This window comes from Scylla paramamosain, chromosome 40 (assembly GCF_035594125.1).
Source record: "Scylla paramamosain isolate STU-SP2022 chromosome 40, ASM3559412v1, whole genome shotgun sequence".
Lineage (NCBI taxonomy): Eukaryota > Metazoa > Arthropoda > Malacostraca > Decapoda > Portunidae > Scylla > Scylla paramamosain.
The window spans coordinates 7817640-7961818 of NC_087190.1; positions in this window are offsets into that span (position 1 = coordinate 7817640).

The following is a 144179-nucleotide window of genomic DNA, read 5'->3' on the forward strand; positions in this document are numbered from 1 at the left end:
GAAAATGAGGATAGAGAAAGTAGGAGGGAACAGAAAAGGGGCTACTGTCAGTTGCCTCAGACACCTGAGTTTCAGTGAGGAAAAGAAGATGAGGTTTAGAAGAGGAGAGGTGGTGTTCTACAGATTGAAAATTAGATCTTAGACCGCGAATGTTGCAGAAGTTAATGAAGAAAAAGTTGAGGGGGGTGTCAAGACACTTAGGGTCGTCGACGGAAAGGCAGTCCGACCTGGGGACATTTATGGTCCCCTCCCCAGATGGGGACTCCGAGGCTGGTGTAGGAGTCGCCATGATTTTAAAATTTTTGGAGTGAAGGGTGTGTGTGTTATTAGGTGCTTGTAGTTTTGTGTGGAGGAAGAGAGTTGTCTTTAGAGGGCAGGCTGTGACTACCCCCTTGTGTTGTGAGACACAAAGGGAAACGTTCAGTGAGGTCACAGCTGGGTTTAATGATAAGTTCACAGCACCCCCTGAACAGTGCTTTAGACCTCACTGGGAGTAATTATCGTTTCGGCAGGTGTCTACTGCCTCCTCCTCCTCCTCCTCCTGAAGCTCATCAATAACACTTTTAATTAAGAAACAGAACAACCTTACTAAATGCCTGTATTTTGAGTGTTTTTCACATTCTTAGTTACCAAAACCCCAAATTCCATGCGAAACTACCTTTATGTGGGAAAAAAATAATATTACCAGAAAATGTCTTTCCAGTGTTTTTGAGCGTGTTAGGCAATAAACCACTAAAAAGCAGGGCAATCACATTACATGGGAATAAAACCAACTTTTACCAAGCCTTTAGGTGTTTTATAGCTCATTACATATCAAAACGCTAAAACGCATGCAAAACACCTTTTATGTACAAACAGAATTACATTACAAAAAACATGTATTTTGAGTGTTTTTGATCATGTTATCTATAAAAACGGTTAAATACATGCAAAGAACCTTATGTTTGGGAAACGAAAGGACATTACAAGAAATATGTATTATGGGTGTTTTTTAGTTCCTTAAGTACCAAAAAGCTAAAACCCACAAATAAAACGATAACTAAACTAAACAAAAACTTGTGTTTGAGTGTTTTTGAGCTTGTTAGATAACTAATCGCCAAAATACATGCAAAGTTTCAGATATGGGGAAAAGAAAAGATATTAACGCTGTTTTTCAGCTTCTTATGTAACGAAACGCTAAAACACGTAAATAGCATTCTATATGAAGAAACAGAACATCATTACGAAAAACGTGTATTATGGGTGCTTTTCCCTATGTTAGGGACCAAAACGAGAAAATACATATAAAGCCCCCTATGTGAAGAAACAGAACGACATGATCACAAACATGTATTATGAATATTTTTGAGTTTAATAGTTATCCAAACGCCAAAGTATATGCAAAGCACCGTATAGAAGAAGAAAAAATAAATATTACCAAAAACATATCTTTTGGGTGTTTTTCAGCTTCGTACGTACCGAAACTCTAAAAGGGATTGAAAACGCACTTTACTGAGAAATAGAACATAAAAAAAAAACGTGTGTTTTAAGTGTTTTTAAGTTAGGTACCAAAACGACAGAATGCATGTAGAATACCTTGTCTGGAATAACTAAAAGATAGTACCTACAACGTGCCATTTGGAAATTAGGCAACAAAAAGCTAAAAAGCATGGAAATAGCTCTATATGAGAAAAGAAAACAACATTGTCAAAAACGTTTCTTTTTAGTGTTTTTGAGAGTACAAAACACTAAAATGTGAGCAAAGAAACATTTATGGGAAACTTTAGCAAAAAATTCTTATCTCAGTCTTTTAACTTGTTAGGTACCCATATTGCCCCATAAACCCCATATTGCATGCAAAGGACCCTATTTGAGGAAACGAAACGATATTAACAGAAACGTGTATTATGAGTGTTTTTATTATTTTTTTTTTATGTACCAAAACACTAAAACACGTGAATATTACTCTATATGAGGAAAAAAAAAACATTAACAAAACCAGTAGCAAAAGATCACCAGAAACTTGTCATTTAGGTGTTTTGAGCATATTAGGCAGCAAAACGCTTAAAAAGCAAGGAAAACACCCTATATGGGAAAACGAGATAACCTTAACAAAATCGAGTGTTTTTGAGCTTCTTACGTACCGAAACGATAAAAGATGTCCGAAACAATATTAGCAAAAACGTATGTTCTGAGATTTTTTTAGCTTGTTAGGTAACAAAACGCCAAAATGTATGGAAATTACCCTATATAGGTAAATGAAACGATATTAACATAAAGGTGTATTATGTCTTTTTTCAGCTTCATAGATACCAAAAGTCTAAAACACGTAAATAATACTATATTTGCAGAAACAAAACAACAATACCAAAAGCGTACTTTATGAGTTTTTTCCCCATGATAGGTACTAAAACGCCTAAAAGCATAGTGAACACCATACATAAAGAAACAGACCAACATTACGAAAAACATGCTGAGTATGCTGAGTGTTTTTGAGCTTGTTAGATACAAAAACACGAAAGTGCATGCAAGACAACCTGTATAGGAAAAGCAATCAATATTAACAAAAACTTGTCTTTTGAGTGTTTTTCAGTTTCTTACGTGCTAAAACTCTAAAACGCATGAAAAAAACACCTGTTTTAGAGAAAGAGGACATTACTATAAACGCGTTCTTTTCAGAGTTTTCCCGATCATTAGCTACCAAAACGCCAAAATGCAGACAGCACACTATTTGATGTAAAGAAATTATATTACCGGAAACGTGTCATTTCAGTGTTTTGAGCATATTATATATATATATATATATATATATATATATATATATATATATATATATATATATATATATATATATATATATATATATATATATATATATATATATATATATATATATATATATATATATATATATATATATATATATATATATATATATATATATATATATATATATATATAACATTGAAAACGTGTCTTTTGAATGTTTTTGAGCTTCTTACGTACCAAATTTCTAAAAAGCGTGCAAAACATACTTTATGGTGCAATAGAACATTACCAAAAATATGTGTTTTGAGTCTTTTTGAGCTTGTTGGGTACGAAAACGCCAAAATGCACACAAATTAACGGACATTGACAAACAAAAAGTTATTTAGAAAAAATATTATTATGAGTGTTTTTTAATTTCTTATGTACGAAAACACTAAAACACGTGAATATCACTCTATATGGAGAAAAAAGCATTAACCAAAAAAATGGGTGTTTTCCTCATGTTAGGTACGACAATCTATACAGAATACCATATATGAAAAACAGAAAAACATTACCAAAAACGTATATTATAAGTGTTTTTGAGCTTCTTAGGTAATAAAATACTGAAACACGTGATTAGTACATATACGAGTATTTAGGCGTTTTGGTTTCTAAAAAGCTGGAAAACGCTTAAATCATACGTTTTTGGTAATGTCTCCCTATAAAGGCTATTTATCGTTCTAGCATTTTGGAATGTAAGAAGCTCAAAAACACTCAAAAGACACCATTTTGATAATGTTTTGATTTCTATAAAGAGTGTCTTCCATGCTCTTTAGAGTTTTGGTGCTAACGTTGAAAAGCACCGAAATAAAATTAAATGGATGAATTTTTGCGTATTGGTACGTAATAAGCTTAAAAACATTCAAAATACACGTTTTTGGCAATAATATTTTGTTTCTCCATGAAGTTTCTTTTCCATGCATTTTAGTGTTTTGGTACGTAAACAGCTGAAAACATTCAAAAGACACGTTTTTGTTTGTTTCTCTCGCACTTTGGCGTTTTCGAAAACACTACTAATACATGTTTTTGTACCCTATATGAGGAAACGAAACGCGATTTCCAGAAAAGTGCCTTTTGAATGTTTATTGGCGTGCTAGGCACAAAAACGCTAAAAAGCATGGAAAGCACCCTATAAAGGAAAACAAAACAACTTTACCATAAACGTGTGTTTTCATTATTTTTGACTTTCTTACGTACCGAAACGCTAAATCGCATGAAAAAAAAAAACATGGAGAAATAATATCAAAAACAAATATTTCGAGTGTTTCTGAGTTAGTTAAGTAGAAAAACGCCAAAATGCATATATAATATCTTAAATGGGAAAATGAAAAGTTACTAAAATGTGTACTATTGTTTTTTTTTTTTAACTTATTAGGTACGAAGTCGCTGAAATGCATGAATAATACTCTATATGAAATAACATTACCAAAAACGTAAATTTTCAGTTTTTTCACATTGTTATGAATGAAAACGCCATAATGCATGTAAAGCCCCCTATTTGGGGAAAGGAAACGAGATTTCAGAAACGTATCTAAAATGTGTTCTTTAGCGTGTTAGGCACAAAAATGCTAAAAAGCATACAAATCACCTGATATGGGAATACAAAACAACATTAAGAAAACGTTTCTTTTGAGTGTCCTACGTACCAAAACGAAAAAAAAAAAAAACAACCTTTATGAGGAAACAGAATAACATTACCAAAAACAAGTATTTTAAGTGTTTTGTAAGATTGTTACGTAAAAAAAGCCTAAATGAATCGAAAATACCCTATATGGGAAAAATGAAGTCATTACGAGAAACGTGAATTATGAGTGTTTTTGACCTTCTTAGTATCAAAAGGGTAAAACGCATGAATAACACCCTATATGGAGAAATTGATATATGAAACGACATTAAAAACGCATGAAAATACCCTATATAGAGAAATAGAATATATTTACCAAAAACGTGTATTTTGAGTGTCTTTTTAACCGTATTATGTACAAAATCGCCTATCATCAAACAAAACACCCTGCATATGGAAATGAAAGGACATTACGAGAAACGTTTGTTATGTTATTTCTTTTTCATTACTTTCTTAAGTACCAAATCAGTAAAAAGCTTTAATAGTCCTCTGAAGAAAAAGAACAACCTTACCAAAAACGTGTATTTTTTTACATTGATAATTATATAATTACCAAAACGCCAACATGCATGTAAAGCAACCTATATTAAGAAACGAAACGAAATCACTAGAAACTTGAATTTTTTTTTTTTTTGAGCGTGTTAGGCACCAAATCAGTAAGAAGCACCGAAATCACCCTATAGGGGAATATAAAACAACTTTACTAAAACGTGTCCTTAGAGTGTTTTTTTTAGGTTCTTACGAACTAAAATGTCAAAATACATGCAAACACCCTGTTAGGTACCAAAGCACCAAAAAGACCCTATATGAGGAAATGAAAGGACAACAAAAAACGTGTATTATGAGTTTTTTTTCTTCTAGCTTCTTAGGTACCAAAACACTAAAATAAATGAGTAGCACACTGTATGGAGAAAGAGAAACAAATTACCAAAATCGCGTAATTTGAATGTTTTTTTCACATTGTCAGGTAGCAAAACACCATAATGCTTGCTCGCTATACGAGAAAATTTAACAATAATGTAAGAAATGTGTTTTTATGTGTTTTTCACAAAAATGCTAAATAGCATGGAAACCACCTTATATAGAAATGCAAAATAATAAGCATGTCTTTTAAGTGTTTTAAACTTTTTACGTACCAAAAGGCTAAAACACGTGCAACAAACACAAAAACCTTACCAAATACAAAAACCTTACTAAAAACGTGTATTTTGAGTCTTTTTGAGTCTGTTACGTACATCATATTAAAAATTCATGTAAAGCACCCCGTATGGGGAAACGATAGAACATTACGAGAAACGTGCATTGTCATTGTTTTGAGTCTCTTAGGTACCAAACACTAAACCGTTTGAATGAAAATTGAATATATCCTATATTTCTTAATAGAGAAACAGAACATCACCCAAAACGTGTTTTTATTTTTATTTTATTTTTTTTTACCTTGTTATGTACCAAAACGTCAAAATACATACGAAGCATCCTATATGGGGAAATAGAAAGACATTAGGTGAAAAAAGTTTTATTAGTGTTTTTGAGCTTCCTAAGTACCAAAACGCTAAAACGCATGAATAGCACCCTATATAGAGAAAAAGAACAACATTACCTGAAATCTTTATTTTGAGCGTTTCTCATATTATGTAGCAAAACATCATAATGCATGTAGATCCCTATATAAAAAAGCAAAACTATATTACAGGAAACGTGTCTTTTGAGTGTTTACTTGAGTGTTAGGAATCAAAATGCTAAAAAGCATTGAAAGCACTCTATTTGGCAATATAAAATAACATTACCAAGAAAGTATCTTTAGAGTGTTTTTGACCTTCTTACGTCCGAAATCGATGAAACGCATGCAAAACAACCTTTACGGAGAAACACAATAACATTACCAAAAACTTGTATTGTGATTGTTTTTGTGCTTGTTAAATACAAAAATGCCAAATTACACGCAAAGCATCCTACATGGAGAAAAGAAAGGACATTACGAGAAAAGTGTATTATGAGAGATTTTGAGCTTTTTAGGTACCAAAACTCAAAAAACACGTGATTAGCACTTTATATGGAAAAACAACTCTACCGAAAACTTTTACTTAAACTTTTTTTCATATTGTTAAGTACCAAAAGTCCAAATACATTGGAAGCCCCCTTTATCGGGAAACGAAACGACATTATCATCAACGTGTCTTTTCAGTGTTTTTGAACGTGTTAGACACCAAAACGCTAAAAAAGCATGGAAAGCGCTTTATAAAGGAATACAAAACAACATTACTAAAAACGTGTTTTATAGGTTCTTATGTACAGAAACGCTAAAACCCAAGCAAAACACCCTTTATGGAGAAGCAAAATAAATATTTCGTTGATAAATTACATTCAGGACAGTTAGGGAACATCCCTTACAGAAGAATAAGATCACAGAAAAATGGTCCTAAATGGATGACTGAGGTTAAAACACTACATAGGGCGAAAGAGAAGTATATATGAGATTAAAGACAGGGGAAGTGGTTTTAAGGCCATAATATAATGAATTAGAAAAGTCAGGAGTTTAACAAGGAAAGCTAAAAATAGTTATGAATTAAAGGTAGCCAGCCAAGCAAAGATGGACCACAAGGGATTTTATCAGGCATATAAGACGAAGAACAGAGAAACAATAGTTCCTTAAAGACAGCAGAATAGGACCTGCTTAGTTGTTGGGAGGAGATTAGTAAAATTGTGAACAAGTATTTTTTAACTGTCTTTGCCCAGGAAAACATGCAGAATTTGCCGAATAGTGAGAAGATATTTAGAGTAGAAGAGAATGAGAAGCTCACAGATATTACCATAACTAAAGAGATAGTGGAACAGTAGATAGATAAGCTGAAAAGTTCAAGTCACCAGGACCAGATGAAATATATTCCAGAGTATTTAAGAATTGGAAAAAGGTTATAAGTAATCTGGATAAGGTCATGGCCAAGCGGCAGGCGACAGAGTGTTGTAATAAACGGCTCTAAATCCGAGTGGGGTCAAGTAATTAGTGGGGTGACAAAGGGATTATTAGTAATAGGGCTGATGTTGTTTGTAATATGTCAATGACTTGGATAGTGGAATTAATAGTGTTGTTAGTAAATTTGCGGATGACACGAGAGTATGTAGATTAATTAGGTCAGAATCGCATACCATCGCCTTGCAGGCAGATTTGGATAGGATGAACGAATGGACAGACAGATGGCAAATGCAGTTAAATATCAACAAATGCATACATAATGAACAACCAAGTTCTGGTAGGTTCAGGGTAAGAAAAAGATTTGAGATTTAAAGCTAGCTCTGAACTCCGTCTAAGAAAGCAATGCAAAGAGGCCAGAAACAAAGCAAATAGTGTATTATGATTCATTTTCAGGAGTGCTAAAAGTAAAACTCCCGAAATAATATTAAAGTTACATTTAGCGCTGGTCAGACTTCATCTAGACTACGCTGTCCTATTCTGGTCACCACATCACAGGAAGGATAAAGGTCTATTAGAATCACTTCAAAGGAGAATGACTAAAAGGATACAGGGGATGAGGAGTATTCCTTACGAAGCGACATTCAAGCTGTTAAATTTACATTCTTTAGAGAGACGTAGGTTAATAGTGGACCTGAGAGAAGTCTTTAAGTGGTATATGGGTTATTATAACAAGGGGAACATAAGGAAAATTCTTAGAATCTGTAACCATGATAGAACAAGAATAATAGAACATCAAGTTTTCAGGCTTGAGCCTGAAAACTTGATGTTCAAAAAGGAAACAGGAAGGAATTGGTTTTCAAATAAAGTAGTAGATGATTGGAACGGACTTAATAGTCAAGCTGTTACTGCTGAGGCATTTGGCACCTGTAAGAAAAAATTACACATTTATAGATGGGGATGATAGGTGGAAATACGTAGGCATATTTCATACAAGTACTGCCACGTGTAGGCCTGATGCCTTCTTGCTTATTTCCTTATTTCTTATGTTCTTATGTTCTTATTACCAAAAGTGTGTATTTTCAGTGTTTTTCAGCTATTCCGTGAAAAATAAAATGCCAAATTGCATGCAAAGCACCCTAAATGAGGAAAAAAAGGGATATTACGAGGAACGTGCATTATAAGTGTTTTTGAGATTCTTAGACACCAAAACGCTGAAACTCATGAATAACACTCTTAATTGAGAAACAGAACAACCTTACCAAATGCGTGTATTTTGAATGTTTTTCACATTCTTGGTTACCAAAACCCCGAAAATGCATACGAAACTAGCTTTATGTGGAAAGAAAAAAAAAAGACATTTCCAGAAAAGTGTCTTTTGAGTGTTTTTGAGCGTGTTAGGCAATAAAGCCCTAAAAAGCAGGGCAATCACATTACATGGGAATAAAACCAACTTTTACCAAGAACTTGCCTTTAAGTGTTTTTGAGCTCCCAACATACCAAAACGCTAAAACGCATGCAAAACACCCTTTATGAAGAAACAGAATAACATTACCAAAAACATGTATTTTGAGTGTTTTTGATCATGTTACCCATAAAAACGCTTAAATACATGCAAAGAACCCTATGTTTGGGAAACGAAAGGACATTACGAGAAATGTGTATTATGAATGTTATTAAATTCCTTAAGCACCAAAAAGCTAAAACCCACAAATAACACTCTTTATAGAGAAACAAAAAAAAAAAAAAAAGATGCCAAAATTCTGGCAAAATTTAGGGAAATTATGTGGAAAAAAGAACATTATCAAAAAAGTTAATTTTAGCTTTTTTTCGCACAGTTATGTACCAAAACCTAAATTGCATGCAAAGCCACCTCTGTAGAGAAATTAAACGACTTTACTAGAAACCTGTCTTTTGAGTGTTTTTCAGCATGTTAGGCACCAAAACAATAAATAATATGGAAGTCACTCTATATGGGAATTCAAAACAAAATCACTTAACACTTGTCTTTTCAGTGTTTTGCGTAGAAACACGCTAAAACGGATGCAAACAAACCAATATGAAGAAATAGAATAACATTGCCAAAAAGGTATATTTTGAGTGTTTTTGAGCCTGTTACCTACAAAAAACGTGAAAATGGATGCAAAGCACTCTATATTGTGAAAGAAAAGGACATTACGAGAAACCTGTATAATGAGTGTTTTATAGTTTCACAATAACCACAAGGCAAAAGTTTCTTAGATACCAAAATGCTGAAACTCATGAATAAAATTCTTGATTGAGATACAGAACAACCTTACCAAATTCGTGTATTTTGAGTGTTTTTCACATTCTTTGTTACCAAAACACGAAATTGCATGCGAAACTAGGTTTATGTGAGGAAAAAATTATATTGCCAGAAAATGTCTTTTGAGTGTTTATGAGTGTGTTAGGCAATAAAGTACTTAAAAGAAGGGCAATCACATTACATGTGAATAAAACAAACTTTTACCAAAAACTTGCCGTTAAATATTTTTGAGCTCCTTACATAGCAAAACGCTAAAACGAATGCAAAAAATCCTTCATAGAGAAACACAATAACATTACCAAAAAACATGTATTTTGAGTGTTTTTTATCATGTTACCTATAAAAACGCTTAAATACATGCAAAGAATCCTATGATTGGGAAACGAAAGGACATTACGAGAAACGTGTATTATAAGTGTTTTTAAGTTACTTAAATACCAAAAAGCTAAAACCCACAAATAACACTCTTTATAAAGAAACAAAAAAAAAATAAATAAAAATAAATAAATAAATAAATAAATGAAATAAATGAAAATAATATTTTTTTTTTTGTTATTCATCTTCATAGGTACCGAGAGGCCAAAATTCTGTTAAAAATCAGGGAAATTATGTGGATAAAAGAACATTATCGAAAAAGTTAATTTTAGCTTTTTTTTTCGGACTGTTATGTACCAAACCCTAAAGTGCATGCAAAGCCATCTATATGGGGAAATTAAACGACTTTACCAGAAACTTGTCTTTTGAGTGTTTTTCAGCATGTTAGGCACCAAAACGATATATAATATGGAACGATATGGATATATAATATGGATATATAATAGGTACCGAGATCCCAAAATTCTGGCAAAATTCAAGGAAATTATATGAAAAAAGAACATTATCAAAAAAGTTAATTTTAGCATTTTTTTTCGGAGTGTTATGCACAAAACCCTAAAATACATGCAAAGCCAACTATATGGAGAAATTAAACGACTTTACGAGAAACCTGTGTTTCTAGTGTTTTTTCAGCATGTTAGTCACCAAAACAATAAATAATATGGAAGTCATTCTATATGGGAATCCAAAACAAATTACTGAAAACGTGTCTTTTCCATGTTTTAAGTAGAAAAATGCTAAAACGGATGCAAACCAAGCAACATGAAAAAATTGAATAAGATTACCAAAAAGCTATATTTTCAGTATTTTTGAGCTTTTTACAAAAAACGCGAAAATGGATGGAAAGCTCTCTATATTGGTTAACAAAAGGACATTACGAGAAACATGTATAATGAGTGTTTTATAGATTCTCAAGAAGCACAAGGCAAAAAACGCAAAAACTCGTATATATGGAGAAGTTTCTTAGATACCAAAATGGTGAAACTCCTCAATAACACTCTTAATTGAGAAACAGAACAACCTTACCAAATGCGTGTATTTTGAGTGTTTTTCACATTAATAGTTACCAAAACCCCAAATTGCATGTGAAAGTAGCTTTATGTGGAAAAAAAAAGTGACATTAACAGAAAAGTGTCTTTTAAGTGTTTTTTTTTTTTTTTTTAGCATGACAGGCAATAAAGCACTAAAAAGCAAGGGAATCACATTACATGGGAATAAAACCAACTTTTACCAAGTGTTTTTTCCAAGTGTTTTTGAGCTCCTTATATACCAAAACGCTAAAACGCATGCAAAACACCCTTTATTTAGAAACAGAATAACATTACCAAAAACATGTATTTTGAGTGTTTTTGATCATGTTACCTATAAAAACGCTTAAATACATGCAAAGAATCTTATGTTTGAGAAACGAAAGGACATTTCGAGATACGTGTATTATGAGTGTTTTTAAGTTCTTTAAGTACCAAAAACCTAAAACCCACAAATAACACTCTTTATAGAAAAAAAGAAAAAAAATAATAAAAAATAGGATTTTTTTATTCATCTTCATAGGTACCGAGATAGCAAAATTCTGCCAAAATTCAGGGAAATTATGTGAAAAAAAGAACATTATGAAAAAAAGTTAATTTTAGCTTTTTTTTCGGACTGTCTTGTACCAAATTCTAAAGTGCATGCAAAGTCAACTATATGGGGAAATTAAACGACCTTACCAGAAACATGTCTGTTGTGTTTTATTTCAGCATGTTAGGCACCAAAACGATAAATAATATAGAAGTGTCTTTTTAGTGGTTTACGTAGAAAAACGCTAAAACGGATGCAAACCAAAGAATATGGAGAAATAGAATAACATTACCAAAAGGTATACCAAAAGGTTTGACCTTCTTACCTTCTAAAAACGCGAAAATGGATGGAAAGCATTCTATATTAGGATACAAAAGGACATTACGAGAAACGTGTATAATGAGTGTTTTATAGTTTCACAACAGCCACAAGGCAAAAATCGCAAAAACTCGGGGTATATGGAGAAGTTTCTTAGATAACAAAATGCTGAAACTCAGAAATAACACTCTTTATTAAGAATACAGAACAACCTTACCAAATGCATGTATTTTGAGTGCTTTTCACATTCTTAGTTACCAAAACCAAAAATTGCATGCGAAACTAGCTTTATGTGGGAAAAAAATGACATTACCAGAAAAGTGTCTTTTGAGTGTTTTTGAGGCAATAAAGCACTAAAAAGGAGGGCAATCACATTATATCGGAATAAAACAAACTTTTACAAAGAACTTGCCTTTACGTGTTTTTGAGCTTCTTACATACCAAAACGCTAAAACGCATGCAAAACACCTTTTATGGAGAAACAGAATAACATTACCAGAAACATGTATTTTGAGTGTTTTTGATCATGTTATCTATCAAAACGCTTAAATACATGCAAATAACCCTATGTTTGGAAAATGAAAGGATGTTACGAGAAACGTGCATTATGAGTTTTTTTTTAAGTTCGTTATGTATAAAAACCTAAAACCCACAAATAACACTCTTTATAGAATGTTTTTTTACCTAACAATGTGAAAAAGACTCAAAAAGCACATTTTTTGTAATATTGTTCTTTTCTCCATATAGAGTGCTCTTCAATGTGTCAAATAGGTCTTGGTACCTTAGAAATAGAAAAAAAACACACTCATAATAAAAGTTTCTTCTAATGTCTTTTCGTTTCCCATTCCAAAGTATTTTGCATGCATTTATGTTTTTTTTTATATGTAAAAATAAAAAAAAATTGTTTATGGTAATAAAGTGTGTTTTGCATACATCTCAGCGTTATGGTACGTAAGTAGCTGAAAATACCCAAAAGATAAATTTTTGGTTGTCTTGTTCTTTCATATAGGTAGCTTTCCATGCTTTTTATAACTTTGGTACCTACCACGTTCATCAACACTCAAAAGACATGTTTCTGGAAATGTCGTTTCATTTTCCCATAGATGGTGCTCTGGAGGCATTTTGACGTTTTGGTACATAAAATTATGAAAAACACTCAAAATAAACGTTTTTGGTAATGTTCTGTTTCTCCATATACAGTGGTACTAGTTTTCGCGTTTGGTACCTAAGACGCTCAAAAACACTAATACATCTTTCTCGTAATGTCCTTTATTTTATCCATATTGGGTGATTTCCATGCATTTTGGCGTTTTGTTACGTAACAATGTGAAAAAACACTCAAAATATACGTTTTCGGTAATGTTCTTCTCTTTCTTCATATATAATGTACATGGGTTTATGCATTTTGCTACCTAAGAATCTCAAAACACTGATAAATGAAGTGTCTTTTTATTTCTTTTCCTATCGCCATTTAGGATACTCTGCATGCTTTTTTGCTTATTTTATACGTATACGTAAGAAGCTAAAAAAATTAAAAAATAAAAATACACGTTTCTGGTAATGTTATTCGGTTTCTCCATAAAATGTGCTTTGCATGCTTTTTAGCGTTTTGGTACGTAATTAGCTGTAAAAACTCTCAAAAGACACGCTTTTGGTAATGTTTTGCTTTTCCAAATAGGGAGCTTTTGTTGCTTTTTAGCGTTTTGGTATCTAATATTGTTGTGTTTCTCGAAAGAGAGTATTATTCATGCATTTTCGCGTTTTGGTACCTGAGAAGCTCAAAAACGTTCTTAATATAAGTTTCTCATAATGTCTTTGGTTACTTTTTTTTTGCGTAACAAGCTCAAAACATTGAAAATACACGCTTTTTTGGTAATGTTATTCAGTTTTTCCAAAAAAAAAAGCGTTTTGGATGCGTTTAAGTGTTTTTGTATGTAAGTATCTCATAAGCACTGAAAAGAAAAGTTTTTGTAATCTTTTGTTTTCTCCTATAGGGTGCTTTCCTTGGTTTTTAGCTTCTTGGTACCTAACTCGCTCATAAACACTGAAAGGACATGTTTCTGGAAATGTTTTCTCTCCCCATATAGTATGCTTTGCATGCATTTTCGCGTTGCGGTACCTAATAACGTGAAAAAAGCCTTAAAACACAAGTTTTGGTTAATCTTGTTCTGTTTCTCCATATAGAGTATTGTTAATACGTTTTAGAGTTCTGGTACCTATGAAGCTCAATAGCACTCAAAATATACGTTTCTTTTAATGTTTTATTTTCCCTTTTTAGGGTTATTTGCACGCATTTTATCGTTTTTGCATGGAACAGGCTCAAAATCTATCAAAATGCATGTTTTTGGTAAAGCTGTTGAATTTCTCCATAAAGTGTGTTTTGCAACCGTTGTAGCGGTTTGGTAAGTAGCTTAAAACACTTAATGTTTTCTCATTTACGGTACTTTCCATGCTTCTTAAGAACTTTTTGTGCCTAACAAAATCATAAACTCTCAAAAGACATGTTTCTGGAAATGTCGTTTATTTTCCCCATATCGGGTGCTTTGCATGCATTTTGGCGTTTTGATACATAACAAAGCTAAATACACCTAAAATACACGTTTTCTTCATACAGAATGCAAATCATACGTTTAATCGTTTTGTTACCTAATAAGCTAAAAAAAAAAAATCATAATATTAGTTTCTCTTAAAGTCTTTTCGTTTTCTTATATAGGGTACTTTATATGCATTTTGACGCTCTTGTACATAACAAGCTGAAAAATCGCTAAAAATGCTCGTTTTTGGTAATGTTTTTGTTTCTGCATGAAGGGTGTTTTTGCATGTTTTATCGTTTTGGTACATTATGAATTTAAAAACTTCCAAACACGTGAAAAGTCACGTTATTTCTTTTTCCCTTCCAACATAGTGCTCTTTTCCTACTTCTTAGTGTTTTGGTGCCTAACACGTAGAAACACTCTCAAAAGACAGGTTTCTTGTAATGTGGTTTTTGTGTCGTCTTTTAGAGGTCTTTGCATGTATTTTTGCGTTTTGGTACCTAATAATATGAAAACCACTCAAAATATATATTTTCATTCGTGTTGTTTTGTTTCTCCATATAGAGTACTATTAAGGTGCCTTTATGTTTCGTACCTTAAAAGCTTAAAAGCTCTCATAATACACGTTTCTCGAAATGTCTTCGTTTCCCGGCATAGGGAACTTTGCATACATTTCGGCGTTTTTCTACTTACATACCTGAAAAACACTGAAAATATAGTTTTTTTTTTGTATTGTTATTTTGTTTCTCCATAAACCATGTTTTACGTCTGTTCAAGCGTTTTGATATAAAAGTAGCTCAAAAACACTAAAAAAATACCATTTTTTTGGTAATTTTGTTTTGTATTGCCATATAGGATGCTTTTCATTTTTATTTTTTTAGAGTTTGGTGCCTAACACGCTCATAAACACTAAAAAATTCACGTTTCTGAAAATTTCGTTTCGTTTCTCCCATACATTGCTCTTTGCTTGAATTTCGACGTTTTGGTACATAACATTGTGAAAACAAACAAAATACACGTTTTTAGTAATGTTGCTCTGTTTCTCCATAAAGAGTGGTATTCATGCATTTTCGTATTTTTCAACTTAATAAGGTCTAAAACACTTACAATATGCGTTTCTCGTAATGTCTTTTCGTTTCCCCATATTGGGAACTTTACATGAATTTTGACAATTTTTTACGTAATTAGCTTAAAACCTTAAAAATACACGTTTTACCGTTTCTCCATAAAAGGTGTTTTGCATGCGCCTTTGCGTTTTAGTATGTAAGTAGCTCTAAACAATGAAAAGACTTTTTTGTAATGTTTTGTTTTCCCATGTATGGTTCTTTCCTTGCTTTTTAGCGTTTCGGTACCTAATACGCTTACAAACACTGAGAAGACACTTTTCTAGAAGTGTCGTATTTTCCCTCATATATGATGCTTTGCATGCATTTTAGCGTTTTTGTTTCTCCATATAGAGTGCTATTCATTCGCTTTAGCGTTTTGGTACCTAATAAGTTGAAAACACTCATACTGCACGTTTCTCGTAATGTACTTTCGTATCCATATATAGTCCATATATTTTGCATGCATTTTGGCGCTTTTGTACGTGACAAGCTTAAGAAATAAAATGAAATACTAGTTTCTGGTAAGCTTATTTGTTTTTTCCATGAAGGGATTTTTGCAAGCATTTTAGCGTTTTTGTACGTTAGTAGCTGAAAGATACCCCCAAAAATACGTTTTTTGGGGGAATTGTTGGTTTTGCTTTTCCAGTATAGGGAAGTTTTCATGCTTTTTACTGTTTTGTTGTTAACAAGTTTATATACAGCTATACATGGAAATAAAAAAAAAAAAAAACTGCTTTGCCAAAAACGTGTCTTTTGATTATTTTTTTTCAGCTTCTTACGTACCAAGAAGGTAAAATGCATGAAAAACACCCTTTATGGAAAAAAAGAATAATATCACCAAAAAGAAATCGTTTGAGAGTTTTTGAGCTTGTTAGGTAGAAAAACGCCATAATGTCTGGAAAGTATTCTATATGAAGAAAGAAAAAGACATTACGAGAAACGTGTATTATGAGTAAATTTGAGCTTCTTAGGTAGCAAAATGTGAAAACGCATGAATAGCACTCTGTATGGATTAACATAACAACATTACCAAAACCGTGTATTTTGAGTGTTTTTTTCCATATTGTTAGGTGCCAAAAAGCCAAAATGTATGGAAGCCCACTAACTAACAAACAAAACTAAATTTAATGAAACGTGTTTTTTGAATGTTTATGAAACTGCTAGGTATCAGAATGCTAAAAAGCATGGAAAGATCACAATATGGGAATAAAAAACATTATCAAAAACATGTCTTTTCAATCTTTTTGAGCTTCTTACGTACCAAAACGCTAATACGCTTGCAAAACGCTCTTTATGGAGAAACAGAATAAAATTGCCAAAAACAAGTAATTTATGTGTTTATGAGCTTGTTACGTAGAAAACGCAAAAATGCATGCAAAGTAACCTTTATGAGGAAATGAAACAATGTTTCCAGAAACTTGTCTTTTGAGTGTTTAGATACTAAATCGATATAAAGCTTGGAAATCATTTGATTTGAACAACAAAACAACACTAAGGAAAACGGGTCTTTTAAGTGTTTTTGAGCTTATTACATACCAAAAACCTAAGCCGGATGCAAAAAAAAAAAAAAAACTTCATGGAAACATAATAACATTACCAAAAACTTGTAATTGGAGTGTATTTCTCATTGTTAGGTACGCATGCAAAGCATGCGAAAGGAAACGAGTTTTCCAGAAAGGTGTCTTTTGAGTGTTTATGAGTGTTCTAGCTCCAAAACGATGAAAAGCATGGAAATCACACTGTAATGGAAAACAAAACATTAACAAAAATGTCTCTTTTCAGTATTTTTGATCAACTTTTGTATCAGAACGCTAAAACGCATGGAAAACAAACTTGATGGAGAAACAGAATAACATTACCAAAGTTTTTTTTTATTGTTTTTGAGGCTGTTATGTGAAAAACGTCAAAATACATTCCAAGTACCCTATTTGGTTAAGTGGAAAAAAAATATATTACGAGAAAGGTGTTTTTTTTTACTTCTTAGGTAACAAACCGCTAAAGGGCAATAATTAGCACTCTATAGAAAAAAAAAAAAAACTGAACAATATTACCAAAAACATGTATTTTGAGTGTATTTCACATTGTCAGGTACCAAAACTCCAAAATGCAAACAAAACACCCTATATGGTGAAAGAAAACGAGATTTCAAGAAAAGTGTCTTTTGATTGTTAATGTGTGTATTAGATACCAAAAGGAAAAAAAAAAAGAAACAAAAAAGCACACTATATGGGAAAACAACACATTACCAGAAACGTTTTTTTCCACTGTTTTTGAGCAACTTATGTACCAAAACTTTGAAACGCATGCAAAATATTATTAATAACATTAAGAAAATTAGTATTTTGAGTGTTTTTTTTTAACTTGTTTTGTAGAAAAACGCCAAAAAGTAAGCAAAGTACCCTAAATGGGGAAATGGATAAACATTACGAAAAACGTGTATTATGAGTATTTTATTAGTTTCATAGGTACCAAAACGCTATGAATGAGTATGAATAACACTCTATAGAGAGAAACAGAATTACATTACGTGTTATTTTGAATGTATATCATATTGTTAGTTTTTAAAATCCGTGAAAAGAACCCTATATGGAGAAAGGAAGAGAGATTTCCAGAAAAGTGTTTTTTTTTTTATATTTATGTGCGTGGAAACACCGAAATGATAAAAAAAAAAAAAAAAAGGAGGGAAAGTACCCTATATGGGAGAACAAGACATTACCAAAACGTCTTTTTATAGTGTTTTTGAGCTACTTACGTACCAAAAACGCTGAAACGCTTGCAAAAAAAAAAAAAAAAAAACATGAAGAAACAGTATAAGTATCAAAAACGTGTTTTTGTTTGTTTTTGAGTTTAGTACGTGGAAAAATGCCAAAATGCCAAAAGACTCTGTAATGTTAAACGAAAAGACATTACGAAAAACGTGTATTATGAGAGTTTTAGAGCTTCTTAGGTAGCAAAATACTAAAACGCATGAATTTTATAGTGCACTTTATATCGACAAATCAGAACATTACCAATAATTTGTATTTTGAGTGTTTTTTTTATCATTATGTACCAAAATGCCCTAATGTATTCACAGACACCTATATAGGGAAATAAAACTACATTACTAGAAAAATGTCTTTTGAGGGTTTTTATTTTATTTATTTATTTTTTCCTTTTTTTTTTCGTATTAGCCATCATAACGCTAAAATGCATGGAAATCACCCTATATGGGAATATACATGTAAAACAACATTACGAACGTGTCTTTTCGGGGTTTTAGAATTTCTTTAGCACCAAAACTCTAAAACATGCAAAACACACTTTATATATATATATATATATATATATATATATATATATATATATATATATATATATATATATATATATATATATATATATATATATATATATATATATATATATATATATATATATATATATATATATATATATATATATATATATATATATATATATATATATATATATATATATATATATATATATATATATATATATATATATATATATATATATATATATATATATATATATATATATATATATATATATAAAAGAGAATAACCTTACGAAAAACAAGTATTTTGAGTGTTTTTGAGCTTGTTACGTAAAGAAACGCCAAAATATATGCAAAATCCTCTATTTTGGGAAACGAAAGGACATTATGAGAGATCTATTATAATCGTTTTTTTTTTTTACCTTTTTAGGTAAAAAGACGCTAAAACGCATTGACAGCACTTAATATGAAAAAAAAAAACATTACCTAAAACATATATTTTGAGTGTATTTAACAAAACGCCAAAATGCATGCAAAGCAACGTGTATGGCAATATAAAACATCATTACGAAAAAACGTGTCTTTTGAATGTTTGAGTTCCTTATTATTTATCGTTTTGGTGCCTAACATGCTGAAAAACACTCAAAAGACAGATTTCTGGTAAGGTCTTTAATTTCCTCACAAGCGAGGCCTTGTATGTCTTTTGAGTGTTTTTGAGCGTGTTACGCAATAAAGCACTAAAAGGAAGGCCAATCACATTACATGGGAATAAAAACAAATTTTACCAAGAACTTGCCTTTAAGTGTTTTTGAGCTCCTTACATACCAAAACGCTAAAACGCATGCAAAATACTTTTTATGGAGAAACAGAATATTATTACGAAATACATGTATTTTGAGTGTTTTTGATCATGTTATCTATAAAAACGCTTAAATACATGCAAAGAACCTTATGTTTGGGAAACGAAAGGACATTACGAAAAACGTGTATTATGAGTGTTTTTTTTAAGTTCCTTCAGTACCTAAAAGCTAAAACCCACAAATAACAGTCTTTATTTAAAAAAAAAAAAATAATAAACAAAAAAATATAAAAAATGGGATTTTTTTTTTTGTTATTCATCCTTATAGGTACCGTGATGACAAAATTCTGCCAAAATTCAGGGAATTTATGTGGAAAAAAGAACATTACCAACAAAGTTAATTATAGCTTTTTTTTCGGATGAGTTAATTATAGCTTTTTTTTCGGATTATTATGTACCAAACCCTAAAGTGCATGCAAAGCCACCTATATAAGGAAGTTAAACGACTTTACCAGAAACCTTTCTTTTCAGTGTTTTTCAGCATGTTAGGCACCAAAACGATAAATAATATGGAAGTCAGTCAATATGTGAATCCAAAACAAAATTACTGAAAATGTGTCTTTTCAGTGTTTTACGTAGAAAAACGCTAAAGCGAATGCAAACCAACCTATATGAAGAAATAGAATAACATTACCAAAAAGATATATTTTGAGTGTTTTTGAGCTTGTTACCTAAAAAAAATGCAAAAATGCATGTAAAGCACTCTATATTAGGAAACAAAAGGACATTACGAGAAACGTGTATAATGAATGTTTTATAGTTTTAAAAGAACCACAAGGCTATAAACGCAAAAACTCGTGTATATAGAGAAATTTCTTACCTACCAAAATGATGAAATGCATGAATAACACATTTAATCGATAAACAGAACTACCTTACCAAATTGTGTATTTTGAGTGTTTTTCACATTCTTAGTTACGAAAATGCCAAATTACATGCGAAACTACCTTCATGTGGGAAAAAAAAATGACATTACCAAAAAAGTGTCTTTTTAGTGTTTTTGAGCGTGATATGCAACAAAGCACTAAAAAGCAGTACAATCACATTACATGGGAATAAAACCAACTTTTAAGAAGAACTTGCCTTTAAGTGTTTTTAACTTCTTACATACCAAATCGCTAAAACGCATGCCAAACACCCTTTATGGAGAAAGAGAATAACATTACCAAAAATATGTATTTTGAGTGTTTTTGATCATGTAATCTATAAAAACGCTTAAATACACGTAAAAAACCCTATGTTTGTATAACAAAAGCAAATTACGAAAATCGTGTATTATGAGTGTTTTTAAGTTCCTTAAGTGCCAAAAAGCTAAAACCCACAAATAACACTCTTTATAGAGAGAAAAAAAAATTTTTGTTATTCATCTTCAGAGGTACCGAGATGCCAAAATTGTGGCAAAATTCAAGGAAATTTTGTAAAAAAAAATCATTATAAAAATTTTTTTTTAGCTTTTTTTCCGGAGTTATGTACAAACCCTGAAGTGCATGCAAATCCAGCTATATGGGGAAATTACACGACTTTATCAGAAACCTGTCTTTTGAGTGTTTTCAGCAATTTCAACAATATTACTGAAAACGTTTCTTTTCAGTGATATACGTAGAAAAACGCTAAAACGGATGTAAACCAACCAATATGAAGAAATAGAATAACATTACCAAAAAGATATATTTTGATGTGTTTTTGAGCTTGTTGCCTACAAAAAATACAAAAATGGATGAAAAGCACTTTATATTGACAAAGAAAAGGACATTACGAGAAACGTGTATGAGTGTTTTATAGTTTGACAAGAACCACAAGGTAAAAAACTCAAAAACTCGTGTACATAAAGAAGTATCTTACATACCAAAAAGCTGAAACTCATGAATATCACTTTTAATTTTGAAACAGAAATACCTTACCAAATGTGTGTATTAGAAAGGTTTCTTACATATCAAAATGCTAAAATTCATGAATAACACTTTTAATTAAGAAATAGAACAACCTTACTGTGTTTTGAGTTTTTTTTCACATTCTTAGTTACCAAAACCCCAAATTCCATGCAAAACTAGCTTTATGTGGGAAAAAAAAATCATATTACTAGAAAAGTGTCTTTTGAGTGTTTTTGAGCATGTTAGGCAATAAAGCACTAAAAAGCAGAACAATCACATTATATTGGAGTAAAAACAACTTTTAACAAAAACTTGCCTTTAAGTGTTTTTGAGCTCATTACATAACAAAAAGCTAAAACGCATGCAAAACACCTTTTATGGAGAAACTGAATAAAATTACCAAAAACATATATTTTGAGTGTTTTTGATCATGTTATCTATAAAAATGCTTAAATACATGCAAAGAACCTTATGTTTGCGAAACGAAAGGACATCACGAGAAATGTGTATTATAAGTGTTTTTAAGTTCTTTAAGTACCAAAAAGCTAAAACCCACAAATATCACTCTTTATTTAGAAAAAAAAGTAAGAAAATAAAAAAAATAGGATTTTTTTTTTATTCATCTTTATAGGTACAGAGATGCCAAAATTCTGGGAAAATTCTGGGCTATTATATGATAAAAGAAAATAATAAAAAAAGTTAATTTTAGCTTTTTTTCCGGACTGTTATGTACCAAACCCTTAAGTGCATCCAAAGACTCCTATATGAGGAAATTAAACGACCTTACCAGAAATCTGTTTTTTGAGTGTTTTTCAGCATGTTAGGCACCAAAACGATAAATAATAAGGAAGTCACTGTATCTGAGAATCCAAAAGAAAATTGCTGAAAACGTGTTTTTTCTGTGTTTTACGTAGAAAAATGCTAAAACGGATGCAAAACCAACCAATATCAAGAAATAAAAAAAAACATTACCAAAAAGGTATATTTTGAGTGTTTTTCAGTTTCTTACATAGAAAAAACGCGAAAATTCATGCAAAGCACTCTATATTAGAAACCAAAAGGACTTTGCAAGAAAAGAGTATAATGAGTTTTTATAATTCAAAAGAACCAAAAAGCAAAAAACACAAAAACTCGTGTATATGGAGAAGGTTCCTATATATTAAAATGCTGAAACTCATGAATAACACTCTTAATTGAGAAACAGAACAACCTTACTAAATGCGTGTATTTTGAGTGCTTTTCACATTCTTAGTTACCAAAACCCTAAATTGCATGCGAAACCACCTTTATGTGAGAAAAAAATGACATTACCAGAAAAGTGTCTTTTAAGTGTTTTTGAGCGTGATAAGCAATAAAGCAGTAAAAAGCAGGGCTATCATATTACATTGGAATAACAGCAATTTATACCAGAAACTTGCCTTTAAGTGTTTTTGAGCTCCTTACATACCAAACCGCTAAAACGCATGCAAAACAAACTTTATGGAGAAACAGAATAACATTACCAAAAACGTGTATTTTGAGTGTTTTTGATCATGTTATCTATAAAAACGCTTAAATACATGCAAAGAACATTATGTTTGGGAAACAAAAGGACATCACGAGAAACGTGTATTATCAGTGTTTTTTTTTAAGCTCCTTAAGTACCAAAAAGCTAAAACCCACAAATAATACTCTTTATTTAGAAAATAAAAAATAGAAAAAAAATTAAAAGATAGGAATTTTTTTTTGTTATTCATCAAAAAAGTTAATTTCATTTTTTCTTTTTCGGACTGTTATGTACCAAACCCTAAAGTGCATGGAAAGCCTCCTCTATGAGGAAATTAAACGACCTTACCAGAAATCTGTGTTTTGAGTGTTTTTAGCATGCTAAGGCACCAAAACTATAAATAATAAGGAACTCACTCTATATTGGAATCCAAAACAAAGTTACTGAAAACGTGTCTTCTCAGTGTTTTACGTAGAAAAACGCTGAAACGGATACAAAGCAACCAATATCAAGAAATAGAAAAACGTTACTAAAAAGATATATTTTGAGTGTTTTTGAGCTTGTTACCTACAAAAAACGCGAAAATTGATGCAAAGCTCTCTATATTGGGAAGCAAAAGGACATTGCAACAAAAATGTATAATAAGTGTTTTATAGTTCAAAAGAACCACAAGGAAAAAAACGCAAAATCTCGTGTATATGGTTAGGTTTCCTTGATAGAAAAATGGTAAAACTCATGTATAACACTCCTAATTGAGAAACAGAACAACCTTAATAAATGCGTGTATTTTGAGTGCTTTTCACAATCTTAGTTACCAAAATCCCAAATTGCATGCGAAAATAGATTTGTGGGAAAAATAAAGACTTCACCAGAAAAGTGTCTTTTGAGTGTTTATGAGCGTTATAGGCAATAAAGCACTAAAAAGGAGGGCAATCACATTACATTGGAAGCAAGAACTTGCCTTTAAGTGTTTTTGAGCTCCTTATATAACAAAACACTAAAACGCATGCAAAACACTCTTTATGGTGAAACAGAATAACTTTACCAAAAACATGTATTTTGAGTGTTTTTGATCATGTTACCAATAAAAACGCTTAAATACATGCAATGAACAGTATTTTTGGGAAACAAAAGGAGATAACGAGAAACGTGTATTATGAGTGTTTTTTAATTACCAATAAGCTAAAAGCCACAAATAACGTTCTTTATTGAGATATAATAAAATAAAATAGATAAAATAATATAAAGAAAAAATAAATAAAAAAAAACAATATTTTTTTTCTTTCTTATTCATTTTCACAGGTACTGAGATGCCAAAATTCGGGCAAAATTCAGGAAATCATGTGAAATAAGAACATTATCAAAAAAGTTAAATTTAGCTTTTTTTTCGGACTCTTATGTACCAAACCGCTAAAGTGCATGCAAAGCCACCTATATGGGGAAATTAAACGTCTTTGCTAGAAAACGTTCTTATGAGTGTTTTTCAGCATGTTAGCAACCAACACGATAAATAACATAAAAGTGAATCTATATGGGAATTCAAAACAAAATTACTAAAAACGTGTCTTTTCGGTGTTTTAGGTAGAAAAACGCTAAAACGGATGGAAACCAACCAATATGAAGAAATAAAATAACATTACCCAAAAAGTATATTTTAAGTGATTTTGAAATTTTTACCTACAAAAAACACAAAAATGGATGGAAAGCAAAAGAACATTACGAGAAACGTGTATAATGAGTGTTTCATAGTTTCACAAGAACTACAAGGCAAAAAACGCAAAAACTCGTGTATATAGAGAAGTTTCTTACATTCCAAAATGCTGAAACTCTGGAACAACACTCTTAAATGAGAAACAGAATAATCTTACTAAATGCGTGTATTTTGAGTGCTTTTCACATCCTTAGTTACCAAAACCCCAAATTGCATGCGAAACTAGCTGGGAATGTGGGAAAAAAAAAAATGACATTAAGAGAAAAATGGCTTTTGAGTGTTTTTGAGTTTGTTAGGCAATAAAGCACTAAAAAGAAGGGCAATCATATTACATTGGAATAAAACCCATTTTTAACAGGAACTTGCCTTTCAGTGTATTTGAGCTCCTTATATACCAAAACACAAAAATGCATGCAAAATACACTTTATGGTGAAACAGAACATTTCCAAAAACATTTATTTTGAGTGTTTTTCATCATGTTAATAATAAAAAAGCTTAAATACATGCAAAGAACCCTATTTTTTGGGAAACGAAAGGACATTACGAGAAACGTGTATTATTAGTGTTTTTAAGTTCATTAAGTACAAAAAAGCAAAAAGCCACAAATTACACTTTTTATTGAGAAAAAAATTAATTAATTAATTAAAAATACGATATTTTTTTTTTCATTCTTATTCTGCACAGGTAACGAGGTTCCAAAATTCGGGTAAAGTTCAGGAAATCATATGAAATAAGAACATTATCAAAAAAGTTAAATTTAGCTTTTTTTCGGACTGTTATGTACCAAACCCCTAAAGTGCATGCAAAGCCACCTAAATGGGGAAATTAAACGTCTTATGAGTGTTTTTCAGCATGTTAGGAACCAACACGTTATAACCAAAGGAAGTCAATCTATATGGGAATCCAAAACAAAATTACTAAAAACGTGTCTTTTCGGTGTTTTACGTAGAAAACGCTAAAACGGATGCAAACCAACCAAAATGAAGAAATAGAATAACATTACCAAAAAGGTATATTTTGAGTGTTTTTGAAATTGTTACCTACAAAAAACACGAAAATGGATGGAAAGCACTCTATATTGGGAAGCAAAAGACACCAAAAAGCATGTTAGGCACCAAAACGATAAATAATATGAGTCACTCTATATGGAAATCCAAAAACAAAATTACTGGAAACGTGTCTTTTAAAAGATTTACGTAGAAAAACGCTAAAACGGATGCAAACCAACCAATATGAAGAAATAGAATAACTTTACCAAAAAAAGTATATTATGTGTGTTTTTGAGCTTGTTACATAAAAAAAAAAAAACGCGAAAATGGATGCAAAGCACTCTATATAAGGAAAAAAAAAGGATATAACGAGAAACGTGTATAATGAGTGTTTTATAGTTTCACCAGAATCACAAGGCAAAAAACGCAAAAACTCGACGGTATGGAGAAATTTCTAAGATGCCAAAATACTGAAACTCATGAATAACACTCTTAATCAAGAAACAGAACAACCTTACTAAATGCGTGCATTTTGAGTGTTTTTTTACATTCTTAGTTACCAAAACCCCAAACTCCATGCTAAACTAGCTTTATGTGGGAAAAAAATGACATTACCAGAAAAATGTCTTTAAGTGATTTTGAGCGTGTTAGGTAATAAAGCACTAAAAAGCAGGGCATGGGAATAAAACCAACTTTTACGAAGAACTTGCCTTTTTAGTGTTTTTGACACGCATTTAGTAAGGTTGCTCTGTTTCTCAATTAAGAGTGTTATTCATGAGTTTCAGCATATACACGAATTTTTGCGTTTTTTGCCTTGTGGTTTTTTTGCACTATAAAACATTCATTATACACTTTTCTCGCAATGTCCCTTTGTTTCCCAATATAGAGTGCTTTGAATCCATTTTCGCGTTTTTTTCTTGCAGGTAACAAGCTCAAAAACACTCAAAATATACATTTTTGATAATGTTTTTCTGCTTCTTGATATTAGTTGGTTTGTATCAGTTTTAGCATTTTTTCTACGTAAAACACTGAGAAGACACGTTTTCAGTAATTTTCTTTTGGATTCCTACATAGAGTGAATTCCTTATTATTTATCGTTTTGGTGCCAAACATGCTGAAAAACACCCAAAAGACAGATTTCTTGTAAGGTCTTTAATTTCCTCATATTTGTAGGCTTTCCATGTCTTTTCAGTGTTTTTGAGCGTGTTACGCAATAAAGCACTAAAAGCCAGGGCAATCACATTACATGGGAATAAAACCAAATTTTACCAACTTGCCTTTAAGTGTTTTTGAGCTCCTTACATACCAAAACGCTAAAACGCATGCAAAATACATTTTATGGAGAAAAAGAATAACATTACCAAATACATGTGTTTTGAATGTTTTTGATCATGTTATCTATAAAAACGCTTAAATACATGCAAAGAACCTTATGTTTGGGAAACGAAAGAACATTACGAGAAACGTGTATTATGAGTGATTTTTAAGTTCCTTCAGTACCAAAAAGCTAAAACCCACAAATTACACTCTTTAGAAAAATAAATAAATAAATAAAAAAATAAAAAAATTAGATTAAAAAAAAAAAAATATTCATTTTCATAGGTACCGAGATGCCAAAATTCTGCCAAAATTCAGGGAATTTATGTGGAAAAAAGTCATTATCATAAAAATTAATTATAGCTTTTTTATTCGGATTGTTATGTACCAAACCCTAAAGTGCATGCAAAGCCACCTATATAGGGAAGTTAAACGACTTTACCAGAAACCTGTCTTTTCAGTGTTTTTCAGCATGTTAGGCACCAAAACGATAAATAATATGGAAGTCAGTCAATATGTGAATCCAAAAGAAAATTACTGAAAACGTGTCTTTTCAGTGTTTTACATAGAAAAACGCTAAAGCGAATATAAACCATCCTATATGAAGAAATAAAATAACATTACCAAAAAGATATATTTTGAGTGTTTTTGAGCTTGTTACCTACAAAAAATACAAAAATGGATGTAAAGCACTCTATATTAGGAAACAAAAGCACATTACGAGAAACGTGTATAATAAGTGTTTTATAGTTTTAAAAGAACCACAAGGCAATAAACGCAAAAACTCGTGTATATAGAGAAATTTTTACATACCAAAATGATGAAATGCATGAATAACACTTTTAATCGATAAACAGAACTATCTTACCAAATTTTGTATTTTGTGTTTTTCACATTCTTAGTTACGAAAATGCCAAATTATATGCGAAACTAGCTTCTTGTGGGAAAAAAAATGACATTACCAGAAAATGTCTTTTGAGTGTTTTTGAGTGTGATATCCAACAAAGCACTAAAAAGCAGAACAATCACATTACATGGGAATAAAACCAACTTTTACGAAGAATTTGCCTTTAAGTGTTTTTTAACCCCTTATATACCAAACCGCTAAAACGCATGCAAAACAAACTTTATGGAGAAACCGAATAACATTACCAAAAACATGTATTTTGAGTGTTTTTGATCATGTTATCTATAAAAACGCTTAAGTACATCCAAAGAACATTATGTTTTGGAAACAAAAGGACATCACGAGAAACGTGTACTATGAGTGTTTTTATAAGTTCCTTAAGTACCAAAAAGCTAAAACACACAAATAACACTCTTTATTTACAAAATAAAAAATAAAAAAATAAAATAAATAGGATTATTTTTTTTTTGTTATTCATCTTCATAGGTTCCGATATGCCAAAATTCTGGGAAAATTCAGGGCAATAATGTGATAAAAGAATACTATCAAAAAAGTTAATTTCAGCTTTTTTTTCGGACTGTTATGTACAAAACCCTAAAGTGCATGCAAAGCCTCCAATATGAGGAAATTAAACGACTTTACCAGAAATCTGTGTTTTGTGTGTTTTTTTTAGCATGTTAGGCACCAAAACGATAAATAATAAGGAACTCACTCTATATAGGAATCCAAAACAAAGTTACTGAAAACGTGTCTTCTCAGTGTTTTACGTAGAAAAACGTTAAAACGGATGCAAAGCAACCAATATCAAGAAATAGAAAAACGTTACCAAAAGGTGTTTTAGTGTTTTTGAGCTTTTTACCTACAAAAACTCGAAAATTGATGCAAAGCACTCTATATTGGGAAACAAAAGGAGATTGCAATAAAAGTGTATAATGAGTGTTTTATAGTTCAAAAGAACCACAAAGCAAACAACGCAAAAACTCGTGTATATAGAGATATTTCCTATATACCAAAATGCTGAAACTCATGAATAACACTCTTAATTGAGAAACATAACAAACTTACTAAATGCGTGTATTTTGAGTGCTTTTCACATTCTTAATTACCAAAAACCCCAAATTATATGCGAAAAAAAATGACTTTACCAGAAAAGTGTCTTTTGAGTGTTTTTCAGCGTGAAAGGTAATAAAGCACTCAAAAGCAGGGCAATCACATTACATTGAAATATAACCATTTTTTACCAAGAACTTGCCTTTAAGTGTTTTTGAGCTCCTTATATACAAAACTGCTAAAACGCATGCAAAACACACTTTATGGAGAAACAGAATAACATTACCAAAACCTTGTATTTTGAGTGTTTTTGATCATGTTATCTATAAAAACGCATAAATACATGCAAAGAACCTTATATTTGGGAAACGAAAGGACATTACGAGAAACGTGTATTATGAGTGTTTTTAATTTCCTTAAGTACCAAAAAGGTAAATCCCACAAATAACACTCTTTATTGAGAAAAAATAAATAAAAAACAAAAAATAAAAAAATATAATTTTTTTTTTATTTATCTTCATAGGTACCGAGATGCCAAAATTTTGGGAAAATTCAGGTCAAATATATAATAAAAGAATATTATCAAAAAAGTTAATTGTAGCTTTTTTTTCGGACTGTTATGTACCAAACCATAAAGTGCATGCAAAGCCTCCTATATGAAGAAATTAAACGACCTCATCAGAAATCTCTCTTTTGAGTGTTGTTCAGCATGTTAGGCACCAAAACAATAAATAATGAGCTCACTCTATATGGGAATTCAAAACAAAATTATGAAAACGTGTTTTCTAAGTGTTTTACGTAGAAAAACGCTAAAACGGATGCAAACAAACCAATATAAAAAAAAATAGAAAAACATTACCAAAAAGATATATTTTGAGTGTTTTTGAGCTTGTTACCTATAAAAAACACGAAAATTGATGCAAAGTGTATAATGAGTGTTTTATAGTTCAAAGGAACCACAAGGCAAAAAATGCAAAAACTAGTGTATATGAAGAAGTTTCGTTGATACCAAAATGTTGAAACTTATGAACAACACTCTTAATTGAGAAATAGAAAAAATCTTACTAAATGTGTGTATTTTGTGCTTTTCACATTCTTTTTTACCAAAACCCCAAATTGCATGCGAAACCAGCTTTATGTGGGAAAAAAATTAACATTACCAGAAAAATGTCTTTTGAGTGTTTTTGAGCGTGTTAGGCAATAAAGCACTAAAAAGCAGGGCAATCACATTACATTGGACTAAAACCAATTTTTAATAACAACTTGCCTTTAAGTGTTTTTGAGCTCCTTATATACCAAAACACTAAAACGCATGCAAAATACACTTCATGGTGAAACAGAATAACATTACCAAAAACATGTATTTTGAGTGTTTTTCATCATGTTACCAATAAAAACGCTTAAATACATGCAAAGAACCCTATTTTTTGAAAACGAAAGGACATTACGAGAAACGTGTATTATGAGTGTTTTTAAGTTCATTAAGCACGAAAAATTTAAAAGCCACAAATTACTCTCTTTATTGAGAAAAAAATAAATAAATAAAAAAAATACGAGATTTTTTTTTCATTCTTATTCATATTGACAGGTAACGAGGTGCCAAAATTCGGGCAAAGTTCAGGAAATTATATGAAATAAGAACATTATCAAAAAAGTTAAAATTAGCTTTTTTTTCGGACTGTTATGTACCAAACCCCTAAAGTGCAAGCAAAGCCACTTTGCCAGGAAACTGTCTTATGAGTGTTTTCAGCATGTTAGGAACCAACACGATAAAACCCAAGGAATCTATATGGGAATCCAAAACACAATTACTGAAAACGTGTCTTTTCGGTGTTTTACGTAGAAAAACGCTTAAACGGATGCAAACAAACCGAAATGAAGAAATAGAATAACATTACCAAAAAGCTATATTTTGAGTGTTTTTGAAATTGTTACCTACAAAAAACGCGAAAATGGATGGAAAGTCCTCTATATTGGGAAGCAAAAGGACATTACGAGAAACGTGTATAATGAGTGTTTTATAGTTTCACAAAAACCACAAGGCAAAAAACGCAAAAACTCGTGTACATGAAGTTTCTTACATTCTAAAATGCTGAAACTCATGAATAAGACTATTAATTGAGAAACAGAACTATCTTACCAAATGTGAGTATTTTGAGTGTTTTTCACATTCTTAGTTACGAAAATCCGAAATTACAAGCGAAACTAGTTTTATGTGGGAAATAATGGCATTACCAGAAAAGTGTCTTTTGAGTATTTTAGAGCGTGATATGCAACAAAGCACTAAAAAGCAGAACAATCACATTACATGGGAATAAAACCAAGTTTTACCAAAAACATGCCTTTAAGTGTTTTTAACTCCTTACATAACAAAACGCTAAAACGCATACAAAACACTCTTTATGGAGAAACAAAATAACATTACAAAAACTTGAATTTTAAGTGGTTTTGATCATGTTACCTATAAAAACGCTTAAATACATGCAAAGAACCCTTTGTTTGTGAAACGAAAGGATATTACGAAAACTGTGTATTATGAGAGTTTTTAGGTTCCTTAAGTACCAAAAAGCTAAAACACACAAATAACACTCTTTATAGAAAAAAAAAAGAAAAATGAATATAAAAATTTTTTTTTTTGTTATTCATCTTCATAGGTACCTAGATGCCAAAATTCTGGCAAAATTCAGGGAAATTAGGTAAAGAAAAATAATTATAAAAAAAATAATTTTAGCTTTTTTTCCGATGTGTACCAAACCCTGAATTGCATGCAAAGCCACTTATATGGGAAAATTACACGACTTTACCAGAAACCTGTACCAGAAGCAATTTCAACAATATTACTGAAAACGAGTCTTTTCAGAGATTTACGAAGAAAAACGCTAAAACCGATGCAAAACAACCAATATGAAGAAATGGAATAACATTACCAAAAAGATATATTTTGAGTGTTTTTAAGCTTGTTACCTACAAAAAATACAAAAATGGATGGAAAACACACTGTATTAGGAAAAAAAAGAACATTACAAGAAACGTGTATAATGAGTGTTTTATAGTTTCACAAGAACCACAAGGCAATAAACGCAAAAACTCGAGTATATTGAGAGTTTTCTTACATACCAAAATGATAAAACACATGAATAACACTTTTAATCGTGAAATAGAACTACCCTACCAAATGGTGTATTTTGAGTGTTTTTTCACATTCTTAGTTACGAAATTGCCAAATTACATACGAAACTAGTTTTATGTGGGAAAAAAATGACATTACCAAAAAATGTCTTTTGAGTGTTTTTGAGCGTGATATGCAACAAAGCACTAAAAAGCAGAACAATCACATTACTTGGGAATAAAACCAACTTTTACGAAGAACTTGCCTCTAAGTGTTTTTTAACTCCTTACATACCAAAACGTTAAAACGCATGAAAAACACCCTTTATGGAGAAACAGAATAACATTACCAAAAATATGTATTTTAAGTGTTTTTGATCATGTTACCTATAAAAACGCTTAAATATAAAGCTTAAATGTAAAGAACCCTATGTTTGTATAAGAAAAGGACATTACGAAAATCGTGTATTATGAGTGTTTTTAAGTTCCTTAATTACCAAAAAGCTAAAACTCACAAATAACACTTTATAGAGAAAAAAAAATTGTTATTCATCTTCATAGGTACCGAGATACCAAAATTCTGGAAAAGTTCAGGGAAATTTTGTAAAAGAAAATATTATAAAAAAAAATAATCTTAGCTTTTCTCCGGAGTTATTTACCAAACTCTGAAGTGCATGCAAAGCCACTTATATGGAGAAATTACTCGACTTTACCAGAAACCTGTCTTTTGAGTGTTTTTTTCAGCAATTTCAACAATATAACTGAAAACGTGTCTTCTCAGTGATTTACGTAGATAAACGCTAAAACGGATGCAAACCAACCAATATGAAGAAATAGAATAACATGAGCAAAAAGATATATTTTGATGTGTTTTTGAGCTTGTTACCTACAAAAATATGCGAAAATGGATGAAACGCACTCTATATTAGGAAAGAAATGGACATTACGAGAAACGTGTATAATGAGTGTTTTATAGTTTCAGAAGAACAGCAAGGCAAAAAACTCAAAAACTCTTGTACATAAAGAAGTTTCTTACATACCAAAATGCTGAAGCTCATGAATAACACTTTTAATTAAGAAACAGAACAACCGTACTAAATGCCTGTATTTTGAGTGTTTTTCACATTCTTAGTTACCAAAACCCTAAATTCCATGTGAAACTAGCTTTATGTGGGAAAAAAAATAATATTACCAGAAAATGTCTTTCGAGTGTTTTTGAGCGTGTTAGGCAATAAACCACTAAAAAGCAGGGTAATCACATTACATGGGAATAAAACCAACTTTTACCAAGAACTTGCCTTTAGGTGTTTTTGAGCTCATTACATGCCAAAACGCTAAAACGCATGCAAAACACCTTTTATGGACAAACAGGATAACATTACCAAAAACATGTATTTTGAGTGTTTTTGATCATGTTATCTATAAAAACGCTTAAATACATGCAAAGAACCTTATGTTTGGGAAACGAAAGGACGAGAAATATGTATTATGAGTGTTTTTTAGTTCCTTAAGTACCAAAAAACTAAAACCCATAAATAAAACAATAACTAAATTAAACAAAAACGTGTTTGAGTGTTTTTGAGCTTGTTAGATAACTAATCGTCAAAATGCATGCAAAGTTTCAGATATGGGGAAAAGAAAAGATATTAACGGTTTTTCAGCTTCTTATGTAACAAAACGCTAAAACACGTAAATAGCATTCTATATGAAGAAACAGAACATCATTACGAAAAACATGTATTATGGGTGCTTTTCCCCATGTTAGGGACCAAAACGCCAAAGTACATAATTATAAAGCACCCTATGTGAAGAAACAGAACGACATGATCACAAACATGTATTATGAATATTTTTGAGTTTGTTAGTTATCAAAACGCCAAAGTACATGAAAAACACTCTATAGAAAAAGAAAAAAAAAATTACCAAAAACATATCTTTTGGGTGTTTTTCAGCTTCGTACGTACCGAAACTCTACGAGGGATTGAAAATGCACTTTACTGGGAAATAGAACATTTAAAAAAATCCTGTGTTTTAAGTGTTTTTAAGTTAGGTATCAAAACGACAGATTGCATGTACCTTGTCTGGAGTAACTAAAAGATAGTACCTGCAACGTGCCATTTGGAAATTTTCGAGCAAATTAGGCAACAAAAAGCTAAAAAGCATGGAAATAGCTCTATATGAGAAAAAAAAACAACATTGTCAAAAACGTTTCTTTTTAGTGTTTTTGAGAGTACAAAACACTAAAATGTGAGCAAAGAAACATTTATGGGAAACTTTAGCAAAAAATTCTTATCTCAGTCTTTTAACTTGTTAGGTACCCATATTCCCCCATAAACCCCATATTGCATGCAAAGGACCCTATTTGAGGAAACGAAACGATATTAACAGAAACGTGTATTATGAGTGTTTTTATTTATTTATTTTTTATGTACCAAAACACTAAAACACGTGAATATTACTCTATATGAGGGAAAAAAAAACATTAACAAAACCAGTAGCAAAACATCACCAGAAACTTGTCATTTAGGTGTTTTGAGCATATTAGGCAGCAAAACGCTTAAAAAGCAAGGAAAACACCCTATATGGAAAAACGAGATAACCTTAACAAAATCGAGTGTTTTTGAGCTTCTTACGTACCAAAACGATAAAAGATGTTCGAAACAATATTAGCAAAAACGTATGTTCTGAGATTTCTTTAGCTTGTTAGGTAACAAAACTCCAAAATGTATGCAAATTACCCTATATAGGTAAATGAAACGATATTAACATAAAGGTGAATTATGTTTTTTTCAGCTTCATAGATACCAAAAGTCTAAAACACGTAAATAATACTATATTTGCAGAAACAAAACATTACCAAAAGCGTACTTTATGAGTTTTTTCCCCATGATAGGTACCAAAACGCCTAAAAGCATAGTGAACACCATACATAAAGAAACAGACCAACATTACGAGAAACTTGTATGCTGAGTGTTTTTGAGCTGGTTAGATAAAAAAAAAAAACACCAAAATGCATGCAAGACAACCTGTATAGGAAAAGCAATCAATATTAACAAAAACTTGTCTTTTGAGTGTTTTTCAATTTCTTACGTACTAAAACTCTAAAACGCATGAAAAACACCCTTTATGGAGAAAGAGGACATTACTATAAACGCGTTTTTTGAGAGTTTTCCCGATCATTAGCTACCAAGACGCCAAAATGCAGACAGCACACTATTTGATGCAAAGAAATTATATTACCGGAAACGTGTCATTTCAGTGTTTTGAGCATATTAGAAACCAACCCCAACAAAAAAAAAAAAAAAAAAAAAAAATATATATATATATATATATATATATATATATATATATATATATATATATATATATATATATATATATATATATATATATATATATATATATATATATATATATTCAAAAGACACGTTCGATGTTATATATATATATATATATATATATATATATATATATATATATATATATATATATATATATATATATATATATATATATATATATATATATATATATATATATATATATATATATATATATATATATATATATATATATATATATATATATATATATATATATATATATATATATATATATAACATCGAACGTGTCTTTTGAATGTTTTTGAACTTCTTACGTACCAAATTTCTAAAAAGCGTGCAAAACATCCTTCATGGTGAAATAGAACATTACCAATAATGTGTGTTTTGAGTCTTTTTGAGCTTGTTGGGTACGAAAACGCCAAAATGCACACAAATTAACGGACATTGACAAACTAAAAGTTATTAAGAAAAAATGTTATTATGAGTGTTTTTTTTAACTTCTTCTGTACGAAAACACTAAAACACGTGAATATCACTCTATATGGAGAAAAAAAGCATTAACCAAAAAAATGGGTGCTTTCCTCACGTTAGGTACAACAATCTATACAGAATACCATATATGAAAAACAGAAAAACATTACCAAAAACGTATATTATAAGTGTTTTTGAGCTTCTTATGTAATAAAATACTGAAACACGTGATTAGTACATATATTTAGGCGTTTTGGTTTCTAAAAAGCTGGAAAACGCTGAAATAATACGTTTTTTGTAATGTCTCCCGATAAAGGCTATTTATCGTTTTAGCATTTTGGAACGTAAGAAGCTCAAAACACTCAAAAGACACCATTTTGATAATGTTGTTTTGATTTCTATATAGAGTGTCTTCCATGCTCTTTAGAGTTTTGGTGCTAACGTTGAAAAGCACCGAAATAAAATTAAATGGATGATTTTTTGCGTATTGGTACGTAATAAGCTTAAAAACATTCAAAATACACGTTTTTGGCAATAATGTTTTGTTTCTCCATGAAGTTTCTTTTCCATGCATTTTAGTGTTTTGGTACGTAAACAGCTGAAAACATTCAAAAGACACGTTTTTGTTTGTTTCTCTCGTATAGCTTACTTTGCATGCACTTTGGTGTTTTCGAAAACACTACAAATACATGTTTTTGTACCCTATTTGAGGAAAGGAAACGCGATTTCCAGAAAAGTGCCTTTTGAATGTTTATTGGCGTGCTAGGCACCAAAACCCTAAAAAGCATGGAAAGCACCCGATAAAGGAAAACAAAACAACTTTACCATAAACGTATGTTTTCATTATTTTTGACTTTCTTACGTACCGAAACGCTAAATCGCTTGAAAAAAAAAAAAACATGGAGAAATAATATCAAAAACAAATATTTCGAGTGTTTCTGAGTTAGTTAAGTAGAAAAACGCCAAAATGCATATATAATATCTTAAATGGGAAAATGAAAAGTTACTAAAATGTGTACTATTGGTGTTTTTTTTTTTTTTTTACTTATTAGGTACGAAGTCGCTAAAATGCATGAATAACACTCTATATGAAATAACATTACCAAAAACATAAATTTTCAGTGTTTTCACATTGTTATGAATCAAAACGCCATAATGCATGTAAACCCCCCTATTTGGGGAAAGGAAACGAGATTTCAGAAACGTATCTAAAATGTGTTTTTCATCGTGTTAGGCACAAAAATGCCAAAAAGCATACAAATCACCTGATATGGGAATACAAAACAACATTAAGAAAACGTTTCTTTTGAGTGTCCTACTTACCAAAACGATAAAAAAAAAAACATAGAAAACATCCTTTATGGAGAAACAGAATAACATTACCAAAAACAAGTATTTTGAATGTTTTGTAAGATTGTTACGTAAAAAAACGCCTAAATGAATCGAAAATACCCTATAATGGAAAAATGAAGTCATTACGAGAAACGTGTATTATGAGTGTTTTTGACCTTCTTAGTATCAAAAGGGTAAAACGCATGAATAACACCCTATATGGAGAAATAGATATATGAAACGACATTAAAAACGCATGAAAATACCCTATATAGAGAAACAGAATACATTTACCAAAAACGTGTATTTTGAGTGTCTTTGAGCGTATTATGTACAAAATCGCCTATCATCAAACAAAACACCCTGCATATGGAAATGAAAGGACATTACGAGAAACGTTTGTTATGTTATTTCTTTTTTATTACTTTCTTAAGTACCAAATCAGTAAAAAGCTTCAATAGTCCTCTGAAGAAAAAGAATAACCTTACCAAAAACGTGTATTTTTTACATTGATAATTACCAAAACGCCAACATGCATGTAAAGCAACCTATATGAAGAAACGAAACAAAATCACTAGAAACTTGTCTTTTGTTATTTTTTGAGCGTGTTAGGCACCAAATCAGTAAGAAGCAACGAAATCACCTTAAAGGGGAATACAAAACAACTTTACTAAAACGTGTCTTTAGAGTCTTTTTTTTTTAGGTTCTTACGAACAAAAATGTCAAAATACATGCAAACACCCTGTTACGTACCAAAGCACCAAAAAGACCCTATATGAGGAAATGAAAGGACATAACAAAAAACGTGTATTATGTTTTTTTTTCTAGATTCTTAGGTACCAAAACGCTAAAATAATTGAGTACCACACTGTATGGAGAAAGAGAAACAAATTACCAAAATCGTGTAATTTGAATGTTTTTCACATTGTCAGGTAGAAAAACACCATAATGCTTGCTCGCTATACGAGAAAATTTAACAATAATGTAAGAAATATGTTTTTATGTGTTTTTCACATAAATGCTAAATATCATGGAAAGCACCTTATATAGAAATGCAAAATAATAAGCATGTCTTTTAAGTGTTTTAAACTTTTTACGTACCAAAACGCTAAAACACGTGCAACAAAAACGAATAACCTTACCAAATAGAAAAACCTTACCAAAAACGTGTATTTTGAGTCTTTTTGAGTCTGTTACGTACATCATATTAAAAATGCATGTAAAGCACCCTGTATGGGGAAACGATAGAACTTTACGAGAAACGTGCATTGTCAGTGTTTTGAGTCTCTTAGGTACCAAACACTAAACCGCTTGAATGAAAATTGAATATATCCTATATTTCTTAATAGAGAAACAGAACATCACCAAAAACGTATATTATGTTTATTTTTTTTTACCTTGTTATATACCAAAACGTCAAAATACATACGAAGCATCCTATATGGGGAAATAGAAAGACATTAGGAGAAAAAAGTTTTATTAGTGTTTTTGAGCTTCCTAAGTACCAAAACGCTAAAACGCATAAATAGCACCCTATATAGAGAAAAAGAACAACATTACCTGAAACCTTTATTTTGAGCGTTTCTCATATTATGTAGCAAAACATCATAGTGCATGCAAATCCCTATATGAAGAAGCAAAACTATATTACAGGAAACGTGTCTTTTGAGTGTTTACTTGAGTGTTAGGAATCAAAATGCTTAAAAACATTGAAAGCACCCTATTTGGCAATATAAAATAACATTACCAAGAAAGTATCTTTAGAGTGTTTTTGACCTTCTTACGTCCGAAATCGCTGAAACGCATGCAAAACAACCTTTACGGAGAAACAGAATAACATTACCAAAGACTTGTATTTTGATTGTTTTTGTGCTTGTTAAGTATAAAAAAGCCAAATTACACGCAAAGCATCCTACATGGAGAAAAGAAAGGACATTACGAGAAAAGTGTATTATGAGAGATTCTGAGCTTTTTAGGTACCAAAACTAAAAAAAAACGTGATTAGCACTTTATATGAAAAAACAACTCTACCGAAAACTATTACTTAAACTTTTTTCATATTGTTAAGTACCAAAAGTCAAAATGCATTGGAAGCCCCCCTTTATCGGGAAACGAAACGACATTATCATTAACGTGTCTTTTCAGTGTTTTTGAACGTGTTAGACATCAAAACGCTAAAAAAAAGCATGGAAATCGCTCTATAAACAACATTACTAAAAACGTGTTTTATAGGTTCTTATATACAGAAACGCTAAAACCCAAGCAAAACACCCTTTATGGAGAAGCGAAATAAATATTTCGTTGATAAATTACATTCAGGACAGTTAGGGAACATCCCTTAAAGAAGAATAAGATCACAGAAAAATGGTCCTAAATGGATGACTGATGTTAAAACACTACATAGGGCGAAAGAGAAGTATATATGAGATTAAAGACAAGGGAAGTGGTTTTAAGGCCATAATATAATGAATTAGAAAAGTCAGGAGTTTAACAAGGAAAGCTAAAAATAGTTATGAATTAAAAGTAGCCAGTAAAGCGAAGATGGACCCCAAGGGATTTTATCAGGCATATAAGACGAAGAATAGAGAAAAAAATAGTTCCTTAAAGACAGCAGAATAGGACCTGCTTAGTTGTTGAGAGGAGATTAGTAAAATTGTGAACGAGTATTTTTTTAACTGTCTTTGCCCAGGAAAACATGCAGAATTTGCCGAATAGTGAGAAGATATTTAGAGTAGAAGAGAATGAGAAGCTGACAGATATTACAATAACTAAAGAGATAGTGGAACAGTAGATAGATAAGCTGAAAAGTTCAAGTCACCAGGACCAGATGAAATATATTCCAGAATATTTCAGAATTGGAAAAAGGTTATAAGTAATCTGGATAAGGTCATGGCCAAGCGGCAGGCGACAGTGTTGTAATAAACGGCTCTAATCCGAGTGTGGTCAAGTAATTAGTGGGGTGACAAAGGGATTATTAGTATTAGGGGCGATGTTGTTTGTAATATATGTCAGTGACTTGGATAGTGGAATTAGTAGTGCTGTTAGTAAATTTGCGGATGACACGAGAGTATGTAGATTAATTAGGTCAGAATCGCATACCATCGCCTTGTAGGCAGATTTGGATACGATGAACGAATGGACAGACAGATGGCAAATGCAGTTAAATATCAACAAATGCAAAGCACTTAGCGTAAGTAGAAGAAACCCACAGAATAGTTACACAATGAACTACCAAGTTCTGGTAGGTTCAGGGTAAGAAAAAGATTTGAGATTTAATGTTAGCTCTGAACTCCGTCTAAGAAAGCAATGAAAAGAGGCCAGAAACAAAGCAAATAGTGTATTATGATTCATTTTCAAGAGTGCTAAAAGTAAAACTCCCGAAGTAATATTAAAGTTACATTTAGCGCTGGTCAGACTACGCTGTCTTATTCTGGTCACCACATCACAGGAAGGATAAAGGTCTATTAGAATCACTTTAAAGGAGAATGACTAAAAGGATACAGGGGATGAGGAGTATTCCTTACGAAGCGACATTCAAGCTGTTAAATTTACATTCTTTAGAGAGACGTAGGCTAAGAGTGGACCTGACAGAAGTCTTTAAGTGGTATATGGGTTATAACAAGGGGAACATAAGGAAAATTCTTAGAATCTGTAACCATGATAGAACAAGAAAAAAAGAACATCAAGTTTTCAGGCTTGAGCCTGAAAACTTGATGTTCAAAAAGGAAACAGGAAGGAATTGGTTTTCAAATACAGTAGTAGATGATTGGAACGGACTTAGTAATCAAGCTGTTAGTGCTGAGGCATTTGGCACTGTAAGAGAAAATTACACATTTATAGATGGGGATGATAGGTACGGCATATTTCATACAAGTACTGCCACGTGTAGGCCTGATGCCTTCTTGCATATTTACTCATTTCTTATGTTCTTATGTTCTTATTACCAAAAGCGTGTATTTTCAGTATTTTCAGCTCTTCCGTGAAAAATAAAATGACAAAATGCATGCAAAGCACCCTAAATGAGGAAAAAAAGGGACATTACGAGAAACGTGCATTATAAATGTTTTTGAGATTCTTAGATACCAAAACGCTGAAACTCATGAATAACACTCTTAATTGAGAAACAGAACAACCTTACCAAATGCGTGTATTTTGAGTGTTTTTCACATTTTTGGTTACCAAAACCCCAAATTGCATACGAAACTAGCTTTATGTGGAAAGAAAAAAGACATTTCCAGAAAAGTGTCTATTGAGTGTTTTTGAGCGTATTAGGCAATAAAGCACTAAAAAAGAGGGCAATCACATTACATGGGAATAAAACCAACTTTTACCAAGAGCTTGCCTTTAAGTGTTTTTCAGCTCCTAACATACCAAAACGCTAAAACGCATGAAAAAATCCCTTTATGAAGAAACAGAATAACATTACCAAAAACATGTATTTTGAGTGTTTTTTTATCATGTTACCTATAAAAAAGCTTAAATACATGCAAAGAACCCTGTGTTTGGGAAACGAAAGGACATTACGAGAAACGTGTATTATGAATGTTATTAAATTCCTTAAGCACCAAAAAGCTAAAACCCACAAATAACACTCTTTATAGAGAAAAAAAAAATTTATTCTTCTTTCTAGGTACCGAGATGCCAAAATTCTGGCAAAATTCAAGGAAATTATGTGGAAAAAAGAACATCATCAAAAAAGTTAATTTTAGCTTTTTTTCGAACAGTTATGTATGAAAACCTAAATTGCATGCAAAGCCACCTCTATAGGGAAATTAAACGACTTTACCAGAAACCTGTCTTTTGAGTGTTTTCCAGCATGTTAGGCACCAAAACAATAAATAATATGGAACTCACTCTATATGGGAATCCAAAACAAAATCACTTAACACTTGTCTTTTCAGTGTTTTACGTAGAAACACGCTAAAACGGATGCAAACAAACCAATATGAAGAAATAGAATAACATTGCCAAAAATGTATTTTTTGAGTGTTTTTGAGCCTGCTACATACAAAAAATGCGAAAATGGATGCAAAGCACTCTATATTGGGAAACAAAAGGACATTACGAGAAACCTGTATAATGAGTGTTTTATAGTTTTAGAACAACCACAAGGAAAAAGTTTCTTAGTAACCAAAATGCTGAAAATCATGAATAACACTCTTGAATGAGATACACAACAACCTTACCAAATGCGTGTATTTTGAGTGTTTTTCACATTCTTAGTTACCAAAACACGAAATTGCATGCGAAACTAGGTTTATGTGGGGAAAAAATTATATTGCCAGAAAATGTCTTTTGAGTGTTTATGAGCGTGTTAGGCAATAAAGTACTTAAATGAAGGGCGATCACATTACATGTGAAAAAAAAAAATTTTACCAAGAACTTGCTGTTAAATATTTTTGAGCTCCTTACATACCAAAACGCTAAAAAGAATGCAAAAAATCCTTTATGGAGAAACACAATAACATTACAAAACACATGTATTTTGAGTGTTTTTGATTATGTTACCTATAAAAACGCTTAAATACATGCAAAGAATGCTATGTTTGGGAAACGAAAGGACATTACGAGAAACGTGTATTATAAGTGTTTTTAAGTTACTTAAATACCAAAAAGCTAAAACCCACAAATAACACTCTTTATAAAGAAACCAAAAAAATAAATAAAATAAATAAATAAATGAAATAAATGAAAATAATATTTATTTTTTTGTTATTTATCTTTACAGGTACTGAGATGCCAAAATTCTGTTAAAATTCAGGGAAATTATCTGGATAAAAGGATATTATCGAAAAAGTTAATTTTAGCTTTTTTTGGGGGGGGACTGTTATGTACTAAACCCTAAAGTGTATGCAAAGCCATCTATATGGGGAAATTAAGCGACTTTACAAGAAAACTGTCTTTTGAGTGTTTTTCAGCATGTTAGGCACCAAAACGATAAAAATTATTAAAGTCACTCTGTATGGGAATCCAAAACAAAATTACTGAAAACGTGTCTTTTCAGTGTTTTACGTAAAAAATGCTAAAACGGATGCAAACAGACCAATATGAAGAAATAGAATAACATTACCAAAAACGTATATTTTAAGTGTTTTTGACCTTGTAACCAACAAAAAAAAAAAAACGCAAAAATGGATGCAAAGCACTCTATATTGGGGAACAAAAAGACAATACAAGAAACGTGTATAATGAGTATTTTATAGTTTCACAAGAACCACGAACCAAAAAAACGCAAAAACTTGTGTATATGGAGACGTTTCTTAGATACCAAAATGCTGAAACTCCTGAATAACACTCTTAATTAAGAAACAGAGTAACATTACTAAATGCGTGTATTTTGAGTGTTTTTCACATTCTTAGTTACTAGAACCCCAAATTGCATGCGAAACTAGCTTTATGTGGGAAAACAATGACATTACCAGAAAAGTGTCTTTTGAGGGTTTTTGAGAGTTAGGCAATAAAGCACTAAAAAGGAGGGCAATCACATTACATGGAAATAAAACCAACTTTTACCAAGAATTTGTCTTTAAGTGTTTTTAACTCCTTATATACCAAAACGCTAAAACACATGCAAAACACCCTTTATGGAGAAACAGATTAACATTACCAAAAACATGTATTTTGAGTGTTTTTGATCATGTTACCTCTAAAAACGCTTAAATACATGCAAAGAACCCTAAGTGTGGGAAACGAAAGGACTTTACGAGAAACGTGTATTATGCGTGTTTTTAAGATCCATAAGTACCAAAAAAGCTAAAACCTCTTTATAGAGAAAAAAAATAAAAAAATATTTAGAAAATAGGATTTTTTTTTCTTATTCTTCTTCATAGGTACTGAGATGCCAAAATTCTGGCAAAATTCACGGAAATTATGTATAAAAAGAACATCATCAAAAAAATTAATTTTAGCTTTTTTTCGAACTGTTATGTACCAAACCATGAAGTGCATGCAAAGCCAACTATATGGGGAAATTAAACGATTTTACGAGAAACCTGTGTTTCTAGTGTTTTTCAGCATGTTAGTCACCAAAACAATATGTAATATTGAAGTCATTCTATGTGGGAATCCAAAACAAAATTACTTTAAACGTGTCTTTTTCGTGTTTTACGCTACAACGGATGCAAACCAACCAATATGAAGAAATAGAATAAGATTACCAAAAAGGTATAATTTGAGTGTTTTTTGAGCTTTTTACTTACAAAAAACGAGAAAATGGATGCAAAGCTCTCTCTATTGGTTAACAAAAGGACATTACGAGAAACGTGTATAATAAGTGTTTTATAGATTCTCAAGAATCACAAGGCAGAAAACGCAAAAACTCATATATATGGAGAAGTTTCTTAGATACCAAAATGCTGAAACTCCTGAATAACGCTCTGAATTGAGAAACAGAACAACCTTATCAAATGCGTGTATTTTGAGTGTTTTTCACATTCTTAGTTACCAAAACTCCAAATTTAATGTAAAATTATCTTTATGTGGGAAAAAATATGACATTACCAGAAAAGTGTCTTTTAAGTGTTTTTTTTTTTTAGCATGATAGGCAATAAACCACTAAAAATCAGAACAATCACATTACATGGTAATAAAACTAACTTTTACTAAGAACTTGCCTTTAAGTGTTTTTGAGCTCCTTATATACCAAAACGCTAAAACGAATGCAAAACACCCTTTATGGAGAAACAGAATAACATTACCAAAAACATGTATTTTGAGTGTGTTTGATCATGTTACCTATAAAAACGCTTAAATACATGCAAAGAAATGTTTGGGAAATTAAAGGACATTTCGAGAAACATGTATTACGAGTCTTTTTAAGTTCTTTAAGTAACGTTTAGCTAAAACCCATAAATAACACTGTTTATAGAAAAAAAAAAAAAAAAAAAGATAGGAATCTATTTATTTTTTTTATTCATCTTCATAGGTACCAAGATGCCAAAATTCTGGCAAAATACAGGAAAATTATGTGAAAAAAGAAAATTATGAAAAAAATTTAATTTTAGCTTTTTTTCGGACTGTTATGTACCAAACCCTAAAGTGCATGCAAAGCCACCTATATGGAGAAATTAAACGACTTTACCAGAAACCTGTCTGAGGGTTTTTCAGCATGTTAGGCACCAAAACGATATATAATATGGCAGATATATAATATGGGAATCCATCACAAAAATACTGAAAAGTGTCTTTTCAGTGTTTTACGTAGAAAAACGCTAAAACGGATGCAAACCAACGAATATGAAGAAATAGAATAACATTTCCAAAAAAAAATGTATATTTTCAGTGTTTTTGAGCTTCTTACCTACAAAAAACGCGAAAATGGATAGAAAGCACTCTATATTGAGATGCAAAAAGGACATTACGAGAAACTTGTATAATGAGTGTTTTATAGTTTCACAAGAACCACAAGGCAAAAAACGCAAAAACTCGTGTATATGGATAAGTTTCTTAGATACCAAAATGCTGAAACTCAGGAATAACACTCTTAATTGAGAATGCAGAACAACCTTACGATATGCGTGTATTTTGACTGTTTTTCAACTTCTTAGTTACCAAAACCCCAAATTGCATGCAAAATTAGCTTTATGTGGTAAAAAAAAATGACATTACCAGAGTAGTGTCTTTTGAGTGTTTTTGAGCGTGTTAGGCAATAAAGTACTAAAAATGAGGGCAATCACATTACATGAGAATAAAACCATCTTTTACCAAGAACTTGCCTTTAAGTGTTTTTGAGCTCCTTATATACCAAAAGGCTAAAACGGATGCAGAACACCCTTTATGGAGAAACAGATTAACATTACCAAAAACATGTATTTTGAGTGTTTTTGATCATGTTACCTCTAAAAACGCTTAAATACATGTAAAGAACCCTATGTCCGGGAAACGAAAGGACATTACGAGAAACGTGTATTATGAGTGTTTTTAAGTTTCATAAGTACCAAAAAGCTAAAACCTCTTTATAGAGAGAAAAAAAAGTAAATAAATAAATAGGGTTTTTTTTTTTATTCTTCTTCATAGGTACCGAGATCCCAAAATTCTGGCAAAATTCAGGGAAATTATATGAAAAAAGAATATTATCAAAAAAGTTAATTTTAGCATTTTTTTTCGGACTGTTATGCACAAAACCCTAAAGTGCATGCAAAGCCAACTATCTGGGGAAATAACGACTTTACGAGAAACCTTTGTTTCTAGTGTTTTTAAGCATGTTAGTCACCAAAACAATAAATAACATGGAAGTCATACTATATAGGAATTCTGAACAAATTACTGAAAACGTGTCTTTTCCGTGTTTTAAGTAGAAAAATGCTTAAACGGATGCAAACCAACCAACATGGAAAAATAGAATAAGTTTACCAAAAAGGTATATTTTGAGTATTTTTGAGGTTTTTACAAAAAAATGCGAAAATGGATGAAAAGCTCTCTATATTGGTTAACAAAAGGACATTACGAGAAACGTGTATAATGAGTGTTTTATAGATTCTCAAGAAGCCCAAGGCAAAAAAGAAGTTTCTTAGATACCAAAATGGTGAAACTCCTGAATAACACTCTTAATTGAGAAACAGAACAACTTTACCAAATGCATGTATTTTGAGTGTTTTTCACATTCTTAGTTACCAAAACCCCAAATTGCATGTGAAAGTAGCTTTATGTGCGAAAAAAAAATGACATTACCAGAAAAGTGTCTTTTAAGTGCTTTTTTTTTTTTTTTAGCATAATACGCAATAAAGCACTAAAAAGAGGGCAATCACATTACAAGGTAATAAAACTAACTTTTACGAAGTGTTTTTTCTAAGTGTTTTTTGACACTCCTTATATACCAAAACGCTAAAACGCATGCAAAACACCCTTTATTTAGAAACAGAATAACTTTACCAAAAACATGTATTTTGAGTGTTTTTGATCATGTTACCTATAAAAACGCTTAAATAGATACAAATAATCTTATGTTTGGGAAACGAAAGGACATTTCGAGAAACGTGTATTATGAGTGTTTTTTTAAGTTCTTTAAGTACCAAAAAGCTAAAAACCACAAATAACACTCTTTATAGAGAAAAAAATATATATAAAATAAAAAAATAGGATTTTTTTTTATTCATCTTCATAGGTACCGGGATGCCAAAATTCTGCCAAAATTCAGGGAAATTATGTGAAAAAAAGAACATTATGAAAAAAAAGATAATTTTAGCTTTTTTTCCGACTATTATGTACCAAACCCTAAAGTGCATGCAAAGCCACCTATATGGGAAAATTAAACGACCTTACCAGAAACCTGTCTTTTGTGGTTTTTTTCAGCATGTTAGGCACCAAAACGATAAACAATATGGAAGTCACTCAATATGGGAATCCATCGCAAATTTACTGAAAAAGTGTCTTTTCAGTGTTTTACGTAGAAAAACGCTAAAACGGATGCAAACCAACGAATATGGAGAAATAAAATAACATTACCAAAAAGGTATATTTTAAGTGTTTTTGAGCTTCTTACCTTCAAAAAACGCGAAAATGGATGGAAAGCCCTCTATGTTGGGATACAAAAGGACATTACAAGAAACGTGTATAATGAGTGTTTTATAGTGTCACATCAGCCACAAGGCAAAAATCGCAAAAACTCAGTGTATCAAAAACTCAGTGTATCTAAGTTTCTTAGATACCAAAATGCTGAAACTCAGAAATATCACTCTTAATTGAGAATACAGAACAACCTTACCAAATGCATGTATTTTGAGTGTTTTTCACATTCTTAGTTACCAAAACCAAAAATTGCATGCGAAACTAGCTTTATGTGGGAAAAAAATGACATTACCAGAAAAGTGTCCTTTGAGTGTTTTTGAGCGTGATAGCCAATAAAGTACTAAAAAGGAGGGCAATCACATTATATGGGAATAAAACCAACTTTTACCAAGAAACTGCCTTTACGTGTTTTTGAGCTTCTTACATACCAAAACGCTAAAACGCATGCAAAACACCCTTTATGGAGAAACAGAATAACATTACCAGAAACATGTATATTGAGTGTTTTTGATCATGTTACCTATAAAAACGCTTAAATACATGCAAATAACCCTATGTTTGGAAAATGAAAGGATGTTACGAGAAACGTGTATTATGATATTTTTTTTAAGTTCGTTATGTATGAAAAAGCTAAAACCCACAAATAACACTCTTTATAGAGTGTTTTCTAACCTAACAATGTGAAAAAAACACTCAAAAAGCACATTTTTGTAATCTTGTTATTTTCTCCATATAGAGTGCTCTTCAATGTGTCAAATAGGTCTTGGTACCTAAGAAATAAAAAAAAACACTCATAATAAAAGTTTCTTCTAATGTTTTTTCGTTTCCCCTTGCAAAGTATTTTGCATGCATTTATATTTCTTTTTATATGTAAAAAGAAAAAAAAAACTGTTTATGGTAATAAAGGGTGTTTTGCATACATCTCAGCGTAGTAGCTGAAAATAATCAAAAGATAAATTTTTGGTTGTCTTGTTCTTTCATATAGGTAGCTTTCCATGCTTTTTATAACTTTGGTACCTACCACGTTCATCAACACTCAAAAGACATGTTTCTGGAAATATCGTTTCATTTTCCCATAGATGGTGCTCTGGAGGCATTTTGACGTTTGGTACATAAAATTGTGAAAGACACTCAAAATAAACGTTTTTGGTAATGTTCTGTTTCTCCATATACAGTGGTACTAAATAGTTTTTGCGTTTGGTACCTAAGACGCTCACATACATTAATAATACATCTTTCTCGTAATGTCCTTTATTTTATCCATATTGGGTGATTTCCATGCATTTTGGCGTTTTGTTACGTAACAATGTGAAAAAACACTCAAAATATACGTTTTCGGTAATGTTCTTTTGTTTCTTCATATATAATGTTATACATGCGTTTATGCATTTTGCTAGCTAAGAATCTCAAAACACTGATAAATGAAGTGTCTTTTTATTTCTTTTCCTATCGCCATTTAGGATACTTTGCATGCATTTTTGCTTTTTTTTTATACGTAAGAAGCTAAAAAAAAAAAATCAAAATACACGTTTCTGGTAATGTTATTATGTTTCTCCATAAAATGTGCTTTGCATGCATTTTAGCGTTTTGGTACGTAAGTAGCTGTAAAAACTCTCAAAAGACACGGTTTTGGTAATGTTTTGCTTTTCCAAATAGGGAGCTTTTGTTGCTTTTTTAGCGTTTTGGTATCTAATATTGTTGTGTTTCTCGAAAGAGAGTATTATTCATGCATTTTCTCGTTTTGGTACCTGAGAAGCTCAAAAACGCTCTTAATATAAGTTTCTCATAATGTCTTTGGTTCCTTTTTTTTTTGCGTAACAAGCTCAAAACATTGAAAATACACGCATTTTTGGTAATGTTATTCAGTTTTTCCAAAAAAAAAAGGCGTTTTGGATGCGTTTAAGTGTTTTTGTATATAAGTAGCTCATAAGCACTGAAAAGAAAAGTTTTTGTAATCTTTTGTTTTCTCCTATAGGGTGCTTTCCTTGGTTTTTAGCTTCTTGGTACCTAACTCGCTCATAAACACTGAGAGGACATGTTTCTGGAAATGTTTCCTCTCACCATATATTATGCTTTGCATGCATTTTCGCGTTGCGGTACCTAATAACGTGAAAAACGCCTTAAAACACAAGTTTTGGTTAATCTTGTTCTGTTTCTCCATATAGAGTATTGTTAATACGTTTTAGTGTTCTTTACCTATGAAGCTCAATAGCACTCAAAATATACATTTCTTTTAATGTTTTCTTTTCCCCTTTTAGGGTTATTTGCACGAATTTTATCGTTTTTGTATGTAACAGGCTCAAAATTTCTCAAAATGCATGTTTTTGGTAAAGCTGTTGAATTTCTCCATAAAGTGTGTTTTGCAACCGTTGTAGCGGTTTGGTACGTAAGTAGCTTAAAACACTTAATGTTTTCCCATTTACGGTACTTTCCATGCTTCTTAAGAACTTTTTGTGTCTAACAAAATTATAAACTCTCAAAAGTCATGTTTCTGGAAATGTCCTTTATTTTCCCCATATCGGGTGCTTTGCATGCATTTTGGCGTTTTGATACCTAACAAAGCTAAATACACTTAAAATACGCGTTTTCTTCATACAAAATGCAAATCATACGTTTTATCGTTTTGATACCTAATAAGCTAAAAAAAAAAAAAACTCATAATACTAGTTTCTCTTAGTCTTTTAGTTTTCTTATATAGGGTACTTTATATGCATTTTGACGCTTTTGTACATAACAAGCTAAAAAATCGCTAAAAATGCTCGTTTTTGGTAATGTTTTTGTTTCTGTATGAAGGTTGTTTTGCATGTTTTATCGTTTTGGTACAGTATGAATTTAAAAACTTCCAAACACGTGAAAAGTCACGTTATTTCTTTGTCCCTTCCAACATAGTGCTCTTTTCATACTTCTTAGTGTTTTGGTGCCTAACACGTAGAAACACTCTCAAAAGATAGGTTTCTTGTAATGTCGTTTTCTGTCGTCTTTTAGAAGTCTTTGCACGTATTTTTGCGTTTTGGTACCTAATAACTCAAAATATATATTTTCATTCGTGTTGTTTTGTTTCTCCATATAGAGTACTATTAAGGTGCCTTTGTGTTTCGTACCTAAATAGCTGAAAAAGCTCTCATAATACACGTTTCTTGAAATGTCTTCGTTTCCCGGCATAGGGAACTTTGCATACATTTCGGCGTTTTTCTACTTACATACCTCAAAAACACTGAAAATATAGTTATTTTTTTTGTAATGTTATTTTGTTTCTCCATAAAGCATGTTTTGCGTCTGTTTAAGCGTTTTGATATAAAAGTAGCTCAAAAACACTAAAAAATAGTATTTTTTTGGGTAATTTTGTTTTGTATTCCCATATAGGATGGTTTCCACTTTTATTTTTTTTAGAGTTTGGTGCCTAACACGCTCATAAACACTCAAAATTCACGTTTCTGGATATTTCGTTTCGTTTCTCCGATAGATTGCACTTTGCTTGAATTTCGACGTTTTGGTAAATAACATTGTGAAAACAAACAAAATACACGTTTTTAGTAATGTTGCTCTGTTTCTCCATATAGAGTGGTATTCATGCATTTTCGTATTTTTCAATCTAATAAGGTCTAAAACACTTACAATATACGTTTCTCGTAATGTCTTTTCGTTTCCCCATATTGGGAACTTTACATGAATTTTGACATTTTTTTACGTAATTAGCTTAAAACATTAAAAATACACGGTTTCCCGTGCGTTTTAGTATGTAAGTAGCTCTATATATATATATATATATATATATATATATATATATATATATATATATATATATATATATATATATATATATATATATATATATATTACGAAAAACAAGTATTTTGAGTGTTTTTGAGCTTGTTACGTATATATATATATATATATATATATATATATATATATATATATATATATATATATATATATATATATATATATATATATATATATATATATATATATATATATATATATATATATATATATATATATATATATATATATATATATATATATATATATATATATATATATATATATATATATATATATATATATATATATATATATATATATATATATATATATATATATATATATATATATATATATATATATATATATATATATATATATATATATATATATATATATATATATATATATATATATATATATATATATATATATATATAAACGTTCGTAATGTTGTTTTACATATATATTCCCATATAGGGTGATTTCCATGCTTTTTAGCGTTATGATACCTAATACGAAAAAAAAAAATAAATAAATAAATAAAAGAAAAACCCTTAAAAGACATTTTTCTAGTAATGTAATTTTATTTCCCTATATAGGTGACTGTGAATACATTATGGCATTTTGGTACCTAATAATAAAAAAAAAACACTCAAAATACAAATTATTGTTACAAATGTTGTTCTGATTTGTAGATATAAAGTGCACTATAAAATTCATGCCTTTTAGTATTTTGCTACCTAAGAAGCTCTAAAATTCTCATAATACACGTTTTTCCTAATGGCTTTTCGTTTAACATTACAGAGTCTTTTGCTTGCATTTTGGCATTTTTTCCACGTACTAAGCTCAAAAACAAACAAAAACACGTTTTTGATACTTATACTGTTTCTTCATGTTTTTTTTTTTTTTCAAGCGTTTCAGCGTTTTTGGTACGTAAGTAGCTCAAAAACACTATAAAGAGACGTTGTGGTAATGTCTTGTTCTAACATATAGGGTACTTTCCCTCCTTTTTTTTTTTTTATCATTTCGGTGTTTGCACGCACATAAATATTAGAAAAAAAACACGTTTCTGGAAATTTCGCTTCCTTTCTCCATATAGGGTGCTTTCCACTGATTTTAAAACCTAACAATATGATATACATTCAAAATAACACGTAATGTAATTCTGTTTCTCTCTATAGAGTGTTATTCATACTCATTCATAGCGTTTTGGTACCTATGAAACTAATAAAATACTCATAATACACGTTTTTCGTAATGTTTATCCATTTCCCCATTTAGGGTACTTTGCTTACTTTTTGGCGTTTTTCTACGAAACAAGTTGAAAAAACACTCAAAATACTTATTTTCTTAATGTTATTAATAATATTTTGCATGCGTTTCAAAGTTTTGGTACATAAGTTGCTCAAAAACAGTGGAAAAAAACGTTTCTGGTAATGTGTTGTTTTCCCATATAGGGTGCTTTTTTGTTTCTTTCTTTTTTCCTTTTGGTATCTAACACACTCATTAACAAAAAACACTTTTCTTGAAATCTTGTTTTCTTTCACCATATAGGGTGTTTTGTTTGCAGTTTGGAGTTTTGGTACCTGACAATGTGAAATACACTCAAAATACATGTTTTTGGAAATATATATTTTTTTTTTTCTATAGAATGCTAATTATTGCCCTTTAGCGGTTTGTTACCTAAGAAGTAAAAAAAAAAACACCTTTCTCGTAATATTTTTTTTTCATTTAACCAAATAGGGTACTTGGAATATATTTTGACGTTTTTCACGTAACAGCCTCAAAAACAATAAAAAAAAAAACTTGTTTTTTGGTAATGATATTCTGTTTCTCCATCAAGGGTGTTTTGCATGCGTTTTAGCGTTCTGATACATAAGTTGATCAAAAATACTGAAAAGAGACATTTTTGTTAATGTTTTGTTTTCCATTACAGTGTGATTTCCATGCTTTTCATCGTTTTGGAGCTAGAACACTCATAAACACTCAAAAGACACCTTTCTGGAAAACTCGTTTCCTTTCGCATGCTTTGCATGCGTACCTAACAATGAGAAATACACTCCAATTACAAGTTTTTGGTAATGTTATTATGTTTCCATAAAGATTTTTTTTTTTTTTTGCATCCGGCTTAGGTTTTTGGTATGTAATAAGCTCAAAAACACTTAAAAGACTCGTTTTCCTTAGTGTTGTTTTGTTGTTCAAATCAAGTGATTTCCAAGCTTTATATTGGTTTAGTATCTAAACACTCAAAAGACAAGTTTCTGGAAACATCGTTTCATTTCCTCATAAAGGTTACTTTGCATGCATTTTTGCGTTTTCTACGTAACAAGCTCATAAACACATAAAATACTTGTTTTTGGCAATTTTATTCTTTTTCTCCATAAAGAGTGTTTTGCAAGCGTATTAGCGTTTTGGTACGTAAGAAGCTCAAAAAGATTAAAAAGACATGTTTTTGATAATGTTTTTTATTCCCATATGGTGATCTTTCCATGCTTTCAGCATTCTGATACATAGCAGTTTCATAAACATTCAAAAGACACGTTTCATTAAATTTAGTTTTGTTTGTTAGTTAGTGGGCTTCCATACATTTTGGCTTTTTGGCACCTAACAATATGAAAAAAACACTCAAAATACACGTTTTTGGTAATGTTGTTATGTTTATCCATACAGAGTGCTATTCATGCGTTTTCACATTTTGCTACCTAAGAAGCTCAAATTTACTCATAATACACGTTTCTCGTAATGTCTTTTTCTTTCTTCATATAAAATACTTTCCATACATTATGGCGTTTTTCTACCTAACAAGCTCAAAAACTTTCAAACAATTTATTTTTGGTGATATTATTCTGTTTTTCCATAAAGGGTGTTTTTCATGCATTTTACCTTCTTGGTACGTAAGAAGCTGAAAAAAAAAAACTCAAAAGACACGTTTTTGGCAAAGTAGTTTTTTTTTTTTTTAATAATTTCCATGTATATGTGTATATGAACTTGTTAACAACAAAACAGTAAAAAGCATGAAAACTTCCCTATACTGGAAAAGCAAAAACAACATTCCCCAAAAAAACGTATTTTTTGGGGTATTTTTCAGCTGCTAACGTACAAAAACACTAAAATGCTTGCAAAAATCCCTTCATGGAAAAAACAAATAACCTTACCAGAAACTAGTATTTCATTTTATTTCTTAAGCTTGTCACGTACAAAAGTGCCAAAATGCATGCAAAGTGCACTATATATGGATACGAAAGTACATTACGAGAAACGTGCAGTATGAGTGTTTTCAACTTATTAGGTACCAAAACGCTAAAGCGAATGAATAGCACTCTATATGGAGAAACAAAAACGCTAAAATGCATGCAAAGCATCATATATGAGGGAAAATGCGTTTTAGAGTTTTCGACGTAAAAAAAACTCAAAAACACTCGTTATTTAATAATATTGTTAATATTACTGAAACCAAGTATTTCGAGAGTTTTTGAGCTTATTACGTATAAAAATGCCAAAATGCTTGATCTGAGGAAACAAAAACACATTACGAGAAACTTGTGTTATGAGTGTTTTTTTTTCAGTTTCTTAGGTACTAAAACGCTAAAACGCCTAAATATATGGAGACAATTAACATTATAAAAAACTTGCATTTTGAGTGTATTTCACAGGGTTAGGTACCAAAACGCAAAAATGTACGCAAAACACACTTTATAGGAAAAGGAAACGATATTTCCAGAAATGTGTTTTTTGAGTGTTTATGACCGTGTTAGGCACCAAAACGGTTAAAAAAGCATGAAAGGTACCCAATATGAAAAAAAAAGAAACATCATTACCAAAAACGTTTCTCTTTGGTCTTTTTGAACGACTTACGAAAACGCTAAGAAGCATGCAAAACAACTTTTATGGAGAAACAGAATATGTAATAAAATTGTGTGTTTTGAGTGCTTTTTCAGCTTGTTTCGTAGAAAAATGCCAAAATTCATGCAAAAACGAAAAGACATCACGAAAACGCTAAAACGGGTGTAAATAATCTTTATATAGGAACACAACATTAACAAAAGCGAGTATTTTTATTGCTTTCCACATGGTTAGGTAACAAAAAAGCCTAACAATTTGAAATTGACTCTAAATATATGTTATTAATAATGTTATTTGTCTTCATATAAAGTGCTATTCATGCGTTTTAGCGTTTTTGTACCTAAGAACCAAAAACATTCATAATAAACGTTTCTCGTAAAGACTTTTCGTTTCGAAAGATGCTTTCTTGTAACAATTTAATTTCCCCATATCAAGGGCTTTCCATGCATTTTGGCGTTTCGGTACCTAATAATGTGAAATATGCTCAAAACACACGTTTTTGTTAATGTAGTTCTGTTTCTTAATAGAGTGCTGTTTATAGGTTTAGCGTTTTAATACCTAAAATGTTAAAAAAAAAATAATTATAATACATGTTTTTCGTAATGTAATTACGTCTACCTATTAAGAGTATTTTGCATCCATTTTAATGTTTTTGTATGCAAGAAACTCAAAAAACTCTCAAAATACTTGTTTTTGGTAATGATATTTATCTACATAAAAGGTGTTTTGCATGCTTTTTTAGGGTTTCGGTACGTAAGAGGCTGAAAAACACTCAAAAGACACGTTTTTTGGTAAAGTTGTTTTCTATTCCCATTTATGGAGTTTACCATTGCATTTTAGCGTTTTGGTGACAAACATACAAAGAAACACTAAAAAAAACACACATTTTATCGTTTCAAAATATATTGGTACTTATCAATGTGGAAAAAAAAAAAACCACAGAAATTACGCGGTTTTTTTGGTAATGTTGTTCTGTTTCGTCGTATAAGGTGGTATTAATGCATTTTCGCATTTCAGTACGTGGGAAGCTCAAAAACACTTATAATATACTTTTTTTCTATTGTCTTTTTTGTTTCCCCACATAGTAAACTTTTCATATATTTTGGGGTTATTCTATGTAACAAGCTCAAAAACACTCAAAATACTTGTTTTTGGTAATGTTATTTTGTTTCTGCATAAAGGGTGTTTTCCATGCATTTTACCTTTTTGGTACATAAGAAGTTCAAAAACACTCAAAAAGTCATGTTTTTCGTTAAGTCGTTTTGTATTCCCAAATAAGGTGATTTCCATGCTTTTTAGCGTATTGGTGCTTAACACGCTCAAAAACATTTAAAAGATACGTTTCTGGAAATCTCGTTTTTACCCATATAGAGGATTTTCAATGCATTTTGGTGATTTGCTATTTATTAATGTGAAAACACTCAAAATACACGTTTTTTTGGTCTCGATATCGAGTACTATTCTTGAGTTTCAGCATTTTGTTATCTAAGATGTTCAAAAACACTTATAATAGATTTTCTTCGTAATGTCCTTTCGTTTCCCCATATAACATTATTTTCATGCATTTTTGCATTTTTGTACGCAACACGCTAAAAACACTCGAAATAGTTATTTTTTGTAATATTATTCTTTTTCTCCATAAAGTGTTTTGTATTCGTTATAGCGTTTTGTACGTAGGAAGCTCTATAACATTCAAAAGACACGTTTTTTCGTAATGATGTTTTATATTGCCATATACGTTGCTTTGCATGCATTTTGGCGTTTTGTTAAATACACTCAAAATATATGTTTTAGGTAATTTTTTTTTCATATTAAGTGCTGTCAATGCGTTTAGCGTCTTTGTACCTAAAAAGGTAAAAAAAAAAAAAAAACGATTATAATAGATCTCTCATAATGTCCTTTCGTTTCCCAAAATAGAGGATTTTCCATATGTTTTGGCGTTTCTTTGCGTAACAAGCTCAAAAACACTCAAAATACTTGTTTTTCGTAATATATATATATATATATATATATATATATATATATATATATATATATATATATATATATATATATATATATATATATATATATATATATATATATATATATATATATATATATATATATATATATATATATATATAAAGTGTGTTTTGCATGTTTTAGAGTTTTGGTGCTAAAAGAATTTCTAAAACCCTGAAAAGACACGTTCGTAATGTTGTTTTACATGTATATTCCCATATAGGGTGATTTCCATACTTTTTAGCGTTATGATACCTAATACGAAAAAAAAAAAAAATAAATAAATAAAATAAAAACCCTCAAAAGACATTTTTCTAGTAATGTAGTTTTATTTCTCTATATAGGTGACTGTGAATACATTATGGCATTTTGGTACCTAATAATAAAAATAAAATAAAAAACACTCAAAATACAAATTATTGGTAATGTTGTTCTGATTTGTCGATATAAAGTGCACTATAAAATTCATGCCTTTTAGTATTTTTCTACCTAAGAAGCTCTAAAATTCTCATAATACACGTTTTTCCTAATGGCTTTTCGTTTAACATTACAGAGTCTTTTGCTTGCATTTTGGCATTTTTCCACGTACTAAGCTCAAAAACAAACAAAAACACGTTTTTGATACCTATACTGTTTCTTCATGTTTGTTTGTTTTTTTTGCAAGCGTTTCAGCGTTTTTGGTACGTAAATAGCTCAAAAACACTATAAAGAGACGTTTTGGTAATGTCTTGTTCTACCATATAGGGTACTTTCCCTCCTTTTTTTTTATCATTTCTGTGTTTGCACGCACATAAATATTGGAAAAAAAAAACACGTTTCTGAAAATTTCGCTTCCTTTCTCCATATAGGGTGCTTTCCACTGATTTTAAAACCTAACAATATGATATACATTCAAAATAACACGTAATGTAATTCTGTTTCTCTCTATAGAGTGTTATTCATACTCATTCATAGCGTTTTGGTACCTATGAAACTAATAAAATACTCATAATACACGTTTTTCGTAATGTTTATCCATTTCCCCATTTAGGGTACTTTGCTTACTTTTTTGGCGTTTTTCTACGAAACAAGTTGAAAAAACACTCAAAATACTTTTCTTAATGTTATTAATAATATTTTGCATGCGTTTCAAAGTTTTGGTACATAAGTTGCTCAAAAACAGTGGAAAAAAACGTTTCTGGTAATGTGTTGTTTTCCCATATAGGGTGCTTTTTTTTCTTTTTTTTTCGTTTTGGTATCTAACACACTCATTAACAATCAAAAGACACTTTTCTTGAAATCTCGTTTTCTTTCACCATATAGGGTGTATTGTTTGCATTTTGGAGTTTTGGTACCTGACAATTTGAAATACACTCAAAATACATGTTTTTGGAAATATTGTTTTTTTTTTTCTATAAAGTGCTAATTATTACCCTTTAGCGGTTTGTTACCTAAGAAGTAAAAAAAAAAAAAAACACCTTTCTCGTAATTTTTTTTTTCATTTAACCAAATAGGGTACTTGGAATGTATTTTGACGTTTTTCACGTAACAGCCTCAAAAACAATAAAAAAAAAAACTTGTTTTTGGTAATGATATTCTGTTTCTCCATCAAGGGTGTTTTGCATGCGTTTTAGCGTTCTGATACATAAGTTGATCAAAAATACTGAAAAGAGACATTTTTGTTAATGTTTTGTTTTCCATTACAGTGTGATTTCCATGCTTTTTATCGTTTTGGAGCTAGAACACTCATAAACGCTCAAAAGACACCTTTCTGGAAAACTCGTTTCCTTTCGCATGCTTTGCATGCGTACCTAACAATGAGAAATACACTCCAATTACAAGTTTTTGGTAATATTATTATGTTTCCATGAAGATTTTTTTTTTTTTTTGCATCCGGCTTAGGTTTTTGGTATGTAATAAGCTCAAAAACACTTATTTCCATATTTCCAATATGATTTCCAAGCTTTATATCGGTTTAGTATCTAAACACTCAAAAGACAAGTTTCTGGAAACATCGTTTCATTTCCTCATAAAGGTTACTTTGCATGCATTTTTGCGTTTTCTACGTAACAAGCTCATAAACACATAAAATACTTGTTTTTGGCAATTTTATTCTGTTTCTCCATAAAGAGTGTTTTGCAAGCGTATTAGCGTTTTGGTACGTAAGAAGCTCAAAAAGATTGAAAAGACATGTTTTTGATAATGTTTTTTATTCCCATATGGTGATCTTTCCATGTTTTTTAGCATTCTGATACATAGCAGTTTCATAAACATTCAAAAGACACGTTTCATTAAATTTAGTTTTGTTTGTTAGTTAGTGGGCTTCCATACATTTTGGCTTTTTGGCACCTAACAATATGAAAAAAAAACACTCAAAATACACGTTTTTGGTAATGTTGTTATGTTTATCCATGCGTTTTCACATTTTGCTACCTAAGAAGCTCAAATTTACTCATAATACACGTTTCTCGTAATGTCTTTTTCTTTCTTCATATAGAATACTTTCCATACATTATGGCGTTTTTCTACCTAACAAGCTCAAAAACTTTCAAACGATTTCTTTTTGGTGATATTATTCTGTTTTTCCATAAAGGGTGTTTTTCATGCATTTTACCTTCTTGGTACGTAAGAAGCTGAAAAAAAAAAAAATCAAAAGACACGTTTTTGGCAAAGTATTTTTTTTTTTTAATAATTTCCATGTATATGTGTATATGAACTTGTTAACAACAAAACAGTAAAAAGCAGGAAAACATCCCTATACTGGAAAAACAAAAACAACATTCACCAAAAAAACGTATTTTTTGGGGTATTTTCAGCTACTAACGTACAAAAACACTAAAATGCTTGCAAAAATCCCTTCATGGAAAAAACAAATAACCTTACCAGAAACTAGTATTTCATTTTATTTCTTAAGCTTGTTACGTACAAAAGCGCCAAAATGCATGCAAAGTACACTATATATGGATACAAAAGTACATTACGAGAAACGTGCAGTATGAGTGTTTTCAACTTATTAGGTACCAAAACGCTAAAGCGAATGAATAGCACTCTATATGGAGAAACAAAAACGCTAAAATGCATGCAAAGCATCATATATGAGGGAAAATACGATACTTCTAGAAACGTGTCTTTTCAATGTTTGTAAGCGTATTAGGTACCAAAACGCTAAAAAGCAAGGAAAGAACCATACATGGGAAAACAAAACATTACAAAAAATTCTTTTCATTGTTTAGAGCTACTTACATACTAAAACGCAAAGGCGCATGCAAAACACCTTTTATGGAGAAACGGGAAACCGTGTATTTTTAATGTTTTAAGCTAATTACGTAAAAAATGTCAAAATTCATGTAAAGTTCCCAATATGGGGAAACGAAAAGACATTACGAGAAACGTATATTGTAAGTGTTTTAGACCTTATTAGGTTGAAAAATACGAAAATGCATGAATACCACTCTATATGGAGAAACAGAGCAACATTACTAAAAACGTGTATTTTGTTTGTTTTCACAATGTTATATACCAAAACGTCGAAATTCAAGCAAAGTGCAATCTATGGGAGAAACAAAACAAAATTTCCAGAAACATGAATTTTGAGTGTTTATGAGCGTGTTAGGCACCAAACTCTAAAAAAAATAAAAGTGGAAACCATCCTATATGGGAATACAAAACAAAATTACCAAAAAAATACTAATTTTTTAGTGTTTTTGAGCTACTTTTATATCAAAACGCTTAAACAGACGCAAAACATGCTTTATGGAGAAACAAAATAATATTACAAAAAAAAAAAAACTATATTTTCAGTGTTTTTGAGGTATGCAAGTAGAAAAACGCCGAAATATATGCAAAGTTCCCTATGCCGGGAAACGAAGACATTTCAAGAAACGTGTATTATGAGAGCTTTTCAGCTATTTAGGTACGAAACACAAAGGCACCTTAATAGTACTCTATATGGAGAAACAAAACAACACGAATGAAAATATATATATTGAGTTATTAGGTACCAAAACGCAAAAATACATGCAAAGACTTCTAAAAGACGACAGAAAACGACATTACAAGAAACCTATCTTTTGAGAGTGTTTCTACGTGTTAGGCAGCAAAACACTAAGAAGTATGAAAAGAGCACTATGTTGGAAGGGACAAAGAAATAACGTGACTTCACGTGTTTGGAAGTTTTTAAATTCATACTGTACCAAAACGATAAAACATGCAAAACAACCTTCATGCAGAAACAAAAACATTACCAAAAACGAGCATTTTTAGCGATTTTTCAGCTTGTCATGTACAAAAGCGTCAAAATGCATATAAAGTACCCTATATAAGAAAACGAAAAGACTAAGAGAAACTAGTATTATGAGTTTTTTTTTTTTTTTTAGCTTATTAGGTACCAAAACGATAAAACGTATGATTTGCATTTTGTATGAAGAAAACGCGTATTTTAAGTGTATTTAGCTTTGTTAGATATCAAAACGCCAAGATGCATGCAAAGCACACGATTTGGGGAAAATAAACGACATTTCCAGAAACATGACTTTTGAGAGTTTATAATTTTGTTAGGCACAAAAAGTTCTTAAGAAGCATGGAAAGTACCGTAAATGGGAAAACATTAAGTGTTTTAAGCTACTTACGTACCAAACCGCTACAACGGTTGCAAAACACACTTTATGGAGAAATTCAACAGCTTTACCAAAAACATGCATTTTGAGAGATTTTCAGCCTGTTACATACAAAAACGATAAAATTCGTGCAAATAACCCTAAAAGGGGAAAAGATAACATTAAAAGAAACGTATATTTTGAGTGCTATTGAGCTTCATAGGTACCAGAACACTAACACGTATTAACAATACTCTATATGGAGAAACAGAACAAGATTAACCAAAACTTGTGTTTTAAGGCGTTTTTCACGTTATTAGGTACTGCAACGCGAAAATGCATGCAAAGCATAATATATGGTGAGAGGAAACATTTCCAGAAACATGTCCTTTCAGTGTTTATGAGCGAGTTAGGTACCAAGAAGCTAAAAATCAAGAAAAGCACCCTATAGGAGAAAACAAAAGATTACAAAAACTTTTCTTTTCAGTGCTTATGAGATACTTATATACAAAAACACTTAAACGCATCCAAAACGCCTTTTTTTTTGGAAAAACTGAATAACATTACCAAAAATGCGTGTATTTTCAATGTTTTGAGCTTGTTACGCAAAAAAAAAAAGGAACCAAAGACATTATGAGAAACTTATATTAAGAGCGTTTTTGAGCTTCTCAGGTACCAAAACGAGAAAATGCATGAATAATTCTCTCTTTCGAGAAACACAACAATATTAGATACCAAAACGCTAAAAAGCAACAAAAGCTCCCTATTTGGAAAAGCAAAACATTACCAAAAGCGTGTCTTTTGAGAGTTTTTACAGCTACTTACGTACCAAAACGCTAAAATGCATGCAAAGCACATTTTATGGAGAAACAGAATAACATTACCAGACACGTGTATTTTGATTTTTTTTTTTTTAGCTTCTTAAGTTTAAAAAAAACAAAAATGCATGCAAAGTATCCTAAATGGTGGTAGGAAAAGAAATAAAAAGACACTTCATTTATCAGTGTTTTGAGATTCTTAGGTAGCAAAATGCATAAACGCATGTATAACATTATATATGAAGAAACAAAAGAACATTACCGAAAACGTATATTTTGAGTGATTTTTTCACATTGTTACGCAACAAAACGCCAAAATGCATGGAAATCACCCAATATGATAAAATAAAGGACATTACGAGAAAGATGTATTATTAGTGTATTTAAGCGTCTTAGGTACCAAAGGCAAAAACTATTTAGTACCACTGTATATGGAGAAACAGAACATTACCAAAAACGTTTATTTTGAGTGTTTTTCACAATTTTATGTACCAAAACGTCAAAATGCCTCTAGAGCACCATCTATGGGAAAATGAAACGATATTTCCAGAAACATGTCTTTTGAGTGTTGATGAACGTGGTAGGTACCAAAGTTATAAAAAAGCATGGAAAGCTACCTATATGAAAGAAGAAGACAACCAAAAATGTATCTTTTGGGTATTTTCAGCTACTTACGTACCATAACGCCGAAATGTATGCAAAAACACCCTTTATTACCATAAACAGTTTTTTTTTTCTTTTTACATATAAAAAGAAACATAAATGCATGCAAAATACTTTGCAAGGGGAAACGAAAAAACATTAGAAGAAACTTTTATTATGAATGTTTTTTATTTTTTTATTTCTAAGGTACCAAGACCTATTTGACACATTGAAGAGCACTCTATATGGAGAAAAGAACAAGATTACAAAAACGTGCTTTTTGAGTGTTTTTCACATTGTTAGGTAAGAAAACACTCTATAAAGAGTGTTATTTGTGGGTTTTAGCTTTTTCATACATAACGAACTTAAAAAAAACTCATAATACACGTTTCTCGTAACATCCTTTCATTTTCCAAACATAGGGTTTTTTGCATGTATTTAGGCGTTTTTATAGGTAACATGATCAAAAACACTCAATATACATGTTTCTGGTAATGTTATTCTGTTTCTCCATAAAGGGTGTTTTGCATGCGTTTTAGCGTTTTGGTATGTAAGAAGCTCAAAAACACGTAAAGGCAGGTTCTTGGTAAAAGTTGGTTTTATTCCCATATAATGTGATTGCCCTCCTTTTTAGTGCTTTATTGCCTATAACGCTCAAAAACACTCAAAAGACACTTTTCTGGTAATGTCATTTTTTTTCCCACATAAAGCTAGTTTCGCATGCAATTTTTGGTTTTGGTAACTAAGAATGGGAAAAGCACTCAAAATACATGCATTTGGTAAGGTTGTTCTGTATTCTCAATTAAGAGTGATATTTCTGAGTTTCAGCATTTTGGTACCTAAGAAACTTCTCCATATACACCGAGTTTTTGTGATTTTTGCCTTGTGGCTGATGTGAAACTATAAAACACTCATTATACACGTTTCTTGTAATGTCCTTTTTTATATCCCAACATAGAGGGCTTTATATCCATTTTCGCGATTTTTGAAGGTAAGAAGCTCAAAAACACTCAAAATATACCTTTTTGGTAATATTATTCTATTTCTCCATATGCGTTGGTTTGCATCCGTTTTAGCGTTTTTCTACGTAAAACACTGAAAAGACACTTTTTCAGTAATTTTGTGATGGATTCCCATATTGAGTGACTTCCATATTATTTATCGTTTTGGTGCCTAACATGCTGAAAAAAAAACAAAAGACAGGTTTCTGGTAAGGTCGTTTAATTTTCCAATATAAGTGGCTTTGCATGCACTTTAGGGTTTGGTACACAATAGTCCGAAAAAAAAGCTAAAATTAACTTTTTTTTCATAATGTTCTTTTTTAGCATAATTTCCCTGAATTTTGGCATCTCGGTACCTATGAAGGTTAGGTGAATAAAAAAAAATCCTATTTTTTTATTTTTTTATTTTTTCTCTATAAAGAGTGTTATTTGTGGGTTTTAGCTTTTTGGTACTTAAAGAACTTAAAAACACTCATAATACACGTTTCTCGAAATGTCCTTTCGTTTCCCAAACATAAGATTATTTGCATGTATTTCAGCGTTTTTATAGGTAACATGATCAAAAACACTCAAAATACATGTTTTTGGTAATGTTATTCTGTTTCTAAATAAAGGGTGTTTTGCAAGCGTTTTAGTGTTTTGGTATATAAGGAGCTCAAAAACACAGAAAAAACACTTGGTAAAAGTTAGTTTTATTACCATGTAATGTGATTGCCCTGCTTTTTAGTGCTTTATTGCCTATCATGCAAAAAAAAAAAAAAAATCACTTAAAAGACACTTTTCTGTTAATGTCATTTTTTTTCCCCACATAAAGCTTCTTTCATATGCAATTTGGGGTTTTGGTAACTAAGAATGTGAAAAACACTCAAAATACACGCATTTGGTAAGGTTGTTCTGTTTCTCAATTAAGAGTGTTATTCAGGAGTTTCACCATTTTGGTATCTAAGAAACTTCTCCATATATAGGAGTTTTTGCGTTTTTTGCCTTGTGCTTCTTGAGAATCTATAAAACACTCATTATACACGTTTCTCGTAATGTCCTTTTTTTAACCAATATAGAGAGCTTTTCATCCATTTTCTTTTTTTTTTTGTAAAAATCTCAAAAATACTCAAAATATACCTTTTTGGTAATCTTATTCTCTTTTTTCATGTTGGTTGGTTTGCATCCGTTTTAGCATTTTTCTACTTAAAACACGGAAAAGACTAGAAACACAGGTTACTCGTAAAGTCGTTTAATTTCCCAATATAGTTGGCTTTGCATGCAATTTAGGGTTTTGTGCATAACTCCGAAAAAAAAGCTAAAATTAACTTTTTTGATAATGTTCTTTTTTCATATAATTTCCCTGAATTTTGCCAGAATTTTGGGATCTCGGTACCTATGAAGAAGAATAACAAAAAAAAAATCCTATTTATTTATTTACTTTTTTTTTCTCTATCAAGAGGTTTTAGCTTTTTGGTACTTATAGAACTTAAAAACACTCATAATACACGTTTCTCGTAATATCCTTTCGTTTCCCAGACATAGGGTTCTTTGCATGTATTTAAGCGTTTTTAGAGGTAACATGATCAAAAACACTCAAAATACATGTTTTTGGTAATGTTAATCTATTTCTCCATAAAGGGTGTTTTGCATGCGTTTTAGCCTTTTGGTATATAAGGAGCTCAAAAACACTTAAAGGCAAGTTCTTGGTAAAAGATGGTTTCATTCCCATGTAATGTGATTGCCCTCCTTTTTAGTACTTTATTGCCTAACACGCTACAAAACACTCAAAAGACACTTTTCTGGTAATGTCATTTTTTTTATCATATAAAGCTAGTTTTGCATGCAATTTGGGGTTTTGATAACTAAGAAGTTGAAAAACAGTCAAAATACACGCATATCCTAAGGTTGTTCTGCATTCTCAATTAAAAGTGTTATTCCTGAGTTTCAGCATTTTGGTATCTAAGAAACTTATCCATATACACGAGTTTTTGCGTTTTTTGCCTTGTGGTTCTTGTGAAACTATAAAACACTCATTATACAAGTTTCTCGTAATGTCCTTTTGCATCTCAATATAGAGTGCTTTCTATCCATTTTCGCATTTTTTGTTGGTAAGAAGCTCAAAAACACTGAAAATATACCTTTTTTGGTAATGTTATTCTATTTCTTCATATTCGTTAGTTTGCATCCGTTTTAGCGTTTTTCTACGTAAAACACTGAAAAGACACTTTTCAGTAATTTTGTGATGGTTTCCCATATTATATATCTTCCATATTATATATCGTTTTGGTGCCTAACATGCTGAAAAACACTCAAAAGACAGGTTTCTGGTAAAGTCGTTTAATTTCCCCATATAGGTGGCTTTGCATGCACTTTAGTGTTTGGTACATAACAGTCCGAAAAAAAAGCTAAAATTAAATTTTTTTCATAATTTTCTTTTTTCACATAATTTTCCTGAATTTTGCCAGAATTTTGGCATCTTGGTACCTATGAAGATGAATAACAAAAAAAAAAAAATTCCTATCTTTTTATTTGTTTTTTTTTTCTATAAACAGTGTTATTTATGGTTTTTAGCTAAATGGTACTTAAAGAACTTAAAAAGACTCGTAATACATGTTTCTCGAAATGTCCTTTAATTTCCTAAACATAAGGTTCTTTGCATGTATTAAGCGTTTTTATAGGTAACATGATCAAAAACACTCAAAATACATGTTTTTGGTAATGTTATTCTGTTTTTCCATAAAGGGTGTTTTGCATTCATTTTAGCTTTTCGGTATATAAGTAGCTCAAAAACACTTAAAGGCAAGTTCTTAGTAAAAGTTATTTTTATTACCATGTAATGTGATTGTCCTGATTTTTAGCGGTTTATTGCCTATCATGCTAAAAAAAAAAAAAAAACACTTAAAAGACACTTTTCTGGTAATGTCATTTTTTTCCCACATAAAGATACTTTTACATAAAATTTGGGGTTTTGGTAACTAAGAATGTGAAAAACACTCAAAATACACGCATTTGGTAAGGTTGTTCTGTTTCTTAATTCAGAGCGTTATTCAGGAGTTTCAGCATTTTGGTATCTAAGAAACTTTTCCATATATATATGAGTATTTGCGTTTTTTGCCTTGTGATTCTTGAGAATCTATAAAACACTCATTATACAGGTTTCTCGTAATGTCCTTTTGTTAACCAATAGAGAGAGCTTTGCATCCATTTTCGCGTTTTTTGTAAGTAAAAAACTCAAAAAAACACTCAAATTATACCTTTTTGGTAATCTTATTATAATTCTTCATATTGGTTGGTTTGCATCCGTTTTAGCATTTTTCTGCGCAAAACACGAAAAAGACACGTTTAAAGTAATTTTGTTTTGGATTCCCACATAGAATGACTTCAATATTATTTATTGTTTTGGTGACTAACATGCTGAAAAACACTAGAAACACAGGTTTCTCGTAAAGTCGTTTAATTTCCCCATATAGTTGGCTTTGCATGCACTTCATGGTTTGGTACATAACAGTTCGAAAAAAAAGCTAAAATTAACTTTTTTTATAATGTTCTTTTTATACATAATTTCCGTGAATTTTGCCAGAATTTTGGCATCTCAGTACCTATGAAGAAGAATAAGAAAAAAAATCCTATTTTTTAATTATTTCTTTTTTTTTTCTCTATAAAGAGGTTTTAGCTTTATTGGTACTTATGGATCTTAAAAACACGCATAATACACGTTTCTCGTAAAGTCCTTTCGTTTCCCAGACATAGGGTTCTTTGCATGTATTTAAGCGTTTTTAGAGGTAACATGATCAAAAACACTCAAAATACATGTTTTTGGTAATGTTAATCTGTTTCTCCATAAAGGGTGTTTTGCATGTGTTTTAGCGTTTTGGTATATAAGGAGTTAAAAAAACACAAAGACAAATTGTTGGTAAAAGTTGGTTTTATTCCCATGTAATGTTATTGCCCTCCTTTTTAGTGCTTTATTGCCTAACTCTCAAAAACCCTCAAAAGACACTTTTCTGGTAATGTCATTTTTTTTCCCACATAAAGCTAGTTTCGCATACAATTTGGGGTACTAGTAACTAAGAATGTGAAAAACACTCAAAATACACGCATTTAGTAATGCTAATCTGTTTCTTAATTAAGAGTGTTATTCAGGAGTTTCAGTATTTTGGTATCTAAGAAACTTCTCCATATACACAAGTTTTTGCTTTTTTTTGGTTCGTGGTTCTTGTGAAACTATAAAATACTCATTATACACGTTTCTCGTTTTGTCTTTTTCTTCCCCAATATAGAGTGCTTTGCATCCATTTTTGCGTTTTTTTTTTTGTTGGTTACAAGGTCAATAACACTTAAAATATACCTTTATGGTAATGTTATTCTATTTCTTCATATTGGTCTGTTTGCATCCGTTTTAGCATTTTTTACGTAAAACACTGAAAAAACACGTTTTCAGTAATTTTGTTTTGGATTCCCATATAGAGTGACTTTAATAATTTTTATCGTTTTGGTGCCTAACATGCTGAAAAACATTCAAAAGACAGTTTTCTTGTAAAGTCGTTTTTTGTCCCCATATAGATGGCTTTGCATGCACTTTAGGGTTTGGTACATAACAGTCCGAAAAAAAAAGCTAAAATTAACTTTTCCGATAATATTCTTTTATCCACAAAATTTCCCTGAATTTTAACGGAATTTTGGCATCTCAGTACCTATAAAGATGAATAACAAAAAAAAAAATATTTTCATTTATTTCATTTATTTATTTATTTATCTTTTTTTTTTTTTTTTTTTGGTTTCTTTATAAAGAGTGTTATATGTGGGTTTTAGCTTTTTGGTATTTAAGTAACTTAAAAACACTTATAATACACGTTTCTCGTAATGTCCTTTCGTTTCCCAAACATAGGATTCTTTGCATGTTTTTAAGCGTTTTTATAAGTAACATAATCAAAAACACTCAAAATACATGTTTTTTGTAATGTTATTGTGTTTCTCCATAAAGGATTTTTTGCATTCGTTTTAGCGTTTTGGTATGTAAGGAGCTCAAAAATATTTAACGGCAAGTTCTTGGTAAAAGTTTGTTTTATTCACATGTAATGTGATCGCCCTTCTTTTAAGTACTTTATTGCTTAACACGCTCATAAACACTGAAAAGACATTTTCTGACAATAACATTTTTTCCCCACAAACCTAGTTTCGCATGCAATTTCGTGTTTTGGTAACTAAGAATATGAAAAACACTCAAAATACACGCATTTGGTAAGGTTGTTCTGTATCTCAATCAAGAGTGTTATTCATGAGTTTCAGCATTTTGGTATCTAAGAAACTTTTGCCTTGTGGTTGTTGTGAAACTATAAAACACTCATTATACAGGTTTCTCGTAATGTCCTTTTGTTTCCCAATATAGAGTGCTTTGCATCCATTTTCGCGTTTTTTGTATGTAACAGGCTCAAAAAACACTCAAAATATACATTTTTGGCAATGTTATTCTATTTCTTCATATTGGTTTGTTTGCATCCGTTTTAGCGTGTTTCTACGTAAAACACTGAAAAGACAAGAGTTAAGTGATTTTGTTTTGGATTCCCATATAGAGTGACTTCCATATTATTTATTGTTTTGGTGCCTAATATGCTGAAAAACACTGAAAAGACAGGTTTCTGGTAAGGTCGTTTAATTTCCCTATAGAGGTGGCTTTGCATGCAATTTAGGTTTTGATACATAACTGTCCGATAAAAAGCTAAAATTAACTTTTTTTGATAATGCTTTTTTTTCCACATAATTTCCCTGAATTTTGCCAGAATTTTGGCATCTCGGTACCTAGAAAGAAGAATAAAAAAAGAAAAATTACTTTTTTTTTTTTTGTTTCTCTATAAAGAGTGTTATTTGTGGGTTTTAGCTTTTTGGTGCTTAAGGAATTTAATAACATTCATAATACACGTTTCTCGTAATGTCCTTTCGTTTCCTAAACATAGGGTTCTTTGCATGTATTTAAGCGTTTTTATAGGTAACATGATAAAAAACACTCAAAATATGTTTTTGGTAATGATATTCTGTTTCTTCATAAAGGGTGTTTTGCATGCGTTTTAGCGTTTTGGTATGTAAGGAGCTGAAAAACACTTAAAGGCAAGTTCTTGGTAAAAGTTGGTTTTATTCCCATGTAATGTGATTGCCCTGCTTTTTAGTGCTTTATTGCCTAACACGCTCAAAAACACTCAAAAGACACTTTTCTGGAAATGTCTTTTTTTCCTTTCCACATAAAGCTAGTTTTGTATGCAATTTGAGGTTTTGGTAACCAAAAAATGTGAAAAACACTCAAAATACACGCATTTGGTAAGGTTGTTCTGTTTCTCAATTAAGAGTGTTATTCATGAGTTTCAGCGTTTTGGTATCTAAGAATCTCAAAAACACTTATAATGCACGTTTCTCGTAATGTCCCTTTTTTTCCTCATTTAGGGTGCTTTGCATGCATTTTGGCATTTTATTTTTCACGGAAGAGCTGAAAATACTGAAAATACACGCTTTTGGTAATAAGAACATAAGAACATAAGAAATAAGTAAATAAGAAGGCATCAGGCCTACACGTGGCAGTACTTGTATGAAATATGCCTACGTATTTCCACCTATCATCCCCATCTATAAATGTGTAATTTTCTCTTACAGTGCCAAATGCCTCAGCACTAACAGCTTGATTACTAAGTCCGTTCCAATCATCTACTACTGTATTTGAAAACGAATTCCTTCTTGTTTCCTTTTTGAACATCAAGTTTTCAGGCTCAAGCCTGAAAACTTGATGTTCTTTTTTTCTTGTTCTATCATGGTTACAGATTCTAAGAATTTTCCTTATGTTCCCCTTGTTATAACCCATATACCACTTAAACAATTCTCTCAGGTCCACTCTTAACCTACGTCTCTCTAAAGAATGTTAATTTAACAGCTTGAATCTCGCTTCGTAAGGAATACTCCTCATCCCCTGTATCCTTTTAGTCATTCTCCTTTGAAGTGATTCTAAGAGACCTTTATCCTTCCTGTGATGTGGTGACCAGAATAGGACAGCGTAGTCTGACCAGCGCTAAATGTAACTTTAATATTACTTCGGAAGTTCTCCTTTAAGCACTCTTGAAAATGAATCATAATACACTATTTGCTTTGTTTCTGGCCTCTTTGCATTGCTTTCTTAGACGGAGTTCAGAGCTAACTTTAAATCTCAAATCTTTTTCTTACCCTGAACCTACCAGAAATTGGTTGTTCATTGTGTAACTACTGTGTGGGTTTCTTCTACATACGCTAAGTGCTTTGCATTTGTTGATATTAAACTGCATTTGCCATCTGTCTGTCCATTCATTCATCCTATCCAAATCTGCTTGCAAGGCGATGGTATGCGATTCTGACCTAATTAATCTACATACTCTCGTGTCATCCGCAAATTTACTAACAGCACTACTAATTCCACTATCCAAGTCACTGACATATATTACAAACAACATCGCCCCTAATACTAATAATCCCTTTGTCACCTCACTAATTACTTGACCACACTCGGATTTAGAGACGTTTATTACAACACTGTCGCCTGCCGCTTGGCCATGACCTTATCCAGATTACTTATAAGTTTTTTCCAATTCTGAAATATTCTGGAATATATTTCATCTGGTCCTGGTGACTTGAACTTTTCAGCTTATCTATCTACTCTTCCACTATTTCTTTAGTTATGGTAATATCTGTCAGCTTCTCATTCTCTTCTACTCTAAATATCTTCTCACTATTCGGCAAATTCTGCATGTTTTCCCTGGCAACGACAGTTAAAAAAACACTCGTTCACAATTTACTAATCTGCTCTCAACAACTAAGCAGGTCCCATTCTGCTGTCTTTAAGGAACTATTGTTTCTCTGTTATTCGTCTTATATGCCTGATAAAATCCCTTGGGGTCCATCTTCGCTTTACTGGCTACCTTTAATTCATAACTATTTTTAGCTTTCCTTGTTAAACTGCTGACTTTTCTAATTCATTATATTATGGCCTTAAAACCACTTCCCCTTTCTTTAATCTCATATATACTTCTCTTTCGCCCTATGTAGTGTTTTAACCTCAATCATCCATTTAAGACCATTTTTCTGTGATCTTATTCCTCTGTAAGAGATGTTCCCTAACTATCCTGAATGTAATTTATCAACGAAATATTTATTTCGCTTCTCTATAAAGGGTGTTTTGCTTGGGTTTTAGCGTTTCTGTATATAAGAACCTATAAAACATGTTTTTAGTAATGTTGTTTTGTATTCCTTTATAGAGCGCTTTCCATGCTTTTTTTTTACCGTTTTGATGTCTAACACGTTCAAAAACACTGAAAAGAGACGTTGATGATAATGTCGTTTCGTTTCCCGATAAAGGGGGCTTTCAATGCATGTTGACTTTTGGTACTTAACAATATGAAAAAAAGTTTAAGTAAAAGTTTTCGGTAGAGTTGTTTTTCCATATAAAGTGCTAAACACGTGTTTTTGAGTTTTGGTACCTAAAAAGCTCAAAATCTTTCATAATACACTTTTCTCGTAATGTACTTTCTTTTCTCCATTTAGGATGCTTTGCGTGTAATTTGGCATTTTTATACTTAACAAGCACAAAAACAATCAAAATACAAGTCTTTGGTAATGTTATTCTGTTTCTCCGTAAAGGTTGTTTTGCATGCGTGTCAGCGATTTCGGACGTAAGAAGGTCAAAAACACTCTGAAGATACTTTCTTGGTAATGTTATTTTATATTGCCAAATAGGGTGCTTTCAATGCTTTTAAGCATTTTGATTCCTAACACTCAAGTAAACACTCAAAAGACACGTTTTCTGTAATATAGTTTTGCTTCTTCATATAGGATTTGCATGCATTATGATGTTTTGCTACATAATATGAGAAACGCTCAAAATAAAGGTTTCAGGTAATGTTCTTCTTTTTCTCTATATAGGGTGCTATTTATGTGTTTTAGCGTTTTGGTACTTAGGAAGCTCAAAAACACTAATAAAACTTTTTTCTCCTAATGTCTTTCTATTTCCCCATATAGGATGCTTCGTATGTATTTTGACGTTTTGGTACATAACAAGGTAAAAAAAAAAAAACATAAAAACACGTTTTTGGTGATGTTCTGTTTCTCTATTAAGAAATATAGGATATATTCAATTTTCATTCAAGCGGTTTAGTGTTTGGTACCTAAGAGACTCAAAACACTGACAATGCACGTTTCTCGTAATGTTCTATCGTTTCTCCATACAGGGTGCTTTACATGCATTTTTAATATGATGTACATAACAGACTCAAAAAGACTCAAAATACACGTTTTTGGTAAGGTTTTTCTATTTGGTAAGGTTATTCGTGTTTGTTGCACGTGTTTTAGCGTTTTGGTACGTAAAAAGTTTAAAACACTTAAAAGACATGCTTATTATTTTGCATTTGTATATAAGGTGCTTTCCATGCTATTTAGCATTTATGTGAAAAACACATAAAAACATATTTCTTACATTATTGTTAAATTTTCTCGTATAGCGAGCAAGCATTATGGTGTTTTGCTACCTGACAATGTGAAAAAAACATTCAAATTACACGATTTTGGTAATTTGTTTCTCTTTCTCCATACAGTGTGCTACTCAATTATTTTAGCGTTTTGGTACCTAAGAAGCTAGAAAAAAAAAAAACAACTCATAATACACGTTTTTTGTTATGTCCTTTCATTTCCTCATATAGGGTCTTTTTGGTGCTTTGGTACGTAACAGGGTGTTTGCATGTATTTTGACATTTTAGTTCGTAAGAACCTAAAAAGAACACTCTAAAGACACGTTTTAGTAAAGTTGTTTTGTATTCCCCTATAGGGTGATTTCGTTGCTTCTTACTGATTTGGTGCCTAACACCCTCAAAAAATAACAAAAGACAAGTTTCTAGTGATTTCGTTTCGTTTCTTCATATAGGTTGCTTTACATGCATGTTGGCGTTTTAGTAATTATCAATGTAAAAAAATACACGTTTTTGGTAAGGTTGTTCTTTTTCTTCAGAGAACTATTGAAGCTTTTTACTGATTTGGTACTTAAGAAAGTAATAAAAAAAAATAACATAACAAACGTTTCTCGTAATGTCCTTTCATTTCCATATGCAAGGTGTTTTGTTTGATGATAGGCGATTTTGTACATAATACGCTCAAAGACACTCAAAATACATGTATTTGGTAAATGTATTCTGTTTCTCTATATAGGGTATTTTCATGCGTTTTTAATGTCGTTTCATATATCTATTTCTCCATATAGGGTGTTATTCATGCGTTTTACCCTTTTGATACTAAGAAGGTCAAAAACACTCATAATACACGTTTCTCGTAATGACTTCATTTTTCCCATACAGGGTATTTTCGATTCATTTAGGCGTTTTTTACGTAACAATCTTACAAAACATTCAAAATACTTGTTTTTGGTAATGTTATTCTGTTTCTCCATAAAGGATGTTTTCTATGTTTTTTTTTTATCGTTTTGGTAAGTAGGACACTCAAAAGAAACGTTTTCTTAATGTTGTTTTGTATTGCCATATCAGGTGATCTGTATGCTTTTTAGCATTTTTGTGCCTAACACGCTGAAGAACACATTTTAGATACGTTTCTGAAATCTCGTTTCCTTTCCCTAAATAGGGGGCTTTACATGCATTATGGCGTTTTGATTCATAACAATGTGAAAACACTGAAAATTTATGTTTTTGGTAATGTTATTTCATATAGAGTGTTATTCATGCATTTTAGCGACTTCGTATCTAATAAGTAAAAAAAAAACACCAATAGTACACATTTTAGTATCTTTTCATTTTCCCATTTAAGATATTATATATGCATTTTGGCGTTTTTCTACTCAACTAACTCAGAAACACTCGAAATATTTGTTTTTGATATTATTTCTCCATGTTTTTTTTTTTCATGCGATTTAGCGTTTCGGTACGTAAGAAAGTCCAAAATAATGAAAACACACGTTTATGGTAAAGTTGTTTTGTTTTCCTTTATAGGGTGCTTTCCATGCTTTTTAGCGTTTTGGTGCCTAGCACGCCAATAAACATTCAAAAGGCACTTTTCTGGAAATCGCGTTTCCTTTCCTCATATAGGGTACAAAAACATGTATTAGTAGTGTTTTCGAAAACGCCAAAGTGCATGCAAAGTAAGCTATACGGGAGAAACAAACAAAAACGTGTCTTTTGAATGTTTTCAGCTGTTTACGTACCAAAACACTAAAATGCATGGAAAAGAAACTTCATGGAGAAACAAAATTTTATTGCCAAAAACGTGTATTTTGAATGTTTTTAAGCTTATTACGTACCAATACGCAAAAAATCATCCATTTAATTTTATTTCGGTGCTTTTCAACGTTAGCACCAAAACTCTAAAGAGCATGGAAGACACTCTATATAGAAATCAAAACAACATTAACAAAATGGTGTCTTTTGAGTGTTTTTGAGCTTCTTACGTTCCAAAATGCTAAAACGATAAATAGCATTTATCGGGACACATTACCAAAAACGTATGATTTAAGCATTTTCCAGCTTTTTAGAAACCAAAACGCCTAAATATATGTACTAATCACGTGTTTCAGTATTTTATTACCTAAGAAGCTCAAAAACACTTATAATATACGTTTTTGGTAATGTTTTTCTGTTTTTCATATATGGTATTCTGTATAGATTGTCGTACCTAACATGAGGAAAACACCCATTTTTTTGGTTAATGCTTTTTTCTCCATATAGAGTGATATTCACGTGTTTTAGTGTTTTCGTTTTAAAAAACACTCATAATAATATTTTTTCTTAATAACTTTTAGTTTGTCAATGTCCGTTAATTTGTGTGCATTTTGGCGTTTTCGTACCCAACAAGCTAAAAAAGACTCAAAACATACATTTTTGGTAATGTTCTATTTCACCATAAAGGATGTTTTGCACGCTTTTTAGAAATTTGGTACGTAAGAAGCTCAAAAACATTCAAAAAGACACGTTCGATGTTATATATATATATATATATATATATATATATATATATATATATATATATATATATATATATATATATATATATATATATATATATATATATATATATATATATATATATATATATATTTTTTTTTTTTTTTGTTGTTGTTGGGGTTGGTTTCTAATATGCTCAAAACACTGAAATGACACGTTTCCGGTAATATAATTTCTTTACATCAAATAGTGTGCTTTCTGCATTTTGGCGTTTTGGTAGCTAATGATCGGGAAAACTCTCAAAAAACGCGTTTATAGTAATGTCCTCTTTCTCCATAAAGGGTGTTTTTCATGCGTTTTAGAGTTTTAGTACGTAAGAAATTGAAAAACACTCAAAAGACAAGTTTTTGTTAATATTGATTGCTTTTCCTATACATTTTGTCTTGCATGCACTTTGGTGTTTTTGTATCTAACAAGCTCAAAAACACTCAGCATACATGTTTTTCGTAATGTTGGTCTGTTTCTTTATGTATGGTGTTCACTATGCTTTTAGGCGTTTTGGTACCTATCATGGGGAAAAAACTCATAAAGTACGCTTTTGGTAATGTTGTTTTGTTTCTGCAAATATAGTATTATTTACGTGTTTTAGACTTTTGGTATCTCTGAAGCTGAAAAAAGACATAATACACCTTTATGTTAATATCGTTTCATTTACCTATATAGGATAATTTGCATACATTTAGGCGTTTTGTTACCTAAGAAGCTAAAAAAATCTCAGAACATACGTTTTTGCTAATATTGTTTCGAACATCTTTTATCGTTTTGGTACGTAAGAAGCTCAAAAACACTCGATTTTGTTAAGGTTATCTCGTTTTCCCATATAGGGTGTTTTCCTTGCTTTTTAAGCGTTTTGCTGCCTAATATGCTCAAAACACCTAAATGACAAGTTTCTGGTGATGTTTTGCTACTGGTTTTGTTGATGTTTTTTTTTTTCCCTCATATAGAGTAATATTCACGTGTTTTAGTGTTTTGGTACATAAAAAAAATAATAGATAAAAACACTCATAATACTCGTACACGTTTCTGTTAATATCGTTTCGTTTCCTCAAATAGGGTCCTTTGCATGCAATATGGGGTTTATGGGGCAATATGGGTACCTAACAAGTTAAAAGACTGAGATAAGAATTTTTTGCTAAAGTTTCCCATAAATGATTCTTTGCTCACATTTTAGTGTTTTGTACTCTCGAAAACACTAAAAAGAAACGTTTTTGACAATGTTGTTTTTTTTTCTCATATAGAGCTATTTCCATGCTTTTTAGATTTTTGTTGCCTAATTTTCTCGAAAATTTCCAAATGGCACGTTGCAGGTAGTATCTTTTAGTTACTCAAGACAAGGTATTCTACATGCAATCTGTCGTTTTGATAACTAAATTTAAAAACACTTAAAACACACGTTTTATTTTATGTTCTATTTCTCAGTAAAGTGCGTTTTCAATCCCTTCTAGAGTTTCGGTACGTACGAAGCTGAAAAACAACCAAAAGATATGTTTTTGGTAATATTTTTTTTTTCTTTTTCTATAGGGTGCTTTGCATGTACTTTGGCGTTTTGATAACTAACAAACTCAAAAATATTCATAATACATGTTTGTGATCATGTCGTTCTGTTTCTTCACATAGGATGCTTTATATGTACTTTGGCGTTTTGGTCCCTAACATGGGGAAAAGCACCCATAATACATGTTTTTCGTAATGATGTTCTGTTTCTTCATATACAATGCTATTTACGTGTTTTAGCGTTTCGTTACATAAGAAGCTGAAAAACAGCGTTAATATCTTTTCTTTTCCCCATATCTGAAACTTTGCATGCATTTTGGCGATTAGTTATCTAACAAGCTCAAAAACACTCAAACACAAGTTTTTGTTTAGTTCAGTTTTTGTTTTATTTATGGGTTTTAGCTTTTTGGTACTTAAGGAACTAAAAAACACTCATGATACATATTTCTCGTAATGTCCTTTCGTTTCCCAAACATAAGGTTTTTTGCATGTATTTAAGCGTTTTTATAGATAACATGATCAAAACACTCAAAATACATGTTTTTGGTAATATTATTCTGTTTGTCCATAAAAGGTGTTTTGCATGCGTTTTAGCGTTTTGGTATGAAATGAGCTCAAAAACACCTAAAGGCAAGTTCTTGGTAAAAGTTGGTTTTATTCCCATGTAATGTGATTACCCTGCTTTTTAGTGGTTTATTGCCTAACACGCTCAAAAACACTCGAAAGACATTTTCTGGTAATATTATTTTTTTTCCCACATAAAGCTAATTTCGCATGGAATTTGGGGTTTTGGTAACTAAGAATGTGAAAAACACTCAAAATACAGGCATTTAGTAAGGTTGTTCTAATTCTTAATTAAAAGTGTTATTGATGAGCTTCAGCATTTTTTTATGTAAGAAACTTCTCTAACACACATATTTGGTAAGGTAGTTCTGTTTCTCAATTAAAAGTGTTATTCATGAGTTTCAGCATTTTGGTATGTAAGAAACTTCTTTATGTACACGAGTTTTCGAGTTTTTTGCCTTGCGGTTCTTCTGAAACTATAAAACACTCATTATACACGTTTCTCGTAATGTCCTTTTCTTTCCTAATATAGAGTGCGTTTCATCCATTTTCGCATATTTTTGTAGGTAACAAGCTCAAAAACACATCAAAATATATATTTTTGGTCATGTTATTCTATTTCTTCATATTGGTTGGTTTGCATCCGTTTTAGCGTTTATCTACGTAAATCACTGAAAAGACACGTTTTCAGTTATATTGTTGAAATTGCTGAAAAAACACTCAAAAGACAGGTTTCTGGTAAAGTCGAGTAATTTCTCCATATAAGTGGCTTTGCATGCACTTCAGGGTTTGCTAAATAACTCCAAAGAAAAGCTAAAATTATTTTTTATAATGATTTTTTTTAACAAAATTTCCCTGAATTTTTCCAGAATTTTGGTATCTCGGTACCTATGAAGATGAATAACAATTTTTTTTTTCTCTATAAAGTGTTATTTGTGAGTTTTAGCTTTTTGGTACTTAAGGAACTTAAAAACACTCATAATACACGATTTTCGTAATGTCCTTTTCTTATACAAACATAGGGTTCTTTACATGTATTTAAGCGTTTTTATAGGTAACATGATCAAAAACACTCAAAATACATATTTTTGGTAATGTTATTCTGTTTCTCCATTAAGGGTGTTTTTCATGCGTTTTAACGTTTTGGTATGTAAGGAGATAAAAAAACACTTAAAGGCAAGTTATTCGTAAAAGTTGGTTTTATTCTCAAGTAATGTGATTGTTCTGCTTTTTAGTGCTTTGTTGCATATCACGCTCAAAAACACTCAAAAGACATTTTTTGGTAATGTCATTTTTTTCCCACATAAAGCTAGTTTCGCATGTAATTTGGCAATTTCGTAACTAAGAATGTGAAAAAACACTCAAAATACACAATTTGGTAGGGTAGTTCTATTTCTCGATTAAAAGTGTTATTCATGCATTTCATCATTTTGGTATGTGAGAAAATTCTCAATATACACGAGTTTTTGCGTTTATTGCCTTGTAGTTCTTGTGAAACTATAAAACACTCATTATACACGTTTCTTGTAATGTTCTTTTGTTTCCTAATATAGTGTGTTTTCCATCCATTTTCGTATTTTTTGTAGGTAACAAGCTTAAAAACACTCAAAATATATCTTTTTGGTAATGTTATTCCATTTCTTCATATTGGTTGTTTTGCATCCGTTTTAGCGTTTTTCTTCGTAAATCTCTGAAAAGACTCGTTTTCAGTAATATTATTGAAATTGCTTCTGGTACAGGTTTCTGGTAAAGTCGTGTAATTTTCCCATATAAGTAGCTTTGCATGCACTTCAGGGTTTGGTACATAACTCCGGAAAAAAGCTAAAATTATTTTTTTTTTATAATTATTTTTCTTCACCTAATCTCCCTGAATTTTGCCAGAATTTTGGCATTTAGGTACCTATGAAGATGAATAAAAAAAAAAAAAAAATTTGTATTCATTGATTTATTTTATTTTTTCTCTCTATAAAGAGTGTTATTTGTGTGTTTTAGCTTTTTGGTACTTAAGGAACCTAAAAACTCTCATAATACACAGTTTTCGTAATATCCTTTCGTTTCACAAACATAGGGTTCTTTGCATGTATTTAAGCGTTTTTATAGGTAACATGATCAAAAAACACTTAAAATTCAAGTTTTTGAATGTTATTTTGTTTCTCCATAAAGGGTGTTTTGCATGCATTTTAGCGTTTTGTTATGTAAGGAGTTAAAATCACTTAAAGGCATGTTTTTGGTAAAACTTGGTTTTATTCCCATGTAATGTGATTGTTCTGCTTTTTAGTGCTTTGTTGTATATCACGCTCTAAAATACTCAGAAGACACTTTTCTGGTAATGCCATTATTTCCCACATAAAACTAGTTTCGCTAGTAATTTTGGATTTTCGTAACTAAGAATATGAAAACACTCAAAATACTCACATTTGGTAAGATAGTTCTGTTTCTCAATTAAAAGTCTTATTCATGAGTTTCAGCATTTTGGAATGTAAGAAACTTCTTTATGTACACGAGTTTTTGCGTTTTTTGCCTTGTGGTTCTTGTGAAACTATAAAACACTCATTATACACGTTTCTCGTAATGTCCTTTTGCTTCCCAATATAGAGTGCTTTCCATCCATTTTCGCGTTTTTTGTAGGTAAAAATTTCAAAAACATTCAAAATATAGCTTTTTGGTAATGTTATTCTATGTCTTCATTTTGGTTGGTTTGCATCCGTTTAAGCGTTTTTCTACGTAAAACACCGAAAAGACACGTTTTCAGTAATTGTGTTTTTGATTCCCATATAGACTGACTTCTTTTGGTTTTATCGTGTTGGTTCCTAACATGCTGAAAACACTCATAAGAGTTTAATATGTGGCTTTTAAATTTTTCGTACTTAATGAACTTAAAAACACTCATAATACACGTTTCTTGTAATGTCCTTTCGTTTCCCAAAAAAAGGGGTTCTTTGCATGTATTTAAGCGTTTTTATTGGTAACATGATGAAAAACACTCAAAATACATGTTTTTGGTAATGTTATTCTGTTTCACCATAAAGTGTATTTTGCATGCGTTTTAGTGTTTTGGTATATAAGGAGCTCAAAAACACTTAAAGGCATGTTGTTATTAAAAATTGGTTTTAGTCCAATGTAATGTGATTGCCCTGCTTTTTAGTGCTTTATTGCCTAACAAGCTCAAAAACACTCAAAAGACATTTTTCTGGTAATATTATTTTTTTTCCAACATAAAGCTGGTTTCGCATGCAATTTGGGGTTTTGGTAAATAAGAATGTGAAAAGCACTTAAAATACACACATATAATAAGATTTTTCTCTTTCTCAATTAAGAGTGTTGTTCATGAGTTTCAGCATTTTGGTATCTACGAAACTTCTTCATATACACTAGTTTTTGCATTTTTTGCCTTGTGGTTCTTTTGAACTATAAAACACTCATTATACACTTTTCTTGCAATGTCCCTTTCTTTCCCATTATAGAGTGCTTTGCATCAATTTTCGTGTTTTTTATAGGTAACAAGCTCAAAAGCACTCAAAATATACCTTTTTGGTAATGTTTTTCTATTTTTTTATATTGGTTTGTTTGCATCCGTTTTAGCGTTTTTCTACGTAAACACTTAGAAAACACGTTTTCAGTAATTTTGTTTTGAATTCCCATATAGAGTGAGCTCATTATTTATTGTTTTGGTGCCTAACATGCTGAACAACACTCAAAAGAGAGATTTCTGATGAGGTCGTTTAATTTCCTCATATAGGAGGCTTTGCATGCACTTTAGGGATTGGTACATAACAGTCCGAAAAAAAAGGTAGAATTAACTTTTTTGATAATATTCTTTTATCATGTAATTGCCCTGAATTTTCCCAGAATTTTGGCATCTCGGTACCTATGAAGATAAATAAAAAAAAAAAATCCTATTTTTTTATTTTCTATTTATTTATTTATTTTTTTGTCAATAAAGAGTGTTATTTGTGGGATTTACCTTTTTGGTACTTAAGGAATTTAAAAACACTCATAATACACGTTTCTCGTAATGTCCTTTCGTTTCCCAAACATAAGGTTCTTTGCATGTATTTAAGCGTTTTTATAGATAACATGATCAAAAACACTCAAAATACAAGGTTTTGGTAATGTTATTCTGTTTCTCAATAAAGTGTGTTTTGCATGCGTTTTAGTAGTTTTGTATATAAGGAGCTCAAAAACACTTAAAGGCAAGTTCTTGGTAAAAAATGGTTTTATTCCAATGTAATGTGATTGCCCTGCTTTTGAGTGCTTTATTACCTTTCACGCTGAAAAAAACACTCAAAAGACACTTTTCTGGTAAAGTCTTTTTTTTCGCATATAGTTTGGGGTTTTTGGTAACTAAGAATGTGAAAAGCACTCAAAATACACGCATTTAGTAAGTTTGTTATGTTTCTCAATTAAGAGTGTTATTCATGAGTTTCAGCATTTTGGTATCTAGGAAATCTCTCCATATACACGAGATTTTGCGTTGTTTGCTTTGTGGTTCTTTTGAACAATAAAACACTCATTATACACTTTTATTGCAATGTCCTTTTGTTTCCCAATATAGAGTGCTTTGCATCAATTTTCGCGTTTTTGTAGGTAGTGCTAAAACACTTTTTGGTAACGTTTTTCTATTTCTTGATATTGGTTGGTTTGCATCAGTTTTAACGTTTTTCTACGTAAAACACTGAGAAGACACGTTTTCAGTAACTTTCTTTTGGATTCCCATATAGAGTGAGTTCCTTATTATTTATCGTTTTGGTGCCTAACATGCTAAAAAAAACACACAAAATACAGATTTATGGTAAGGTCATTTAATTTCCTCATATTGGAGGCTTTGCATGCGCTTTAGGGTTTGGTACATAATAGTCCGAAAAAAAAAGCTGAAATTAACTTTTTTGATAGTATTGTTTTATCACATTATTGCCCTGAATTTTCCCAGAATTTTGGCATATCGGTACCTATGAAGATGAATAACAAAAAAAAAAAAATCCTATTTATTTTATTTTTTTATTTTTTATTTTGTAAATAAAGAGTGTTATTTGTGGGCTTTAGCTTTTTGGTACTTAAGGAATTTTAAAAAAACACTCATAGTACACGTTTCTCGTGATGTCCTTTTCTTTCCCAAACATAATGTTCTTTGCATGTACTTAAGCGTTTTTATAGATAACATGATCAAAAACACTCAAAATACATGTTTTTGGTAATGTTATTCTGTTTCTCCATAAAGTTTGTTTTGCCTGCGTTTTAGCGGTGTGGTATATAAGGGGTTAAAAAACACTTAAAGGCAAATTCTTCGTAAAAGTTGGTTTTATTCCCATGTAATGTGATTGTTCTGCTTTTTAGTGCTTTGTTGCATATCACGCTCAAAAACACTCAAAAGACACTTTTCTGGTAATGTCATTTTTTTCCCCACAAGAAGCTAGTTTCGCATGTAATTTGGCATTTTCGTAACTAAGAATGTGAAAAACACTCAAAATACACAATTTGGAAAGGTAGTTCTGTTTATCGATTAAAAGTGTTATTCATGCATTTCATCATTTTGGTATGTAAAAATTTCTCTATATACACGAGTTTTTGCGTTTATTGCCTTGTGGTTCTTTTAAAACTATAAAACACTCATTATACACGTTTCTCGTAATGTGCTTTTGTTTCCTAATATAGAGTGCTTTACATCCATTTTTGCATTTTTTGTAGGTAACAAGCTGAAAAACACTCAAAATATATCTTTTTGGTAATGTTATTTTATTTCTTCATATAGGATGGTTTGTATTCGCTTTAGCGTTTTTCTACGTAAAACACTGAAAAGACACGTTTTCAGTAATTTTGTTTTGGATTCACATATTGACTGACTTCCATATTATTTATCGTTTTGGTGCCTAACATGCTGAAAAACACTGAAAAGACAGGTTTCTGGTAAAGTCGTTTAACTTCCCTATATAGGTGGCTTTGCATGCACTTTAGGGTTTGGTACATAACAATCCGAAAAAAAAGCTATAATTAACTTTTATGATAATGACTTTTTTCCACATAAATTCCCTGAATTTTGGCAGAATTTTGGCATCTCGGTACCTATGAAAATGAATAAAAAAAATAAAAAAATACAATTTTTTTATTTTTTTATTTATTTATTTTTTTTTTTTTTCTAAAGAGTGTAATTTGTGGGTTTTAGCTTTTTGGTACTGAAGGAACTTAAAAATCACTCATAATACACGTTTCTCGTAATGTTCTTTCGTTTCCCAAACATAAGGTTCTTTGCATGTATTTAAGCGTTTTTATAGATAACATGATCAAAAACACTCAAAACACATGTATTTGGTAATGTTATTCTTTTTCTCCATAAAATGTATTTTGCATGCGTTTTAGCGTTTTGGTATGTAAGGAGCTCAAAAATACTTAAAGGCAAGTTGGTAAAATTTGGTTTTATTCCCATGTAATGTGATTGCCCTGGCTTTTAGTGCTTTATTGCGTAACACGCTCAAAAACACTGAAAAGACATGGAAAGCCTACAAATATGAGGAAATTAAAGACCTTACCAGAAATCTGTCTTTTGGGTGTTTTTCAGCATGTTAGGCACCAAAACGATAAATAATAAGGAATTCACTCTATGTAGGAATCCAAAAGAAAATTACTGAAAACGTGTCTTCTCAGTGTTTTACGTAGAAAAAACAAACCAACCAATATCAAGAAGCAGAAAAACATTATCAAAAATGTATATTTTGAGTGTTTTTGAGCTTGTTACGTACAAAAAAAAAACGTGAAAATGGATACAAAGCACTCTATATTGGGAAACAAAGGGACATTGCGAGAAAAGTGTATAATGAATGTTTTATAGTTCAAAAAAACCACAAGGCAAAAAACGCAAAAACTCGTGTATATGCTGAAACTCATGAATAACACTCTTAATTGAGAAACAGAGCAACCTTACTAAATGCGTGTCAAAAACATTAAAAGGCAAGTTCTTCGTAAAAGTTGGTTTTATTCCCATGTAATGTGATTGCCCTGCTTTTTAGTGCTTTATTGCCTAACACGCTCAAAAACACTTAAAGACACTTTTCTGGTAATGTCATTTTTTTCCTACATAAAGCTAGTTTAGCATGGAATTTGGGGTTTTGGTAACTAAGAATGTAAAAAAAAACACTCAAAATGCACGCATTTAGTAAGGTTGTCCTGTTTCTTGATTAAGAGTGTTATTCATGAGTTTCAGTATTTTGGCATCTTAGAAACTTCTCCATACGGTCGAGTTTTTGCGTTTTTTGCCTTGTGATTCTGGTGAAACTATAAAACACTCATTATACACGTTTCTCGTTATGTCCTTTATTTTCCTTATATAGAGTGCTTTGCATCCATTTTCGCGTTTTTTTTTTTATGTAACAAGCTCAAAAACACACATAATATACTTTTTTGGTAATGTTATTCTATTTCTTCATATTGGTTGGTTTGCATCCGTTTTAGCGTTTTTCTACGTAAATCTTTTAAAAGAAACGTTTCCAGTAATTTTGTTTTGGATTTCCATATAGAGTGACTCATATTATTTATCGTTTTGGTGCCTAACATGCTTTTTGGTGTCTTTTGCTTCCCAATATAGAGTGCTCTCCAACTATTTTCGTGTTTTTTGTAGGTAACAATGTCAAAAACACTCAAAATATACTTTTTTGGTAAAGTTATTCTATTTCTTCATTTTGGTTGGTTTGCATCCGTTTTAGCGTTTTCTACGTAAAACACCGAAAAGACACGTTTTCAGTAATTTTCTTTTGGATTCCCATATAGATTGACTTCCTTTGGTTATATCGTGTTGGTTCCTAACATGCTGAAAAACACTCATAAGACAGTTTTCTGGCAAAAACGTTTAATTTCCCTATTTAGGTGGCTTTCCATGTACTTTAGGGGTTTGGTACATAACAGTCCGAAAAAAAAGATAAATTTAACTTTTTTGATAATGTTCTTATTTCATATAATTTTCTGAACTTTACCCGAATTTTGGCACCTCGTTACCTGTGAGGAATAAGAATGAAAAAAAAATAAATAACGTATTATTTATTTATTTATTTTTTCTCAATAAAGAGTGTAATTTGTGGCTTTTAGCTTTTTTGTACTTAATGAACTTAAAAAAAAACTCATAATATACGTTTCTCGTAATGTCCTTTCGTTTCCCAAAAATAGGGTTCTTTGCATGTATTTAAGCGTTTTTATTGGTAACATGATCAAAAACACTCAAAATACATGTTTTTGGAAATGTTCTGTTTCACCATAAAGTGTATTTTGCATACATTTTTGTGTTTTGGTATATAAGGAGCTCAAATACACTGAAAGGCAAGTTCTTGTTAAAAATTGGTTTTATTCCAATGTAGTGTGATTGCCCTGCTTTTTAGTGCTTTATTGCCTAACACGCTCAAAAACACTCAAAAGAAATTTTTCTCTTAATGTCATTTTTTTCCCACATTCCCAGCTGGTTTCGCATGCAATTTGGGGTTTTGGTAACTAAGGATGTGAAAAGCACTCAAAATACACGCATTTAGTAAGATTGTTCTGTTTCTCAATTAAGAGTGTTGTTCCAGAGTTTCAGCATTTTGGAATGTAAGAGACTTCTCTATATACACGAATTTTTGCGTTTTTTGCCTTGTAGTTCTTGTGAAACTATAAAACACTCATTATACACGTAATGTCCTTTTGCTTCCCAATATAGAGTGCTTTCCATCCATTTTTGTGTTTTTTGTAGGTAACAATTTCAAAATCACTCAAAATATACCTTTTTGGTAATGTTATTTTATTTCTTCATATTGGTTGGTTTGCATCCGTTTTAGCGTTTTTCTACGTAAAAACACCGAAAAGACACGTTTTTAGTAATTTTGTTTTGGATTCCCATATAGATTCACTTTTAGGTTATTTATCGTGTTGGTTCCTAACATGCTGAAAAACACTCATAAGACCGTTTTCTAGCAAAGACGTTTAATTTCCTCATATAGGTGGCTTTGCATGCACTTTAGCGGTTTGGTACATAACAGTCCGAAAAAAAAGTTAAATTTAACTTTTTTTTATAATGTTCTTATTTCACATAATTTCCTGAATTTTGCCCGAATTTTGGCTTCTCGGTACCTGTGAAAATGAATAAGAAAGAAAAAAAAATATTGTATTTTTTTTTATTTATTTATTGTTTCTCAATAAAGAGTGTTATTTGTGGCTTTTAGCTTATTGGTAATTAATGAACTTAAAAACACTCGTAATACACGTTTCTCGTAATCTCCTTTTGTTTCCCAAAAATACTGTTCTTTGCATGTATTTAAGCGTTTTTATTGGTAACATGATCAAAAACACTCAAAATACATGTTTTTGGTAAAATTATTCTGTTTCACCATAAAGAGTGTTTTGCATGCGTTTTAGTGTTTTGGTATATAAGGAGCACAAAAACACTTAAAGGCAAGTTCTTGCCTCCAATGTAATGTGATTGCCCTTCTTTTTAGTGCTTTATTGCCTATCACGCTCATAAACACTCAAAAGACACTTTTCTGGTAAAGTCTTTTTTTTCCCACAAATCTATTTTCGCATGCAATTTGGGGTTTTGGTAACTAAGAATGTGAAAAGCACTCAAAATACACGCATTTAGTAAGGTTGTTCTGTTTCTCAATTAAGAGTGTTATACATGAGTTTTAGCATTTTTGTATCTAGGAAACCTCTCCATATACACGAGATTTTCCGTTTTTTGCCTTGTGGTTCTTTTGAACTATAAAACACTCATTATACACTTTTCTTGCAATGTCCTTTTGTTTCCCAATATAGAATGCTTTGCATCAATTTTCGCGTTTTTTGTAGGTAACAAGCTCAAAACACTCAAAATATATCTTTTTAGTAACGTTTTTCTATTTCTTGATATTGGTTGCTTTGCATCCGTTTTAGCGTTTTTCTACGTAAAACACTGAGAAGACACGTTTTCAGTAACTTTGTTTTGGATTCCCATATAGAGTGAGTTCCTTATTATTTATCGTTTTGGTGCCTAACATGCTAAAAACACTCAAAACACAGATTTCTGGTAAGGTCGTTTAATTTCCTCATAGAGGAGGCTTTGCATGCACTTTAGGGTTTGGTACATAACAGTCCGAAAAAAAAAAAACTGAAATTAACTTTTTTGATGAATAACAAAAAAAAATTCCTAATATTTATTTTTTATTTTTTATTTTCTAAATAAAGAGTTTTATTTGTGGGTTTTAGCTTTTTGGTACTTAAGGAACTTAAAAACACTGATAATACACGTTTCTCGTGATGTCCTTTTGTTTCCCAAACATAATGTTCTTTGCATGTATTTAAGCGTTTTTATAGATAACATGATCAAAAACACTCAAAATACACGTTTTTGGTAATGTTATTCTGTTTCTCCATAAAGATTGTTTTGCATGCGTTTAAGCGGTTTGGTGTGTAAAGAGCTCAAAAACACTTAATGGCAGGTTTTTGGTATAAATTGGTGTTATTCCAATGTAATATGATAGCCCTACTTTTTACTGCTTTATTGCTTATCACGCTCAAAAACACTTAAAAGACACTTTTCTGGTAATGTCATTTTTTTCTCACATAAAGGTGGTTTCGCATGCAATTTGGGGTTTTGGTAACTTAGAATGTGAAAAGCACTCAAAATACACGCATTTAGTAAGGTTGTTCTGTTTTTCAATTAAGAGTGTTATTCATGAGTTTCAGCATTTTGGTATCTAGGAACCTTCTCCATATACACTAGTTTTTGTGTTTTTTGCCTTTTGGTTCTTTTGAACTATAAAAACTCATTATACACTTTTCTTGCAAAGTCCTTTTGGTTTCTAATATAGAGTGCTTTACATGAATTTTCGCGTTTTTTCTATGTAAGAAACTCAAAAACACTCAAAATATACCTTTTTGGTAATGTTTTTCTATTTCTTGATATTGGTTGGTTTGCATCCGTTTTAGCGTTTTACTACGTAAAACACAGAAAAAACACGTTTTCAGGAATTTTCTTTTGGATTCTCAGATAGAGTGAGTTCCTTATTATTTATCGTTTTGGTGCCTAACATGCTGAAAAACACTCAAAAAGCAGATTTCTAGTAAGGTCGTTTAATTTCCTCATATTGGAGTCTTTGGATGCACTTTAGGGTTTGGTACATAATTTGATAATTTTCTTTTATCATATAATAGCCCTGAATTTTCCCAGAATTTTGGCATCTCGGTACCTATGAAGATGAGTAACAAAAAAAAAAAATCCTATTTTTTTTTATTTTCTTACTTTTTTTTCTAAATAAAGAGAGTTACGAGTATTTGTGGGTTTTAGCTTTTTGGTACTTAAGGAACTTAAAAACACTTATAACACACATTTCTCGTAATGTCCTTTCGTTTCCCAAACATAAGGTTCTTTGCATGTATTTAAGCGTTTTTATAGATAACATGATCAAAAACACTCAAAATATATGTTTTTGGTAATTTTATTCAGTTTCTCCATAAAAGGTGTTCTGCATGCGTTTTAGCGTTTTGTTATGTAATGAGCTCAAAAACACTTAAAGGCAAGTTCTTGTTAAAAGTTGTTTTTATTCCCATGTAATGTGATTGCCCTGCTTTTTAGTGCTTTATTGCCTAACATGCTCAAAAACACTCAAAAGACACTTTTCTGGTAATATCATTTTTTTTCCCACATAAAGCTAGTTTTGCATGGAATTTGGGGTTTTGGTAACTAAGAATATGAAAAAAACTCAAAACACAGGGATTTAGTAAGGTTTTTCTATTTCTTAATTAAAAGTGCTATTCATGAGTTTTAGCATTTTGATATGTAAGAAACTTTTCTAATACACACATTTGGTAAGGTATTTCTGTTTCAAAATTAAAAGTGTTATTCATGAGTTTCAGCTTTTTGGTATGTAAGAAACTTCTTTATGTACACGAGTTTTTGAGTTTTTTACCTTGTGGTTCTTGTCAAAGTATAAAACACTCGTACACGTTTCTCGTAATGTTGTTTTCTTTGTCAATATAAAGTGTTTTTCATCCATTTTTGTATTTTTTGTAGGTAACAAGCTGAAAAACACATCAAAATATATCTTTTTGGTAATGTTATTCTATTTCTTCATATTGGTTGGTTTACATCCGTTTTAGCATTTTTCTACGTAAATCACTGAAAAGACACGTTTTCAGTAATATTGTTGAAATAGCTGAAAAACACTCAAAAGACAGGTTTCTGGTAAAGTCGTGTAATTTCCCCATATAGCTGGATTTGCATGCACTTCAGGGTTTGTACATAACAACGGAAAAAAGCTAAAATTATTTTTTTATAATGATGAATAACAAACTTTTTTTTCTCTCTCTCTCTAAAGAATGTTATTTGTGGGTTTTAGCTTTTTGGTACTTAAGGAACTTAAAAACACTCATAATACACGATTTTCGTAATGTCCTTTTGTTATACAAACATAGGGATTTTTACATGTATTTAAGCGTTTTTATAGGTTACATGATCAAAAACACTCAAAATACATGTTTTTGGTAATGTTATTCTCTTTCTCCATAAAGGGTGTTTTGCATGCGTTTCAGCGATTTGGTATGTAAGGAGTTAAAAAACACTTAAAGGCAAGTTCTTCTTAAAAGTTGGTTTTATTCCCATGTAATGTGATTGTTCTGCTTTTTTGTGCTTTGTTGCATATCACGCTCAAAAACACTAAAAAGACACTTTTTTGGTAATGTCATTTTTTTTTTCCCACATGAAGGTAGTTTCGCATGTAATTTGGCATTTTCGTAACTATGAATTTGAAAAACAATGAAAATACACAATTTGGTAAGGTAGTTCTGTTTATCGATTAAAAGTGTTATTCATGCATTTCATCATTTTGGTAGGTAAGAAATTTCTCTATATAGACGAGTTTTTGCGTTTATTGCCTTGTGGTTCTTTTAAAACTATAAAACACTCATTATACACGTTTCTCGTAATGTCCTTTTGTTTCCTAATATAGAGTGCTTTTTGCATTTTTTTATAGGTAACAAGCTCAAAAACACTCAAAATATATATTTTTAGTAATGTTATTCTATTTCTTCATATAGGTTGGTTTGCATCCGCTTTAGCGTTTTTCTACGTAAAACACTGAAAAGACACGTTTTCAGTAATTTTGTTTTGGATTCACATATTGACTGACTTCTATATTATTTATTGTTTTCGTGCCTAACATGCTGAAAAACACTGAAAAGACAGGTTTCTGGTAAAGTGGTTTAACTTCCCTATATAGGTGGCTTTGCATGCACTTTAGGGTTTGGTACATAATAATCCGAAAAAAAGCTATAATTAAATTTTTTGGTAATGTTCTTTTTCCACATAAATTCCCTGAATTTTGGCAGAATTTTGGCATCTCGGTACCTATAAGGATGAATAAAAAAAAATTCCCATTTTTTTTGTTTATTATTTTTTTTTCTAAATAAAGAGTGTTATTTGTGGGTTTTAGCCTTTTAGGTACTGAAATAACTTAAATAAACACTCATAATACACGTTTCTTGTAATGTCCTTTTGTTTCCCAAACATAAGGTTCTTTGCATGTATTTAAGCGTTTTTATAGATAACATGATCAAAAACACTCAAAATACATGTATTTTGTAATATTATTCTGTTTCTCTATAAAAAAAGTATTTTGCATACGTTTTAGCGTTTTGATATGTAAGGAGCTCAAAAACACTTAAAGGCAAGTTCTTGGTAAAATTTGGTTTTATTCCCATGTAATGTGATTTCCCTTCCTTTTAGTAGTTTATTGCTTAACACGCTCAAAAACACTCAAAAGACATACAAGGCCTCGCTTATGAGGAAATTAAAGACCTTACCAGAAATCTGTCTTTTGAGTGTTTTTCAGCATGTTAGGCACCAAAACGATAAATAATAAGGAACTCAAACATTCAAAAGACACGTTTTTTCGTAATGATGTTTTATATTGCCATATACGTTGCTTTGCATGCATTTTGGCGTTTTGTTAAATACACTCAAAATATATGTTTTAGGTAATTTTTTTTTTTCATATTAAGTGCTGTCAATGCGTTTTAGCGTCTTTGTACCTAAAAAGGTAAAAAAAAAAAAAAACGATTATAATATATCTCTCATAATGTCCTTTCGTTTCCCAAAATAGAGGATTTTGCATTTTTTTTTTTTCGTTTCTTTACGTAGCAAGCTCAAAAACACTAAAAATCCTTGTTTTTCGTAACGTTATTCTCTTATATATATATATATATATATATATATATATATATATATATATATATATATATATATATATATATATATATATATATATATATATATATATATATATATATATATATATATAAAGTGTGTTTTGCATGTTTTAGAGTTTTGGTGCTAAAGAAATTCTAAAACCTCGAAAAGACACGTTCGTAATGTTGTTTTACATGTATATTCCCATATAGGGTGATTTCCATGCTTTTTAGCGTTATGATGCCTAATACAAAAAAAAAGAAAAAAATAAATAAAATAAAAACCCTCAAAAGACATTTTTCTAGTAATGTAGTTTTATTTCCCTATATAGGTGACTGTGAATACATTATGGCATTTTGGTACATAATAATAAAAAAAAAAATACTCAAAATACAAATTGTTGTTAATGTTGTTCTGATTTGTCGATATAAAGTTCACTATAAAATTCATGCGTTTTAGTATTTTGCTACCTAAGAAGCTCTAAAACTCTCATAATACACGTTTTTCCTAATGTCTTTTCGTTTAACATTACAGAGTCTTTTGCTTGCATTTTGGCATTTTTCCACGTAGTAAGCTCAAAAACAAACAAAAACTTATACTGTTTCTTCATGTTTTTTTTGTTTTTTTTGCAAGCGTTTCAGCGTTTTTGGTACGTAAGTAGCTCAAAAACACTATAAAGGGACGTTTTGGTAATGTCTTGTTCTCCCATATAGGGTACTTTCCCTCCTTTTTTTTTTATCATTTCGGTGTTTCCACGCACATAAATAAAAAAAAAAATAAACACGTTTCTGGAAATCTCGCTTCCTTTCTCCATATAGGGTGCTTTTCACGGATTTTAAAAACTAACAATATGATATACATTCAAAATAACACGTAATGTAATTCTGTTTCTCTCTATAGAGTGTTATTCATACTCATTTATAGCGTTTTGGTACCTATGAAACTAATAAAATACTCATAATACACGTTTTTCGTAATGTTTATCCATTTCCCCATTTAGGGTACTTTGCTTACTTTTTGGCGTTTTTCTACAAAACAAGTTAAAAAACACTCAAAATACTAATTTTCTTAATGTTATTAATAATATTTTGCTTGCGTTTCAAAGTTTTGGTACATAAGTTGCTCAAAAACAGTGGAAAAAAACGTTTCTGGTAATGTGTTGTTTTCCCATATAGGGTGCTTTTTTGTTTCTTTTTTTTTTCGTTTTGGTATCTAACACACTCATTAACAATCAAAAGACACTTTTCTTGAAATCTCGTTTTCTTTCACCATATAGGGTGTTTTTTTTGCATTTTGGAGTTTTGATACCTGACAATGTGAATTATACTCAAAATACATGTTTTTGGTAAGATTGTTCTGTTTTTTTTGTTTTTTTTTTTCTATAGAGTGCTGATTATTGCCCTTTAGCGGTTTGTTACCTAAGAAGTAAAAAAAAAACACCTTTCTCGTAATATTTATTTATTTTTTCCATTTAACCAAATAGGGTACTTGGAATGTATTTTGACTTTTTTTCACGTAACAGCCTCAAAAAAAAAATAAAAAAAAACTTGTTTTTCGTAATGTTATTCGGTTTCTCCATCAAGGGTGTTTTGCATGCGTTTTAGCGTTCTGATACATAAGTTGATCAAAAATACTGAAAAGAGACAATTTTGTTAATGTTTTGTTTTCCATTACAGTGTGATTTCCATGCTTTTCATCGTTTTGGAGCTAGAACACTCATAAACACTCAAAAGACACCTTTCTGGAAAACTCGTTTCCTTTCGCATGCTTTGCATGCGTACCTAACAATGAGAAATACACTCGAATTACAAGTTTTTGGTAATGTTATTATGTTTCCATGAAGATTTTTTTATTTTTTTTGCATCCGGCTTAGGTTTTTGGTATGTAATAAGCTCAAAACACTTAAAAGACCCGTTTTCCTTAGTATTGTTTTGTTGTTCAAATCAAGTGATTTCCAAGCTTTATATCGGTTTAGTATCTAAACACTCAAAAGACAAGTTTCTGGAAACATCGTTTCATTTCCTCATAAAGGTTACTTTGCATGCATTTTTGCGTTTTCTACGTAACAAGCTCATAAACACATAAAATACTTGTTTTTGGCAATTTTATTCTGATTCTCCATAAAGAGTGTTTTGCAAGCGTATTAGCGGTTTGGTACGTAAGAAGCTCAAAAAGATTGAAAAGACATGTTTTTGATAATGTTTTTTATTCCCATATGGTGATCTTTCCATGCCTTTTAGCATTCTGATACCTAGCAGTTTCATAAACATTCAAAAGACACGTTTCATTAAATTTAGTTTTGTTTGTTAGTTAGTGGGCTTCCATACATTTTGGCTTTTTGGCACCTAACAATATGGAAAAAAAAAAAAAAACACTCAAAATACACGTTTTTGGTAATGTTGTTATGTTTATCCATACAGAGTGCTATTCATGCGTTTTCACATTTTGCTACCTAAGAAGCTCAAATTTACTCATAATACACGTTTCTCGTAATGTCTTTTTCTTTCTTCATATAGAATACTTTCCAGACATTATGGCGTTTTTGGTGATATTATTTTTTTTCCATAAAGGGTGTTTTTCATGCATTTTACCTTCTTGGTACGTAAGAAGCTGAAAAAAAAAAAATCAAAAGACACGTTTTTGGCAAAGTAGTTTTTTTTTTTTTTTATTTCCATGTATATGTGTATATGAACTTGTTGACAACAAAACAGTAAAAAGCATGAAAACTTCCCTATACTGGAAAAGCAAAAACAACATTCCCCCAAAAAACGTATTTTTGTGGGTATTTTTCAGCTACTAACGTACAAAAACGCTAAAATGCATGCAAAAATTCCTTCATGGAAAAAACAAATAAGCTTACCAGAAACTAGTATTTCATTTTATTTCTTAAGCTTGTCATGTACAAAAGCGCCAAAATGCATGCAAAGTACACTATATATGGATACGAAAGTATATTACGAGAAACGTGCAGTGTTTTCAACTTATTAGGTACCAAAACGCTAAAGCGAGTGAATAGCACTCTATATGGAGAAACAAAAACGCTAAAATGCATGCAAAGCATCATATATGAGGGAAAATACGACACTTCTAGAAACGTGTCTTTTCAGTGTTTGTAAGTGTACTAGGTACCAAAAACGCTAAAAAGCAAGGAAAGAACCATACATGGGAAAACAAAACATTACAAAAAAGTCTTTTCATTGTTTAGAGCTACTTACATACTAAAACGCAAAGGCGCATGCAAAACACCTTTTATGGAGAAACGGGAAAACGTGTATTTTTAATGTTTTAAGCTAATTACGTAAAAAATTGTCAAAATTCATGTAAAGTTCCCGATATGGGGAAACGAAAAGACATTACGAGAAACGTATATTGTAAGTGTTTTCGACCTTATTAGGTTGAAAAATACGAAAATGCATGAATACCACTCTATATGGAGAAACAGAGCAACATTACTAAAAACGTGTATTTTGTTTGTTTTCACAATGTTATGTACCAAAACGTCGAAATTCATGCAAAGAGCAATGTATGGGAGAAACGAAACGAAATTTCCAGAAACGTGAGTTTTTTAGTGTTTATGAGCGTGTTAGGCACCAAACTCTAAAAAATAAAAATGAAAAGCATCCTATATGGGAATACAAAACAAAATTACCAAAAAAAATAGTATTTTTTTAGTGTTTTTAACTACCTTTATATAAAAACGCTTGAACAGACGCAAAACATGGTTTATGGAGAAACAAAATAACAATACAAAAAAAAAAAAACTATATTTTCAGTGTTTTTGAGGTATGTAAGTAGAAAAACGCCGAAATGTATGGAAAGTTCCCCTATGCCGGGAAACGAAGACATTTCGAGAAACGTGTATTATGAGAGCTTTTAAGCTTTTAAGGTACGAAACACAAAGGCACCTTAATAGTACTCTATATGGGGAAAGAAAACAACACGAATGAAAATATATATTTTGAGTGGTTTTCATATTATTAGGTACCAAAACGCAAAAATACATGCAAAGACCTCTAAAAGACGACACAAAACCACATTACAAAAAACCTGTCTTTTGAGAGTGTTTCTACGTGTTAGGCACCAAAACACTAAGAAGTAGGAAAAGAGCACTATGTTGGAAGGGACAAAGAAATAACGTGACTTTTCACGTGTTTGGAAGTTTTTAAATTCATAATGTACCAAAACGATAAAACATGCAAAACACCCTTCATGCAGAAACAAAAACATTACCAAAAACGAGCATTTTTAGCGATTTTTCAGCTTGTTATGTACAAAAGCGTCAAAATGCATATAAAGTACCCTATATAAGAAAACGAAAAGACTTTAAGAGAAACTAGTATTATGAGTTTTTTTTTTTTTTAGCTTATTAGGTACCAAAACGATAAAACGTATGATTTGCATTCTGTATGAAGAAAACGTGTATTTTAAGTGTATTTAGCTTTGTTAGGTATCAAAACGCCAAAATGCATGTAAAGCACCCGATATGGGGAAAATAAACGACTTTTCCAGAAACATGACTTTTGAGAGTTTATAATTTTGTTAGGCACAAAAAGCTCTTAAGAAGCATGGAAAGTACCGTAAATGGGAAAACATTAAGTGTTTTAAGCTACTTACGTACCAAACCGCTAAAACGGTTGCAAAACACACTTTATGGAGAAATTCAACAGCTTTACCAAAAACATGCATTTTGATAGATTTTGAGCCTGTTACATACAAAAACGATAAAATACGTGCAAATAACCCTAAAAAGGGAAAAGAAAACATTAAAAGAAACGTATATTTTGAGTGCTATTGAGCTTCATAGGTACCAGAACTCTAAAACGTATTAACAATACTCTATATGGAGAAACAGAACAAGATTAACCAAAACTTGTGTTTTAAGGCTTTTTTCACGTTATTAGGTACCGCAACGCGAAAATGCATGCAAAGCATACTATATGGGGAGAGAAAACATTTCCAGAAACATGTCCTTTCAGTGTTTATGAGCGAGTTAGGTACCAGGAAGCTAAAAACCAAGGAAAGCACCCTATAGGAGAAAACAAAAGATTACAATAACTTTTCTTTTCAGTGCTTATGAGCTACTTATATACAAAAACACTTAAACGCATCCAAAACGCCTTTTTTTTGGAAAAACTGAATAACATTACCAAAAAATCGTGTATTTTCAATGTTTTGAGCTTGTTACGCAAAAAAAAATGTAACCAAAGACATTATGAGAAACTTATATTAAGAGCGTTTTTGAGCTTCTCAGGTACCAAAACGCGAAAATGCATGAATAATACTCTCTTTGGAGAAACAAAAATATTAGATACCAAAACACTAAAAAGCAAGAAAAGCTCCCTTTTTGGAAAAGCAAAACATTACCAAAAGCGTGTCTTTTGAGACTTTTTACAGCTACTTACGTACCAAAACGCTAAAAAGCATGCAAAGCACATTTTATGGAGAAACAGAATAGCATTACCAGAAACGTGTATTTTGATTTTTTTTCTTAAGCTTCTTACGTATAAAAAAAAGCAAAAATGCATGCAAAGTATCCTAAATGGCGATAGGAAAAGAAATAAAAAGACACTTCATTTATCAGTGTTTTGAGATTCTTAGGTAGCAAAATGCATAAATGCATGTGAATTGTTCATGTTGACAAGTAGTTGGGTTTAGGAGGGGGGATAAAAAACCCAGGGAGGAGTTAGGATTCTTTTAATCTCTAACGTTTCGGCTGAATAGCCATCCTCAGAGAGACTGATTTACATGAGTGAAAACACACTATTTATAACAACATACAAAATTTTCTCATTTGACATTCGTACAGAATATTGCCATCCCGGCATGTACCTCACCTAATTTTATTTTATTATTTATTTATTTTTATTTTTTTTCCTTTTTTTCCTTTTTTTTTTTTTGCCAACTGACTAGAAAAAAAAACAGACTAGAATGCCACCTGAATAGAAAAAAAAATAAATAAAATAAAATAAAAATAAAAAAGTAAAATAAAATTAGGTGAGGTACATGCCGGGATGGCAATACTCTGTACGAATGTCAAATGAGAAAATTTTGTATGTTGCTATAAATAGTGTGTTTTCACTCATGTAAATCAGTCTCTCTGAGGATGGCTATTCAGCCGAAACATTAGAGATTAAAAGAATCCTAACTCCTCCCTGGGTTTTTTATCCCCCTTCCTGAACCCAATAAATGCATGTATAACATTATATATGAAGAAACAGAAGAACATTACCGAAAACGTATATTTTGAGTGTTTTTTCACATTGTTACGTAACAAAACGCCAAAATGCATGGAAATCACCCAATATGGATAAAATAAAGGACATTACGAGAAAGATGTATTATTAGTATTTTTGAGCGTCTTAGGTACCAAACGCAAAAACTATTTGGTGACACTGTATATGAAGAAACAGAACATTACCAAAAACGTTTATTTTGAGTGTTTTTCACAATTTTATGTACCAAAACGTCAAAATGCCTCCAGAGCACCATCTATGGGAAAATGAAACATTTCCAGAAACATGTCTTTTGAGTGTTGATGAACGTGGTAGGTACCAAAGTCATAAAAAGCATGGAAAGCTACCTATATGAAAGAACAAGACAACCAAAAATTTATCTTTTGGGTATTTTCAGCTACTTACGTACCATAACGCTGAGATGTATGCAAAACACCCTTTATTACCATAAACACTTTTTTTTTCTTCTTACATATAAAAAGAAACATAAATGCATGCAAAATACTTTGCAATGGGAGACGAAAAGACATTAGAAGAAACTTTTATTTGAGTGTGTTTTTTTTTTTATTTCTAGGGAACCAAGACCTGTTTGACACATTGAAGAGCACTCTATATGGAGAAAAGAACAAGATTACAAAAAATGTGCTTTTTGAGTGTTTTTCACATTGTTAGGTAAGAAAACACTCTATAAAGAGTGTTATTTGTGGGTTTTAGCTTTTTTATGCATAACGAACTTAAAAAAAACTCATAATACACGTTTCTCGTAACATCCTTTCATTTTCCAAACATAGGGTTCTTTGCATGTATTTAAGCGTTTTTATAGGTAACATGATCAAAAACACTCAATATACATGTTTCTGGTAATGTTATTCTGTTTCTCCATAAAAGGTGTTTTGCATGCGTTTTAGCGTTTTGGTATGTAAGAAGCTCAAAAACACGTAAAGGCAGGTTCTTTGTAAAAGTTGGTTTTATTCCCATATAATGTGATTGCCCTCATTTTTATTGCTTTATTGCCTCAAAAACACTCAAAAGACACTTTTCTGGTAATGTCATTTTTTTTCCCACATCAAGCTAGTTTCGCATGCAATTTTTGGTTTTGGTAACTAAGAATGTGAAAAGCACTCAAAATACATGCATTTGGTAAGGTTGTTCTGTATTTTTGATTAAGAGTGTTATTTTTGAGTTTCAGCATTTTGGTATCTAAGAAACTTCTCCATATACACCGAGTTTTTGCGATTTTTGCCTTGTGGCTGTTGTGAAACTATAAAACACTCATTATACACGTTTCTCGTAATGTCCTTTTGTATCCTAATATAGAATGCTTTCCGTCCATTTTCGCGTTTTTAGAAGGTAAGAAGGTCAAAGACACTCAAAATATACCTTTTTGGTAATGTTTTTCTATTTCTCCATATTCGTTGGTTTGCATCCGTTTTTATCGTTTTTCTACGTAAAACACTGAAAAGACACTTTTTCAGTAATTTTGTTATGGATTCCCACATTGAGTGACTTCCATATTATTTATCGTTTTGGTGCCTAACATGCTGAAAAAAAACACAAAAGACATGTTTCTGGTAAGGTCGTTTAATTTCCCCATATAGTTGACTTTGCATCCACTTTAGGGTTTGGTACATGACAGTCCGAAAAAAAGCTAAAATTAACTTTTTTTCATAATGTTCTTTTTTCACATAATTTCCCTGAATTTTGGCAGAATTTTGGTATCTCGGTACCTATGAAGATGAATAAAAAAAAATCCTATTTTTTTATTCTTTTTTTTTTTCTCTATAAAGAGTGTTATTTGTGGGTTTTAGCTTTTTGGTACTTAAAGAACTTAAAAACACTCATAATACACGTATCTCGAAATGTCCTTTCGTTTCCCAAACATAAGATTCTTTGCATGTATTTAAGCGTTTTTATAGGTAACATGATCAAAAACACTCAAAATACATGTTTTTGGTAATGTTATTCTGTTTCTAAATAAAGGGTGTTTTCCATGCGTTTTAGCGTTTTGGTATATAAGCTCAAAAACACTTGGAAAAAACACTTGGTAAAAGTTGGTTTCATTTACATGTAATATGATTCCCCTGCTTTTTAGTGCTTTATTGCCTATCATGCTAAAAAAAAAAACACTTAAAAGACACTTTTCTGTTAATGTCATTTTTCTTCCCACATAGAGCTACTTTCACATACAATTTGGGGTTTTGGTAACTAAGAATGTGAAAAACACTCAAAATACACGCATTTGGTAAGGTTGTTCTGTTTCTCAATTAAGAGTGTTATTCAGGAGTTTCACCATTTTGGTATCTAAGAAACTTCTCCATATATACGAATTTTTGCGTTTTTTGCCTTGTGCTTCTTGAGAATCTATATAACACTCATTATACACGTTTCTCGTAATGTCCTTTTGTTAACCAATATAGAGAGCTTTCCATCCATTTTCGCTTTTTTTGTAAAAAGCTCAAATATACTTAAAATATACCTTTTTGGTAATCTTATTCTATTTTTTTCATGTTGGTTGGTTTGCATCCGTTTTAGCATTTTTCTACTTAAAACACGGAAAAGACACGTTTTCAGTAATTTGTTTTGGATTCCCATATAGAATGACTTCCATATTATTTATTGTTTTGGTGACTAAAATGCTGAAAAAAACACTAGAAACACAGGTTTCTCGTAAAGTCGTTTAATTTCTCCATATAGTTGGCTTTGCATGCATTTTAGGGTTTTGTGCATAAAAGTCCGAAAAAAATGTTAAAATTAACTCTATTGATAATGTTCTTTTTTCATATAATTTCCCTGAATTTTGCCAGAATTTTGGGATCTCGGTACCTATGAAGAAGAATAAGACAAAAAAAAATCCTATTTATTTATTTACTTTTTTTTTTTCTCTCTATAAAGAGGTTTTAGCTTTTTGGTACTTATGGAACTTAAAAACACTCATAATACACGTTTCTCGTAATGTCCTTTCGTTTCCCAGACATAGGGTTCTTTGCATGTATTTAAGCGTTTTTAGAGGTAACATGATCAAAAACACTCAAAATACATGTTTTTGGTAATGTTAATCTGTTTCTCCATAAAGGGTGTTTTGCATGCATTTTAGCGTTTCGGTATATAAGGAGCTCAAAAACACTTAGATTGTTTTATTCCCATATAATGTGATTACCCTCCTTTTTAGTGCTTTATTGCCTAACACGCTCAAAAACACTCAAAAGACACTTTTCTGGTAATGTCATTTTTTTACCACATAAAGCTAGTTTTGCATGCAATTTTGGGTTTTGGTAACTAAGAATGTGAAAAAACAGTCAAAATACAGGTCAAAATTAAGGTTGTTCTGTATTCTCAATTAAGAGTGTTATTCCTGAGTTTCAGCATTTTGGTATCTAAGAAACTTATCCATATACACGAGTTTTTGCGTTTTTTGCCATGTGCTTCTTGTGAAACTATAAAACACTCATTATACAAGTTTCTCGTAATGTCCTTTTGTATCTCAATATAGAGTGCTTTCTATCCATTTTCGCGTTTTTTGTAAGAAGCTCAAAAACACTGAAAATATACCTTTTTTGTTAATGTTATTCTATTTCTTCATATTCATTGGTTTGCATCCGTTTTAGCGTTTTTCTACGTAAAACACTGAAAACACACTTTTTCAGTAATTTTGTGATGGATTCCCATATTGAGTGACTTCCATATTATATATCGTTTTGGTGCCTAACATGCTGAAAAACACTCAAAAGACAGGTTTCTGGTAAAGTCGTTTAATTTCCCCATATAGATGGCTTTGCATGCAATTTAGGGTTTGGTACATAACACTCCGAAAAAAAAAGCTAAAATTAACTTTTTCGATAATGTTCTTTTATCCACATAATTTCCCTGATTTTTAACAGAATTTTGGCCTCTCGGTACCTATGAAGATGAATAACAAAAAAAAAAATTATCATTTTCATTTATTTCATTTATTTCATTTATTTATTATTTATTTTTTATTTTTTTGGTTTCTTTATAAAGAGTGTTATTTGTGGGTTTTAGCTTTTTGGTATTTAAGTAACTTAAAAACACTTATAATACACGTTTCTCGTAATATCCTTTCGTTTCCCACTCATAGGATTCTTTGCATGTATTTAAGCGTTTTTATAGGTAACATGATCAAAAACACTCAAAATACTTGTTTTTTGTAATGTTATTTTGTTTCTCTATGAAGGATTTTTTGCATTCGTTTTTGCGTTTTGCTATGTAAGGAGCTCAAAAATATTTAACGGCAAGTTCTTCGTAAAAGTTTGTTTTATTCACATGTAATGTGATTGCCCTTCTTTTAAGTACTTTATTGTCTAACACGCTCATAAACACTCAAAAGACATTTTCTGGCAATATAATTTTTTCCCCACATAAACCTAGTTTCGCGTGCAATTTCGTGTTTTGGTAACTAAGAATGTGAAAACACTCAAAATACACGCATTTGGTAAGGCTGCTCTGTATCTCAATCAAGAATGTTATTCATGAGTTTCAGCATTTTGGTATCTAAGAAACTTTTGCCTTGTGGTTGTTGTGAAACTATAAAACACTCATTATACAGGTTTCTCGTAATGTCCTTTTGTTTCCCAATATAGAGTGTTTTCCATCCATTTTTGCGTTTTTTGTAGGTAACAGGCTCAAAAACACTCAAAATATACCTTTTTGGCAATGTTATTCTATTTCTTCATATTGGTTTGTTTGCATCCGTTTTAGCGTGTTTCTACGCAAAACACTGAAAAGACAAGTGTTAAGTGATTTTGTTTTGAATTCCCATATAGAGTGACTTCCATATTATTTATTGTTTTGGTGCCTAACATGCTGAAAAACACTCAAAAGACAGGTTTCTGGTAAAGTCGTTTAATTTCCCTATAGAGGTGGCTTTGCATGCAATTTAGGTTTTGGTACATAACTGTGCGAAAAAAAAGCTAAAATTAAATTTTTTGATAATGTTCTTTTTTCCACATAATTTCCCTGAATTTTGCCAGAATTTTTGGCATCTCGGTACCTATGAAGAAGAATAACACAAAAAAAAGAAAATTACTTTTTTTTTTTTGTTTCTCTGTAAAGAGTGTTATTTGTGGGTTTTAGCTTTTTGGTGCTTAAGGAATTTAATAACATTCATAATACACATTTCTCGTAATGTCCTTTCCTTTCCCAAACATAGGGTTCTTTGCATGTATTTAAACGTTTTTATAGGTAACAAGATCAAAAACACTCAAAATACATGTTTTTGGTAATGTTATTCTGTTTCTTCATAAAGGGTGTTTTCCATGCGTTCTAGCGTTTTGGTATGTCAGGAGCTCAAAAACACTTAAAGGCAAGTTCTTGGTAAAAGTTGGTTTTATTCCCATGTAATGTGATTGCCCTTCTTTTTAGTGCTTTATTGCCTAACACGCTCAAAAACACTCAAAAGACACTTTTCTGGAAATGTCTTTTTTTTTCTTTCCACATAAAGCTAGTTTCGTATGCATTTTCGGGTTTTGATAACCAAGAATGTGAAAAACACTCAAAATACACGCATTTCGTAAGGTTGTTCTGTTTCTCAATTAAGAGTGTTATTCATGAGTTTCAGCGTTTTGGTATCTAAGAATCTCAAAAACACTTATAATGCACGTTTCTCGCAATATCCCTTTTTTTCCTCATTTAGGGTGCTTTGCATGCATTTTGGCATTTTATTTTTCACGGAATAGCTGAAAAACACTGAAAATACACACTTTTGGTAATAAGAACATAAGAACATAAGAAATAAGTAAATATGCATGAAGGCATCAGGCCTACACGTGGCAGTACTTGTATATGCCTACGTATTTCCACCTATCATCCCTATCTATAAATGTGTAATTTTCTCTTACAGTTGCCAAATGCCTCAGCAGTAACAGCTTGATTACTAAGTCCGTTCCAATCATCTACTACTTTATTTGAAAACCAATTCCTTCCTGTTTCCTTTTTGAACATCAAGTTTTCAGGCTCAAGCCTGAAAACCTGATGTTCTATTTTTCTTGTTCTATCATGGTTACAGATTCTAAGAATTTTCCTTATGTTCCCCTTGTTATAACCCATATACCACTTAAAGACTTCTCTCAGGTCCACTCTTAACCTACGTCTCTCTAAAGAACGTAAATTTAACAGCTTGAATCTCGCTTCGTAAGGAATACTCCTCATCCCCTGTATCCTTTTTGTCATTCTCCTTTGAAGTGATTCTAATAGACCTTTATCCTTCCTGTGATGTGGTGACCAGAATAGGACAGCGTAGTCTAGATGAAGTCTGACCAGCGCTAAATGTAACTTTAATATTATTTCGGGAGTTTTACTTTTAGCACTCCTGAAAATGAATCATAATACACTATTTGCTTTGTTTCTGGCCTCTTTGCATTGCTTTCTTAGACGGAGTTCAGGGTTAACTTTAAATCTCAAATCTTTTTCTTACCCTGAACCTACCAGAACTTGGTTGTTCATTATGTAACTACTGTGTGGGTTTCTTCTACTTACGCTAAGTGCTTTGCATTTGTTGATATTTAACTGCATTTGCCATCTGTCTGTCCATTCGTTCATCCTGTCCAAATCTGCCTGCAAGGCGATGGTATGCGATTCTGACCTAATTAATCTACATACTCTCGTGTCATCCGGAAATTTACTAACAACACTGTTAATTCTACTATCCAAGTCATTGACATATATTACAAACAACATCAGCCCTAATACTAATAATCCCTTTGTCACCCCACTAATTACTTGACCCCACTCGGATTTAGAGCCGTTTATTACAACACTCTGTCGCCTGCCGCTTGGCCATGACCTTATCCAGATTACTTATAACCTTTTTCCAATTCTTAAATACTCTGGAATATATTTCATCTGGTCCTGGTGACTTGAACTTTTCAGCTTATCTATCTCCTGTTCCACTATCTCTTTAGTTATGGTAATATCTGTCAGCTTCTCATTCTCTTCTACTCTAAATATCTTCTCACTATTCGCAAATTCTGCATGTTTTCCTGGGCAAAGACAGTTAAAAAATACTCGTTGACAATTTTACTAATCTCCTCTCAACAACTAAGCAGGTCCCATTCTGCTGTCTTTAAGGAACTATTGTTTCTCTATTCTTCGTCTTATATGCCTGATAAAATCCCTTGGGGTCCATCTTCGCTTGGCTGGCTACCTTTAATTCATAACTATTTTTAGCTTTCCTTGTTAAACTCCTGACTTTTCTAATTCATTATATTATGGCCTTAAAACCACTTCCCCTGTCTTTAATCTCATATATACTTGTCTTTCGCCCTATGTAGTGTTTTAATCTCAGTCATCCATTTAGGACTATTTTTCTGTGATCTTATTCTTCTATAAGGGATGTTCCCTAACTGTCCTGAATGTAATTTATCAACGAAATATTCATTTCACTTCTCCATAAAGGGTGTTTTGCTTGGGTTTTAGCGTTTCTGTACATAAGAACCTAAAAAACACGTTTTTAGTAATGTTGTTTTGTATTCCTTTATAGAGTGCTTTCCATGCTTTTTAGCGTTTTGGTGTCTAACACGTTCAAAAACACTGAAAAGACACGTTGATGATAATGTCGTTTCGTTTCCCGATAAAGGGGCCTTCCAATGTATTTGTACTTTTGGTACTTAACAATATGAAAAAAAGTTTAAGTGAAAGTTTTTGGTAGAGTTGTTTTTCCATATAAAGTGCTAATCACGTGTTTTAGAGTTTTGGTACCTAAAAATCTCAAAATATCTCATAATACACTTTTCTCGTAATGTCCTTTCTTTTTTCCATGTAGGATGCTTTGCGTGTAATTTGGCATTTTTATACTTAACAAGCACAAAAACCGTAAAGGTTGTTTTGCATGCGTTTCAGCGACGTAAGAAGGTCAAAAACACTCTAAAGATACTTTCTTGGTAATGTTATTTTATATTGCCAAATAGAGTGCTTTCAATGCTTTTTAGCATTTTGATTCCTAACACTCAAGTAAACACTCAAAAGACACGTTTCCTGTAATATAGTTTTGCTTCTTCATATAGGGATCTGCATGCATTATGATGTTTTGCTACATAATATGAGAAACGCTCAAAATAAAGGTTTTAGCTAATGTTGTTCTTTTTCTCTATATAGGGTGCTATTCATGCGTTTTAGCGTTTTGGTACTTAGGAAGCTCAAAAACACTAATAAAACTTTTTTCTCCTAATGTCTTTCTATTTACCCATATAGGATGCTTCGTATGTATTTTAACGTTTTGGTACATAACAAGGTAAAAAAAAAAATAAATAAATAAAAACACGTTTTTGGTGATGTTCTGTTTCTCTATTAAGAAATATAGGATATATTCAATTTTCATTCAAGCGGTTTAGTGTTTGGTACCTAAGAGACTCAAAACACTGACAATGCACGTTTCTCGTAATGTTCTATCGTTTCCCCATACAGGGTGCTTTACATGCATTTTTAATATGATGTACGTAACAGACTCAAAAAGACTCAAAATACACGTTTTTTGGTAATTTTTTTTTGTATTTGGTAAGGTTATTCGTGTTTGTTGCAGGTGTTTTAGCGTTTTGGGTCGTAAAAAGTTTAAAACACTTAAAAGACATGCTTATTATTTTGCATTTCTATATAAGGTGCTTTCCATGCTATTTAGCATTTATGTGAAAAACACATAAACATATTTCTTACATTATTGTTAAATTTTCTCGTATAGCGAGCAAGCATTATGGTGTTTTGCTACCTGACAATGTGAAAAACATTCAAATTACACGATTTTGGTATTTTGTTTCTCTTTCTCCATACAGTGTGCTACTCATTTATTTCAGCGTTTTGGTACCTAAGAAGCTAGAAAAAAAAAAAACTCATAATACACGTTTTTTGTTGTCCTTTCATTTCCTCATATAGGGTCTTTTTGGTGCTTTGGTACCTAACAGGGTGTTTGCATGTATTTTGACATTTTAGTTCGTAAGAACCTAAAAAGAACACTCTAAAGACACGTTTTAATAAAGTTGTTTTGTATTCCCCTATAGGGTGATTTCGTTGCTTCTTACTGATTTGGTGCCTAACACGCTCAAAAAATAATAAAAGACAAGATTTCGTTTCGTTTCTTCATATAGGTTGCTTTACATGCATGTTGGCGTTTTGGTAATTATCAATGTAAAAAAAATACACGTTTTTGGTAAGGTTGTTCTTTTTCTTCAGAGGACTATTGAAGCTTTTTACTGATTTGGTACTTAAGAAAGTAATAAAAAAAAATAACATAACAAACGTTTCTCGTAATGTCCTTTCATTTCCATATGCATGGTGTTTTGTTAGATGATAGGCGATTTTGTACATAATACGCTCAAAGACACTCAAAATACACGTTTTTGGTAAATGTATTCTGTTTCTCTATATAGGGTATTTTCATGCGTTTTTAATGTCGTTTCATATATCTATTTCTCCATATAGGGTGTTATTCATGCGTTTTACCCTTTTGATACTAAGAAGGTCAAAAACACTCATAATACACGTTTCTCGTAATGACTTCATTTTTCCCATATAGGGTATTTTCGATTCATTTAGGCGTTTTTTACGTAACAATCTTACAAACACTCAAAATACTTGTTTTTGGTAATGTTATTCTGTTTCCCCATAAAGGTTGTTTTCTGTTTTTTTTATTTTTTCGTTTTGGTAAGTAGGACACTCAAAAGAAACGTTTTCTTAATGTTGTTTTGTATTCCCATATCAGGTGATTTGTATGCTTTTTATCATTTTTGTGCCTAACACGCTGAAGAACACATTTTATATACGTTTCTGAAATCTCGTTTCCCTTCCCCAAATAGGGGGCTTTACATGCATTATGGCGTTTTCATTCATAACAATGTGAAAACACTGAAAATTTACGTTTTTGGTAATGTTATTTCATATAGAGTATTATTCATGCATTTTAGCGACTTCGTACCTAATAAGTAAAAAAAAAAAACACCAATAGTACACATTTTAGTAACGTCTTTTCATTTTTCTATTTAAGATATTATATATGCATTTTGGCGTTTTTCTACTTAACTAACTCAGAAACACTCGAAATATTTGTTTTTGATATTATTTCTCCATGTTTTTTTTTTTCATGCGATTTAGCGTTTCGGTACGTAAGAAAGTCAAAAATAATGAAAACACACGTTTATGGTAAAGTTGTTTTGTTTTCCTTTATAGGGTGCTTTCCATGCTTTTTAGCGTTTTGGTGCCTAGCACGCCAATAAACATTCAAAAGGCACTTTTCTGGAAATCGCGTTTCCTTTCCTCATATAGGGTACAAAAACATGTATTAGTAGTGTTTTCGAAAACGCCAAAGTGCACGCAAAGTAAGCTATACGAGAGAAACAAACAAAAACGTGTCTTTTGAATGTTTTCAGCTGTTTACGTACCAAAACACTAAAATGCATGGAAAAGAAACTTCATGGAGAAACAAAATATTATTGCCAAAAACGTGTATTTTGAATGTTTTTAAGCTTATTACGTACCAATACGCAAAAATTCATCCATTTCATTTTATTTCGGTGCTTTTCAACGTTAGCACCAAAACTCTAAAGAGCATGGAAGACACTCTTTATAGAAATCAAAACATTATCAAAATGGTGTCTTTTGAGTGTTTTTGAGCTTCTTACGTTCCAAAATGCTAGAACGATAAATAGCCTTTATCGGGAGACATTACCAAAAACGTATGATTTAAGCGTTTTCCAGCTTTTTAGAAACCAAAACCCCTAAATATATGTACTAATCACGTGTTTCAGTATTTCATTACCTAAGAAGCTCAAAAACACTTATAATATACGTTTTTGGTAATGTTTTTCTGTTTTTCATATATGGTATTCTGTATAGATTGTCGTATCTAACATGAGGAAAACACCCATTTTTTTGGTTAATGCTTTTTTCTCCATATAGAGTGATATTCACGTGTTTTAGTGTTTTCGTACATAAGAAGTTAAAAAACACTCATAATAATATTTTTTCTTAATAACTTTTAGTTTGTCAATGTCCGTTAATTTGTGTGCATTTTGGCGTTTTTGTACCCAACAAGCTCAAAAAGACTCAAAACACACATTTTTGGTAATGTTCTATTTCACCATAAAGGATGTTTTGCACGCTTTTTAGAAATTTGGTACGTAAGAAGCTCAAAAACATTCAAAAGACACGTTTTCAATGTTATATATATATATATATATATATATATATATATATATATATATATATATATATATATATATATATATATATATATATATATATATATATATATATATATATATATATATATATATATATATATTTTTTTTTTTTTTTTTTTTTGTTGGGGTTGGTTTCTAATATGCTCAAAACACTGAAATGACACGTTTCCTGTAATATAATTTCTTTACATCAAATAGTGTGGTGTCTGCATTTTGGCGTTTTGGTAGCTAATGATCGGGAAAACTCTCAAAAAACGCATTTATAGTAATGTCCTCTTTCTCTAAAAACGGGTGTTTTTCATGCGTTTTAGAGTTTTAGCACGTAAGAAACTGAAAACACTCAAAAGACAAGTTTTTGTTAATATTGATTGCTTTTCCTATACAGGTTGTCTTGCATGAACTTTGGTGTTTTTGTATCTAACAAGCTCAAAAACACTCAGCATACAAGTTTTTCGTAATGTTGGTCTGTTTCTTTATGTATGGTGTTCACTATGCTTTTAGGCGTTTTGGTACCTATCATGGGGAAAAAACTCATAAAGTACGCTTTTGGTATTGTTGTTTTGTTTCTGCAAATATAGTATTATTTACGTGTTTTAGACTTTTGGTATCTATGAAGCTGAAAAAAGACATAATACACCTTTATGTTAATATCGTTTCATTTACCTATATAGGGTAATTTGCATACATTTTGGCGTTTTGTTACCTAACAAGCTAAAAATAATCTCAGAACATACGTTTTTGCTAATATTGTTTCGGACATCTTTTATCGTTTTGGTACGTAAGAAGCTCAAAAACACTCGATTTTGTTAAGGTTATCTCGTTTTCCCATATAGGGTGTTTTCCTTGCTTTTTAAGCGTTTTGCTGCCTAATACGCTCAAAACACCTAAATGACAAGTTTCTGGTGATGTTTTGCTACTGGTTTTGTTAATGTTTTTTTTTTTCCCTCATATAGAGTAATATTCACGTGTTTTAGTGTTTTGGTACATAAAAAAATAAATAAATAAAAACACTCATAATACACGTTTCTGTTAATATTGTTTCGTTTCTTCAAATAGGGTCCTTTGCATGCAATATGGGGTTTATGGGGCAATATGGGTACATAACAAGTTAAAAGACTGAGATAAGAATTTTTTGCTTAAGTTTCCCATAAATGTTTTTTTTCTCACATTTTAGTGTTTTGTACTCTCAAAAACACTAAAAAGAAACGTTTTTGACAATGTTGTTTTCTTTTCTCATATAGAGCTATTTCCATGCTTTTTAGCTTTTTGTTGCCTAATTTGCTCTAAAATTTCCAAATGGCACGTTGCAGGTACTATCTTTTAGTTACTCCAGACAAGCTATTCTACATGCATTCTGTCGTTTTGGTACCTAACTTAAAAACACTTAAAACACACGTTTTTTTTTATGTTCTATTTCTCAGTAAAGTGCGTTTTCAATCTCTTTTAGAGTTTCGGTACGTACGAAGCTGAAAAACACTCAAAAGATATTTTTTTGGTAATATTTTTTTTTTCTTCTTCTATAGGGTGCTTTGCATGTACTTTGGCGTTTTGATAACTAACAAACTCAAAAATATTCATAATACATGTTTGTGATCATGTCGTTCTGTTTCTTCATATAGGGTGCTTTATATGTATTTTGGCGTTTTGGTCCCTAACATGGAGAAAAGCACCCATAATACACGTTTTTCGTAATGATGTTCTGTTTCTTCATATATAATGCTATTTACATGTTTTAGCGTTTTGTTACATAAGAAGCTGAAAAACAGCGTTAATATCTTTTCTTTTCCCCATATCTGAAACTTTGCATGCATTTTGGCGATTAGTTATCTAACAAGCTCAAAAATACTCAAACACAAGTTTTTGTTTAGTTTAGTTATCGGTTTGTTACGTAAGAAGCTCAAAAGCATACAAAGGACACGATTTTCTTGAAGTTGTTTTATTTTCCTATATAGGGTATTTTCCATGTTTTTTTTTTTTTTTAGCGTTTTGGTGCCTAATACCCTAAAAAAACCACCTAAATGACACGTTTTTAGAAATGTCGTTTCGTTACTTCATATAGGCGCTCTGCATGCATTTTGGCGTTTTACTACTTATTACGCTGATAACTCAAAATAAACATTATTGGTATTTTTTTCTTCTCCACAAACAGTTTTCCATGTGTTTTACCGTTTTAGTACGTAAGCTGAAAAACACTCGACACATTTTTTTTAATATATATATACGAGTATATATATATATATATATATATATATATATATATATATATATATATATATATATATATATATATATATATATATATATATATATATATATATATATATATATATATATATATATATATATATATATATATATATATATATATATATATTTTTTTACATACAGGGTGCTTTGCATGCACTTTGGTGATTTAGTACGTAAGAAGCTCAAAAACATATAAAAGACGTTTTTGGTAATGTTGTTCTGTTTCTAGATATAGTGTGTTATTGACGTTTTTTTTTGCGTTTTTTTTAACATAAGAGGCTGAAAATACTCATAATACTCTTTAAATATCCTTTATTATCCAATACCGTGATATTTCTATTGAATTTCACGTTTTGGTTTCTAACAAGCTGGAAAACGCTCAAATCACACTTTTATTTTTTGTAATGTATTCCCATAAAACGTGTTTTCCACGCGGTTTAGCGTTTTTGTACATAAGAAGCTCAAAAACACTCAAAAAATATCTTTCTGGTAATGTCGCTCCGTGCTTTGCATGCATTTTGCAGTTTTGGTAGATAAGAAGCTCAAAACACTCAATAAACACGTTTTATAGAATGTTTTTTATGTTTCTCTATAAAGGAAGAAGCTGGAAAACACTAAAAATACATGTTTTTGGTTATATTGTTTGCTTTTTCAATATAGAGCGTTTTTGTACATAAGATTTTCAAAAACACTCAAAAAGAGTTGTTTCTGGTAATCTCGTTCGGCTACTAAAATGGTGATTTCATTTATTTTGCTGTTTTGATAGCTAAGAAGCTCAACAACACTCAATATGGTCTTTTTTTCGCTTTTTTTTCTTTCTCCATGAAGGATTTTTTGTATGCACTTTTAGCGTTTTGGTAAATAACAAGCTCAAAACACTTATAATAGACGTTTTAGATAATGTTCTGATTTCTCTATGTAGGGTGTTTTGTATGCATTTTGGCGTTTTGGCACTTAACATAGTTATAATGTTGTTTTGTTTCTCCATATAGATTCATGTGTTTTAGCGTTTTGGTACATAAGAAGCTAAAAAAAAAAAAAAAACGCTTATAATACACGTTTCTGTTAATATTGTTTCCTTTAGACATATCAAATCATTCATTTTGGCGTTTTAATACCTTAACCTAACAATCTGGAAAACACACAAATCATACGTTTTTGGTAATGTTGTTCATTTTCTCTCTAAAGGGTATTTAACACGTGTTTTAGCGTTTTGGTACGTAATAAGCTTAAAAAAAAACACACAAAATACATAGTTTTGATATTTTCTAGTGAATGACTTTCTTCCTTTTTACCGTTTGGTGCCTAATATCCTCAAAAAAACACCCTTTCTGAGAATGTCGTCTTCTAACCCCGGATAGGGTGATTTGTATATATTTTGGAGGGTTGTTACTTAATAAGCTGGAACTACTGAAAAGATGCTTTTGGTATTGTTGTTTGCTATTCACATATAGGGTAATTTGCGTGCATTTTGGCGTTTTGGTACCTAACAATCTTAATAACACTCATAATACACCATTTTAGTAATCTTTTTTTTTTTCTTTTTGTCATATAGGGTGCTTGTCTGCATTTGACGTTTTAGTACGTAACATGGCGAAAACACTCATAATACACGTTTTTGGTAATGTTGTTCTATTTTTCCATATAGAGAGCGATTCACGTAATTTAGTGTTTTGGTATCAATAATGTTGAAAAACACTTATAACACACGTTTCTGTTAATATCGTTTCGTTTCCCAGTAACGGATACTTTGGATGCATTTTGGCGTTTGTTACCTAAATAGCTCAAAAACACTCAAAACACACGTTTTTCTTAATATAGATTTGTTTCACCTTAAAGGGTGTTTTACATATGTTTCAGCGTTTTGGTACGTAAGAAGCTTAAGATTTCTTAAAAGACACGTTGTTGATAATGTTGCTTTGTTTCCCTCTGCTTTCTAGCGTTTTCGTGCCTAATATGCTCAAATCACACAAATTACACGTTTCTGGTGATGTCGATTCGCTACCCAAATAGGGTGTTTTGCATGCATTTTCACGTTTTGGTACCCAACAAGTTGGAAAACAATAAAAAGACAAATTCTCGGTTATGTACTTGTTTCTCCATGAACAACGTTTTGTATGCGTTTCCGCGTTTTGGTACTAAGAAGCTGAAAAACGTTCAAAAGACACGTTTTTGTTATTGTTATTTGTTTTTGCCTTATTGGGAGTTTGCATGCACTTTTTGGTAAAAACACTTATAATACAGGTTTTTGTAATATCATTCTGTTTCTTCTTATAGGGTGCTTTATATGCGTTTTAGCATTTTGGTACCTAACATTGAGAAAAGCACTCATAATACAAGTTTTTGATGATGCTGTTCTGTTTCTCAATATAGTGATATTCACATGTTTTTAGCGTTTTGGTACAGAAGTTAAAAAACAATTATAACACACGTTTCTGTTAATATCGCTTCGTTTCCCCATATCGGGTGATTATCATGGACTTTGGTGTTTTGTTACCTTACAAGCTCAAAAACAATGAAGAAACACATTTTTTGGTAATGTTGTTCTGTTTATAAACAGTGTTACACTGTTTTAGACTTTTGGTACGGAAGAAGCTCAAAAACACTCAAAAGACGTGTTTTTGATAATGTTTTATTTTCCCATATAGAGTGTTTTCAATGTTTTTATAGTTTTTTTTTGTGGCTAATATGGTAAAAAAAAAAAACAGAAATGACACATCTCTGGGAATGCCGTTTCGTTAACTCAAATAGGATGCTTTGCATGTGTTTTGTTATTTTGGTACCCAGCATGCTGGAAAAAAAAAAAAAACCCAAAACACGTTTTTGGCAACGTTGCTCTGTTTCTCCATAAAGAGCGTTTCGCATGTTTGAACTTTTTGGTATGTTACGAGCTTAAAAAAAAAAAATACATAACGCACGTTTTTGTATCCAAAATGCATATAAAGCAATCTGTATGAGTGCTTTGTATGCATTTTGGAGTTCTGGTACCTAAACACAAAGAAAAACACTCACAGTAGGTTTTTGGTATTGTTATTCTGTTTCTCCATGTATACAAATATTCGCGCGTTTTAGCGTTTTGGTACATAAGAAGATAAACCCTCAAAATACACACGATGATAATGTTATTTTATCTTCCCATGTAAAGTATTTTTCATTTGTTTTAGAGTTTTGGTGCTTAATATGCTCAAAAACATCCAAATGGGACGTTTTCTGTTAATGTCGTTCTAGTATCTAACCAGCTGGAAAATATTAAACACACACGTTTTCAGTAATGTTGTTAGGTTTCTCAATAAGAGGTGTTTTGCACGCGTTGTTAAAAGACAAGTTTTTTTTTTGCAATGTTGTTTGCTTTTCTCAAATAGAGTGCTTTGCATGCACATTATCGTTTTGGTAAATAACAAGCTCAAAAAAACACTCTTAATAGACTTTTCTGTTAATATCGTTTTATTTCAAAATATCGGGTAATTTGCATGCATTTTGGCGTTTTGGTACCTTTCAAGCTCAAAAACACTCAAAACTCCATAAAGATTGTTTTGGAGCGTTTTAGCGATTTGGTACGTAATAAGCTCAAAAACACGCAAAAGACACGTTTTTTATAGTGTTTTATTTTCCCATCTATAGTGTTTTCCATTCTTATCAGCGTTTTGATGTAAAAAAAAAAAAAACCCAAATGACACGTTTCTGGTAAAATCGTTTTATTACCCCAAATAGGATATTTTGCATACATTTTGTCGTCTTTGTACCTAACAAGATGGAAAACGCTTAAAACACACAAGTTCGTAATGTTGTTCTACTTGCCCATGAATGGCGTTTTGCATACATTTTAACGTTTTATTACGTAAGCAGAAAAAAAAAAACAATCAAAAGAATGTTCTTTATTTTTCCCATATAGCGTGCTTTGCATGCGTTTTGGTGCCTAACAAGCACAAAAACACTCATTATATTTTTTTTCTAATAAATTTGTTCTGTTTCTTCATATTGCCTACTTTGTATGCATTTTGGCGTTTTAGTACCTAACACAGGGAAAAACACTCATAATACACGTGTTTGGTAATGTTCTGTTTCTTCAATAGGGTGATTTGTATGCATTTTGGAGTTTTATTATCTAACATTGCGAAAAAAAAAACTTGTTATACACGTTTTTCGTAACGTTGTTCTGTTTCTTTATATAGAGTGTTATTCATATATTTTTGAGTTTTGGACAAAATCTCATAATGCACTTCTCTGTTAATATCGTTTCGTTTCCTAATATCGGGTAATATGCATGCATTTTGGTGTTTTGCGATCTAAAAAAGCTGAAAAACATTCAATACAAATGTTGTTTCTCCATAAAAAGTTATTTTCCACGCGTTTGAGTGTTTTGGTACGCAAGAAACTAAAAAAAAAAAAAACTTTTTTTTTCAGCGATAATATACCCCAAAACAACCCATATGACAATTTTCTGGTATTATCATTCCGTTACTGCAACGAGGGTTCTTTGCATGTATTTTGGCATTTTGGTACTTATGAAGCTCAAAAATGCTCAAAATACACGTTTTTGCCAATGTTGTCCTATTTCTCCTTTACACGTTATTTTGTATGTGTTTTAACGTGTTTGTACATAAGAAATAGAAAAAAAAAAATTTATTTATTTTTTTCCCATATAGGGTGCTTTGCTTGCACTTTCTCGTTTTAGTACCTAACAAGCTCCAAAATTTTCATAACACAAGATATTGGTAATGTTGTTCTGTTTCTTCATTTAGGGTTCTTTTTATGCATTTTCTCGTTTTGGTACCTGACATGGGGAATATTGTTAATATCGTTTCGTTTCCCTATATAAGGTATTTTGCATGAATTTTGGCGTTTTATTACCTAATAAGCTCAAGAAAAAAATCAAAACACACCTTTTTTGCTAACGATCTTCTGTTTCTTTAATAATGGGTGGTTTCGACGCATTTTAGAGTTTCGGTACGTAATAAGCTCAAAACACAAAAAAGTTTTTTTTTCATGAAGTTGTTTTGTTTTCCTATATAGAGTATTTTCCATATCTTATTTTTTTCTAGCGTTAGGTGCCTACTATGCTTAAAATTAATAAAATAACATGTTTCCGGGAATGTCGTTTCGTTACCCGAAATAGGGTCCTTTACATATATTTTGAAAATTTTAAATATAACAAGCTGGAAAACACTCAAAGCACACGTTTTTGGTAATGTTTTTCTGTTTCTCAATAAAGGGCGTTTTGTATGCGTTTTAGCGTTTTGGTATGTGAGGAGCTTTAAAACACTTAAAGGCAAGTTCTCGGTAAAAGTTGGTTTTATTCCCATGTAATGTGATTGCCCAGCTTTTTAGTGCTTTATTACCTATCACGATCAAAAACAATCAAAAGACACTTTTCTGGTAATGTCATTTTTTTCCCACATAAAGCTAGTTTCGCATACAAGTTGGGATTTTGGTAACTAAGAATATGAAAAGCACTCAAAATACACGCATTTGGTAAGGTTGTTCTGTTTCTCAATCAAGAGTGTTATTCATGAGTTCAGCATTTTGGTATCTAAGAAACTTCTCCATATACATGAGTTTTTGCGTGTTTTGCCTTGTGGTTCTTGTGAAACTATAAAACACTCATTATACACGTTTCTCGTAATGTCCTTTTGTTTCCCAATATAGAGTGCTTTTCATCCATTTTCGCGTTTTTTGTAGGTAACAAGCTCAAAAACACTCAAAATATACCTTTTGGTAATGTTATTTTATTTCTTCATATTGGTTGGTTTGCATCCCTTTTAGCGTTTTTCTACGTAAAACACTGTAAAAAACATGTTTTCAGTAATTTTGTTTTGGATTCCCATATAGAGATACTTCCATATTATTTATCGTTTTGGTGCCTAACATGCTGAAAAACACTCAAAAGACAGGTTTCTGGTGAAGTCGTTTCATTTCCCAATATAGGTGGCTTTGAATGCACTTTTGGGTTTGGTACATAACAGTCCGAAAAAAAGCTAAAATTAACTTTTTTCATGATGTTGTCTTCTCACATAATTTCCCCGAATTTTGCCAGAATTTTGGCACCTTCGTACCTATGAAAATTAATAAAAAAAATCCTATTTTTTATTTATTTCTTTTTCCTCTATAAAGAGTGTTATTTTTGGGTTTTAACTTTTTGGTATTTAAGGAACTTAAAAACACTCATAATTCACGTTTCTCGTAATGTCCTTTCCTTTCCTAAACATAGGGTTCTTTGCATGTATTTAAGCGTTTTTATAAGTAACATGATCAAAAACACTCAAAATACATATTTTTGGTAATGTTATTCTATTTCTTCATATTGGATGGTTTGCATCCGTTTTAGCGTTTTTCTATGTAAAACACTGAAAAGACACGTTTTCATTAATTTTGTTTTGTATTCCCATATTGATTGATTTCCATATTATTTATCGTTTTGTTGCTTAACATGCTGAAAACACTCAAAAGACAGGTTTCTGGTAAAGTCGTTTAATTTTCCCATGTAGGTGGCTTTGCATGCACTTTAGGGTTTGGTACATAACAGTCCGAAAAAAAAAGCTAAAATTAACTTTTTGGATAATGTTCTTTTATCACATAATTGCCCTGAATTTTTCCAGAATTTTGGCATCTCGGTACCTATGAAGATGAATAAGAAAAAAAAAAATCCTAAATTTTTTATTTATTTTTATTTTTTTTCTAAATAAAGAGTGTTATTTCTGGGTTTTAGCTTTTTGGTACTTAAGGAACTTAAAAACACTCATAATACACGTTTCTCGTAATGTCCTTTCCTTTCCCAAACATAAGGTTCTTTGCAGGTATTTAAGCGTTTTTATAAATAACATGATCAAAAACACACAAAATATATGTTTTTGTAATGTTATTCTGTTTCTCCATAAAGGGTGTTTTGCATGCGTTTTAGTGTTTTGGTATGTAAGGAGATCAAAAACACTTAAACTCAAGTTCTTGGTAAAAGTTGGTTTTATTCCCATGTAATGTGATTATCCTGCTTTTTAGTGCTTTATTGCCTAACACGCTCAAAAACACTCAAAAGACACTTTTCTGGTAATGTCATTTTTTTTCCCAAAAAAGCTAGTTTCGCATGCAATTTTGGGTTTTGGTAACAAAGAATGTGAAAAACACTCAAAATACACGCATATAGTAAGGTTGTTCTGTTTCTCAATTAAGAGTGGTATTCAAGAGTTTCAGCACTTTGGTATCTAAGAAACTTCTCCATACAAACGTGTTTTTGCGTTTTTTGCCTTATGGTTCTTGTGAAACTATAAAACACTCATTATACACGTTTCTCGTAATATCCTTTTGTTGCCCAATATAGAGTGCTTAGCATCCATTTTCGTGTTTTTTTGTATTTAACAAGCTCAAAAACACTCAAAATATACCTTTTTGGTAATGTTTTTCTATTTCTTGATATTGTTTCTTTTGCATCCGTTTTAGAGTTTTTCTACGTAAAACAATAAAAAGACACGTTTTCATTAATTTTATTTTACATTTCCATATAGAGAGACTTCCATATTATTTATCGTTTTGGTGCCTAAGATGCTGAAAAACACTCAAAAGACAGTTTTCTTGGAAAGTCGTTTAATTTCCTCATATAGATGGCTTTGCATGCACTTTAGGGTTTGGTACATAACAGTCTGAAAAAAAAGCTAAAATTAACTTTTTCGATGTTTTTTTTCCACATAATTTTACTGAATTTTAACAGAATTTTGGCATCTCGGTACCTATGAAGATAAAAAAAAAAAAAATTGGTATTTTTTTTCTTTAACCTTTTTTTTGTGTGTTTCTTTATAAAGAGTGTTATTTGTGGGTTTTAGCTTTTTGGTACTTAAGGAACTTAAAAACACTCATAATACACGTTTCTCGTAATGTCCTTTCGTTTCCCAAACATAGGGTTCTTTGCATGCATTTAAGCGTTTTCATAGGTAACATGATCAAAAACACTCAAAATACATATTTTTGGTAATGTTTTTATGTTTCTCCATAAAGGATGTTTTACATGCGTTTTAGCGTTTTGGTATGTAAGGAGCTCAAAAACACTTAAAGGCAAGTTCTTGGCAAAAGTTGGTTTTATTCACATGTAATGTGATTGCCCTTCTTTTTAGTGCTTTATTGCCTAACACGCTCAAAAACACTCAAAAGATACTTTTATGGTAATGTCATTTTTTTTTTCCATATAAAGCTATTTTCGCATGAAATTTGGGGTTTTGGTAACCAAGAATGTGAAAAACACTCAAAATACACGCATTTGGTAAGGTTGTTGTGTTTCTCAATTAAGGGTGTTATTCATGAGTTTTAGCGTTTTGGTATCTAAGAATCTCAAAAACTCTCATAATGCACGTTTCTTGTAATGTTCTTTCTTTTCCTCATATGGGGTGCTTTGCATGCATTTTGGCATTTTTTTTCACGTAATAGCTGAAAAAAACACTGAAAATACACGCTTTTGGTAAAAAAGAACATAAGAAATAAGTAAATCTGCATTAAGGCATCAGGCCTACACGTGGCAGTACTTGTATGAAATATGTCTACCTATTTCTACCTATCATCCCCATTCATAAATGTGTAGTTTTTTCTTACAGTTCCCAAATGCCTCAGCACTAACAACTTGATTAATACGTCCGTTCTAATCATCTACTACTCTATTTGAGAGCCAATTCCTTCCTGTCTCCTTTTTTGAACATCAAGTTTTCAGGCTTGAACCCGTTTTTCTTGTTCTTTTATGGTTACAGATTCTAAGAATTTTCCTTATGTTCCCCTTGTTATAACCCATATACCACTTAAAGACTTCTATCAGCTCCAACTCTTAACCTACGTCTCTCTAAAGAATGTAAATTTAATAGCTTGAATCTCGCTTCGTAAGGAATACTCCTCATCCCCTGTATCCTTTTAGTCATTCTCCTTTGTACTGATTCTAATAGACCTTTATCCTTCCTGTGATGTGGTGACCAGAATTGGACAGCGTAGATGAAGTCTGACTAGCGCCAAATGTAACTTTAATATTACTTCGGGTGTTCTACTTTTAGCACTCCTGAAAATGAATCATAATACACTATTTGCTTTGTTTCTGGCCTCTTTGCATTGCTTTCTTAGACGGAGTTCAGAGCTAACTTTAAATCTCAAATCTTTTTCTTACCCTGAACCTACCAGAACTTGGTTGTTCATTGTGTAACTACTGTGTGGGTTTCTTCTGCTTACGCTAAGTGCTTTGCATTTGTTGATATTAAACTGCATTTGCCATCTGTCTGTCCATTCGTTCATCCTATCCAAATCTGCCTGCAAGGCGATGGTATGCGATTCTGACCTAATTAATCTACATATTCTCGTGTCATAAGCAAATTTACTAACAACACTACTAATTCCACTATCCAAGTCATTGACATATAATAGAAACAACATCAGCCTTAATACTAATAATCCCTCTGTCACCCCAATAATTACTTGACCCCACTCGGATTTAGAGCCGTTTATTACAACACTCTGTCGCCTGCCGCTTAGCCATGACCTTATCCAATCTAAACACCTCATCTGTCTCGTGCGGCCTAACCTTTCTCAGTAGACTCTGATGGGGTACCTTGTCAAACGCTTTACTAAAGTCCTGATATAGGATGCCATAACTATCACCATTATCTTCCGCCTGGTAAACATTACTGTATAAACTCACCAAGTTTGTCAGGTAAGACTCCCCCTTCGTGAAGCCATGCTGTAACTGATTTATCAAGTTATGTTTGTCTAAATGCTCTTAAATGTTCTTCGCTATTATTAACTCCATTATTTTACATTCAACAGAAGTTAACCTGACAGGTGTATAATTAGACGTTAATTCTTTTTTCTCCTTTCTTAAAAGTAGGTACTATATTTGCCTGCCTCCACATTACCGATACCTCACATGACTAAAGTGATTTCTTAAGGACAGAAACTAACAATTTACTTATAACCTTTTTCCATTCCTTAAATACTCTGAAATATATTTCATCTGGTCCTGGTGGCTTGAAATTTTCAGCTTATCTATCTCCTGTTCCACTATCTCTTTAGTTATGGTAATATCTGTCAGCTTCTCATTTTCTTCTACTCTAAATATCTTGTCACTATTCGGCAAATCCTGCATGTTTTCTTGGGCAGAGACATTTAAAAAATACTCGTTCACAATTTTACTAATCTCCTCCCAACAACTAAGCAGGTCCCATTCTGCTGTCTTTAAGGAACTATTGTTTCTCTATTCTTCGTCTTATATGCCTGATAAAATCCCTTGGGGTCCTTCTTCGCTTGGCTGGCTACCTTTAATTCATAACTATTTTTAGCTTTCCTTGTTAAACTCCTGACTTTTCTGATTCATTATATTATGGCCTTAAAACCACTTCCCTTGTCTTTAATCTCATATATACTTCTCTTTCGCCCTATGTAATGTTTTAACCTCAGTCATCCATTTAGGATCATTCTTCTGCGATCTTATTCTTCTGTAAGGGATATTCCCTAACTCTCCTGAATGTAATTTATCAACGAAATATTTATTTCGCTTCTCCATAAAGGGTGTTTTGCTTGAGTTTTAGCGTTTCTGTACATAAGAACTTTTAAAACACGTTTTTAGTAATGTTATTTTGTATTCCTTTATGGAGTGCTTTCCATGCTTTTCAGCGTTTTGGTGTCTAACAGGTTGAAAAACACTCAAAAGACACGTTGATGATAATGTCGTTTCGTTTCCCGATAAAGGGGGCTTCCAATGCATTTTGTCTTTTGGTACTTGACAATATGAAAAAAAAGTTTAAGTAAATGTTTTCGGTAGAGTTATTTTTCCATATAAAGTTCTAATCATGTGTTTTTGAGTCTGGGTACCTAAAAAGCTCAAAATCTCTCATAATACACTTTTCTCGTAATGTCCTTTCTTTTCTCCATGTAGGATGCTTTGCGTGTAATTTGGCACTTTTATACTTAACAAGCACAAAAACAATCAAAATACAAGATTTTGGTAATGTTAATTTGTTTCTTCGTAAAGGTTGTTTTGCATGCTTTTCAGCGATTCCGGATGTAAGAAGGTGAAAAACACTCTAAAGATACTTTCTTGATAATGTTATTTTATATGCCAAATAGGGTGCTTTCAATGCTTTTTAGCATTTTGATTCCTAACACTCAAGTAAACACTCAATAGACACGTTTCCTGTAAGATAGTTTTGCTTCTTCATATAGGGATCTGCATGCATTATGATGTTTTGCTACATAATGTGAAAAACGCTCGAAATAAAGATTTTAGGTAATGTTGTTCTTTTTCTCTATATAGGGTGCTATTCATCCTTTTTAGCGTTTTGGTACTTAAGAAGCTTACTTTTTTTATTACAAACATAGGTTTCTTTACATGTATTTAAGAGTTTTTATAGGTAACATGATCAAAAACACTCAAAATACATATTTTTGGTAATGTTATTATGTTTCTCCATAAAGGGTGTTTTACATGCGTTTTAACGTTTTGGTTTGTAAGGAGTTAAAAAAAACTCTTAAAGGCAAGTTCTTCGTAAAAGTTGGTTTTATTCCCAAATAATGTGATTGTTCTGCTTTTTAGTGCTTTGTTGCATATCACGCTCAAAAACACTCAAAAGACATTTTTCTGGTAATGTCATTTTTTTCCCACATAAAGCTAGTTTCGCAGGTAATTTGGCAATTTCGTAACTAAGAATGTGAAAAAAACACTCATAATACACAATTTGGTAGGGTAGTTCTGTTTCTCGATTAAAAGTGTTATTCATGCATTTCATCATTTTTGTATGTAAGAAACTCCTCTATATGCACGAGATTTTCCGTTTATTGCCTTGTGGTTCTTGTGAAACTATAAAACACTCATTATACACGTTTCTCGTAATGTTCTTTTGTTTCCTAATATAGAGTGTTTTCCATCCATTTTTGCATTTTTTGTAGGTAACAAGCTTAAAAACACTCAAAATATATATTTTTGGTAATGATATTCTATTTCTTCACATTGGTTGGTTTGCATCCGTTTTAGCTTTTTTCTTCGTAAATCTCTGAAAAGACTCGTTTTCAGTAATATTGTTGAAATTAATTCTGGTACAAGTTTCTGGTAAAGTCGTGTAATTTTCCCATATAGGGGGCTTTCCATGCACTTTAGGGTTTGGTACATAACTAGGGAAAAAAGCTAAAATTATATTTTTTTAATTTTTTTTTTTTTTTTACCTAATTTTCCTGAATTTTGCCAGAATTTTGGCATCTCGGTACCTATGAAAATGAATAACAAAAAAAAAAAAATATGGATTCATTTATTTTCTTTTTATTTTTTTCTCTATAAAGAGTGTTATTTGTGTGTTTTAGCTTTTTGGTACTTAAGGAACCTAAAAAATCTCATAATACACAATTTTCGAAATATCCTTTCGTCTCACAAACATTTAAAAGACACGTTTCCAGTAATTTTGTTTTGGATTTTCATATAGAGTGACTTTCATATTATTTATCGTTTTGGTGCCTAACATGCTTTTTGGTGTCTTTTGCTTCCCAATATAGAGTGCTTTCCATCCATTTTCGCGTTTTTTGTAGGTAACAATTTAAAAAACACACAAAATATACCTTTTTGGTAATGTTATTCTATTTCTTCATTTTGGTTGGTTTGCATCCGTTTTACCGTTTTCTACGTAAAACACCGAAAAGACACGTTTTCAGTAATTTTTTTTTGGATTACCATATAGATTGACTTTCTTGGGTTTTATCGTGTTGGTTCCTAACATGCTGAAAAACACTCATAAGACAGTTTTCTGGCAAAGACGTTTAATTTCCCTATATAGGTGGCTTTGCATGCAATTTAGGGGTTTGGTACATAACAGTCCGAAAATAAAAAACCTAAATTTAACTTTTTTGATAATGTTCTTATTTCATATAATTTCCTAAACTTTGCCCGAATTTTGGCACCTCCTTACCTGTGAAGATGAAGAGAAATGAAAAAAAAATATCGTATTTTTTATTTTTTTTTCTCAATAAAGGGTGTAATTTTTGGCTTTTAGCTTTTTCGTACTTAAATGAATTTAAAAACACTCATAATACACGTTTCTCGTAATGTCCTTTCGTTTCCAAAAAAAAAAAAAGGGTTCTTTGTATGTATTTAAGCGTTTTTATTGGTAACATGATCAAAAACACTCAAAATACATGTTTTGGTAATGTTATTCTGTTTCACCATCAAGTGTATTTTGCATGCATTTTAGTGTTTTGGTATATAAGCAGCTCAAATACACTTAAAGGCAAGTTCTTGTTAAAAATTGGTTTTATTCCAATTTAATGTGATTGCCCTCCTTTTTAGTGCTTTATTGCCTATCACGCTCAAAAACACTCAAAAGACGCTTTTCTGGTAGTCTTTTTTTTCCCAAAAATCTATTTTCGCATGGAATTTGGGGTTTGGTAACTAAGAATGTGAAAAGCACTCAAAATACACGCATTTATTAAGGTTGTTCTGTTTCTCAATTAGGAGTGTTATACATGAGTTTTAGCATTTTTGTATCTAGGAAACCTCTCCATGTACACGAGATTTTGCGTTTTTTGCCTTGTGGTTCTTTTGAACTATAAAACACTCATTATACACTTTTCTTGCAATGTCCTTTTCTTTCCCAATATAGAGTGCTTTGCATCAATTTTCGCATTTTTTGTTGGTAACAAGCTCAAAAGCACTCAAAATATACCTTTTTAGTAACGTTTTTCTATTTCTTTATATTAGTTTCTTTGCATACGTTTCAGCGTTTTTCTACGTAAAACACTGAGAAGACACGTTTTCAGTAACCTTGTTTTGGAATCCCATATAGAGTGAGTTCCTTATTATTTATCGTTTTGGTGGCTAACATGCTAAAAGAAAGACTCAAAACAAAGATTTCTGGTAAGGTCGTTTAATTTCCTTATATAGGAGGCTTTGCATGCACTTTAGGGTTTGGTACATAACAGTCCGAAAAAAAAAGCTGAAATTAACTTTTTTGATGATATTCTTTTATCATACGATTGCCCTGAATTTTCCCAGAATTTTGGCATCTCGGTACCTATGAAGAATAAAAAAAAAAAAAAAAATTCCTATTATTTTATTTTTTCATTTTTTATTTTCTAAATAAAGAGTGTTATTTGTGGGTTTTAGCTTATTTGTACTTAAGGAACTTAAAAAAAAACACTCATAATACGCGTTTCTCGTAATGTCCTTTTGTTTCCTAAACATAATGTTCTTTGCATGTATTTAAGCGTTTTTATAGATAACATGATCAAAAACACTCAAAATACATGTTTTTGGTAATGTTATTCTGTTTCTCCATAAAGTTTGTTTTGCATGCCTTTTAGCGGTTTATTATATAAGGAGCTCAAAAACACTTAAAGGCAAGGTTTTGGTATAAATTGGTGTTATTCAAATGTAATATGATTACCCTGCTTTTTATTGCTTTATTGCCTATCACGCTCAAAAACACTTAAAAGACAATTTAGTGGTAATATCATTTTTTTCTCACATAAAGGTGGTTTTGCATGGAATTTGGGGTTTTGGTAACTAAGAATGTGAAAAGCACTCAAAATACACGCATTTAGTAACGTTGTTCTGTTTGTCAATTAAGAGTGTTATTCATGAATTTCAGCATTTTGGTATTTAGGAACCTTCTCCATATACACGAGTTTTTGTGTTTTTTGCCTTTTGGTTCTTGCAAAGTCCTTTTGTTTTCTAATATAGAGTGCTTTGCGTCAATTTTCCCGCTTTTTGTAGGTAACAAGCTCAAAAACACGTAAAATATACCTTTTTGGTAATGTTTTTCTCTTTCTTGATATTGGTTGGTTTGCATCTCTTTTAGCGTTTTTCTATGTAAAACACTCTAAAGACACGTTTTCAGCAATTTTGTTTTGGATTCTCATATAGAGTGAGTTCCATATTATTTATCGTTTTGGTGCCTAACATGCTGATAAACACTCAAAAAACAGATTTCTGGGAAGGTCGTTTGATTTCCTCATATAGGAGTCTTTGGATGCACTTTAGGGTTTGGTACATAACAGTCCGAAATAAAAAAGCTAAAATTAACTTTTTTGATAATTTTCTTTTATCATATAATATCCCTGAATTTTCCCAGAATTTTGGCATCTCGGTACCTATGAAGATGAATAACAAAAAAAAAATCCTACTTTTTTTATTTTCTTACTTTTTTTTCTAAATAAAGAGTGTTATTTGTGGGTTTTAACTTTTTGGTACTTGAGGAACTTAAAAACACTTATAATACACTTTTCTCGTAATGTCCTTTCGTTTCGCAAACATAAGGTTCTTTGTATGTATTTAAGCGTTTTTATAGATAACATGATCAAAACCCCAAAAGTATATGTTTTTGGTAATCTTAATCTGTTTCTCCATAAAAGGTGTTTTGCATGCGTTTTAGCGTTTTGGTATGTAATGAGCTCAAAAACACTTAAAGGCAAGTTCTTGTTAAAAGTTGTTTTTATTCCCATGTAATGTGATTACCCTGCTTTTTAGTGCTTTATTGCCTAACACGCTCAAAAACACTGAAAAGACACTTTTCTAATAATATCATTTTCTTTCCCACATAAAGCTAATTTTGCATGGAATTTGGGGTTTTGGTAACTAAGAATGTGAAAAAAAAACTCAAAACACAGGCATTTAGTAAGGTTGTTCTATTTCTTAATTAAAAGTGTTATTCATGAGTTCCAGCATTTGGTAAGTAAGAAACTTTTCTAATACACACATTTGATAAGGTATTTCTGTTTCAAAATTAAAAGTGTTATTCATGAGTTTCAGCTTTTTGGTATGTAAGAAACTTCTTTATGTACACGAGTTTTTGAGCTTTTTACCTTGTGGTTCTTGTCAAACTATAAAACACTCATACACGTTTCTCGTAATGTCCTTTTCTTTGCCAATATAAAGTGCTTTTCATCCATTTTTGCATTTTTTGTAGGTAACAAGCTCAAAAACACATCAAAATATATCTTTTTGGTAATGTTATTCTATTTCTTCATATTGGTTGGTTTACATCCGTTTTAGCGTTTTCCTACGTAAATCACTGAAAAGACACGTTTTCAGTAATATTGTTGAAATTGCTGAAAAACACTCAAAAGACAGGTTTCTGGTGAAGTCGTGTAATTTCCCCATATAGGTGGATTTGCATACACTCCGGAAAAAAGCTAAAAAAAAATTTTTTCCATTAATTTTGCCAGAAATTTGGCATCTTGGTACCTATGAAGATGAATAACAAAAAAAAAAAAAAAATTTTCTCTATAAAGAGTGTTATTTGTGGGTTTTAGCTTTTTGGTACTTGAGTAACTTAAAAACACTCATAATACACGATTTTCGTAATGTCCTTTTGTTATAAAAACATAGGGTTCTTTACATGTATTTAAGCGTTTTTATAGGTTACATGATCAAAAACACTCAAAATACATGGTTTTGGTAATGTTATTCTGTTTCTCCATAAAGGGTTTTTTGCATGCGTTTTAGCGATTTGGTATGTAAGGAGTTAAAAACACTTAAAGGCAAGTTCTTCGTAAAAGTTGGTTTTATTCCCATGTAATGTGATTGTTCTGCTTTTTAGTGCTTTGTTGCATATCACGCTGAAAAACACTAAAAAGACACTTTTTCGGTAGTCATTGTTTTTTCTCACATGAAGGTAGTTTCGCATGTAATTTGGCATTTTCGTAACTAAGAATGTGAAAAACGCTCAAAATACACAATTTGGTAAGGTAGCTCAGTTTATCGATTAAAAGTGTTATTCATGCATTTCATCATTTCGGTATGTAAGAAATTTTTCTATATACACGAGTTTTTGCGTTTATTGCCTTGTGGTTCTTTTAAAACTATAAAACACTCATTATACACGTTTCTCGTAATGTCCTTTTGTTTCCTAATATAGAGTACTTTACATCCATTTTGCATTTTTTGTTGGTTACAAGCTCAAAAACACTCAAAATATATCTTTTTGGTAATGTTATTCTATTTCATCATATAGGTTGGTTTGCATCTGCTTTAGCGTTTTTCTACGTAAAACACTTAAAAGACACGTTTTCAGTAATTTTGTTTTGGATTCACATATTGACTGACTTCCATATTATTTATCGTTTTGGTGCATAACATGCTGAAAACACTGAAAAGACAGGTTTCTGTTAAAATCGTTTAACTTCCCTATATAGGTGTCTTTCCATGCACTTTAGGGTTTGGTACATAACAATCCGAAAAAAAAGCTATAATTAAATTTTTTGGTAATGTTCTTTTTTTCACATAAATAAAATAAAATAAAATAAAATTATTTTATTTACTTTTTTCTCTATAAAGAATTTTATTTGTGGGTTTTAGGTTTTTTGGTACTTAAGGAACTTAAAAACACTCATAATACACATTTTTCGTAATGTCCTTTTGATTCCCAAATATAAGGTTCTTTGCATGAATTTAAGCGTTTTTATAAATAACATGATCAAAAACTGTCAAAATACATGTTTTTGGTAATGTTACTCTGTTTCTCCATAAAAGGGTGTTTTTGCATGCGTTTTAGCGTTTTGGTATGTAAGGAGTTAAAAAAAACTCTTAAAGGCAAGTTCTTCGTAAAAGTTGGTTTTATTCCCATGTAATGTGATTGTTCTGCTTTTTACTGCTTTGTTGCATATCACGCTCAAAAACACTCAAAAGACACTTTTCTGGTAATATTTTTTTCCACATAAAGCTAGTTTCGCATGTAATTTGGGATTTTCGTAACTAAGAATGTGAAAAGCACTCAAAATACACACATTTGGTAAGGTAGTTCTGTTTCTCAATTAAAAGTGTTATTTATGCATTTCAGCATTTTGGTATGTAAGAAACTTCTCTATATACACTAGTTTTTCTGTTTTTTGCCTTGTGGTTCGTGTGAAACTATAAAACACTCATTATACACGTTTCTCGTAATGTTCTTTTGTTTCCCAATATAGAGTGCTTTCCATCCATTTTCGCATTTTTTCTAGGTAACAAGCTGAAAAACACAAAATATATCTTTTTGGCAATGTTATTCTATTTCTTCATATTGGTTGGTTTGCATCCGTTTTAGCGTTTTTCTTCGCAAACCACTGAAAACACACGTTTTTAGTAATATTGTTGAAATTCCTGAAAAACACTCAAAAGACAGATTTCTGGTAAAGTCGTGTAATTTCCCCATATAGGTAGGTGGCTTTGCATGCACTTCTGGGTTTGGTACATAATTCCGGAAAAAAGCTAATTTTAATGTCCTTTCGTTTCACAGACATAGGGTTCTTTGCATATAATTAAGCGGTTTTATAGGTAACATGATCCAAAACATTAAAAAATACATTTTTTTGGTAATGTTATTCTGTTTCTCCATAAAGGGTGTTTTGCATGCGTTTTAGCGTTTTGGTATGTAAGGAGTTAAACACACTTAAAGGCAATTTCTTCGTAAAAGTTAGTTTTATTCCTATATAATGTGATTATTCTGTTTTTTAGTGCTTTGTTGCATATCACGCTCAAAAACACTCAAAAGACACTTTTCTGATAATGTCATTTTTTTCCCACATAAAGCTAGTTTCGCATGTAATTTGGCATTTTTGTAACTAAGAATGTGAAAAACACTCAAAATACACACATTTGGTAAGGTAGTTCTGTTTCTGAATTAAAAGTGTTATTCATGAGTTTTAGCATTTTGGTATGTAAGAAACTTCTCTATATACACGAGTTTTTGCGTTTTTTGTCTTGTGGTTCTTGTTAAACTATAAAACAATCATTATACACGTTTCTCTAAATGTCCTTTTGCTTCCCAATATAGAGTGCTTTTACATCCATTTTCGCGTTTTTTGTAGGTAAAAAGCTCAAAAACACTTTTTGGTAATGTTATTCTATTTCTTCATATTTGTTGCTTTGCATCCCTTTTAGCGTTTTTTTCTACGTGAAACACTGAAAAGACACGTTTTCAGTAATTTTGTTTTGGATTCACATATTGACTGACTTCCATATTATTTATCGGTTTGGTGCCTAACATGCTGAAAAACACTGAAAAGACAGGTTTCTGATAAACTCGTTAAATTTGCTCATATAGGTGGCTTTGCATGAACTTTAGGGTTTGGTAAATAACAATCCGAAAAAAAAGCTATAATTAACTTTTTTGATAATGTTCTTTTTTCCACATAAATTTTTTGAATTTTGGCAGAATTTTGGCATCTCGGTACAAATCTCAATACAAATCTCAATAAAAAAAAAAAATGCAATTTTTTTTATTTTTTTTATTTTTTTTCTCTTTAAAGAGTGTTATTTGTGGGTTTTAACGTTTTGGTACCTAAGGAACTTAAAAACAGTCATAATACACGTTTCTCGTAATGTCCTTTCATTTCTGAAAGATAGGTTTCTTTGCATGTATTTAAGCGTTTTCATTGGTAACATGATCAAAAACACTTAAAACACATGTTTTTTGTAATGTTTTTCTGCTTCTCCATAAAGGAGTATTTTGCATGCGTTTTAGCGTTTTGGTATGTAAGAAGCTCAAAAACACATAATGGCAAGTTCTTGGTCAAAGTTGGTTTTATTCCCATGTAATGTGATTGCCCTGCTTTTTAGTGCTTTAATGCCTGACACGCTCAAAAACACTCAAAAGACACTTATGGTAATATCATTTTTTTCCCACATAAAGCTAGTTTCGCATGCTATTTGGGATTTTGCTAAGAATGTGAAAAACACTGAAAATACACGCTTTTGGTAAGGTTTTTCTTTTTCTCAATAAAGATTGTTATTCATGAGTTTCAGCATTTTGGTATATAAGAAACTTCTTTATATACACGAGTTTTTGCGTTTTTTGCCTTGTGGTTCTTGTGAACCACAAGTTCTTTTGCTCGAAAATAATAAGACTCTCATTATACACGTTTCTCGTAATGTCCTTTTGTTTCCCAATAGGGAGTGGTTTGCATTCATTTTCACCTTTTTTGTAGGTAACAAGCTCAAAAACACTCAAAATATACCTTTTTGGTAATGTTATTTTTTTTTTTTTTCATATTGGTTGGTTTGCATCCGATTTAGCGTTTTTCTACGAAAAACACCGAAAAGACACGTTTTCAGTAATTTTGTTATAGATTCCCATATAAAGTGACTTCCATATTATTTATCGTTTTGATGCCTAACATGCTGAAAAACACTCATCAGACAGTTTTCTGGCAAAGACGTTTGATTTCCCCATATAGGTGGTTTTGCATGCACTTTAGGGTTTGCTACATAACAGTCGAAGAAAGAAAAGCTAAAATTAACTTTTTTGATAATGTTCTTATTTCAGAAAATTTCATGAATTTTGCCCGAATTTTGGAATATCGGTACCTGTGAAGATGAATAAGAAAGAAAAAAAAAAATATCGTATTTATTTATTTATTTATTTTTTCTCAATACAGAGTTATTTGTGGCTTTTAGCTTTTTGGTTCTTAATGAATTTAAAAACACTCATAATACACGTTTCTCGTAATGTCCTTTCGTTTCCCACAAATAGGGTTCTTAGCATGTATTAAAGCGTTTTATTGGTAAAATCATCAAAAACACTAGAAATACATGTTTTTGGTAATGTTATTCTTTTTCTCCATAAAGTGTGTTTTGCATGCGTTTTAGTGTTTTGGTATATAAGGAGCTCAAAAACACTTAAAGGCAAGTTCTTGGTAAATATTGGTTTTATTCCCATGTAATGTGATTGCCCTTCTTTTTAGTGCTTTACTGCCTATCACGCTTAAAAACACTCAATAGACACTTTTCTGAAAATGCCATTTTTCTACCACATAAAGCTGGTTTCGCAATGAATTTGAGTTTTGGGTAAATAAGAATGTGAAAAGCACTCAAAATACACGCATTTAGTAAGGTTGTTCTGTTTCTCAATTAAGAGTGTTATTCATGAGTTTCAGCATTTTGGTATCTAGGAAACTTCTCCATATACACGAGTTTTTGGGTTTTTTGCCTTGTTGTTATTTTGAACCATAAAACACTCATTATACACTTTTCTCGCAATGTCCCTTTCTTTCTCAATATAGAGTGCTTTGCATCAATTTTCGCGTTTTTTTTTTTAAGTAACAAGCTCAAAAACACTCTAAATGTAACTTTTTGGTAATATTTTTCTATTTCTTGATATTGGTTGGTTTGCATCTGTTTTAGCGTTTTTTCTACGTAAAATACTGTGTAGACATATTGAGTGAGTTTTATTATTTATCGTTTTGGTGCCTAACATGCTGAAAAAACACTCCAAAGACAATTTTCTTGTAAAGTCATTCAATTTCCTAATATAGGAGGCTTTGCATGCTCTTTAGGGTTTGGTACATAACAGTCCGTAAAAAAAGCTAAAATCAACTTTTTTGATAATATTCTTTTACCATATAATTGCCCTGAATTTTCCCAGAATTTTGTCATCTCGGTACCTATGAAGATGAATGACAAAAAAAAAAAAAATTCTATTTTTCATTTTTTTTATTTACTTATTTTTTTTTCTAAATAAAGAGTGTTATTTGTAAGTTTTAGCTTTTTGGTACTTAAGGAACTTAAAAACACTCATAATACACGTTTCTCGTAATGTCCTTTCGTTTCCCAAACATAAGGTTCTTTTTATGTATTTAAGCGTTTTTATAGATAACATGATCAAAAACACTCAATATACATGTTTTTGGTAATGTTATCGTTTCTCCATAAAGTGTGTTTTGCAGGCGTTTTAGTGTTTTGGTATATAAGGAGCTCAAAAACACTTAAAGACAAGTTCTTGGTAAAAATTGGTTTTATTCGAATTTAATGTGATTCCCCTGCTTTTTAGTGCTTTATATCCTATCACGCTCAAAAACACTCAAAAGACATTTTTCTGGTAATGTCATTTTTTCCACATAAATCTGGTTTCGCATGCAATTTGGGGTTTTGGTAACTAAGAATGTGAAAAGCTCTCAAAATACACGCATTTAGTAAGGTTGTTCTGTTTCTCAATTAACAGTGTTATTCATGAGTTTCAGCATTTTGGTATCTAAGAAACTTATCCATATATACAAGGTTTTGCTAATGTTATTCTGTTTCTCCATAAAGTGTGTTTTGCATGCGTTTTAGCAGTTTTGTATATAATGAGCTCAAAAACAAAGGCAAGTTATTGGTAAAAAATGGTTTTATTCTAATGTAATGTTATTGCCCTGCTTTTGAGTGCTTTATTACTAATCACGCTGAAAAACACTCAAAAGACGCTTTTCTGGTAAAGTCTTTTTTTTTTCCCCACAAAGCTATTTTCGCATGTAATTTGGGGTTTTTGGTAACTAAGAATGTGAAAAGCACTGAAAATACACGCATTTATTAAGGTTGTTCTGTTTCTCAATTAAGAGTGTTATTCATGAGTTTCAGCATTTTGGTGTCTAGGAAATCTCTCCATATACACGAGTTTTTGCGTTGTTTGCATTTTGGTTCTTTTGAACTATAAAACAGTCATTATACACTTTTCTTGCAATGTCCTTTTAAAGAAAAGTGCTTTGCATCAATTTTCGCTTTTTTATAGGTAAAGAGCTCAAAAACACTCAAAATATATCTTTTTGGTAACGTTTTTCTATTTCTTGATATTGGTTGGTTTGCATCCGTTTTAACGTTTTTCTACGTAAAACACTGAGAAGACACGTTTTCAGTAACTTTGTTTTGGATTCCCATATAGAGTAAGTTCCTTATTATTTATCGTTTTTGTGCCTATGCTAAAAAAAAACACACAAAACACAGATTTCTGGTAAGGTCGTTTAATTTCCTCATATTGGACGCTTTGCATGCACTTTAGGGTTTCGTATATAAAAGTCCGAAAAAAAAGCTAAAATTAACTTTTTGATAATATTCATTTATCACATAATTGATCTGAATTTTCCCAGAATTTTGGTATCTCGGTACCTATGAAGATGAATAACAAAAAAAAAAATCCTATTTATTTTATTTTTTTATTTTTTATTTTCTAAATAAAGAGTGTTATTTGTGGGTTTTAGCTTTTTGGTACTTAAGGAACTAATAAAAACACGTTATAATACTCGTTTCTCGTAATGTTCTTTTATTTCCCAAACATAAAGGTCTTTGCATGTACTTAAACGTTTTTATAGATAACATGATCAAAAACACTCAAAATACATGTTTTTGGTAATGTTATTCTGTTTCTTCATAAAGTTTGTTTTGCATGCGTTTTAGCTGTTTGGTATATAAGGCATTAAAAAACACTTAAAGGCAAATTCTTCGTAAAAGTTGGTTTTATTCCCATGTAATGTGATTGTTCTGCTTTTTAGTGCTTTGTTGCATATCATGCTCAAAAACACTCAAAAGACACTTTTCTGGTTATGTCTTTTTTTTTCCCACATGAAGCTAATTTCGCATGTAATTTGGCATTTTCGAAACAAAGAATGTGAAAAACAGTCAAAATACACAATTTGGTAAGGTAGTTCTGTTTATCGATTAAAAGTGTTATTCATGCATTTCATCATTTTGGTATGTAAAAATTTCTCTATATACACGAGTTTTTGCGTTTATTGCCTTGTGGTTCTTTTAAAACTATGAAACACTCATTATACACCTTTCTCTTAATGTCCTTTTGTTTCCTAATATAGAGTGCTTTACATCCATTTTTGCATTTTTTGTAGGTAACAAGCTCAAAAACACTAAAAAATATATTTTTTTATAAAGTTATTCTATTTCTTCATATAGGATGGTTTGCATCCGCTTTAGCGTTTTTCTACGTAAAACACTGAAAAGACACGTTTTCAGTAATTTTGTTTTGGATTCACATATTGAAAGATTTTCATATTGTTTATCGTATTGGTGCCTAACATGCTGAAAAACACTGAAAAGACAGGTTTCTGGTAAAGTCGTTTAACTTCCCTATATAAATAATAATAATAATAATAATAATAAACGGTTTTATTCTTTAGGCAGTCAACAAACTGAAAATGTATATTGGGGGTGGGGGAATACTTGACATTAATCCTGAAGGTAAGTCAAATCTAGAAGAGACTATTGATTGATGGCTCGCACCATGGTGGGAATCGCACTGAGTCTGTACCGGTCCGTACGTGGCGCCTTTAGGGGCGTTATCTTATTATGGTGTCTGGTGGCACGGGTAGGGCGAGGCGCGTCAGGCGGCAGCATGTTTCTGAGATGTGGATGATTCAGAAGTCCCCTTCCAAACTTCTCTAGGGCCTCACTGTACCTGGTGGATAGTCTGGACAGCTTCAGGGTGTTCAGGGCTTCTTCATAGGTGGTGTATGCAAGGCCAAGGATGACCCTGCACGCCCTTTTCTGCACACTCTCCAACTGTAGCTGTTGAGTTTGTGTGAGGGAGGAGGACCACGCTGGGGAGGCGTACATGAGTTTGGGGAGGATGAAAGTAAGTATATTGGTGGCTTTGCATGCACTTTAGGTTTTGGTACATAACAATAAGAAAAAAAAAAGCTATAATTAACTTTCATGATAATGTTCTTTTTTCTACATAATTTCCTTGAATTTTGGCAGAATTTTGGCAATTCGGTACCTATGAAGATGAAAAAAATAAAAATTCTCATTTTTTTTTATTTATTAATTTTTTTTCTAAAAAGTGTTATTAGTGGGTGTTAGCTTTTTCGTACTAAAGGAACTTAAAAAAACACTCATAATACACGTTTCTCGTAATGTCCTGTTGTTTCCCAAACATGAGGTTCTTTGCATGTATTTCAGCGTTTTTATAGATAACATGATCAAAAACACTCAAAATACATGTATTTGGTAATGTTATTCTGTTTCTCCATAAAATGTATTTTGCATGCTTTTTAGCATTTTGGTATGTAAGGACCTCAAAAACACTTAAAGGCAAGTTCTTGGTAAAATTTGGTTTTATTCCCATGTAATGTGATTGCCCTGGCTTTTAGTGCTTTATTGCGTAACACGCTCAAAAACACTGTAAAGACATGCAAAGCCTCCCATATAAGGAAATTAAAGACATTACCAGAAATCTGTCTTTTGAGTGTTTTTCAGCATGTTAGGCACAAAAACGATAAATAATAAGGAACTCACTCTATGTGGGAATCCAAAACAAAATTACTGAAAACGTTTCTTCTCAGTGTTTTACGTAGAAAAACGCTAAAACTGATACAAACCAACCAATATCAAGAAGCAGAAAAATATTACCAAAAATGTATATTTTGAGTGTTTTTCAGCTTGTTACCTACAAAAAAAAACGCGAAAATGGATACAAAGCACTGTATATTGGGAAACAAAGGGACATTGCGAGAAAAGTGTATAATGAATGTTTTATAATTTAAAAAAAACACAAGGCAAAAAACGCAAAAACTCGTGTATATGCTGAAACTCATGAATAACACTCTTAATTGAGAAACAGAGCAACCTTACTAAATGCGTGTCAAAAACACTAAAAGGCAAGTTTTTCGTAAAAGTTGGTTTTATTCCTATGTAATGTGACTGCAATGCTTTTTAGTGCTTTATTGCCTAACACGCTCAAAAACACTCAAAGACAATTTTCTGGTAATGTCATTTTTTTCCCACATAAAGCTAGTTTCGCATGGAATTTATTGTTTTTGTAACTAAGAATGTAAAAAAACACTCAAAATACACGCATTTTGTTCTGGTTGTTCTGTTTCTTGATTAAGAGTGTTATTCATGAGTTTCAGTATTTTGGTATCTTAGAAACTTCTCCATACAGTCGAGTTTTTGCGTTTTTTGCCTTGTGATTCTGGTGAAACTATAAAACACTCATTATACTCGTTTCTCGTAAGTCCTATTTTTCCTTATATAGAGTGCTTTGGATCCATTTTTGCGTTTTTTTTATGTAACAAGATCAAAAACACACAAAATATACTTTTTTGGTAATATTATTCTATTTCTTCATATTGGTTGGTTTGCATCCGTTTTAACGTTTTTCTACGTAAATCTTTTAAAAGACACGTTTCCAGTAATTTTGTGTTGGATTTCCATATAGAGTGACTTTCATATTATTTATCGTTTTGGTGCCTAACATGCTTTTTGTTGCCTTTTGATTACCAATATAGAGTGCTTTCCATCCATTTTCGCGTTTTTTGTAGGTAACAATTTAAAAAACACTCAAAATATACCTTTTTGGTAATGTTATTCTATTTCTTTATTTTTGTTGGTTTGCATCCGTTTAAGCGTTTTCTACGTAAAAACACGGAAAAGACACGTTTTCAGTAATTTTGTTTTGGATTCCCATATAGATTGACTTCCTTGGGTTTTATTGTGTTGGTTCCTAACATGCTGAAAAACACTCATAAAACAGTTTTCTGGCAAAGACGTTTAATTTCCCTATATACGAGTAGGTGCCTTTGCATGCAATTTAGGGGTTTGGTACATAACAGTCCGAAAAAAAAGCTAAATTTAACTTTTTTGATAATATTCTTATTTCATATAATTTCCTGAACTTTGCCCGAATTTTGGCACCTCGTTACCTGTGAAGATAAATAAGAATGAAAAAAAAATATCGTATTTTTTTATTTATTTATTTTTTTTCTCAATAAAGAGTGTAATTTGTGGCTTTTAGCTTTTTCGTACTTAATGAACTTAAAAACACTCATAATACACGTTTCTCGTAATGTCCTTTCGTTTCCCAAAAATAGGGTTTTTTGCATGTATTTAAGCGTTTTTATTGGTAACATGATAAAAACAACTCAAAATATATGTTTTTGGAAATGTTATTCTGTTTCACCATAAAGTGTAGTTTGCATGCATTTTAGTGTTTTGGTATATAAGGAGCTCAAATACACTTAAAGGCAAGTTCTTGTTAAAAATTGGTTTTATTCCAATGTAATGGGATTGCCCTGCTTTTTAGTGCTTTATTGCCTAACACGCTTTGGAAGTTTTTAAATTTATAATGTACCAAAACGATAAAACATGCAAAACTCCTTTCCTGCAGAAACAAAAACATTACCAAAAACGAGCATTTTGGACGATTTTTCAGCGTGTTATGTACAAAAGCGTCAAAATGTATATAAAGTACCCTATATAAGAAAACGAAAAGACATTAAGAGAAACCTGTATTATGAGTTTTTTTTTTTTTAGCTTATTAGGTACCGAAACGATAAAACGCACGATTTGCCTTCTGTATGGAGAAAACGTGCATTTTAAGTGTATTTAGCTTTGTTAGGTATCAAAACGCCAAAATGCATGCAAAGCACCCGATATGGGGAAAATAAACGACATTTCCAGAAACATGTCTTATGAGAATTTATGAGTGTGTTAGGCACAAAAAGCTCTTAAAAAGCATGGAAAGTGTCGTAAATGGGAAAACATTAAGTGTTTTGAGGTACTTACATACCAAACCGCTAAAACGGTTCCAAACACTCTTTATGGAGAAACTCAACAGCTTTACCAAAAACATGCATTTTGAGAGATTTTGCGCCTGTTACGTATAAAAACGATAAAATACATGCAAATAACCCTAAAAGAGGAAAAGAAAACATTAAAAGAAACGTATATTTTGAGTGGTATTGAGCTTCATAGGTACCAAAACACTAAAACGTATGAATAATACTATATATGGAGAAACGGTACAAGATTAACCAACCCTTGTGTTTTAAGGCTTTTTTCACGTTATTAGGTACCGCAACGCGAAAATGCATGCAAAGCATACTATATGGGGAAAGGAAACATTTCCAGAAACATGTCCTTTCACTGTTTATGAGCATGTTAGGTGCCAAGAAGCTAAAAACCATGGAAAGCACCATATAGGAGAAAACAAAAGATTACAAAAACTTTAAATTTCAGTGCTTATGAGCTACTTACATACAAAAACACTTAAACGCATCCAAAACGCCTTGGAAAAACTGAATAACATTACCAAAAAAGCGTGTATTTTCAATGTTTTGAGCTTGTTACGCAAAAAAAAAAAATAACCAACGACATTATGAGAAACTTATATAAAGAGCGTTTTTGAGCTTCTCAGGTACCAAAACGCGAAAATGCATGAATAATACTCTCTTTGGAGAAACACAACAATATTAGATACCAAAACGCTAAAAACCAACGAAAGCTCCCTATTTGGAAAAGCAAAACATTACCAAAAGCTTGTCTTTTGAGAGTTTTTACAGTTACTTACGTACCAAAACGCTAAAATGCATGCAAAGCACATTTTATGGAGAAACAGAATAACATTACCAGAAATGTGCATTTTGAGTTTTTTTTTATCTTACGTATAAAAAAAAGCAAAAATGCATGCAAAGTATCCTAAATGGCGATACAAAAAGAAATAAAAAGAAACTTCATTTATCAGTGTTTTTGAGATTCTTAGGTACCAAAATGCACAAACGCATGTATAACATTATATATGAAGAAACAGAAGAACATTACCGAAAACGTATATTTTGAGTGTTTTTTCACATTGTTACGTAACAAAAACGGCAAAATGCATGGAAATCACCCAATATGGATAAAATAAAGGACATTACGAGAAAGATGTCATTAGTGTTTTTGAGCGTCTTAGGTACCAAACGCGAAAACTATTTAGTACCACTGTATATGGAGAAACAGAACATTACCAAAAACGTTTATTTTGTGTTTTTCACAATTTTATGTACCAAAACGTCAAAATGACTCCAGAGCACCATCTATGGGGAGATGAAACGACATTTCCAGAAACATGTCTTTTGAGTGTCGATTGTTGTTGTTAGGTACCAAAGTTATAAAAAGCATGGAAAGCTACCTATATGAAAGAACAAGTCAACCAAAAATTTATCTTTTGGGTATTTTCAGCTACTTACGTACCATAACGCTGAGCTGTATGCAAAACACCCTTTATTACCATATACAATTTTTTTTCTTTTTACATATAAAAAGAAACATAAATGCATGCAAAATACTTTGCATGAGGAAACGAAAAGACATTAGAAGAAACTTTTATAATAAGTTTTTTTTTTTTATTTCTTAGGTACCAACACCTATTTGACGCATTGAAGAACAGTCTATATCGATAAAAGACCAAGATTACCAAAAATGTGCTTTTTGAGTGTTTTTCACATTGTTAGGTACGAAAACACTCTATCAAGAGTGTTATTTGTGGGTTTTAGCTTTCTCATACTTAACGAACTTAAAAAAAAAACTCATAATACACGTTTCTCGTAACGTCCTTCCATTTTCCAAACATAGGGTTCTTTCCATGTATTTTAGCTTTTTTATAGGTAACATGATGAAAAACACTCAAAATACATGTTTTTTGGTAATATTATTCTGTTTCTCCATAAAAGGGTGTTTTGCATGCGTTTTAGCGTTTTGGTATGTAAGGAGCTCAAAAACACTTAAAGGCAAGTTCTTGGTAAAAGTTCGTTTCATTCCCATGTAATGTGATTCCCGTGCTTTTTACTGCTTTATTGCCTATCACGCTCAAAAACTTTTTGGTAATGTCATTATTTTCCCTCATAAAGCTAGTTTCCCATGCATTTTGTGGTTTTGGTAACTAAGAATGTGAAAAGCACTCAAAATACACACATTTGGTAAAGTTATTCTGTATTTTTAATTAAGAGTTTCCTGAGTTTCAGCATTTTTGTATCTAAGAAAATTCTTTATATACACGAGTTTTTGCGTTTTTTGCCTTGTGGTTCTTGTGAAACTATAAAACACTCAGTATACACATTTCTCGTAATGTCCTTTTGTATCAAAATATAAAGTGCTATCCATCCATTTTCGCATTTTTGTAAGGTAAGAAGCTCAAAAACATTAAAAATATACATTTTTGGTAATATTATTCTATTTCTTCACATTCGTTGGTTTGCATCATGTTTAGCGTTTTTCTACGTAAAACACTTAAAAGACACTTTTTTCAGTAATTTTGTGATGGATTCCCATTTTGAGTGACTTCCATATTATTTATCGTTTTGGTGCCTAACATACTAAAAACACTCAAAAGACAGGTTTCTGGTAAAATCGTTTAATTTCCCAATATACGGGGCTTTGGATGCACTTTAGGTTTTGGTACATAACAGTCCGAAAAAAAAGATAAAATTAACTTTTTTTCATAATGTTCTTTTTTCACATAATTTCCCTGAAATTTTCCAGAATTTTGGCATTTCGGTACCTATGAAGATGAATAACAAAAAAAAAAAATTCCTATTTTTTTATTTATATATTTTTTTCTCTATAAAGAGTGTTATTTGTGGGTTTTAGCTTTTTGGTACTTAAGGAACTTAAAAACACTCATTATACACGTTTCTCGAAATGTTCTTTCGTTTCTCAAACATAAGGTTCTTTCCATGTACTTAAGCGCTTTTATAGGTAACATGATCAAAAACACTCAAAATACATGTTTTGGTAATGTTATGATGTTCCTCCATATATGGTGTTTTGCATGCTTTTTTTTTTTTAGCGTTTTGGTATATAATGAGCTCAAAAACACTTAAAGGCAAGTTCTTGCTAAAAGTTGGTTTTATTCCTAGGTAATGTGATTGCCCTGCTTTTTATTGTTTTATTTCTATTATGCTAAAAAAAAAAAAACACTTAAAAGACACTTTTCTGGTATGTCATTTTTTTTAACACATAAAGCTACTTTCACATGGAATTTGGGATTTTGGTAACTAAGAATGTGAAAAACATTCAAAATACACGCATTTGGTAAGGTTGTTCTGTTTCTCAATTAAGAGTGTTATTCAGGAGTTTCAGCATTTTAGTATCTAAGAAACTTCTCCATATATACGAGTTTTTTTGCGTTTTTTGCCTTGTGGTTCTTCAGAATATATAACACTCATTATACACATTTCTCGTAATGTCCTTTTGTTAACCAATATAGAGAGCTTTGCATCCATTTTCGTGTTTTTTGTAAGTAAAGAGCTCAAAAACACTCAAAATGTACCTTTTTGGTAATGTTATTCTATTTCTTCATATTGGTTGGTTTGCATCCGTTTTAGCGTTTTTCTACGTAAAACACTTAAAAGACACGTTTTCAGTAATATTGTTTTGGATTCCCACATAGAATGACTTCCATATTATTTATTGTTTTGGTGACTAATATGCTGAAAAACACTCACAACACAGGTATCTCGTAAAGTCGTTTAATTTCCTCATATAGTTAGCTTTGCATGTACTTTAGGAATTGGTACATAACAGTCCGAAAAAAAAAGCTGAAATTAACTTTTTTGATAATGTTTTTTTTTCACATAATTTCCCTGAATTTTCCCAGAATATTAGCATCTCGGTACCTGTGAAGAAGAATAACAAAAAAAAAAAATCCTATTTTTTTATTTATTTATTTATTTATTTATATCTTTCTCTCTCTATAAAGAGGTTTTAGCACGAGTTTTTTTTGCGTTTTTTGCTTTGTGGTTCTTTTGAACTATAAAACATTCATTATACACTTTTCTCGCAATGTCCCTTTCTTTCCCAATATAGAGTGCTTTGCATCAATTTTCGCGTTTTTTTATAGGTAACAAGCTCAAAAACACTCAAAATATACCTTTTTGGTAATGTTTTTCTACTTCTTGATATTGGTTGGTTTGCATCCGTTTTAGCGTTTTTCTACGTAAAACACTGAGAAGACACGTTTTCAGTAATTTTGTTATGGTTTGCCATATAGAGTGAGTTCCTTATTATTTATCGTTTTGGTGCCTAACATGATGAAAACACTCAAAACGCAGATTTCTGGTAAGGTCGTTTAATTTCCTCATATGGGAGGCTTTGCATGCACTTTAGTGTTTGGTATATAACAGTCCGAAAAAAAAGCTAATATCAACCTTTTTGATAATATTCTCTTATCATATAATTGCTCTAATTTTTCCCAGAATTTTGGCCTCTCGGTACCTATGAAGGAGAATAAAAAAAAAAAATAAATAAATCCTTTTATTTATTTATTTATTCTTTATTTTTTTTCTAAATAACGAGTGTTATTTGTGGGTTTTAGCTTTTTGGTAGTTAAGAAACTTAAAAACACTCATAATACACGTTTCTCGTAATGTCCTTACGTTTCCTTAACATAAGGTTCTTTACATGTATTTAAGCGT